Here is a 122,145-nt window from a genome sequence, read left to right on the forward strand (position 1 = left end):
CTAGTGCATAGATTTGAGAAAGAAACCCATGTTTTCAATCATCAGATTACTTGCACCAAGTATACCCTCACCTGAGGAGCTAAGTTTACAATAATTCTACCACATTTTGGTTCTTGCAGAAACCAAGTATGCTGCACAATGATAATGGGGGAGCCAAATATGCCTCCCCTGTTTTTTAGATTAAATCAAAAATGATTTCAAGCAATTTTCATAAGGCCAATAAGTGAATTGATTAATTAACCTCTAAATCAAGTGCCAACTTACATCATTGTTTGAAAACAAAATGAAACACATTCCTTGGCCAATAAAACGCACATAGTACAATAGGCCAAGGCAACTCAATGCAATTTATAAATATGCAAAACATAAATCATTACTTGAAGTCATGTAATTGAACGTTCCTTGTATTTGGTTGGTTGTCAAAATTTCGATGACAGCAGCTTTCTCAGTACAAAATTTAGTTTATGCCCTTGAACTCATTTGCTAAAATCCAGAAAAGAAATGGGTTACAGCCTCCAAATCACAACATAGATGTCTATTAGCTTCTGCTACTGTGTGCCAACTGTCGGATAGAGACACAGCTCCCTCCTTCATGCACCATAGGTAACAATTATTTAGTTGCTAATTCTTTGGGTTTTAGGTACTTGAGAATCCCACTATCAACTAAAGGCTGCAGCTCATTCTTTGCAAGTTTCTGTACCTTCAAGTCTGGTGATTCCAAAAATGCAGAAATAACCTTACCGCTGCAATTACGTCAAAACAAAAGGAAAACGTAAGAAATCAATCCTTTGTAGCCTGACCTGATTGGAATTTGGAGATAATATTAGAAGAGCAAATGAAGCCTACCTGTGACCATGCGCCCACAACTCACTTTTTCCCTTTAAAGCTTTCTCCCATAAGGTGGAAGCAAAGTTGGGGCAATCCAAAATCAGTTTTCTAATAGTCCGACTTGAATGAAAATTTTCAAAGACATGCTCCTCTTGTGAATCTTCTGATTTAGACTCTGCTGCAAGAGATGCTATTGCTTCGTGAAGGGAATTTATCTTATCATCCAAAGTTGGGTGCAGTATGCCACCAGAACCCCCTGTTGCAACCTGCATGCACCATTGAATTTAATAAATAGGGCAATGTTTGGTGTCAAATTTATACAAGCTGTTAAATCATAGTATCAACAACTTATTTACTACCTGATATAGAACCTCTTTGCCAAAATTTGACCGTATCAGCTCTCCCACATTCTCAATAGATATATCAAGAAGATTCTGCATAGCAAGTTACAATCAAACGGCATTTTCAGAAAAACTTCAAAATTCACAGGTGAACTGGTCTCAGGTTTGAATATCATCAATTTTGGTTATCACAAAATAAAATAGGCATGTAAGTAATCATTTCTTTATCGAAACAATTTAATCATGAATAAAGGTTAAGGAGAGGAAAGAGGAAAACATCTATATAAAAGGAAAGTGAATAAGCAACCCACCTCAGCAAGTCCGCTCTTGATCAATAGCTCTTGCCTTCTAACAAATGGGTCTTTCTTCCCACTCTCAGCTAGGTCAAGATCATCCGCAGAAGTCTGATCTTTATTGAGTTCATCCACTGCAACCTCTACGTCATCCTTGGATTCCTTGTCACTAAGTGAAACTTCTGAAGTTACCGTCTGGGAGCTTGCTTCTGACTGATCATGATAACAATCAAAATTGGAAAGGGGTTAATATAGCGGCATTGTAATAAAGAAAACAGAAAAGGCATGTTTTATAGTAACCTTGAGAGAAAAGGATGGTATAGATGAATTCAGAGAAGCGAGATCTTCAGGACTGAAATAGCGTGAACAGTTAGGATGTAGTAATTGGAGAAAGACACGTCTTCCATTCTGTAAAATTCACATGTAAACAACAGAATTTAGAATCATACCACCAGAAAACATATAAACCATATGAAACATTAAGGGATGCCAAGAACACAAGGCTCCTACCTAGTGGGGTTGAATGAGGGTAGATGTATGCAACCTTGCCCTCGCAAGCGAAGTGGCTATTTCCAGGATTTGTACCCATGACCTCTAGGTCATAAGGCAAACAACATTACCGTTGCACAGAGGTGCCCCCTCTATATCATATGAAGCATACAATAAATAATTTTTTATATTATTTGCAGAGGGTTTCAATATTAGAATGAGTTTGGTCATGGATGGGGGGAGGCAACAAAATGCTAACTGGTTAGAAGAATATATATGATTTTAAGAATATCCTTATTAATTAATGAGCTATATAAGCACATCTCTTTTATTATACTTGTTAAGATATTGACAAATAATAGAAGAAACCTTATCAAAGACAAGCTCCTTCAGACTTGGTTGAAGCTCACGAATAATAGCCTGAAACAAAAAGCTTTTCAGCTTAATATGTAAGAAAAATCCTTATACATAAATAGTGAATGTTCGTGAGACTGTTCAAGTGGGGGACTGGGGGATGGCTGTTCAGGAGAAAATCAGAACAAGAATAGGAACCAAACAAACCTTTGTAATCAGTTTTGTGTCATCAACAACTGAAAGGATGCAAACCAGCACCTGAAAGTTCAATTAAACAAAATGAATATGAATATGAATATTAAAATCTAGATGAAAAGAAGCTCAGGAGGAATTAAAAGTTATGGGAAACATGATTCCCGTTCACTAATAAAGGGGATTTATTGTTTCATTTGCAATTTGTTATTCTAAAACTATTAGAAAAGAATAGAGTGGCAACTACGTAGTTGAAGCAAAAACTATTGAGTCGATAGAGTTGACATGGGTGACATAAGGAAACAGTGGAGGCATATAAATATCTTAAGCAACAATACCAAGTCATACAAGCATGTGAGTCTTCCTTAAACCCAGTTTTTTCACGAAAACAAATCCTGTCAAATGACCTATGGCAAATTCCCCTGGGCATTCCATTCATAGTTATTTCCAAATTTATCAATTATTTTAAGTGTCCATTTTGACCTACATCTAGCAGGAGAAATCTATTTTCAATCAGCGCTAGGGTGGGTCAGGAAAACGAAATCAAATTACTTACCAAACATCCATATTGATGATATGCAGTTTTGTCTATATGCCCCTTCAACCCTTTGATGATCTTCTTTCTTTCCTATAATGGAAAGTGAAGTAGAATAAAAATGTCAGATTCAATCACCATGAGTACACAGCACATTTCTATTGATAAGAAAGAGTTTGCTAAAGAAACCTTGGCATTCCCATATTTTACGCATAGAATTCCAATTTTGGCCCCATCCTTCGTGCCAATCATTCTAACAAGGAGAGGACTAGATAACTGTTGGATTATATCTGTGACAGAGGACTTAAAAAACAAAAAGAAACTCAATTTAGATAAAAGATCTATTGTCATGGTTAAATTTGTTGGCTGTAACAAAGAGCATGCAGAACTACTGGGGGAAGGGAAGAGAAGTACCTGATCGGCTATGCTAAAATACTCCAGGAGGACTCTGTGTATGATAGAGTGGTCAACTATCCCTTTCTCTAAAATTGGCTGAATCACTGACGCCATATGTCGCAAAACTGAACCTTTCTGTAGACTCAACTTGGACATTACATCTAATAACCTGATATGCAATAAATAAATAAACTAAGAAAAAATAAAGAAAAACTCCAGCAAGAACCAAAATGTGTAACTCTGCAGAGGTTAGATGTGTCCTTCTGCATTACATATTCCAGCTTCCAATGTTAATTTAAAATTATTTTCAAAATCTGACACTTAGAAGATTCATAACTGCTGAACCTTTACCTGCTCTCCTTCAATGTGACGAGATCCTTAAACAACTTAAATTCAGTGGAGTACAATTCCAACAGCAGCCCTTGTTTTTGTGCAGCACTTGCTAACTCATAAGCATGCTCAACAACTGCATAAGATGTAGGGAAGAGTTGATTTTGGCTAAATGCACATACATTATATGTATTTTTACGGTTTATACAGAGCATGGAAATCAACAAATATGCAGTGAGAAGAAAATTATTTTCGGGTTGTCCCCATGTTTTCCTACTTTTACTGTCTCTGACACCTCAAATAAACCAGTTTCAAATAAACTGAACGCCAGTATACAGCTACAACACGGGGAAAATGTTAAGGTTTTAATCTGTTGAGCCATTAAAAACTCTGAATTCTGAGACATCTAAAGTAAACATAAACAACTGCAAAATATTGACATACCAACTGATCCGACCATGTGGCGAAGAAGAGGAGCAATGTGACCATGAAGAGCAGAGATAAAACCTGCTAATTGTTTCTTGGAGGCTAGAAATAGAGAATGGCCGATTAGAAGAAAGACTTATTAAAAGAAAGAGTGCCATATAACAATACATATATTTCAAGTTGAGCATTACCACTATCCAGCATCTTCTTGACCAAGTGAACAGCGTATGCATTGTATGCTAGAGCTAGAAATTGTGGCCGAAGCTCTTCAAATACTGCATCTCTTTCAGATTGTGAACAATGCTTGACACAAGTCTTTCAATCAAAACAAAGAGAAAGGAAAAGATTAAAGCTGTAAGCTTACTCTAAAAGGATGCCTAATTAATATATAGACAGACAGACACACATGTATATGTATAGATAGATGCAGGACAAAAAATATACCTGAAGAACACGAGAAGAAATGTGAGAGCCTGCTATTTCATGAATCTTCCCCTTCATCTTTTGCAGAGCTTCTGTGACCAGCCTTCAATTATATCAAATTCGAAAGTAAAACATAATGAGAAAGAATGAAACAGGTATAAGGCATGGCATAGCATAGCTTATAGGAAGCACCAGTCATTGATAAGTTTTATAGAGGAACATACTTAGTTCTGTCCTCTTTGGAAATTTCACGACATCTCATCTTTTCCCATAGACGTGCAAGGTCCTGTTCAGAATCAGGAATTCAATTAGCAAAAAATTACCTAAAAGCTAAAACAAGTGGAGTGGGTTCTTAAATGCTCCATAAGAAGCCAGTAATCTTTGACATACATTCAAATCTCATTCTTAAAGGCTCGATTGGCACAACTAACTGAAAACTTATAAGCTAGGAGCTAAAGGCCGAGCAGAACTGTTTAATAAGATTAACTGGCAGTAGTAAAATGATTATGGTCATAAATAAACTTATCAGAATAAGTCCCTTTTACAAACACCAACAAGTAGCTTACTTTTTGTTGAATACGCTTAAATGCCATAATAGTAAACAAAACATCCCAATTTTCCCACTGATATGCAAGCAGTGACTAAAAAATTAACGCTTCTAAACACAAAAGAACAAGTAATAACTGGTAAGATGCATAAATAAGTAGCATATCACATCTTCCATATGAGCATGCATACTCACTTGTTCAAGAGTGAAATGGCGCTTTCTCTTCATTTTTCTAGCATCTGCAAGTTCCTGAAGTGAAACAATAATCTCATCTACTCAAAACAAGTAATCTACAAAAAATTGGTACCAAAACATAGAAAATCAAAACACATCGATAATGAACCTTAGCATGAAGACGACGTTCTCGGCCAGAAGCGGGAGCAATCTTCCTATTGTCTTTGCCAGCAGCGTCTGCTTTATCGGATTTGAATGGTTTTTTATCAGATTTGAATGGTTTCTTATCGGAATTGAATGGTTTCTTAACGGAATCGAATGGTTTCTTAGCGGATTTGAAAGGCTTCTTTGAATGAGATTCATTAGCTGCTGATTCAGTAGTATTAGAGCCTGCAATTCGCTTTCTCTTTTTGGTGTTTTCCACTTCTTGCTTCTTCGCCGCCATTGTTTTCGGTTCGAAGGTGTGTCTCTGTTAACAATTCCACTATCTCCTTGCAAGACCTTGTGAGGTTTACGATTATTAGTATTAGGGTTTATAGCTACAACTACAAATTTTATATTATTGATGCATAAATATTATATGAGAATAATGTATCTCCTCGTATTAGGAGATAACTTATTTCCAATAAAAAATATATGTGTGCTATTTTGTTTATTTTTAAAAATATTTTTATAGAAAATGATGAAACATGACACATATCATAATTTTACTGACAGGAAGAGATAACTTATCTCCTTATGTCACGAGATACCTCATTCCCATATTATATTCATAATATAATCTTTATTCCATCTATATTACATTTTATTTAATATAGAAAAAATATTCTAATATCTATCTATGTAAATATTTGCACAATGAGAAAAAAAGATATATTTAAATAATATATAAGTTTTATACATTGTCATTACATAATTTATTATTTTTATTTAATTATTATCGATTTTTCATAAAAAGTAATGCAAAAGAAGATAATGTACAATATTAGTGTATGACTCATCATTCACATTAGTTTTTGTATTAATTATATTAATTTGCATCAATTGTATTAAATATGAATAATAAAATATATTAGTGTTAAAAATCTTATAATATTGGTGAATACTAATTGTTAAGTGTGATATTTTAACTTCCAATTAAATTTATTTTTTTAATTTTAAATAAGTAATATCTTGTCTTAAAGCAATTTTTATTTCGAAAAATGGTTAGTTTTTTAATGAGAAGATATTATTAGTTTGTACCTAAAAAAATATACCTTGATAACTCTCCACTCCAACATACAACTCATGGAAAATTCATCAAATATATATAAATATAATGGATTTTAGATCATGTGCATCCTTGAAGACAATGGCATCCCTGCCTGGGTTCTGCGACAAAGGTCTCTTCCTGCTGGTTTAGTCAATTCCTTTGTTCCTTGAGTGCCACCTTTGTATATTTTCCTACAATTTTGTGCTAGGTGTCCAATGGATTGGCACCCTTTGCAGAATTCAGGAAGCTTTTCATATTCGATACCTACAAAAAAGGCAAAACCTTCTCTTTCCACCAAGATTTGGTGATGAACTTAAGATCAACATCCACAAACACTCTTGCAAAAATGATCGAATGTCCTGTTTTTGTTGCCTCATCCAATGAAATCGGGGTACCAATCCCACCAGCAATTAAAAAAATGATACGAGGACTCCAATATTCCTGGGGAAGAACCACAATTCTGATCCAACATTGAGAGTGAGTAACCTTTTGAAGACTTGGGTTGAAATCAGGCGTCCAGAGAGAAAGTTGAAGAATACCCGGTTTCAAGCTCCATGAGCCTATTGCACACGCACTTCTCATATCTTCAGAAGAGGAAAAGAGAAATCGAAGAAACCCCTCCCTAAGGAAACCATTGACCAGTTACCAATTTTGTTCTATAAAACTATAAGTTTGGCTTTAAGGCCAAAGAACTTGATTGGAGTGTCCCCCTTACCCAAAATTAACCTATCGTGAAGGTGAGTTTTGTATCTGTTAAGACCCGCCTAGTATTCCTTACACATCAATCATTCAAACATCTTCTCATATATCCTTGCATTCCACATTCTCCTTTTGATAATTAATTCCAAGTGTGTGTATTCACACTATTTAGACTGAATCCACTTCTAGTCTAGCTTCTACTAAGCTTTACAAAAGAAATTACAGGCACCACTCATTTAATTTGTTGCCATACAAATTACTTTTTCCATCTTATAGATTGAATTAGTACTTAATTCTAAATTGTGAACACTAAAATAAAAAAATCTCACATTAGCTAAAAAAAAGAGTATCTACTTTTGCTATGTTGTAATAATTTAATTAAAAAAATGAGAAAATAAAAACAAAGGAGTAGATAACCAAATTTACAAAGAGGGTATCTTATCCCGGTATTAATAAGGAAACACAAAATAGTGGTTGGCAACATTGTTTAACTCGAGGACACATATTATTATAATACAATATTCATAATCTAGATTTATATTATTTATCATTGTGAATATCCAATTTTATCTGGTCCATAAATTTTCGAAACCATTTTTTTCTAGCATCAAAATATTTTCCAAAAATATATATATGCATTTATTTTCGGAATCGGAAATAAAATAAGAAATAAAATGGGAAGTTCTAGAAGCTCACCACTAGTTTTATTTAAGACTTATTTATTTTAGTAATAATGAAATAAAAATAAGTTTCTAGAAGTCCATGTTATTTTCTAAATAAATAAATAAAACTAATAATGGATTAATGTGACATCATTTTTTATTATTATTTTCGAAATTGTGATATAAAATAAATATATGTTGGTCAAAATTTAATTATATTAATATTATATGTTTGATTTTGTTATATATATAAAATAATAAAAATAATAAATAAAAAAGTAAGCAAGGTTCTGGAATCCTACATTTATCCATTATTTTCTTCTAAAATTAAATAACAAAAAAAGTCAGATAAGTAGTTAGGATTATGATCCATAAAAAGTGCAACAAATTTTTTTTAAAGATAAAATTATTTTTGTGAATTTAGGAGAGAGTTATTTGTGAATTTTTGCCACATTGATTCAATATTCATAATTTGGGGCAAATACTCACAAATATAATTTTGTGTTATGAAGAAAACTTCATAGTACAAAGGCAATGCAGAGAGAGTTGATAACTTGATATAATTAGAGTTTCTTTATATTTTTGCTGATATATATACAAGAATAAGAATGACTCTTGTAAAATACTTCCAGGAGGGATCCGGTTACTCCAAACGTAAGTTTTTAAAATTACTCTCAATCCTAACTACAATTTTAGAAAAATCTAATGATTTGAATTAATGACTAGATCTAAACCATTTGATGTTCATAGAATTGATATCTAGGATGAGGAGTAAATTTAAAAAACGTCATTTTGAAGTAAGTGAATCCCTGCTCCTATTTATAATAAAATCACATTTTAATCATTAAAATAAATGAAGAAACAATAAGTCATCTATTTGATAGTGAAGAGAATCCATATTCAATATATTGAATATACATATATGAAATTTAATGTTGAGAATAGTGAAAAGGATAATTCATCAGTGTTTTAACTACCTTTTGATTAATCGGATGAACTGGATTTATTGTTCTCATTTGTGAGAAATAGGAATATTTCACATAAATCATTAAATCTTCTTTGAATGATTAAAATTAAAAAATAAATACATATAATATTTTAAGTAATATTGTTACCATTAATTAATTTTTTCAAAAATTAGAAAAAGGTCATGAATCACGATAACAACTTATATTCAAATGTTGCTTGTAATTTCTTTTGCATTAACTTATTAATTTTGTTGCAATATTAATCTATTCCTTCCCCTTCTTAATCAATTTGTACTATGCCCATGATTTATTTTGACTATCAATACTCATTAACATGCATTGTTACATTGATATGCCTAATAATATTGTTGTTAGATGAGTGACAATAATTTCCTTACCACTCTATTAGTAACTTAATATTATCTTTATCTGTAGTCTAATTTACCAACGAATAAAGTTTAAGGAGTCATTTGAAATAAGAAATAGTTGATATATTTTCTTGCAAAAGATAAGAAGTTTATATAAGTTTTACTACCTTTTCCAGTTTTGTAAAGTACCATTTCTTCCAAGAGATAAAAAATTTATTTGCTAAATTTATTGTAAGAAATTACATGTTTTCTCAAAGATGGAAATTTTACACTATACTTAAATTTAGTTCATGCATTTTATGTATTAATATTTAATTGATTCAATATTCATAATTTGGGGCAAATACTCACAAATATAATATTGCAGTTTGAAGAAAACTACATAGTACAAAGGCAAAGCAGAGAGAGTTTATTTGATTAGAGTTTCTTTAAATTTTCGCTAATATATATGTATGAGAGAATAAGAATTACTTTTATAACACATTTAACAATTCGTTTATAATAAAATCACACTTTTATTAAAAATAAAAAAAATAAAAATGATTTATCTCTCGGATAGTGAAGAAGATATTTGTTCAGTATATACATATATTAAACTTAATGTTTGAGAATAGGGAAAATGATAACTCATAGTGTTATAACTATTTTTGATTAATTGCAAAAACTAGATAACTTATCTCATCTATCTAGTAAAAATGTGACATGTGTACTATTTTGTTTATTTTTAAAAATATTTTTATAGAAAATAACGAAACATGACACATGTCATGATTTCATTGGCAAGAGAAAATAACTTATCTCCTTATATCAGAAGATATTTTATTCTCATAAGTTTTATGTTTCTTTCCAGTTTTGTAAAGTACCATCTCTTAATTTAATATGTAGGTGGATATTGTCCTAATATAAAAGAAATGAAAAAGGAAATGAGCCACCAACCTATGTAGTTAACCTCAATCCATAATGAATGAACAACTCTTATTTTTATTGGTGTCTCAATTTCTATTCTATTTTAGACCAATCAAATTATGTCATTTAATAAATATAAAATATAAAATTATAAAAATATAAATTAATATTTTTATATTGATCGGTGTAATCCTATTGAATAGGAAATAGAAACATGAACTTTTTGGGACAGAAGATCTTTATTCATCCATAATGAGCATATAAGGAGAGAGGATGAGGATCCTCACCACTACCAGATAGGATTGCGACACATGGCAAAAAACACCATTTGATGTTCACATTATTATTAATAAATATAAATAAATAAATTTTAGATAGTTTTCTTTCTCATATTCTAGTACTGGGACAAGGATTTGTAGTCTCAAATTGTGTTCTGGACCAATGATCTTGAAGCACAAATAGAAAAAAATAATGAATATTTAATTTTTTATTTGACGTGACATATTTTCATTGGTCGAGACATAATCTGGGACAGAAGATCTTTGTCACACTAGTGACCTCCGCGAGAGGAGTTGAACTCGAGCATAAATGGATGAGTGTAAATACAAAGCACACAACAACTGTTCAAAAATCTTCTCATATATCCTTGCATCTCACATCCTCATTTTGATAATTAATTCCAAGCATGGGTGTTCACACTATTGAGACTGAATCCGCTTCTAGTGTGCCTCCTGCTAAGCTTTACAAAGCTTTTGTAATAGATTTTGACAACTTCGTCCCAAAGGCTTTTAAAGCCATCCAAAGTGTTGAAGTTATTGAGGGTAATGGTGGCCCTGGAACTATCAAGAAGGTCACTGCAGTTTTCGGTTAGTATATTATTCTATATATGTTATATTTTTTATATGAAAAATAGTAGTACAACAAACAAATATATGTGAAACAATATTTAGGTTATGTTGAAATATATATTTATTATATTAATGAAATCAATAATCCTCCAAACCAATTAAGGTGACGATCTTTATGGATTATGTGACCTTTAATATATTGGGCAGGTGGGGAAACTAAGCACGTGTTGTACAAAGTAGAAGCATTTGATGAGGCAAACTGGGGATATAACTACCAAATTATTGGGGGATTTGAGTTGCCAGAAAATGTGGACAAGGTATCAGTTGAGACCAAATTGGTTGAAGGTCCCGATGGAGGATCAATTGCGAAGTTCACCGCCAAGTTTGAAACCAAAGGAGATGTTCTGCCCAATGTTAAAGAACATGCTAAGGCTGAAAGTAAGACAAGGCGTGATGCTTTTTTCAGGGCTATTGAGACTTACCTTTCTGCCAATCCTGATTACAACTAATCCAAACACAATCCTAAAGAAGAGCTCGCTTGCTTATATTGAGTTTTCTTTCATTTTATCCATCTTGCGCTTAAGTTTACTTTCATTGTAATGAATAATAAGTGCTCTTATTTTTTCTTTCCTTTTTCTACAAAAGTGTGAAATGCCATGTGTTTATATCTCACTTTATTAATAATTAATACAAAAACAATTACAGGGAGCACTCATTATAATTTGTTGCCACACAAGTTACTTTTTCCATCTTGTAGATTGAATTGGTACTTAATTCTAAATTGTGAATACGAAAATAAAAAAATCCCACATTAGCTAAAATAAGAAGAAAAAACAGTATCTACTTTTGGCATGTTGTAATAATTTAATTAAAAATTGATAAAATAAAAACAAAAGAGAAGATAACCAAATTTACAAAGAGGGTATCTTATCCCATTTTCAATAAGGAAACACAAAATAATAGTTGGCAACAATTTTTAAATTGAGGACACATATTATTATAATAGAACATTCATAATCTGGATTTATCTCATTTGTTATTATGCACACCCAATTTTATCTGGCCTATAAATTTTCAAAACCATTTTTTTCTAGCATCAAAATAATTTTCCAAAAAAAATATACATGCATTTATTTTCAGAAATAAAATTAAAATAATAGGGGAGGTTCTAGAAACTCATCCTAGGTTTATTTAAGGTTTAAATTTTTTTAGTAATAATAAAATAATAATAATAAGTTTTTAGAAGCTCATACTATTTTCAATAGTAACATGATGTAATGATAACATTGCGGCCCGATGAGGCTGTGGGTGGCGCATTTAGGGACATCGGTGAAGGTGAAGGTAGAAATTGAGGATGAAATTAGGTGCAATTTCATAAGAAAACTAATATTATAAAGTAAGGAAATCCATTATTTGCAACCATTCAAACTATTCCTATGCACCACTTTAAGTCCCACATGCCCGAATAAAAATAGTGTATAGAATGTGATTGACAATGGGTACTTACATTATCCCGCAATGGATTAGATTTGGTTTGTGTTTTTGGACTCGATTGTATGGGGATTTTACAATATGCTAATGAACCAGTCGAGTCTGGATAATGAGTAACCAAATCTAAAGATACATAGACTCACAATTTATTATATTTAGGGTTAGTTTGAGAGTTGGGTTTTGGAGAGGATGAAATGAAAATGGAAAGTTTGAGAGTCATTTCACAAATGTATTTCATGGCTCATAAGTGTATTTCATGGCTCACAAGCCTTTCCTTTCTTTTACCCCTCCAAAAACCAAATCTCAAACAAACCCTGAGTTGTAGTGATCATAGTTTCATATTTAGTAAACTTAGTCATCTTTCATCATGATCTTCCAAATTAAATGTGAACTTTGATTTTATTGATGATGAACTTAGTAACTTAGATATTGATGATAATGTTAGTAATTTTGTCAATGTTCTTATTTATGAAGTTTGTGATAACATTGATGGTTATATCCTTAAAGTGAATACTTATAGGTTGGAGGAAATAATTGACCCCAAGTGATATTGATGCACTGATCTTGGATGTTTGATGTGTCTTATTGTGTCAAGCTTTCTTTTGAGTTATTGTTTAAAAGGATTTGTGTTTTTTTTTACAATTTAAAGTTTATTATATTGTTTGGTGTAATCCTATTAGATAGAGAATATAAATATGATCATTTGGGACAGAAGATCTTTGTTCATCTATAATGGGCATATAAGGAGAGACGATGAGGATCCTTTCTAGTACCAGATATGATTGTGACACGTGGCAAAAACATCATTTGACGATCATGATTTCATATTAATTTTAATAAAAAATCAGAAAAAATTTATTCTCACATTCTACTAATAAGACAAGGATCTGATGTCCCAAACTGTATCCTGAATCATGTTTCGTGTCAATGATCTTGAAGCAAAAATAAATAAATAAAATTAATAATTAACTTTTTTAATTGAGGTGACATGTTTTCACTATTCGGAATAGAGTTTGGGAAAACACATCCTTGCCTCACTAGTGACCTCCAAGAGAGGAGTTGAACTCAAGTATAGATGGATGAGTATAAATACAAAACACTCATTTGCTCATAAACCACACAACAACCATTCAAACATTTTCTCATATATCCTTACATCTCACATCCTCCTTTTGATAATTAATTCCAAGCATGGATGTTTACACTATTGAGACTGAATCCACTGTAGTTCATGCTAAGCTTTACAAAGCTTTTGTTACTGATTTTGGCATCAGCATCCCAAAGTGTTGAAATTGTTGAGGATAATGGTGGCCTTTGAACCATCAAGAACGTCACTATAGTTGTCGTTTAGTATATTATTCTATATTTGTTATCTATTTTTAACTATAATATTATTGGGGGATTTGAGTTATCAGTTGAGACCAAATTTGTTGAAGACCAATTGGTGGATCAAGTGTGAAGTTCAATGGCAAGTTTGAAACTAAATGAGATGTTCAACCCAATGATGAAGAACATGCTAAGACTAAAGGTAAGGCAAGGCTTGATACTTTTTTCACGGCTATTGAGAATTACCTTTTTGCCAATCCTGATTACAATTAAACAAAACACTACCCTAAAGAAGAACTGCTTGCTTATATTGGGTTTTCATTCATGTTATCCATCTTGTGCTTATGTTTACTTCCATTGTATTGAATAATAAATTGAGGACACATATTACTATAATACAACATTCATAATCTAGATTTATCTTAATATCATTGTGAAAACTCAATTTTGTATGGCCCATATAATTTCAAAACCATATTTTAGCATCAAAATAAATTTCCAAAAAAATATATATACATTTATTTTCGGAAATAAATTAAAAAAATAAAAAATAAAAAATAAAAGGGGAGGTTCTAGAAACTCACTCTTGGTTTTATTTAACATTTGAAAAATTAGTAATAATAAAATAAAAATAAATTTCTAGAAGCTCATGCTATTTTCTAAATAAATAAATAAAACTAATAATGAAGTAATGTGACATCATTTTTTATTAAAAAAATATTTTCAAAATTGTAATTTTTGCATTAATTAATTGATATGAATCTCTAGGGGTGGTTTGCATTTTGGCCGATCATTCTTGCCCGAGAGTTAATTTGACTCACGGAATAATATTTTTTTATGAATGTCCACATTTGTGTATGACTATAGGTGAAATGTGTATGAAATTAATGTTTGAACCAAATTGATGTTTATTTTTATGAATTTTTATGTGCTTGTGTTGGATAATAGAAAGTGGAAAATGATGAAGATGGATGCGCCATAAGCAAAGTAGCTTGATAAGCCTGAGAGGTTCGCCACAAGGAAGAATCCTTTATAAGAACAAGGTTAAGGCGTCACACCTATGATGATAAGCATGTGAACACCATAAGAACTAGTCTTGATAAGTTATAAGTTAGGAGCAAATCTCAACTAAAGAGGAATTAATCCAAACAAATTCACCAACAAGGCGTTAGTCTAGTAGTGTAAGGCCCCACTGGATCCCCAAGGTCGATGGTCCAATTCCTGGGAACAACACTTGTTGGGAGGGACAACCACGAACCCTGAAAGGGATTAGTTCCTTACCCAAAAAGGTGAGGGGATACCATTGGTAGTACCAATAAAAATCCAAACAAATTTCAACTTATTATTTCATGGGAAAAGACTTATTACATATAGTTTTATAGCTACCTACATGGCTCTACGAAAATTGTACAAAATAAACACACTTTAATTACCTAATTAAGACAATAATAACCAACTAATGGCTGATTGTAATCAGCCCCCAACCCCACACGAAATTCCCTTACAAAGTGTTACCGTTTTGAATTCAGAAACTACTTATAGAAGTAAACAAATAAAACATTCTTAACTACAATCATAACTCCCTTGAATTTGAACTTGAATGGTTTGATGATGAGTCACACAGTCAATGATGTCCAAGTTCAATGTATTTCCTCAAAAAGGAAACAATATCACACTCTTAACTCCATGGTAGTCATATAAGGAAATTGTTTAACACAGTCATAACTCTTTTGACATATAAGATAACTTTCCATGCACACCATAATGTTGACTGTGCATGCCATAAGTGTTACAGTTCGAATTCAAATGCTTCCCTCCAATAAGACAACAATTGAACACGCCTATACCAATAAGAAAATTCTCATACGATTTTTAAGTGTTATTTTTGAATGCTATCACGCCTCCTTCCAAGAAAGACAACAAATCATTTCTCATCCTCTTTGATCCACAGGCCTCCTTTCACAAAGGAAGTAAACCCCATTTTTATTCACATGTCGATCATCCAATAAGTGAAATAAATCATTTCCTCTTAACTTACTATGTCAATCCACCAAAAGAGGAAATAAATCAATATACATGCTTAATCCAAGAATGAAATTTTTTCCCCATACACCTACTTTAAAAGAGACAATAGTTCTTTAAGAATTACAATGGTTTATTGTCTAAAACAAAGTAATAAAAAAATACCCTAAATTACTTGTGGGACAAAAGACCGTACTTTATTGAATGTAACTTAAAATTTTATCATATCTACCCAAGAACCATGACCCCCATTTGGCTCACATCATTTATTAACTTTTTTTGCATAAATTTTTAATTTATTAATGAAGTGAGATATAAACTTATTGAGTTTCACAATTCTACATGGAAAGAAAAAGAAGAGCACTTATTGTTCCTTAGACATGAAGCAAACATCAGCAAAAGCTGGATAACATGAAAGAAAACTCAGTATAAGAAAGCAAGATGAATAAATTACTAATAGACCAACAAAGAAATTATTATAATATTTTTTTTATATACCAATATTAATTTATTGGTACCTTATAACTCTTAAATTTACTTATATTCCCCTTAATCAACTTGTACTATGACGATGATTTTCTTTTGACCATCAATGTTGACTAACATGCATTGTTATATTGTTGAGCCTATTACTATTGTTGTAAGATGAATGACAGTAATTTCATTGTTAGTCTATTAGTAATTTAACATTACACTTATATAGAGTCTATTTTCACTAACAAATAAATTTTACGGGGTAATTTGAAATAAGAAATAGTTGATAATATTTTCTTGTAATAGATAAGAAGTTTATATAAGTTCTACCTCCTTTTCCACTTTTGTAAAGTACCATCACTCTTATTTTATTAAGTAGGTAGATATTGTCCTAATATAAAGAAATGAAAAAGGAAAGGATCCCACCAACACGTGGCAAAAAATACTATTTGACCATCATGATTTCCTATTATTTTTAATAATAATAAATTAGAAAATATTCATTATCATATTATAGTACTTGGAGAAGGATATGTTATTTTAAACCGTGTCCCAAATCATGTTCCTGATCAAATGATCTTGAAACAAAAACAACAAAAAATTAATGAATATTTTTAATGGTTCCGACATAGTTTGGGAACAATTTGGAATAACAGATCCTTACCTAACCTCCTTAAGAGGAGTTGAACTCAAGCATAAATGGATGAGTTTAAATACAAAGCACTCATTTGCTCATAAACCACATAACAACCATTCATACATCTTCTCATATATCCTTGCATTCCACATCCTCATTTTCATAATTAATTCAAAGCATGGGCATTCTCACTATTGAGACTGAATCCACTTCTAGTGTGGCTCCTGCTAAGCTTTACAAAGCTTTTATAACAGACTTTGATAACATCATCCCAAAGGCTATTGAAGCCATCCAGAGTGTTGAAATCATTGAGGGTAATGGTGGCCCTGGAACCATTAAGAAGCTCACATCAGTTGTCGGTTAGTATATTATTCTATATATGTTATATTTTTTTTATATGAAAATAGTACAACAAACAACAATTTATCAAACAAGATTTAAGTTATGTTCAACTATATATTTATTATATTAATGAAATCAATAAACCACCAAACCAATTAAGGTGATGATCTTTATGGATGTGACCTTTAACATATTGTACAGGTGGGGAGACTAAGTATATGTTGCATAAAGTAGAAGCAATTGATGAGGCAAATTGGGAATATAACCATAGCATTGTTGAGGGAATTGAGTTGCCAGAGAATGTGGAGAAGATATCAGTTGAGACTAAATTGTTTGCGGGATCTGATGGAGGATCAATTGCGAAGGTCACTGCCAAGTTTCAAACCAAAGGAGATGTTCATCCCAATGTTGAAGAACATGCTAAGGCTGAATGTAAGACAAAGCATGATGCTTTTTTCAAGGCTATTGATACTTACCTTGCTGCCAATAATGACTACAACTAAACAAAACATTATCCCTAAAGAAGAGCTTGCTTGCTTATATTGAGTTTTCTTTCATATTATTCGTCTTATGCTTATGTTTACTTCCATTGTAATAAATAATACGTGCTCTTCTTTTTTCTTCTAATAAATAATAGGAATGAAATTATAGGCACCACTCATTATAATTTGTTGCCACACAAATTATTTTTTCTATCTTTTAGATTGAATTAGTACTTAATGGTAAATTATGAATATTAAAATAAATAAAATCTCACACTAGCAAAAAAAAAATAGTATCTAATCTTGCTATGTTGTAATAATTTAATTAAAAATTGAGAAAATAAAAACAAGGGAGAAGAATATATCTTACCCAATAATTAATAAGAAACACAATATAGTCATTGGCAACATTTTTTAAATTTAGGATACATATTATTAAAATACAACATTCATAATATGGATTTATCTTATTTATCATTATGATTTATGAACACTCAATTTTGTCTGACAAGTAAAATTTCAAAACCATTTTTTCTAGCATCAAAATAATTTTCCAAACAAAATATACATATGCATTTATTTTCGAAAATAAAATAAAAAATAAAAGGGGAGGTTCTAGAAATTTACCCTTGGTTTTATTTAAGATTTAGAAAAATTAGTAATAATAAAGTTAAAATAAGTTTCTAGAAGCACATGCTATTTTCTAAATAAATAAATAAAACTTAATTTTCGAAATAACGTGACATCAATTATTAAAAAAATTATTTTCGAAATTGTAATATAAAATAAATAAATAATGGTCAAAATTTAATTTTATTAGTATTATATGTTTAATTTTATTTTATAAATAAAAGAATAAAAATAATAAATAAATAAAGTAAACAATGTTATAGAAACCTACATTTATCCATTATTTTCTTGTTAAATTAAATATAAAAAAATCAAAAAAGTAGTTGGGATTATTATCACCTAAAAAATGCAACAAATTTTTTTAAAGATAAAATCAGTTTGGGAATTTTTTGGGAGAGTTAATTTTATTTTTTTGCTATAAATAGGGGCTTAAAGTTATTAAGTGAGACACAAAAAAACATACAATTTTCGCTGAGATTATGTTCATTATTGTGTTGGCTCTAATTGTGAGGTGCAGTTAATGTGCCATCAAAATAGTCATTATTGCTTGATTACACTGTAGTTCGTGCATGCACTGCCAAGAGCCATGTGTCACACTATGATCGGCTCTGCCAGTTTGTTGTTCCGCTGCAACACGTAGAAGTAATGATGTAAATATCGTACCATACCATCCTGCTTTTTCAGTCTTACAATTGCTTTTTCAACTTTGTTAACTCTAACGGTGCCATCCTGTAGGGAGCTATAGAGATCGGTCCAGTTCCAGGAACCAGATCGATAACAAACTCTATCTCCCTTACCGAGCGTAAGCCATGAATATCATCTGGAAAAACTTCGGAGAAATCCCTAACCACAGGTAGATTCTGAATCTCTTCTTTTCCAATGATGCCAGCAGTATAAATACTTGAGCTCCATCTTTCAAGAGTTCCTTCATTTGATTGGCATTGGTGCTTTTGGTTTCATAACAATATCAATGAGGTCTTTGGGGTCACTAAAGATTACTGTTTTGCTAAAGCAGTTCAGAAGAACATGGTTGTTAGACAACCAATCCATCCCTAAGATGATATCTAGTTGGGATAAGGGTAGACATATTAGGTCTACTACAAATGTTCTTTCATCTAAAGTTATGGAACATTGAGAACACATAGTTGGCACTATGACAGGTTGATTAGTGGGTGTGGATACAATTAGGTCATAGGGTAAAGACGCAATAGGTAATGTTAATCGGTTGACAACATCATTAGATATGAAAGTATGGGTCGCACACGAATCAAACAACACAGATAAAGAAATCTCATTAATACAACATGTACCTTGCATGAGGTCATCGTTGCCCTCGATCTCAGTTCTGCTCATGGTGAACACCCTTCCTTTGGCCTTAGGTCTTGCCGCTTGAATAATATTCACTTATTCCTTTTTCACCTTAGGGCACATCGGCTTGATGTGTCAGGTTGATTGCAATGATAACACACCGGGCAGTTAACACTAAAGTGCTTCCCCTTGCACTTCGAACACCAAGGTGGTGTGTTGAGGTTAGAGTTCCCAACTGGTGAACTCATTTTGTTGTTGTTGTTGTTTCCTTGTCGGAAACCTCTATTATTGTAAGGCTTGAAACTCATCTGTTGATTCCCCGATGATGAAGCATAGGGTTTCTGGTTGCGGTTGAAAGGTTTTCCCCTTCCAAGTCCTTGCCCAGAATTCCTTTGGGGTCCATAGGAATTTATGGGTGGTACGACACTTTTCAGTATCACATTTCTTGCCTTCACGCTTTCTTCGTAAAGTCAACATCTGTTAACCAGAGTTACAAATCTGGTATCTGCTGATGTATGAACATCACCTTCAGGTCTTGTCTGAGTCCATCCTCAAACTTGGCACATTTGGACCTTTCATTCCCCACTTGATTGTAGTGTGGGGCATATATAGCCAAATATTCAAACTTGACAGCATATTCCCAACTGTCATGCTTCCCTACTGTAGACGTAGGAATTCCATTTCCTTCTTGGTCCTCATATCTGCAGGAAAGTACTTCTGCATAAATCTATCTTTGAAAGTTGTCAAGTTGACAACTTGTTGTTCATGCACCATCTGGTGGCTAGTAAAATCCCACCAGTTTTCAGCCTCCTTAGTAAGCATATAGGTCACATAGGTAACCTTCTGCTCCTCAGTGCACATGAGTGCCCGAAAGATCCTCTCCAACTCCTAGATCTAGTCACTTGCAGCATCAAATGCAAAATCTCCTTCAAACTTTGGGGGTTGACGATGGTAGAATTCGTCTCAGCCCCTATACTGAGCCGATCCTTGAGTTGGTCATTGTTGTTGTTGATTCAGTTGGTGCAAGTTAGCATTCACATTCTGAATCAATGCAGTCATTGCAACCATGAAGTCCAAGTTAGCAGTTCCACGTCCAACCATCTTAAATCTGTGAACATTAGACGTGTATGAGATACTTTTTCTCGAATTGATTCATAGGTTGTATTTCCAATTGAACAATACAAGCAAACACTTAAACACACAAAGTCACACAAGAAAGCATGTGAGGCCATGACCAAGGCCAGATAGAAAAGATATGCTTTGATACCATGTTGTAACGCCCCGAAAATTACTCAAAATGTTTTACCCATTTTTGAGCAAGATTTTTTTTAGAGTAATTTTCTTGGCGTTACAGTATAACCCATGATGAATGTATTAGGAGGTGTCCTGAACAATTGACGAGATTGGTTTTCATCCAGGAGATGAAGATGATTTTTTCCATTGTGTTAGTTTATTAATCAAGGAGGTGCACAAAAATGAATGTGTGAAGACATTTTCGTGCACAAATGAAAAGGTTTATCTTTGATCCTGGAGGTGATAATGACCTGAATTCGAGGTCGAATTCACTCAAAGAAGGAGGATATGATGTGATCCAATTCGGTTTAGGCCCAATTCGGTTTACTTCTTTTATTGTACACATGAGGTCGAATTTACTTCTTTTATTGTAATTTGGCTTTGGGCCCATTGTTTAGGCCTAATTCGGTTTATGTGTGTTGGAGTGGTTAAATTTGGATTCCCACTCCAAACACACACACTTCACTTTTTGCCTCATTTTGAAACACATTTTCCGTTTTCCCTCTTTGTGCTCTGCTAGGGTTTGATTTTCATTTTCTCATTTTCAGTTTGCTCTTCCATTGCCATGGAATGTTAAATTTTTGGACTAAGTTCCTTTGGTAATGTATCACAACTCTTGAGGTTTAGCTATTAATGCATTTTCGGTTTCTTTATTGTTGATTTCTTCTATCTTTTCTGAATCTGGTTTGCTTAATGTCATTGCTTAGAAACTGGTTGATTGAGTTTATCTTTACTTAGTTAATTTACTCTCTCTAGTGCATGAATGTTTAGTTTGTGTGAATTTGTTAATCATTTCATGCTTATACTGATTTCGCCTAGTTTGAGGTTTAGGTTCTGGAACTTTGAATTGATTATCACTTAGTTAATTGATTCTCAACAAATTCGAAAGCTAATGGTTGGAATCTGAAAATAATCTTTTGAAACCGATGATTGAGTTGTGAACAAACGAACCAAAGAGATTTAACCGTTTTATTACATTGTTTAACTACTATTTCTGAATTTGATTTATGTTCATACTATCCAACAACAAAAAACCTCTTGTATGTGTGAGTATAAGGTGTTTGAAACTTTGCTTGAAAGATAATCTTTGGGAAACGACCTGTGAGTCACTTCCTAGTACTGCAGTTTTAATTGTTATATTATTTGTATCGGGTACGGCCTCGATCAGTAAGGCTTCTTGCTTAGCCAACCCTAACTTTTGGTCGATATATTTTTGACTCTACACCCGACTTTAAATATTGATTGATTCTAATCTTTGAACCCAAAGATAGACCCGACCCTATTCAGAGTCAATCATAATTGTGTCAAACCAAACAAATAGATAACATCACATCCTACTCATCCTAGATCGCAACCATAAATGACTCCGAAGACTCATTTGCTAACAAAAATAAGGCAGGTATTTAACCCATAAAGAGACTAGAGTGAAGTATTGACTCGAGGAAAGTGAAAAGACAATTATGGTAAGTAAAAAAAGGGTCTTTAGAAAGCCTTATAAGGAGGTAAAAGATAGGGCATGGAAGGAAAACAAAAATCAACTCATTGTAAAATACATGAGAGTTTATTTAAGGTTGTCATGTCAATAAGGAACTATTCCTTTCTGGGTTCATGAGTATTCCCCTCAACAAGTGTCGCTCTAGCAATTATTTTTCACAAATTTAGTATTAAAGTTAATGATAACTAAGAATCAATAATAAATAATATAATAATAGTTATATATATTTCTTAATTAAACAAAATAGACTCAATGACAATAACCAAGAAAGTCTAAATAATTGACAGAACTCAAGTGATTTGTTTAAAAAATGAAATTGAAAGGAAAAATCAACAAATGAAAGTTAATGCACATCTTGAAGGGAAAAAAATAACGTGTATCCCGTAATTGATTGGACGCTAAAATAAACTAACTAAACTCATTCACTCATTTAACGCTCACACTCTTCCACTTCCACTTTTTGACCTAACCCAACGTCGTCGTTTCACTCTCCTAATTATCAACGTCTCTCTCATCAATGTCGGCCACCGGTGGCGCTTCTATCTCCGGCGAAAACCGCAGCCGGAATCGGCATATCGGAGAAAACCGCTTCTACAGTCCTCCACCGTTGCGGAAACACAAGGAAAAACAAGAACAGCAACAACAACAACAACAACAAAGGTCTTCGCTATCGAGAACCTCTTCAGAGAATAGACCTTGTTCCTCTTCCGATTGCTCGATCTCTTCACGCGCTACATCTGATGTATCCAATTTGGATCGATTCTTAGAATGCATCACTCCCCTTGTTCGCGCGCAATATCTACCCAAGGTACAAAATATTCAATCTACTTCTTCAATTATATTCTCTTGTCTTAGAATTATTATGTTATGCTTTCTAATATTGATTTTGATTTTCTTGCTTTTGAGGATGTGAATTGTGAAGTTTCTTGATTTTCAGTGAAGTTGCAAGGATAAACCTAGCTATTGATAAAAATAGGATATTTAGTCAATCCGTATTTGATTTATAGATGAGTGGTTTCATAATTTATGACATGTTTTAAGAAAAACCCTAAAGATTGAGCTATTGCAAATAACAGACATATTTAGCATTTCGTAGACATGTCATAAGGCAACACAAGTTATGAATTATGTCCTGTTTTGCTGTTTCTGTAAACCAACCATAACATGACAAAAGACTGAAAAGTAGAACATTGAGTTTCACTCTATCATTGGCTTGTGCCGAATATAACAGTATTTATTGCTGTATTCTGCAACCAATTTCATTAAAAGGAGTGGAGCCAAATTACCAAAGAGAACAGTAGAGAATGTTCTGTCCTGTTCCATCCTAATATATTTGTTTACCATATGCTACTATTTTATAATGTGCATGCTATTGTTTAATGTAGCGAGTCAGTTTTTTGGTTTATTTCAAGGACATTTAGCTTATTTGGATGAACATTGTTTGTGAATGAACAGAGAAATTCAAAGAGATGGAAAACAAGGGAGGCAGAGTTACATCCATATTTTGAACTTGGGGACTTGTGGGAATCTTTTAAGGAATGGAGTGCATATGGGGCAGGTGTTCCTCTGGTGTATGGGAATGAATCCGTCACACAGTATTACAATGTCTCATTATCTGCCATTCAGTTGTATATCGATCCGTCAAAACCTTTGGCACGATTAAGGTGAGTATGCCACCATGGACCATGTTATTTCTAAATGGATTTTCAAATGATGATCAATTCCTTTCATTTTAACATTATAATGCACTTTCAAATTTTCTATTCTCTTTTGAATTTTGATTGCTTATTTTACTTGGTCAATTGGTGGCCGTGTAGTTTACCTTTACTTATGGTGCTAATTCTTCATGCTGTGTAAGTGTGGTTCTATTTACCAGCTGAGAACGGGAGGGTTTTATTTGTAGTTCTCTGATGTTAGGGAAACCATTGAAAGAAGAATCACATATGGTATTGATACTCACTTCTACATTATCTTTAGTGTCTTGGAATAGAGCCTCAACTGATTTGAACTTACTAGAATTGAATGTGAAAAGGTCATAGCACTCTAAAGTCGTGTTGATTAACGGATGAATGTTGCTTCCGATGCTGTCAGTCTCTAACCTTTCTAAACACTACACATACTAATAAATTTCATCCTTAACCTGCAAAAAAGAATGGGCCTTAAACAAGCTTCCCTTTTCCCTCTTCAAATATGAGTTTAATGACCGTTCTCCCGTAACAGCACTACCTGGTTAATCTTATTTTAATTTTAATATTTTCTGACTACCTGGCCTGCTGATAATGGCATGTATCGGGTTGGTTATACTAAATATAGAAACTGATAACAGCAATTTTATTGGGCTTGCCATTATTGTGCCATGGAGGTGCCTTATGGCATGCTCTAGAGAAGATTAACTTACTAACTATAATTGCATGTTGAATGATAGCACACTAGTGTGAATATGAGGAAAAGCTTAAGAACTCCAGTGCCTTAGTGTCCTGTATTGGCTACCTAGTATGGTTTGTTACTTCAGCCGATTTGTACATGGATATCAACTCGTCTACAAATTGGAGATGGTTGATTAAGTTAGTAAAATATTTTCATGGCAGGAATGTGATATTAGAAACCTGAGATGAGCAAAATAACAAAGTACCACTGAAACTTGTCTTTTAAGTTGTGTTATAAATTAGTCCATTCTATTTTCTTATGACTACAGGCTACAGCTAAAAGTGAGTATACTTATCTCTCTGCTCTTAGTTTATAAACATCCGTAGCTGTTTTTTGAGTTGGGTTTAACACATTTTCTCCACTGTTCACAATCCGCAGCTCTAAGAAATACTACGGTAATAGTATGTTCAGCTTTTGCCAATCTGGAACTATTGTCTTGTTAGTCATTTTTCCTTAATGGATTTGTTTGTCTCATTTCGAAATGAAGGGAACCTATTGACTACTCCTCTTCAGGGATCAGTTACTATTGTAGTTTAATTTAAATACTTAGCCAACCACTTGTTTAATGCATCTATAACATTGGATCATTCTCATTTCCATCTTATTACAGGAAACCTAGTCAAGAAAGTGACTCTGAATCAGCTTTTGAGACAAGCAGTGACAGCAGCAATGGCTATTGTCATGAAAGAGGAGCAAAGAGCGTTCATGGCAGTAGAAATCATCTCAACATTGTAGATGCATGCAATCATGATTTGGAAAGACTCTCACTAAGTAAACCACCAATTGGTTTATCAAGTGACCTGACTGAGAGCTGCAACCCACCTGGTCAACTTATATTTCAGTACTTTGAGCACGAATCACCTTACAACCGTCCACCATTAGCAGATAAGGCAAGATGTTATCCTTTGGTTCACTAGCACATTTATATCACCTTGCTTTTTAATCCTAACAAATACTCATTGGTTGACTCAGATTTCTGATCTTGCACGTCAATTTCCAGAGTTGAATACATACTGGAGCTGTGATCTTTCACCTGCAAGTTGGGTTTCATTGGCTTGGTATGTTTTTCTCATCCTACTGGTGAGCACATATCATGTTTGAATGATGCACATGATAATTCCTAATTTAAAACAACTGTTCATGTTTACATTACGAAGGTATCCGATATATAGAATACCTACTGGTCCAACACTGCAGAGCTTGAGTGCCTGCTTCCTAACCTACCATTCTCTGTCAACAGCTCTGCAGAGTATGTCTTGATGTCTTTGTTTAGTTTTTATTTGCAAAATGTTAAAGGGGCGTCGACATTAACAGATCGATCTTTGATTCAGGTCCCAATACTGATGCTCTTCATATTCATTATGCAAGAGGCAGGGACATATCATCGAAGCTATCATTACCAATCTTCGGGCTCGCCTTTCACAAGTTCAAAGTTTCCGTCTGGGATCCAGATGGTGTTTCTGAATGTCAGAAAGCCAATTCTCTGTTGCAAGCTGCCGGAAATTGGCTTAGGCTATTGGGAGTTGATCACCATGATTACAATTACTTCATTTCCCATTCTCCACATTTGAGATGAGAAAAGCTTCTCTAAACTGAAGCAGCCTAACTCCAAAATACCAGCTTGATAATGTAGTCCCTCCCTGCCTAGTGCCTAGTATAATTGTGTCTTCCATTAAATGAATATTCATTTTTCCATGTAATTCATACATAACACTTGTGTTTGGGTTTGCTGCTTCAGTTGTGTTTTGTTACTTGATGATGGCAAAAATTGTAAAATACGTTTTCCTCGGTTACTTCTTGTCTTGAAAATTATTCCACAGGATTTACTACAACTTAATGATTATCATTGTCATTTAAAACTACACACAATATAGAATCATGATTTTGTGACATGCAATTAATTAATACTATTTGTTTCATTCTAGTCATCACTCTAATAAAAAGTACCAAAGTAAATTGATCTTTAGATAATAATCATTGAGCATTGTGCAATCATACACTCAATTATCTTGTGTTATTTGCTTTGTTTATCTTGTTGGAACGGTAAAATCAAATAAATACATAATATATGATTGTGTCAAGTATTATTCAAGTGGTTTAATCTAAAAGTTAAAATACCATATCGTTGCTAATATAATTAAGGGAAAATTTTAAGGATGGAATATTTGAATTCATGCTTCAAAGCTAATGACCATCTAGGACGTTCAGCTTTAAAAAACTGCTCAAGAAACTTACAATATTGGCAGAGGAATATATTATAGATAATTGCAGTGTTTACTTAGATTTATAAAAGTCGAAGTCATTAATAAAATAAGCAGCTCTCGTAGCTCAGTTGGTTAGAGCACCCGTTTAGTAAGCGGGAGGTCTTGAGTTCAACTCTCAACGAGAGCATTTTTCTTTATTTTAAAACCATTTTCTCACAAACAGGTAAATATTTATGTATTGTTGGTATAAATGATTATAACTTAATATATCATTTATTTTTATTAAAAAAAATTAAGAGTCAACAATAATTAATCATATATGGTGAGTGATGTATGGTAACTTATGTAGTGACATATATAAATTTTATACCTTATGTATACATTTTTTTCTGTTTAATTAATAAGCCAACCATTATTTCAGTGTATCGTTCTTATCAGTATGATCTGAACTGTGGTAGAATTATTTGTGAAAGCAAAACGTTAATGAGCATATTCCAGTTAAAGAAAATAATGAAAATATCCATGGCAGACAAAAAAGGAAAGATGGAAAGTTAGATGGCAATTAATTCATATTCCTAATTTCTTCGCAATTTTTAATAATTAAGCACTTTAGTAAATCATATAAAATCCAAATGAATCTCTTTAATTGGTTGGGAATTTAAACAATTTTAATATTTGGAAACCAAAATTGGAAAGATATCCAAGATTTGAAAAACAAGCCATGTTACAGCTATGTGACACCTAGTTAGCAGAATTAAGCTCAATAAACATCAAGTGCCCAGGTCCAAAGCATACGCCAGTAACTTATGGTTATAAACATTTCCTTTAGTAGGATGAAAAATAATTCGGATTCGGAGGTAAAATCCGTACGGGTATGAATACGAGTGACAAAGTAGAGTAGAGGAGTGGTTCAAATTACCCATAATATATACAATTTGAAAATGTGATTTGTTGATGTTTGCTAAGAGATTAAATTAAATATTCAGTTTTTATATCCTTAAGCATCCCAATGTATACAACTTGCTAAAACATAAGGAACTGATTACATTCCTAAGGAACTGATTACATTCCTTCCATCTTTCATTCTTCTCCTTTCCTATCCTAACCATTTGATCTCTCTCATTCCATTTCCCTCTTAACTCACAAACATAATTCTAAAACCTCTCTTTAACAGATAGTCATTTCCTTAATTAAAGGCTCCTTCCCAGGTCATTCCTTCTACACCTCCTCTCAATGAGAATATTGTTACAATCTAAAGCTCACAAGAAAAAGATATATAAAAAAACTAGCCCATTTTAAGAGTGAACATGACTTAGTACAAGATGAAAGTTCAATGTTTAGTCAATCTAAGACAGACATTCTGTTGAACTGTGATTTTACTTATTGTAAAAGAATTCTAAACTTGAGTCATAAAAAATTATCATACAAATATGTATTCAAAAAGTCCCTCAAAATTATTCCCTTACTTTTGGATTAAATAGCCTAGTGTAGCCAAGGAACACAGATCATATAAATCTAAACCAAACATATAAAGCAATTCCTCAACTTCTCCTAGATATAGATTAGTAATTGGAATCTCCACACACACAAAAAAAAGCGAACTCATATTAGAAATACTCATCCATGTCATCTATACTTCATCCTCATTGAGAAATAAGAAATGTGGATAGAGAGAATGAAAAATAGTAAACTTCTAAGTTTTAAAAGCAGAATAAATATATTTCTATCATCTAACACAATTGTACAATCTTCTGTACTATAAAATGCTGGAAAGAATCATATCAATTGAACAAGAATCACCACAGCATCCAAAATCATACAGATAGCATGAACTTAAAATACCACTGACGTTTCTCATCTTCTGTGAATATGTCAATATGTAAACCAAATTTGGTCACAGGACAACAGCAGGCCAGAGCCAAAATTGAACATCACCGCTATTGCTGCTTCAAGATGATCAGCACCAGCGTCAGGAGCATCAAAGTAGCCCATGAAAAAACCTTCCTGGAACCACTGCTTGGAATCACTGAAGGGAGAGAGCATTCCTCTCCATTGAAGAAGACTTTCGTAGGGAACCCATCTCCATGAGCAACATTGATTCCAGGAGTCGGTTTCTTTGTGAATGAGATCACTGACTGTTGTTTACCAGGCACCCTGGGATCTTTCAGAGGGTTAGCTCCATCTACCTCTGCTACAAGGTAGTTCAATCCCGGCAAACCTTGCATGAATATTGTATTATTTACACCTTTTAGGGAGCTTCCATTGAATGAATACATTTTCTCAAAACCCTGAGCTGCTTTGTCCATTTGAACTGCAGCAAACCAGTCTGCAAAATTAGTATCACCCCAATTAAAAAGTGTGATCCTTGCACTCCATCCTTTAGCATAGTCTGTATTTAAATGCCAATTGATGCTCACGCCACAGTTGTCACCGCAGGGCATCGGGTTCGGCACTCGTAGATGTTTCAAATCAGCCCAAGCTGTAGCCTTGGTACTTCGGTTCGCAAAAGGAACAAGAAGTGCATCTGGTGGAAGCCACATAGCTGGTGCAGTGGCACTACAAGTTTTTCCTCTATTGCTGGGGCATCCACATGCACAAGTTTTGCATGGAATAGCTGATTCATTGTAAAACGCTGAAAATGAGACACAGCATTTACTTGCTGTCCCTATGGCCTTAGTTATGTTGCACACAACCTGCCAACTGGCCATTACAGTTTTGTATGATGGTATACCCGACAGATCTGGATTAGCAGTAGGACTTACACGAACTGGAGGGCCACATTTGTAAGTAGGGTTGAGTGTTCCATTTATCTGCCAGTTCTGTGGTGGTGAAAGCTCGGAGCGATTTAGGTTGGGGGGCATTTTATAGACCTGCATTTGGAATCTAGAAACAGACTTACTAATGTCCATTGATGGTGGCAATATAGTACCATTCCGGCAGCAAAACGGAATTTTCCCAAGGTCTGTATCATTGTACTTTGTGGCAGGCAGATCAATGATAGTTGGCCTTTTTTGACAATTCAACACATTGGAAAAATCAAGATCCTTATATTGCATACCCTTCTTACCAAACACACAATCTGAAACATCGATAACAGATGGATAAGCCCCCCTCATTGCATTTATAAACTCGTCATTCATCCAATCCCAGCTCAACTTCCAGTTGTCAAGACGGCCAAGGCGGTTATGGTTTGCAATCGTAACCTCTGCCCAGTAATTCGACTCATAAGTTCTAATCACATCATACATAATGGTAAGATCACCATTTTGACGCTGCATGAACTTATCATTTGTGGTGACATTAGTTTTAAACTTGGGATCTTTCGTACAACACACATTAATCCCACTATCTCCTGAAAATTGAAACATAACCATCAAATCATTTCAGTCAACAATCAGTCCAAACCCTAAACCACCCTCATTTCATGAATTTTGGTATATCTCACTAATTCACTCAACCCAATCAACCTATTCATCGATCAAATAACTCAATCCTATTCATTTTATATATATTGTTTTAATAATTCAGCAAAATGTAAATTTGGTCCTGACCTGAGATTGACACTATGATCCATAGTCTTGGACTAAATTGACATTTTTTATAATTTTAGGGCCAAATTGACCAATGATCTCAATCTCAAATATTAAATTGATTCTTTACTCTATACTAATTCATAGGTCAAATAAATTAATTCATACACTAAAACAAAATTAATATTAAAATTTTAAACAAATCCAAATCTCAATCTCTAGTCAATAACAAAAAAAAGTAGAAGATACCTTGACCATCGGTTTTGTCACATTTGAATCCATCATTAGCGAGTTTGAGTGAAGCTGGCAGCGGAGTATCCGGTGGCGCCACCCCGAACACGGTGCCGACGAGGTCAATCTGAACCTGCATCTGAGTCAAATCACCGGCAGTCTCCACCGCCGTCTTGAGATCAGTCTTAGGATAACCGGCAAAAACGGTGCCGTTACCGACGGCAGCGGGGAGAGTGGTTCCGTCGGCGAGAACCACACCAGTAGCAGAGACCAGAAACTCGTTATGCTGAAACTCTACAAAGACCTTCCATGACTTAAGCTCGTCGAGTCCGTTGTTGAGAAGTGTTACCGTTGATTCGAACCGGTACGGTTGCTTCGCCGCGTCGGAAACTTTTGGTGGTAACCGTTCTCCGGTGGTGTATACGTATGATAAGAGTACACCATTGCATTCTTGTGCATATGAAAACGACGTCGTTGCAATAAGGATTGTTATAACGGTGAAGATGAAATAATAGTGCCAAGCCATGGCTTTAGTTTTCACTCGTTTCGGAATTCGAATTTTGAATTAGAGAGAGAAACAGATTATATAAGTTGATTTTGTTTTGTAATAAAAAAAGGGAGAAATTCAACAGTGAAAGAAACACGTAGGAGAAATACAAAGCTGTATTCTTTGCTTTAGATTGATACTTTTTGGGTACATGTTTATTATGTTGATATTATAAAATGGTATGAATCAAGAACATGGTATGAAATTATTCTAATTAATGTCTTTTCCTTTACATGTTATGGTTGATTTCATTAATGTGGTTTGAATACATGACTCATTGTGTAAAAAAGTTACAAATTTAATGAGAATATTTTTTTTGGTTTGAATACTGGAGGTAATCATGTTCGAGCAGGGAACATCCACAAGTACGTAGGATTAACTTTCCTAGCAGATATTTTTGTCATACACAATACATTTATATTACATTATTTTAATATATGCAATATTATAACTTATGAAGCTTTAAATAAACAAATGCATATATAAATATAGTTTAAAATTTAGGGTGGAATATGACAATTTAAAAACTGGTGTAGTAACCTATTTAAATAAAATATGTTAGTGTATTTAAAAAAATTATATCATAGTATGTATTTAAATAAGTTAAATTATTTTCATCCAATTAAATGTCATTTACCTTTAAAAGTAGATCTTGAAAAGTACACTAGAAGAAGACACTAGTCTAGCTTGCTTAATGAACAAATATTTTGTGAATTTTGACATTTGTCAATAAGGTCATTATCAACATTGATTTAGTGTAGACTAAAATTATATCATTGAAGCTAATGGTAGTCGTCCTCTTGGGCTCGAGTCTTTGAGCCCAAATTTAGGTCTAGATGTTATGCCCATGATGAAATCCATGTGTTTTCTACTCTTAGCTCTATATGTGCCTTGCCCCACAAATAAAAGATCTACATTTCTGATTTCGACAACCTCCTATATGAAGCGGGAAAGGTAATCTTCAAGGGTGGACATCTATTATCCTATAATAAATGTCACACTATGATTTTGTGATTGGTTGAAAAATATATATTTAAATTAAAATTTAATTTTTAAATATTTTTCTAACCAATCACAAAGTCGTGATACTCATTATTTGACAGCAAATATGTTCTCCATCCTTGAGGGGTTCCCAGGAGCATTGTTGATTGAAAATTGTAGCAAGAAACAGCAGGCAAGGTTTCTATCCTGTAATTTATGTCACTTCATGTGACATAAATTATAATTGGTTAAAAGAATACTTTATAATTAAATTTTAACTTAAATATATTTTGTTAACTAATCACCACATCATACCATATAAAGTAATACTTTTTATAATACAAGATATGTGCACCCCTCCCTACGAGGGAGAATCAACAAATTATACCCTATATTGTTCACAAAATTGTTATTGCCTTTCTTATTCGGATGACTAGATAATTTCCACAAGCACAAATCTCACTTTTTATATATTAAGTTTGTTCTTAAGATGGGAAAGAGCCTCATGGCCCGATTATGTGTCTATACAAGACAAGAGGAAAGTAAATGCATTATAATGTTACTGCAACATAAAAAAAACTTATAAGCATAGAATCTACTTAATCGTACTATTATAGATCATAAAATAAACTTATAATAATCTTCCTATAATATAGTATAATAAGACAAGGATCCTCTCTCTCACTAAAACCATGTCCCATAACCAATCATATTTCCTAAAATAATATAAAATATTAATTTATATTTTTTATAAAAACAAATTCCAATAAAATAACTTATTTTAATTTGTTTGGTACACTATTAGGGACACCAATCAAAATGGTATCACTTAATTGAGATTTTTTTATATAAAAAATAGAAATTAACATTTTATATTATTTTGAGAAGATACTTCTCCAAGTTAACTATGAGTATAAATGAAGATTAAAAATGAAGAACAATTTTAAATATTATAATAAAGAGAGTATGAAGAATAGTAAATGTTAACAGTATAGTTTTGAAAAAGTCTGGTGTCACTATACACAAGTGTAGGAAACGTAGAAGTTTTGAAATCAAACGTGGCTGCTTTTAGGGTATCATCTTTTCCCATATAAATTCCCACGTCACTTCTCTCGTCTCTATTTACTGAAGTAGAAAAAGATAGAAGAAAAGATGCATTAATAAAAAGGTAATAGTGTAGCTTCTAAGATAAGGGAAAGTGCTCCAAACACCACTACTTCACTACTCATCATCATACTCATCCATAATTGTTTAGTTTTCTTTTCTCTTATTTCACTATTCTCATCTTATATTTCACATTTCTTGTTCTAAGGATCCAACGTGTTATTTTGTGCAGATGAAAATAATTGAGACAGTGATGTTGTTGTGTTTCACGGCAATGTTCCTTGTTCTCACAACTACTCATGCAGATCAGAAACTGAAAGCCATGTCTCACGACCAGATCCAATGTACAATGTGTTCCTCATGTGATAACCCATGCAACCCAGTTTCCTCGCCGCCACCTCCCTCACCGCCACCGCCTGCTGCCACCACTAACTGTCCTCCCCCTCCATCTCCACCTTCCTCAGGCGGAGGTGGTACATATTATTATTACTCTCCTCCTCCGCCATCCCAATATGTTTACTCATCGCCACCTCCTCCCGCATCCAGCGGAGGTGGTGGAGGTGGAGGTGGAAGCTACTACTATCCTCCGCCGGATAATATTAACTACCCAACGCCGCCGCCACCTAACCCAATTGTACCATATTTTCCTTTCTACTACTACGGCCCTCCGCCACTATCCACGGCGGCTACTTCTCTATCGACGGCCTCCTCGATGTTCTATGCAAGTGCTTTCTCTTCCCTTTTGTTGTTGTTGTTGATATGAGTGGAAAATGGAAATGCAAAAGGAAATATATAAAAAGTGAAGAATAAGTGCAGAGATTTGAAGATCCAGAAATTCTAAGTGAAATTGAAACATTCCTCAATTTCCAAATTTGATCTTCTCTCTAACTCAGCCTCTGCAAACAGAAGCTAAGTGAAGTAGTACAATATCCAAATATCCTTCTTCTACGTTACTATATTTATTGTTTCTTTCTGAATTTCTCATGCCAATATACATTAATCTGCAATTTGTAGACTCAATTTTTATGTAGCCTTATGTATGATTTCGTTAATTAGTATTACAATCATAAATGAAATATAAAAGAAGCAACTCTTTACTCATCATATTTGATTTAGTTTTATTGCTTAGTAATTTGTTGCTATGAATAGTGAATAGTGAGGGTAGTAAAAAAGGAATCGGGAATTGAAGTATTTTTATTTGCATGTGGTTGATGTCATGAACTAGCAATAATTTAACAGTTTTTTTACTATCTTGTCATCATCCACGTTTATAAGTTTACTATATTTAATTTTGGTGAATTCCAAGAGTAAGAATTTATTATAGCTTTGAACACTTGGGTTATATAATCATGTAATAAAGCCCCAATATATGAAATTATTTGTTTCTTACTTTCTCTTGGCTTTTATAGTGTACCTTTTCCTTATTAAGCACCGTGTCAGAAAAAAATTATAGTATAAATAATCTATTTATGTAAAAAAAAAAGTAACTCTATGTAAAAATATATACGTGGAGTGACATCTTTGTGTTTATTTTGAATGTTGAAACACCTGAAATAAAGTTGGAAAGAAAATGGATTTGATTCCAATTTCTGTTAATGGAAGGAAAACCCGTTTTGTAGTGCATGATCTGAAGCACTGTGGGAGTGTAATGTTACTTCTACTCTAAGCTATTCATTCATTTTTTAATTATGAATTATCATTTGAATTTTTTAGAAGATCCCATTTTCTGACGCCAACGATTCTGAGTATGCTCATGGGCCAATGAAGTTTTAATTTAGGATTAATTCATCATAGCTTAAAGTCTAAGGTCTAAAATTCAAATGGGATCAGTTGTCCCATTTTCTGTCCCAGTCCAATGAAAATTTGACACATACTAAAAAAGAAAATTAAAAAAATATAACATAACATTTTTATGTGATTTAATGAAATAGGATTGGTTTGGAACATAAGAACGGAAAGATTTCGGGTAAGAAGATTCTAGTTCCTAAAATTCACCAAGGTTGGCACTTCACATGACCACGTGTGCCGCAAATATTTTTCTTAGGGCTAACGCAAGCTTAGGTGGCTATTACTGCGTGAACATTATTTGCAGTGTGGCAGCATGCCATGGAAATTTGCTTTATTTATTTATATTATATTTGGTTTTGCTGGGCACTATAAAAGTTTTTGGCTTTGAATTGAAGAAATAAAGGGTATTTGATGCATCAATGCTTAGGAACAATGATCATATGCATTAGTGGTTTAAGCGTTTTTTTATCATCCAAACTTCTATTGTTTTAATGGTAAATAATAACGTTTATAGTATCATGACTATAATGTTCACAAAAGTTCACATTCTTTATTAAAAATATTAGGGACAAAAAGGCTTTTTGGTTGTAATTAGCTGGAAGGCACCTCTCTCTTTCGATGGTCCATATCTCTCATTTAAAAGAGACAATCATTGAAAAGTTGTAAACACTCTCAGTGTAAGAGTTTTTTACATTCCTATTGAATTATTCGTGCGAAAAGTTTAGATATTGATGCAACAAAAACATAGGTAACCCATTAGACTCTTGGTTATCCAAACAAATTGAATGGGTAATTGTTTGTACACTTGTGATGATAAAGACATAGCAATAATCAAAAGATACAAATTGAATGGTGGAAGTTGCATGGTTGCTAATAGTGCTGGTGTCCATATATTATCACCTAAGAGAATGAGTGGAGCGCGAAAAATAGTAGAATTGTAATAACAAAATAAAATTTTGAACTATTATACATTCGGAAATGAAATTTAAGCGTCAAAACAATGTAATTTTATTTTTCTATCAATATTTCAAGATTTATACTAACACGAAGTGAGCTAAAGTACAAAAAAGAATCTTTAAGTTTGTTAACTCAACCTCCTTTAATTATTTGCACAACTTTGTTGCATCTTGCAATTTAAATATTGTCCATTAATTAGAGTTAATAATAAATCATGGATATTTTTGCAATATTTATACACAATGTAAATATTCAATTTATAAAAAAAGTGAGATGAGTGAGAAATTAGGAAATAGAAACTTGGATACTAAATGAACAAATAGGTGAATGGCCCACTTTGCAAACAAACAAAACAAGTATTTGGATCAATTTTTGGAACAAAACAAGTATTTGGATCAAAACAAGAGCATCTCCAATCTCCTCCATTAAATAAAAATTTCATTCTTATTTACATCACACATTACTTTATAATTTATTATAGCTCCCAGTAAAATAAGAACAACATATGTTTTTTTCTTATAATAATAAACGTCATTCTTATTTTTATTTGGATCTTACAACATTCATATATCTCCTCACTTTCCATTAGCTAAGAACAATCAATAATTGCTCTTATTTAAGAATAAAAAACAGAAAATAAGAATGACACAATTGAGAACATAATAAAAATATTTTTATTCTGTTAAGAACAACCAATGTGGTTGCTCTAATATCTATACACTAAGTCAATAAATTAGGTGAATGATGAATGTTGCAATAATAGTATATAAAATTCATACATTATCAATTAGAGTTACTCTTTTCTTATTGAAAAAATGAGTATAAAATATGATATTCAATACTTAGATACAAATAACAAGACCCTTAATTGATTTTCAAATACTTATGTCAATTCCTAAAAGTTAAATAAGAAATCTAGTAAGTAGTGTTTATTACTCTGCAATATTTATTGATAAATCTGGTTTTATAAACAGTCCAAATTTGGGTGCTGTTTTTAGGTCCTTCCTGTGATTATTTGCAGGGTTGTAAAGTCATAAGTTACTTCAAAATTGTTAAATTTCGTATCTATTAATATGTGGTTTTAACTATAAATTTTCAACTTGTTCATTTTATTAGTTTCTTTATTTGGCTATACCAAACAACCACTTGATAAAAGATATAACAACCTATGCCTGATAAAAGGGTGTGTATTTATTGACAGTGAGAAAACGAGTGATTTTATGATTCCCAATAATTGGAGGGTACATTTATACTAACATGCCCGTGTTTTAAATTGCGGTTGTGGTCGTGATAGCAGTTGCGGTTATTGTGTTTGTGGTCATTGCGACTATTGTGATGCGGATTGCGGCCATTGCGGTGTGAATTATTTTGTGAGAAAAACGTATTTTTGACATCGATGCGGTCTGATGTGGTTCCGTTGCGGCCCAATGTGGTCCAAATACAGTCTAATGCGGTTGCATCGCGGCCTGTTACGGTCGCATCTCTATGAATCGGGATCACACCGCAATTGCAATGTGATGCGGTTGCGACAGTCACTGCAACCACAATATTGCAGCCGCATCGCGTGATGCGGTCCGCAATTTGATACACTGCTAACATGATATTTTGTCACTTGAGCTGTAAAAGGAATTTACTTTTTTTCAATTCATTGTCACTTGATTTCTTTTTTAAAATTGTAGGAGCAGTTATGAAGTTGAACTTCAACACAATAATAATGTTCGTTGTCTTTTGATAAGAAGATCACAATTTTAAATCCGGGAAATTATTGTTTTGCATCAGTTTGTGAGTTGAGTTTTCAATAAGAATAAAGAGAACATGAAATTCTGGGAGTTGAGCCATGAAATACATCTGAAATATTAGTTTGAAATCTTCTTTTATAATTTTTTATCTTTCAAAACTCAACTCGCAAATAAACTTTTGGAGTCGTAACCTTTTCGAGTGCATACTCTCCTGTCAAATAAGGGGAGGAGGAATGATGTAAACACACCAGCAATGACTATTTTTGAGATCATGTCCTATCAATTATCAATAGCCGAAGGACTCTAACATCATATCCTTTGCTTTTCTAAACACTATTTCTCCATTAAATGCTAATGTTGATGTATGTATGATTGAGAAGGTGGCATAATTACAGTAATCATAATTTTACTTCATAACATTTCATTTGTTTCTTTACTAGCTTATTATTCAACAGACAATAAGACATTTGAAGTCGATATATAGAAAATTGTGGACAACCCTCTAAACTTTAATGTCGAAAAATGGATGTAAAAGTTTACTAGTGAGAAAAGTTAATGGAATCATTGCTTTAAAGTTTTTGGTTTGTGATGTTTCACTCATACTTATGATTCTTCACTCTTATCAGCCCCATAACAACGGATTTCACTAATGGTAGGAGGCTCTCTGGTTACGGTCAAATTCAACACTGACACCTTCAAATCCTTGCAGATTATCATGTTACTGAACACCCTCTTAGGAGAATACTCTCAATGAACTTTTTCACTATAGTTTCACTACAATAAAGACTTGGATCTACCAAAAAAGGAAGGTACAAAATAAACAATAATGGGTGGCTGTACCCTTTATTTCCAATCTTTTGAAAATTCCTGTTAATTGTACAGAATCAGTAATGGTAACAATTCTTGTATGCTTCACTTGCACCTTTTCAGAATAAGGAATATAGATCAATTAAGTTGTTATAAAAGTATATTTACAATTAATTCTGTTTCTTACTATTCAATTTTATCTAATAAATATCACAATTTTAGTAGATGTAATAAGGCTTGGGATACATATACTTTTGGCATACCAATGTAAGTTTTCAGTTACTATTAGTATTAAGCATTATATATGCATAATATAGTTCTTGCTCCTCAATAAATTTATGTGTTGATCCCAAATCAGTATTTGCTGATTACGTTACTAAATCTCACTTATTACTATTAGCCTTTACTCTTTTGAGCATTTTCATAATATTCCTCAACAATGATTCGCACTTATGGTTACTGTCTTTCTCAGTTTACACATGATGTTGAAATCATTGTGCTAGTGTTTTTATTTACCCATTGAAAAAGTAGGGGCAAAGATAGGAAATGAAATGGCACTGATTGAATAGCAAAAATGAGTCAAAGGAACTACTACCAAATCAGGATTCATTTCATTCATTAATAAATTCAACAAGTGCAGTATGTAGTATGTACTACTATAAGACCTTATTCGATTTTTAAGACAAAAATATTAAATATTCGATTTATGTGAGTGATAATTATTAAAAGTAATCATACACATCGAAAAAAATTAATTCGTTATATTATTTCTAAAATTCTATACTATATTAAAGTTTGATTTTTTTAAAGACATAATTTCTCTTTCATATTTTCTTTCTTTTTTCTAAAAACAAAGGTATGTTGGTGTGTAAAATTATTGTAAGAAAATATTTTGAACGACAGTTGTTTCATATCTTTACTTATTTTGTCTTCTAAATTCTAGGTACGTTGAATATATTGAAAATGACGTATTAGTAGTTATGTTAAGATTTATACATATGAGGAGAGCTCAACCCGAAAGACTAATCTATTAAGTAGGATAGTCTTATGACTAAAGTATCACATTAAGTTTGTTATTCTACTTAATGTGAGACTCCTAACAAGTACATCACTAAGAGTCTAAGACAAAAAAAATCATGCAAATAAATACTTCTCGAGTCTTGAAGTAGGATTAGACTAGATTATGCATATTTAATTTTGCTTCAAAATTAGCAATTTATGTTTATTGAATACTATATGCTATAGTTGTTAGGGTTTAAACTCGTATGTTCATCCTTTATATCGTGTAACTCTATCAAATTAGTCGTCACCAAGGAGCAAAATATTAATATTAAACAATCAAATGACTACTTGATATTGCATAAATAAATAACCTCATAATGTTTTATAACTACTTAGATGTATTAACAAACTTCCAATTTCTAAATCTTTCTTACCAACTTCCTATAGTTTTTTCTTCCATCTACATAAAAAGAATTATAGAGTTACTCTTCCAAAATGTGTCATCATGAATAATCATGTTTATTAATGATCATTAATGTTTTATTTTTTTCGTCAATACTTTTTCTTGCTTTTTCCTTATGTCTATAATAATTGGATTACCCTTTGACTCATCTAATCTTTTTTATTAGGGCTTTTAAAATTCTTCATGCACAAATCATTTAATACTAGATTTATCATCTATAAGAAACATATTTAAAAAGGGGGAAATTAATAATAAATTATGGCGACATATATTATTTTTTGTGTTCACCATGCTTCCCTAAACTAACCTTTAAGCCATATTGGTGATTAGAAAACGTGATGACATGTTTTAAAAGTAGGAATGATATTTGTAAACTTTTTTTGGCACAATGGAAGGATAAACAAAAACTAAAAAAGAGAAGAGAGATCGATGTCCATATAAGGTAGATGGACTTGCGGAGCTGACGACAAGCTCTTCATAGTAGTAGGCGAGTGCGACCCAAGCTTAGCCATGAAATCTGCTACTATGTTAGTCTTTCTGGCAACAAATTTCACTTCAACCGTCCAATTACAAGTTAATCGAGCAATAACATTTTAAACATGAAGCAAAATATTGTCCAAACAAATACGGACACCATCAAGGATAATTTGCGCCACTTCAAGATAGTCACTCTCAAGAATAATCTCTTTGAAGCCCAAGTTCCAAGCTAGATTCAAACCATGCTCCATAGCCAAAAGCTCAGCAAGGATAGGAGAACCTACTCCAGAGTTGGCGGAAAAACCAACTAACCAACAACCCTCATGATCACAAATAGCACCACCCCACCCATAATATTAGTTCATTTTATACAACTACTATCAACATTGAGTTTCACTTGGCCAGGGACAGGGCGCCACATAGGGAAGCGTTATCCTCTAAAAGGACATTTTGCCCTAAATTGTGCCACTCACAAAAATCATGATAAATATTTCAAGCGACGAAGTTAATATTCCATGAGTTATTACTAAAAATAGAGTTATTTTTCCACCTCCAAGTCCACCAAATACCTCTCATGAAGAGAATATCATTGCTGACGCTTGTAATTATCCATCACCCATAAGTGAAAGAAGCAGTCAACCCAAAAAGAAGGCTCGTTTGAAACCTCTTCCAAATAAAACATTGAGGGTATTCTCTTCAAATAAAACAATATATATATATATATATATGAATTAACAGTGTATGAGTTTATACATTGTCATTATATTATTGACCATTTATATTTAATCATTAACTCTTTAGAAAAAATAATTCAAATGAATAATACATAATCATTGTGTATTTGTGAAGCACGGATTCGTCAAACACCCTCACGTGTCGCTGTCCGACACGTATCTGACATGGATACACTCGGATTCGCGAAAGATACGTATCCACAAAGTATCCAAAAATTAAAAAAATAAAATTAAAAAAATAAATATTAAGACATGTATCCGATTCGTTTTCAATAAAATATAGGATATATGGATTCGTTTTCAGTAAAGTATAGGATATATAGATTCGTTTTCATAAAACATGATAAAATAGATTCGTTTCCAATAAAACAGGATAAGATAGATTCGTTTCCAATAAAACATGATAACATAGATTTGTTTTCATTAAAATATGATAAAATATATTTGTTATGAAGAGCAATGATTTTAGGATAAATTTGTTTTCATTAAATAGAATAAGATAGATTTGTTATAGAGGTTAGTGATTCTAAATTTCCATTATATTTTTTACTTTAGATATTTTGATTTATACTTATAATTTTATCATATTTTATTATTTTATACACGTATCCCTGAACGTATCGTATCTTGTAGTTTGGAAAAAAAATATGTGTCGACGTATCGAATACGTATTGTATCCAACACACGTATCAGTATCCATACTTCATGTATATATCATTACACTAACAATTTATAGATATTACACTCTTCAAATAATATATTTTTTAGACTTTGGGATTATAGTATGACCAAACAGGACACAAGTATGAATCATAGTCCCGATTCCTTTGGATGTGTACATGTTCTTTTTCCATAGTCAAACTAGCGGGAACTATGAATTTCATGTTCCCTCCTCTTTTAAATTTGTTTCTTTCATCACTAAATCTTAAACCAATCCTTATTCTACTTTAAAATAAATAAAAGATTTCCTCTACTTTAATTAACACTTCACAACTCTGTAGAGAAATCCATTCAATTTTCACATTAAAAATCTATACTCCTAGATCACATATCAACCGCATAAATAACCCATGATCCATAATGTTCCGCGTTGCATCTTATTCACAAAATTCAATGATAACAAAAAATAAGATAATGAAAAATGTAGAAAAAGAGAAGAATAAGAGACTTAAATAACCAAAAATTTGAATTCCAATAATTTCTTACAATTCTTCATAACACTGATCTGATACACTCATAATAGATAAGTAGTAGAAACTAAACCTATACACTTAGAACAGTTAGGAACACTGAGTGGTCGATGATTGATCCTAAATAATCTTAATTATTCTAATTCATGAAAATAAAAAAACCAAAAATTTGGATAATTTATTTAAGCATAAACAGATCCATAAGAAAGTGACATTAAAACTACAGCAGCTTGTTCTTCTTCACCCAATTTCTTCCTCATTGTAGATCTCTGCATCATTACTTCTTTTCCCAAAGCCCATAACCTTTGTTTCAAACTTTCCCCAATCTTATTGTTACTGTTACTTCTTTTCCCTTTTCTTATTTCATCATTGTTGTTTCCTTTGTTTACTCCCAATATCGCTCTTTTCTTCTTCCTACTTCTGATCCCACAAGCATTGCACAGTGACTGCATAACAATCAAAACAATAATTAATGGATCTGATCTAACGGTTACGAATCATTGATTTGAAATAAAATCGATAAAATTTGATCTTAAACCATGTAATAATTAATTTCTCGTACCTTAGGACCTGCAGGACCACCTCGCCAGAGAGGGGTCTTAGAGGTGCCACAATCAGCGCATGTTTTCTTGTGTTCACTACCAGAGTTAGGGTTTGTGTCTTCAGCTTCTGATCCCTGCAATAACATTACATAATTATAAGCTTTGTGCTTTGTGAATCAATCAAATCATTAAATGTTGTGAAATGAAAAAAGATACTTACTTTTTCACTGTGATCAAACTCCATTTGATATCAAAGATGAGAGAGAGAGGGAGAGAGAGAGAGAGGGAGAGAGAGAGAGGGAGAGAGAGAGACACGCGCAGAAGCCGCAGCTGATCTAATCTTAAAAACACGAGTCCTTTATAAATGCGATCACTGCGAAACCCTAACTCCGCGATATTGAAATTACTATAGTGCCCCTGTTGTATTTCTACATCTTTGATAATTCTTGACACCCGCCAAAACATCCTCCAAAATTAATAAAGGCGCCATTCACAATTCCTAAATATTTTTCCTTTTTAACTTTTTAGATTGTGCCCATTCTTATTCATATTCAATCAAAAATAAAAATGTATATACTAACAATGCATAATTTATATATGTTGTTATTATATTATCTACTATTCATGTTTAATTATCGTTGATTTTTCAAAAAAATTCAAATAAATGATAGATAATATACTGATTGTAGATAAATATTTTTTGCATAAATAATAAATAGATATTACACTCATTTATTTATCATACATTTCAGCTGTAGTTGGTACATAACTGATTTTTCTTTGGGTTTGATTTAGCTTATGTGTAACCAACACAATTCACTAGAGTTGGGTAATAAAATGAGTTTGTAGCCCTATTTCTTTAAATGTTTTCATTTTCTAAGTCTCTTGCTCATAATTTATAATCACTAAACTTATAAATTATTTAATAATTATCAACAATTGAATAGCTTATTATCACTACTAGTACGAGATCTCACTGCATCTTTATGTATCATATATACTAGCTAGGATAAATATCAAATGTTTGATTTTTGATAACAACATTTGTTTAGAAGGAATAGATGAATTTCCAAAATGAATTAGTCTATTTCATACAAGAGGAGATATAATTGGTTATTAAAAAAATCACTTGTCTCGTTTGATAAAACACTTTAGTTTATTCAGTTTATTAATAGGGCTAGATATAGATTCGGTTAAGTAAGAATTCTTTCATAAATAAAAACAAACTAAATAAGTTTTATTGGATTGATTCAAGTAAATATTATTTTTATCTTCATCGTACTTGAACTGAACCTACTTGTTGATTAATGTTGGCTTGGCTTAGTCTATTGGATCTAATGTGTAAAAATACAAAAAAACAAAATTATAAAAGCATAGACAATGAGGAATCATTGATATTGTTTTAATATGGTGAACTCAAATCAATGTTGGTATTTTGAAATAAAAAAATAAGTTGCTATCATTCTAACATTATTAAAATGAATACCTCACTATTTTGATATGATTAAAAACTCAATAACATGATTAAAAAGACAAAGCAGCTTTGTCAACTATTAGTAAAATGATGTTTCCTTCTTAATGTGGTTGGTTCTAAGGGTTACTTTGGTTCCAACTAAGCCAACATAATTGATTCGAAAAATAACACCTAAACCAACCAAATGAATGGAACTAACAAAAAATGATTTGAGTTAGTTATTTGTCTCTACTTATTAGTCTTCAGCTTCCGGTTTCTAACTATTTTCCATGACTGAATAAAGAAGTGATTGATTTTGCATTTAGTTTCAATGAGAAAAATATTATATTATTATATTATAAGAGATAAAAATGTCGAATCATATTGTTTATTTCCTCTACTTTTAAGGTATTTCCCTCATCTCACTTCCTATTATATAATTCCAACAAAATCCAAAATAGAACTAAGAGCCAAAGTTAGAAGTTCTCAATGTGGCTAACTTTAATTGAACCAATCAATATAACAGTGCATCATTTAATCCAATCACTTTCCAATATTAATTAATCTTATATCAATGCTAAAATATTAACACCATGGACATGAAGCTTCTTTACTAGATTTTCGAAACTTAGGTGGTTACTACTTACTATCTCCACACTATTAATTACTTAGTAATAAAATTTTCAAGGATATATAGAGAGGAATAATATCCTGGCCTCTTATAAAAAAGGAATAAAATCAACATTTTCAATATCAATAAATTTAGGTGTACAACTATCTAAATCGACAAACAATAAGAATTTTCTATTAAAAGGGACTGAGACTCTTCATCTATAAATAAAGAAAAATACAGTGTACTATGAATAATGTACATGTCATGTCTAACCTGAACATTATTAGAATATCATGGCAGCACCCATAGCAAGAGTGTGTCAAAGTGTACCACAAATCACTTGTACAAAAATTCATCTTTTGTATTCCAATGCACGACACATAATTATAATCTTTCATTTCATGTACTTTGTTATGGTTGGGATTGTATTGGGATACATATTACTTAATATTGTATGTTGTTTCTTTGGGTAATAATAAGGCGTTGTCTCGAATGGGTAGGAGGGAGGATGATAGGTGGATTTGAGATTCGATATTCGAGATAAGAAAGATAGTTTGGAAGTAAGTATCACATTGCATCTCATATTTTTTGGTATGGTTTAAATATTTGTTGAATTATTATTTTCATTGTTAATTGATTTTAAGATGAAACATTAGTATAAAATTAGAATGAGAAACCAACGTCTCTCTCGTTATCATGTGTCAAAAGGGGTTCTTTAATCATGAGTCAAAGATAATTCTTCGTCTGGTACGGTAGACATATGTGGAGGGAGAATGTTGGAAACTGTTCTACCCTGGATAAATCTGGATGTTCTTTAACCCCCGAGTACGGGCATGTATTTAGCTCACTAATACTCACCCGCCTGTGGCGGACGAGACCCGCCAAAAATGCCATAAATGTTTCTGACATGTCTTTAATGCCTCTAGCATCTCATTAATGACTTTGACTCCATTATCAATGTGTCACACGCTTTAAATGTTGGTTGACATTCTACCTGCTACGCCGCTTGCACACTCAACATGTCACCGACAATTCGACAAACGTTGACCTGCAAACAGAATGGAGACAACCCAACATATCTCATTGTACTCGCTAGGCTCTGGCCAATAAACGGGTGTCATATCAACAATCTCAGGGTCTATAAATAAGGAGTCCAGAGAGTATAATTAATTATCATTCCTTCGTTTATTGCTACAATTATTACTACATGTTTTAACTTCTCTCTTGTTTACTCTCTTCATCTCTCTAAAACATATTATTAACTTGGTCGTCGGAGATCATTTTCAGGTACCTCCCCCGTCGGGTCCAGACGATACTCCGACCAAGATCTCCAACCTTCTGCATTCTACTGGGCATGCATCAACGACCCTTCTTCATCCGTCATCAACCATTCTCTCTTAATACAAAAGAACAAAGAGTATAATTAATTATCATTCCTTCGTTTATTGCTACAATTATTACTACATGTTTTAACTTCTCTCTTGTTTACTCTCTTCATCTCTCTAAAACATATTATTGACTTGGTCGTCGGAGATCCTTTTCAAGTACCTTCCCCGTCGGGTCCAGACGATACTCCGACCAAGATCTCCAACCTTCTGCATTCTGCCGGGCATGCATCAACGACCCTTCTTCATCCGTCATCAACCATTCTCTCTTAACACAAAAGAACAGAAAAGCAAGTTCCCTATCGTTTACCTCATTCTTAGGCATGATTTAAATAAATTTTGGACTAATCCTATAATTATTAATTGATTTTGAGATAAAAAATTTTAACATATAATAGAATCATCATTGGCATGGGAGCAGAATCTATTGCCTTTGTTACATAAATACCTGTTACCCGTTGTGATTGTTGATGGAGAAGAAGATTATTGGATGTGGACTGATTATGCTATTTGTGGTTATACTTCTAAATCAATTTAGAAATGGTTAGGTTGGAAATTCTACAACGTTTGCAAAGCACTGAACTCCTGATACCCAATAAGGTGGTTTTTTTCTTGGAAGCTTCTTCAAAATAGATAGCCACCAAAAAATCAATCTAGTTAGATAGTTTATAATCACTTTTTTGTGTGACGTTGTTAACTTGTTGTTAAAATTACATTTTTAACCTTAAAACTTTATAGAAAAAATCACTTATCTCTTTATTATTGGAGTGGAGTTTCACTCGGTTGGGGAAAAGGTTATCCCTTGGTTGGATTTGATGTGCACAAGTCACTGAGTCCATATTGATTTTTATACATTATATTTGCAATGCATTATATGGAGAAAAAACCTAACAAATAAAATTGGCTTAGCACGTGATGGTGTTGTCTATTTTACTAGAGAGAAGTGGATTTTTCTTAAAAAACGAGAACCTTGAATCACCGGGTTTTTTTAATTTAACTGTGGTGAGGCGAATTTTCAAGCATATGATATATAGCTTTACCAATTACCAATTACCAATTACCAATTACCTATATACATTTATCAAACATCATTGTCGCTTAATAAGAAAACAAATTTAATGTACCCAAAAAACATCATTGTCGCCCTAAGGATTTAGTTTATCTTACTTATGCACGTGAAATACCGACCAAAATAGACAATAATTAAATATATTGAGTTTTTTTTATATAGTATCCCCACCTTATAATTAAGGAACTAATCATTTTCGAGATGTGTGATTGACTCTCTCAATAAGTGTCATTCCTAAAAAATAAATTTGACATTTCGATGTTTATGGAGATTTATTAGACCTTACATTATTAGATCTATGTCTTATTGATATATTGATATATGGAGTTTAATATTGCAAATTATTAAATGGAAAAAATATATTTTGTAAAAGTATTACAAACAAGAAAATCCCATATGCATCATCGCCAAACTTTGGTGGGTGCTACTTGCATCTCATTTAACGGCACAAACCGTATAAAGAAAACAATATTACAAAATGACATGGGAAAAAGGACCCTGTAAAAAATTACAACCAAAATCGTCTACATGGTGAGCATTAGTTGGAACATTAGCATATCCATTAGCCAAACTTTGAATGAAAAACATTACTCCCTTTATGCATATTAACTTCATATTTGAATGAATTTCCATCATAAATAAGGGACATTTCACATCTCTACTTGATTTTAAATAATTTTAAAAAATTAAAAAAACAATTGATAGTTTATGACAAATAACTTAATGGCAAAAAAATTGGATTTTTGTAGTAGATATGTTGAAATAGCTTAATATAGCTTTCAGATGTATGCTTTCCTACTTTCATTTAAAAATAATTTATGTAGGTATGCTTCCATAATCATTTCAAAATATTTTGTTTATGTATATTTTCAGAATTCATTGACAATAGATTATACATCATAGCAAAAAAACATAACTCGTGAGTATCTACGGAAATATTCGCAATGGGTACCCACAATAATAGCTTCTAAGTGAGAACAAGTTTTATGATGTTCGCCTGGAGGTACCTACAAATTTATAAAATTAGATTTTAATTAAATTTTTATATATATTATAGCCTTTTCATTATTATTTTAAGATTATATATCATATATTTTATTATTAGTTCATAATAAATCACATATATTTGACTATAATCATAAATTTATCATATAAATATCATATTATTCATATAATATTTATTTTTATATATTAATTATTACAAAATATATAAATATATAATTAAAATTTCAAATATGTTGGATACCTCAAAAACTGCTACCTGCACCGGTATCCACAAATATTACAGATTTGGAAATAAGAAAACACTACATGCAACTATTCGGCCAATTGCCATCCCAGATTAGAGTAGCATAGTTCCCTTTATGCATGTTTCACATTCATGCTAGCTTTCCTTATATGGTTAATATAAAAAACCAGAAGAATACCGTTGATGTACCAAAAATATGATAAGTGAAAATCAAAAGGATAAAAAGAGAAGAGCGTGAAAGTTACTTCATATTAGATTAATCATTCTTATATAAAATTTTGACAATCCAATATTCTCATCTCATTCATAATTAAGTTTTTTTTTAGAATTTTATGTTCCTGGCTATTTTTCTTCTTCCAAATCTCCTATCAGTCATGAGGATTAATATCACATTTTTAAGTGTCATTTTCGAGAAAGTTTACACATACCTTCTACCAAACATAAACTTGGTACTAGCATAAAGTCTTGTGCATATTAATAATATTATATAAGTATTAAGTATATATTAACGTTTGATTTAGTTTAATATTTAAAAGCCGAGTTAGTGTGATGTATGTCAATGCCCTTTAAAAGTCTAATTCATATCACATAATGACATTATTTTTAAAAATATTGTATCTACAAGATCACTCTTTATCCTTTTTTCACTCTAGGTTTCATAATCGAATTTTAATATTAACATATATTCTTTCATACGATCAATTTCTAGTGGCGAAGCATTAATAAAGGTGCATGCAAATATTGTTTTTTAGTAAATGTAATGTGAATAATGTGCTCTTATACACACTTTGTTACTCATTCATTTTGCCTAAAAATGTAAACTAAATCTAGCTACACCGAATATTCAAGTTATGACTGGAGTCACTTTCTTAAAAGCTAATTACTGTACACACAAGTATTCTTGAGAGATGAGAATTTTCCAAATATTTTCAAATTAATCACATATATTTCTATAAAAAATATAAGAAAAGGATGATGTAGAGATAAGGGCGTGTGTGGTTCACATAACACAGCAAGATAGAGACATTAGTAGAGACATAGCAAATAAACAAATCTTTGACAGACAAAATGGGGAATGAAAGCGAAATACCTTTCTGGTTCTGGAGTATGTCCTTTACCCTCTACCCTCTTTTGGAAATGGAACCATCTCAGTAGGATCTATTGATTCGAGTAATCTTTATTTGCAACACACCATTTAAAGTGACCTAGCAAAGATTCAGTGAAGTAGAAAATAAATGATTTTGGTATTATTCATAAATCTAGTTTTAATACTGATTTGTTGTGAACGGAATCTAAATCAACATTCTTTATCCAAGAGCTTACCTTTACTTATCCAGCTCACTAAAATCAACATTCTGAAGATAACCCAATCCATCCTATGAAATATGAATGATACCCTAGCAAGGAAACTAGGAAAGTAGAAAACCTAGCAAAAAACTCTCCTACGGCTTCTTGATCATCATCATTAAAATCAACGTGTAAGTTTTACATTGCACTTTAAAAGTATATAAAACAATCAAAATACACAGCCTACTAAATTAAAAAACAATTTCTGTAGATGAGAGCTTATTATGGATCGAGTGGTATCTGTTATCAATCAATCTCGTCAACCCCAAAGATCAGGTTTATCAAAATAAGCATTTCCACAACAGATAGGTTATGGTGAGGGAAATAAATGAGTACAAATACTTAAAATTGAAGCACAAAAATAACACCAATTCCTTCCATAGATGCATCATAAAATTGGTTTCTAAACAATATATTCACCCACATTGACTGAGAAAAGATTAGTAAGACTAGAACTAAAGTACCAGACTCAGCCGCATTAAAGAAACCCCCCCACCATATTACCCCGCATCCCTGCTACTGCAACATATAACCTACTGGATACTTCTCCCCAGCATATTAATCTTCAATAACAGCAAAACGCTATTGACAAGGTTATTATAATGCTGCAGAACCCATCAGACTATTCATTTGGACACAGAAGCGTAAACTAACCCACCCCAGCACCTCCTTAACCACGAAGGACACTAGTAGACCAGACTGTGACCAGACTCTAGGTGCAATCACTGACCCTCCAAAACTTGACCCCACAACAGCCACCCAGCATTGACCCCTACTTCATCAAACCAAGTCCCTGCAATTATTATTGAAGCCATATGGTTTAGAAAGAAACAATGCTGACAGTTATACGAAATGAGTTCAAAAAACAATGATAACAAATGAGTAAAAAATATGATTTATGACCCTAAAGAAAGAGCCATATAACAATTACCTCTCAAGGACTTCAACGAAAGTTGAATCCACCAGATGGCACTGGGAGCTCATTGCTTCCAAAATTGAAACCAGGCTGAGCACCATCACCGGGAGGTAGTGTCTCATCATCTTCATCTTCCAACCAGTATGTTTCAAGCATTTTAACAGCCTTCTCATATATTTCATTGTTGTCGTGACTTTGCAGATTTTCAATCTTCTCCAATCCCTCAGCATCATCTATCATTTGAGCATACAAGTTAACATTTCCAGTGTTACCTAGGTACTTCTCTGCTTCTCCCACCTTCAGAATATTCTCCAAGCCTTCCAAACAGACTGTGATTATTCTTGGGTCGGGGCAAATAAGTAGCTCACAAAGAGGCTTTATGCAACCCTGACTCACCAAGTACCTTATAACCGCATAGAATAAATGAGAACCAACAATAAACAAGCATTAATCTCATTCAGTAGGGTCGGCTGAAAAAACTTAAGTGAGAACCACTAACTCAAAAAGTTAGCAATATAAATAACAAATTAGAAAAACACATACTTGATCTGCTCATTGCTTCCACCAGATGTGGCATTTGAGATTGCCCATGCAGCTTCTTTTTTGATGTCAAACTCAGCATTTTGAAGAAGAACGACAAGGGGACCAATAAGGCCAGCTTCAATAACAGCCTAGATCACATTTAGAAAATTGAAAACAATCAAGAGAGCATTTTCAACAAAATAAACCAACTGAAAATTCTTCACAATAAAAAAGCTAAAGCCCGCTTGAGATTCCAAATAGAAAATATAAGTTTATAAATATGTATCGCCAATGGCAAAAGTAGGATGCCACTGTTATCTTTAATAGACCCGTCTTTTTTTGTGAAGACAAGCTTAAGCACATGACTTTTGTATAAGTTGAAGTAAGATGGAGTATATGAAGTGTAAGTTTAACAATAGACAAGCAAACTCTACCATGGAGGTAAAGATTGGGGATCATATCATACCAGAAGTCACTAGACTTAGGTACTTTTAGTCAATCATACAAGACGATGGGAAAATTGACGGATATGTAAGCCATAGGATTCAAGTGGGTTGGATGAAAAGACGGAGTGCTTCAGGTGTCATGTGATAAAAAAGTATCACTCAAACTTAAAAAGAGAAGTTTTATCACACGATTATAAGATCTGCAATGTTATGAGACTGAAAGTTGGGTGGTAAAATGTAATCAAGAGAATACACCCCATGTACCATATATGAGAATGTTGTGTTAGATGAGTTGACACACTAGACAGGATAAGATCATAAATGAATGCATTAAGGAGAAAGTTGGAGTGCTCCTATTATAGGAAAGATTGTAAAATTATGTGGGGATAAGACTGGTAGAAGCCCCCATAAGAAGAGTAGATGAAATGATGATTAGCCTAATTCCAAGAAGAAGAGAGAGGCCAAGAAAAATCATAGGCAAAACAATTAAGAAAGACTTAGATATTAATGTTTTGTCAATGAACATGATTTATGATAGAGCATTATGGCTTGTTTGATCCATATAACCGACCCCACCTAATGGGATTGAGGCTTGGTTGTTGTTGTTGTTATAGACTCGTCATTTTTATAATTAGATCAAAAATTGAATTCTCTAGGTGGACAAGACCATACCACCTATCACTCTCTTCTTCGATTAGAGTATTCAGGGACAAATTAACTAAACCCGAATTAGCTATAATTGCATCATATCTCCATATTAACTACTTATTGATCCCCCTTATTGCAAGACCAAAGCAATATTAATGCAAGCCTCAATCAATTGTTCAAGAAACATGGGGCACTGCATAATAACTTTAAAGGGTCAATTTCTCAATTAAAAAATCAATTTAACATTTCTTAAGATGTTTAGACAAATTTACAGGAAATAGAACCTGAACAATATGGACAATGACAATTACAAGATTTAACACATTATTTAAAATAAACTGAACAGCAAATAATAGAAAATTCACTGACTTGCCTGTATTTGTTCCTTGATTCCAGCTGTGATATTTGATATAGCCCAGCAAGCTTCCTTCTTGATGCTTTTTTTATGATTATGAGTCAACAGGCTCAAAAGGCTTGGGAGTGCTCCATGATTGATAATACACTAATGAAGAAAATTCCATCAGAATTAGGACACACTTAAAATAGTTATACATTTGTGTAATAAAACAAATGGGGAAAAGGTAGAATGCAATAAAATAGATAAATTGAATTCCGCCAGAAGTAATTTTTCAAAGAACAAGAGCTGAAGAAAATGTTTGGAACAATTTGGATCAATGTTCCATTTAATAGTATCATGTGATCATTACAACAGTTCACAAATCATTACCTGAGTCTGCACATCATCTCCAGTCACAATATTTCCCACTGTGCGAAGAGCAGGAATCAGCACTGAGGGAGAAGGGTGCCTGAAAAGCCATGCATGCAAATTTAGGGAAATCTATATATGAGACAACAGAACTTTCGTAATTAGATAGACTATAAATAATACTCACAGAAGGAGCTGCACCAATCGGGTACATACGCCCGCCTCAATAACTGCTTGGATTTTATCATTTGTGCCATCAGAAAGATATGATAGAGCCCAGCAAGCATCTGTCAGAACTTCATCATCATTGGAAAAAATCAAACGTTCAAGGGCTGGAAGTGCTGACCTCACCTGGCCATTTAATATGAGCAATAAGAATACAACAAAAGAGGTTGTCTCTGACATTCAAGTTATTGTTATATTAACAAATAAAGACAAGAAAAGGAAAATTACTTGCTCAAACGGAGGTTGTGGCTTGCCCCTGCAAAAGTTTGATAGTGTCCATGTGGCATTTCGCAGCATTGAAAGTTTTGTATGCTCATTCAACTGGGCCAATAGTGGGATCAGAGCACCCTGGCTGAGAACTAGATCCCGACAATGAGAGGAGTCACCAGCAACATTTCCCAGTGCCCACACTGCCTATAATTTCAGGAATAAATAGTCAGTAGAATTAGAGCGGAAAAGGAAGAAATGCATGTATATCACATTCGAGAGTAAAACATGCCTGCTCCCGAACATCCTCACTAGGTGAACTGAGTAGCTTCACAAATGTAGGAATTGCCCCATGATCAATCACCACCTTAGTATTCTCAGAAGTTCCAGATGCAATGTTTGTGAGAGCCCATGCAGCCTCAAACTAAATAAAAAGACAGCAAGTTTCAATCGCACTACACTATCACAAAGAATCCAAAAAGGAAAAGGCACACAATATGCAAGGCGACAACTTCCGAACCTGAACTTGAGGGAAATCCTCCCTACTGAGAAACTGAACAAAACGTGGCACAACACCCGATTGAATAACTTCCTCAATTGGAGGACTCCGCTCTATAGAATCAATAACATAATCAAACACATAGAAACAAAACAGCACAGTAATTGAGCGAATAAACATTAGAATCAATTATTAGGTTCACCAATTGAAAGCAGTTTCCGAAATTGTGTTGTGGCTTCCAATTGCGTAGAATTATCATCTGACCAAAGACCAGCAACCAGTGCCGGAAGAGTCTCTAACTGCACCAAGACAAACATAACCGTCAAAACCAATTCTAAACGAAACTAACTACCACATTCCCTAACATCAAAGAACCCTAGTATATGATCCAAGTGCATGATCAAGCAAGAAAATCACAGAAACTTGAAACACATAGAACACGATCAATCGAACCCTAACCTTTTTATCGAAGTTGTTAATAGGAGTAGTGAACTGTTGTTGAGCTGCGAAGCCTTCGCGACGCTTCTTCTGAAGGCTCTCTTCGCGCTTGTTCTTGCGGATCTCAACCATGTTATCCTCTCTTCTACGGCGGCCTTCTTCGGCGTCGACGGCGACCTTGTAGCGGTTGCGTCGCCCTTCGGTTCTCTCATTTGGTCTAAGCGACATCGTTTCGTTGGTGAAAGGAAAAGAAGAATAATTGGAAGATCGAAATATTTAACCGCGAAGAATACAAAAACCCTAGTGCTACTACAATTATTATTATTATGATGGCTAATCTCGTTTTATTTGCGGCCTTTTGATATTGGATCTAACGGTCGAGATAGGTTCGGATTATTCTATGGTTACTCACTCATAATATTTTTTAATATAGTAGTAATAAAATGGAGACATTACTCCAATAACTAATTTTTTGGTTGAATTTGTGAAGAAAAAGTTATACTTTGATTCATATTTTCTTTTTTTACCACATGATCAACTTAGAACAATATATTTGTTGTAGACTTTGATTCATGGGACAAACATTAAACCTAACTAAAAAAGGCAAATGATAAGTACCAAACAACAAAAATGCTAATGTAAAGTATGGTTGCAATGAAGGGGGGTGAAAAATAAAGAGATGGGAATATTTGGAAACATTATATAGTAAAAATACAAGTTTTTACTATTTCGATTTTCTTCTATAGCTAGAATTAGTTATAGTTAGTTGAAGTTTGTTAAAGTTAGAATTATAAATTGTGTGATTAACTTAACAATGATTAGATAGGTTACTTTAGCCTAGTCTATGTATTTGATGTGTATAGATAGGTCTAATTATGTATTCGTTGATCAAATAATAAAAAATGGTTATTTCGGTAGCACATAACAAATCCGTTGTAGTCTAGTTGGTCAGGATATTCGGCTCTCACCCGAAAGACCCGGGTTCAAATCCCGGCAACGGAAATTTAGTTTTCTATTAACCCACTGTTTTGTATATACACTCAGAGCATTATCCATTATTTATTTAGATTACTTTTTTCTAAAAAGTTAAATATGATTGAAAATGAATAATAGATTATGCATTGACAATGTAAAAAATTCTTACCCTAATAGGGTATACATTTTTTCTCTTTCTTCTTTGCAGCTACACAACAAAGTTAAACGGTGGATACTATTTCAAAAGATTTAAATATAAATATGACAAGTTCTCAGTATTAGAAATCAAATTTGATAAGTGTAATCAAATAATAAATTGTTTATTATATTCACCTTCACCACATACCTACAAATCCAATGCCATCATCTCACCTCTCACCATCACCACCACAACAAAAAGAGATAAGCTTTATCATTTTGACAAAAAATAAAATTAAGAAACAACCCTTTTCAAGAATGATTCATGAGGTTGTCCATAATTAAAATACCATTTGACTAGTTAACTACCAACAAAAAACAACGTCTAAATATTATTTTGTCGTACCACATTGTGCTTTTATTATCAACAATTTGTTGTTTTAGTAATATAAAACTCCACTAGATTTCCAAGATGACCAATAAGTTAAAGGTTGAAAGTAATACTTATTGAAAAAAACAGTAAGATTAATTTATTACGTAAAGATGAAGGGATACATTAATAGTACCAAAAAAAAATATTTTGATTTTATTACAATAATACGAGCATGAAGATGTTTCACGTCAAAAAGTTTAATGTCCTATATATCATGTTGTCTGATTCAACCATTGAAGCTGTCATTGTTGACCAATATGTATTTAGTGTGAGACACCGTACCTTAATTTTGGAGCTCGAATTAGTCGTTATCTTATGGTAATGCTTGTCATGGAAAATTTGCAATCAATGTACTATTTGAAGGGAGTGAGTGGTATAGAGTATTTTTGTTTCATGATTTTATAGCTTCATTTTTTTATCAGTTTTTTTTGGAATACCTTAGGATAATATTTAACGTGTATGAAGAAATGTGAAGATACATACTGAAATGTACAAATATATGAGTAGGTACAAGAAATGTACAAAAACTAGAGTATAGCAGCACTAGTCTTTTATTGGCAAACATAAAAGCATAGCAGTGATCATACAATAACATCTAGCAGCATTTTTCCTTATTGTAAATCTGATCTGATGTGATTACAACTTGCTTATCTTAACAGGCCCCATCTCTTTTGTTCTTGCTCTCAACAAATTTTTCTGAATCTTCCCAGTAGCTGTTTTTGGTAAGGGTCCAAAGATTACTGATTTTGGGACCCAATAAGCAGGCATTTTGGCCCTACAGAACTTGATTATATCCTTTATTAGAAGCTGCTCATTACTTGTATCCACTCCTTGCTTTAATGTCACAAAAGCACAAGGAGACTCACCCCATTTCTCATCTGGTCTTGCTACCACTGATGCTTCAAGTATTGCTGGGTGAGAGTAAAGGGTATTCTCTATCTCCACACTGCTTATATTTTCAGCACCAGAGATGATTATGTCCTTTGATCTGTCCTTAATTTCCATATATCCATCTGAATGTTTTACAGCAAGATCCCCAGTATGAAACCATCCATTTGCAAAGGATTCTTCATTGGCTTTGGGGTTCTTTAAGTATCCTTTCATCACAACGTTACCCCGCATCACAATCTCACCAACGGTTTTACCATCAGCTGGGACAGGTTGCAGAGTTTTAGTGTTCAGAACTTCTAGGCCTTCCAAACCAATGTACCGAACCCCTTGCCTTGCATGGAGCTGGGCTTGGGTTTTGAGGGGAAGTGATTCCCACTCTGGTTTCCAGGCACAAACTGTGGAGGGGCCAAAGGTTTCAGAGAGACCGTAAGTGTGTGTGACACGAAATCCTCGTTGAGACATGGAAGAAAGAACAGAAGGAGGAGGAGCAGCACCAGCTGTAGTTACATTTACAACATGGGGCAGAGGAAGGATGACTTCATTAGCTGGGGCATTACATATTGTGTTAAGCACCACTGGTGCTGCAGAAAAGTGAGTCACTTTGTATTTGGCAATGGCTTCATATACTGCCCTAGCTGTTACCTGGTGAACACAGAAAAATTATAGTGGGTGAATATCTATAACAATCAGCTTGTAAAGGATTATCATATTGAAACACAAATTTCAAATCCTAGTAAAAGCATGATTCATTTAATGTTTGCATCATGCCAGTACTATTTAAATGCTCAACAGTCTTGTTCTCAGCCAAACATTACGGATTGCATCAAACTTGAAGCTAGAATTACGAGATATTAACAAGGCATGCATGAAATAAATGCATAGCATAAACCAAACTAATTAGGCATTAGTTTTACCTGACGAAGGCATATATTTGTGCCACAGAGAGCTGCAAGTGTCCAAGTGTAGCACCAACCATTGCAATGAAACATGGGAAGCGTCCAAAGGTATACAGCTCCTTCATTCATTCCCCAAATAAGAGCTCCACTTAGAGACATTAGATACGCTCCTCGGTGGTGCAACACCACACCCTTAGGACTAGCAGTGGTACCGGATGTATAACCCAAAGCAATGCTCTGCCACTCGTCCTCTGGGGGTTTCCATGCATATTCCGGGTCACCACTTTGAAGAAATTCTTCGTATTCAATGGCTCCTTTGCCCAAAGCATATTGAAGTGTCTTAGGATCACAGTTTTCATCACCAATAACAATTAAAATTGGAGCCTTGAAGCTTTTGGTTTTTTCAGACCAGATTTTCAAAGCTTCTTCAGCCAAGGAAAAGAAGTCCTGATCCACAATTACCATTGCCGCTGAGGAATGACCGAGAAGGAAAGCTACTGTGGATGCATTTAACCTTGTATTAACAGTGTTCACTACAGCTCCGGCCATGGGAATTCCAAAATGAGCTTCATACAGAGCTGGAATGTTGGGTGCAATAACAGCTACCTGTTAGCCATAGTATAAGAAAATTACATTGCATTAGTTCTAAAGAAAACTAAATTGGGATATAACGTAAATATACTCCACATAACATAAAACAGCATCAAGGGTATATCAGAATTTGTTTTTCAGAAGATATGTCACAAGCAAGACAGTGAGATCAACCATGTCTTTCGCTTCAAAAAGTTAGTTTAAAGTAATCTTTGAGTGTCAATGAAAGACATCAAAGTGATCCTTCAATCCCAAAAATGCCTATTACTCAAGCAAAATCCTATCAGTAATTTTAGTTCTCTTTGGGTATCTACTTCTGATCTTAATTTTTATATCATATTTTACTTTCTTGTCAACAGTGGTATGCTTTTGCTGAAAGATCTTCATGTATCATAATCTATAAATGAATATGTTCATGAAATATTGGTATTAATTAAGTTTTTAGATCAAAGCAGATTCACCAGACCTGGGAGTCTACATCAACATTATATCATCCTTTTACTTTTAAGACTCACTTGCAATTAAATGATATTACTTATCTATGATTTCATTAGCTTTTATTTTTATTCATTGAATGGGCCAAAAGACAAAAAAAATGCCATTTTTTTAATTCAATGAATTAATTACTATATATTAATATCAAGTTAAGGAAAAGTTATATGAATATGAACAAAAATTTTAAAAATATAATATATAAAATTTATTACTAGCAATGATAATAATATATTTAATATTCAAGATGTAGTAAAAACATAAATATTTAATAAGATTAAAATAGAGCAAAACAAAAAATAAAAGAATTTTTAATATCTATGTATTGTAACATTAAGTATAAATATAAATAGATATTTTATATATCATTAAAAAATATTTAAATAATAATCAATACAAAATTCACAAAATGAATACTACGTCGTTTCTGTAAGTAAAGATAAGCATGCTACAAACCATAGTTATCCATAATTTAAACCCATAAATCGGTTCAGATACAATACAACAATTATAATAAACATGTAATTTAAATCGATCCAAAAAAAATGTCATTCAGAACTAGTCAATCAATCCAATTGTGCCGAGCAAAGTCATTTTTTTATATTTTTCAAAACAACACCGTATATTCCAATCTTGAACATTCTAGTTTTTTGGTACATAGTTGAGTTATAGTTGGACAAAAAATATTTATGTTTATAAATTTATGAGTTTAAAATTTACATATCGTGTAAAGTTTTTTACATTGTCGGCCTATCATCGACCAAACCTTATATATGATGGATGATTCTGCTATAGACTCTTGAAGGACACTCTAAAATCCTAAGTCGAAATGAGAAAGTTGTAAATAAAAAGGAATAGAGAAGTATTTACAGTGCTTCCGAGACCGATGGAACGAATAGAAAGTGCAGAGGCCAATCGACGGCAACGGTGATAGGTCTGGCGCCACGTGTAGTGACGGGATCCATGGATGATTGATTTTCTAGTCGGGTGCACCTGAGCTGCTCTTTCTACAAACCACAACGGTGTTAAGGCTGTGTAGTTCGCCGCGTTCTTTGGCAAATCGTCTATGTCACGCGCCACCGTCATCGCCTCTCTCTCTCTCTCTTCTTCGGGAGCACTTGAAATGAATGAAGAAAAAATGCCACCTACCTGGTTATTGTTATAATCCTTGGGGGCTTGAACCTAAATATATAGACCCTTCTCATATATCATATATGATATTGTGTGATTAACTTGAGATAGTGAATTAGACATCATTTAGAATATAAGATTTTTGTTTCGACAACCACGTATTCCCAGATATTAGTTAATTAGGCAAAGTGTAAAGATATATTATTAGTTATACAAAAAGTATTTTAATTACATCGTTCATTATATATATTTTATCTTCATTGACTTTTATAACTAATACAAATAAATAATATATAATATATTTTTTGTGTATTAATATTTGAGAATGAATTAGTAATTTAAAAAAAAACATTTTTCACATTTATACTTTGTTTGGTTTAGAGAAGAAAAGTTGAGGAAAGAAAAGTTGAGAGAAGAAAATGGGTAGAATATATGATGATTTTTTAGTTATTTGGTATGATAGAAAGTGGATAGAAAATAATATAATTATTATTAATAATGATATTTTCTTTATACTATCAAGAGTATCTTATTATCATCTGAGTAAGGAACTGATCTATTTCGTGATGTGTGACTCTCTCCTAATAAGTGTATAACTCAAGAATCAAATCTTTGACATTTTTGTTTTTTATTATAGATCTAGCATGACTTTACATCACTCAAAGCATGTCCCAAATCATGTTCTATGTTAGGTATCAGTGGCCTAAACACACCTAGAAAGGGTTGAATAGGTGTAACGGTTATTACTTACCGTTTCTCGCACCAAAACCCAGTTCTGGAAAATAGCTCAGTTAAACGATTAACCAATGTGCTTAATCGATTGACACACAACAGAAACAGAATGATCAGAGCAGCTAATTCCATAGTTATTTATCAACAGATAAGCAGAGATACAACATATATCTTTATGCAGTATTAACAAGGATATAGCAAGGTATAAACATGCAACATATCAGCTTCAAACTCGAATTAAAATAGTAACAAGTATAAAGGAGATTAAGAGAGAACAACTTGCACAATGTATTTTTATCCTGGTTCGTTTATGGTGCAGTGCAAACTACATCCAGGTCTCCCTTCTGATCTTAGGAGATTTTCTTCTTCACTATATTGAACAATTAGTATAATCACATACACCAATTCAATTTACAAGACTCAAGACGCTTCTTTCTTGAATTCCTAGAACATCTAATCCTTGGATTGACTATCCCTATCGCCTGAGAAAATATTTCTCGCGATCCAACCGCAGCCAAGATCCTCGTTCTCAATTCAAGACTTCATAGTCTTGGTGAATAATCACTCAATCTCAATGGTGGTAAGACTCCAAGAGACTAACCCAAAGTACAAAACAAATTACAAAAAAACAGAGTGCACAAAAATGCTCAAATTATAACTATGACAAAACTCTAAGATTAACCCACTCTTAAGTCACCCAAGCCATCATGCATATGTGAGTTAATACAAAATAGTAAACACAAAATATTTTTCATAAAATCTCTAGCAAGAATGCATGAACATGCAAGAAAGAAGTGATGAGATTAAGCATATGAAAACAACATGCAATACAGCATGAACAACTTCAACAAAGCATGTTAATCTCTCTTCCTCACACATGCATTTCTCTCTGCCAATTACAAAGTAAATCACGAAAATATGCTCTCTAATCAAATCTAAACAATAGTATGCAATACTATGTGTTTCTGCAATTTGCCTAAACTTATACAAAACAGATTTGACTATTCAAACGCTGCATTCAGTTAAGCAGTTAAAACAGAAAACAATTATAACATAAAACGGACATGTTAATCGATTAAGTTCGCGATCCTACTCGTGAGATCGCACAATTTTACGATCCTCAACCCCCAACCCATGCTCTATCTCAGTCTTGGGTGCGCCTCCATGGGATCGGGTGAGCTCATCGTGTAGGTGCATAAAACCGTGGAATCGACGAGCCTACTGATCCCTAAATCTTTGTCACACATTCCTCTCTCTTACACTCTATGTTTCGCGTCATCTCTCTCTCAACCCTGCATTTCCAACAGTCACACAATAAAATTTGCAACTAGAAACTCTAGCAGCCACGCGACCATCGTCTCCAACTTTAGCTTCAATTTCAACATCATCATAATTAGAGAAGAGGGTTAGAGAATCTGATGGGCTTTTAACTCAGTCTCTTAAGCCCAATTTCTTTTTTAACCCCCACAAACTTATTAAAATGTGAGCAATAGCTATAAAACACTAAAACCCAATTTTGTAGTGATATTATTTTGCATGACCTATAAAATATTATATGTATGACTATATAACTTAAATATATATTACTTTATGATTTATATAATATTATTTCATATTTATGTAATATTACCTCATAATTTATATATAATATTAGCTCATAATTTATATGATTTTTTATTTTATTTTTAATATTATGACCTATGAAATATCAGCATATTTATGAATATCTATATTATATGCATGAATTTTTATAAATATATATTTGTGAATTGCTATGCATATATATATATATATATGCTAATAAGTAAGATCTTACAAGTCGTGTTACGATCTTATGTTTATAATATTTGACTCTCCTCCCGATCATAATTAGAATCTCATTTTTAACTATCATCTACCTAACCATCGCAGAGTTTAAAAAGTAAGTTCATAGATATAAGAAATAGGATAAATCACTTATCATTCACCTAATCATCCTATAATGTTATTTAATCAAATTCCATTTTTTATAACTTTTCAACATACCTATATAAATATATAAAGAGTTTAAAATTTACGCACTATCGGTATCGGACTCACGCCCCAGGTTTTACAGCGACCGCCGCACCCTCCTACTCATCGGGGCCTGACCCTTGCCCCGACGGCCGGGTATAGGTCGCGCACTTTAGCGCCATCCATTTTCGGGGCTAGTTGATTCAACATATTATTGACTATTGATTTGTATTACTTTTATTTGAGATACAATAATGGTATGGTTAAGATATAAATGATAGATGATTTGTCGACAATGTAAAAAACTTACACTGTCAATATATATATTAAATCCATATATAAATTAGACACGTATAGCATAATTATGAGGTTGTTTTAGTGATAATGTGAAGAAAGATGAAGATTGGAGGATGATGGTAGGAACATTGCAAAGATGAGTGACAATAGCTGAAGATGACTATAATGAAGTTGATGGTTAGTGAAAATGCATTTACAATAAAAGAAAATGTCGATCACATAATGTTTTTTTATTTTTCTTTGGGAACAAAAAACCACAAGGAAGGATTATAACGATAAAAAAACAACTTTGGAGCAAACAATTATGCTAATTTAATCTATTTGCGACTTGATTTTTGGAAAGAAAAAAGAAAAAAGAAAAGATTTTAAAATTATCTTACAAAAATATTTCATAATTTAAATCATTTGATTTTCATTTTTTCACTCCATAATTCAACTCTATAAAATAATGAAAGAAAACAAAAAGATTAGAACAAAACAGAGTGTGATTTAGTTCGTACAAGTCAATCATATTTCTCTTTCTTCCACTCAGGACAAACCCTTCTCTGCAATCAGGTAAATTAAAAAAAGTGATTTTGTAGCTACCCTCTTATTCCTTTTTACTGTTTCTTTACAATTTTTGATCAATTATTATTTTTTATTGTTCTCTTTCATTGAATCATGCCCTTTGTTGATTCTTTTGGTTTTGTTATAAGGTTGTAAGTTATGTAATCACTTATTATGTGCTGAGAAAACGTGTTTGGAATTTTGAAAGAGGTTTATATTGTGATGGATATGATGATGGCAAATAAAATAGAGGGACAGTTGATGGGTTCAGAGATACATGGATTCTACACATTGAAAGGTACATGCTTGATTCAATCTTTGTTTTTCAATTATGCCAACTTTTTTAAGCTCAATCATCTTTTTCAGGTATTATTTTTGAAAATTTCATTCTTCTTCTATACTTCTATTTTTGTCTCTTTTTATGTTATCCTTAAATTTTTGACTTGTAAAATTTTCTGTTGCTTGTCTGTTGTTTGGTACCATGTAGTGCTAGTTTTATTTTTGAGTAAATCCTAGCTTTTAGTCCTTGAAATTGTAAGCATTGATCATATTAGTCATCGACTATAAGAAATTATCATATTGGTTCCGGAAATTGTAAACATCAGTCATTTTAGTCCCTCATGTTGGCCGTTGTTCATTTACTTTGATCCTCCGATAAGGACAAACCTTGATTAATATATCATAGTTTCGAGGACTAACATGTTAGTTTCTTAAAGTCGATGACTAATGTGACTGGTACTTACGATTCCATGAACTAAATTAATTGCTGGTTAATGATGAATGCTTATCGGTTCTTCTCTGTTTATTTGTTGTTCTGAAATAATTTCTTATATATTCTCCAGAGCTAGATGTGGGGAGCATTATGGTTGAAGCAAGAACGAGATGGCTTCGTCCCAATGAGATTCATGCCATTCTTTGTAATTACAAGTATTTTACCATCTATGTCAAGCCAGTGAATTTGCCGAACAGTAATTATCTATTTCAATTAGCAGTAATTGGGTGTTTCTTAAGTGGACATGCATCATTTTCACTATGCTCTACTGTTCTCTTTCTAATGGACTGCTCATCATTTTGATTCTTGTTAATCTCTATTTCTGAATTTCTATAAATTATTTTACCCGATGATAGAAAGCTTTCCATGACAATCTTACTCCCGACTTTCCATGATAAATCCTTTAATTATTGTTGAAGCGTGACTTAGTAAATAATGTTGAGATTTATTCATCGTTCAATGTTCAATCATTATGTTGCGAATAAAGTAGTACATAGCCTCACCGTGAATGATTTTTTCATTCATGCATCTAATGGAATTTTGATTAGTTTTCTGCATCTAAGTAATAATTTTTCACTATATTTTGATTGTATGATGTCAAATCTCTATTGATAATGTTATTCTATTATTATTATTTTGTGTGTAAACAGGTGGTACGGTTGTATTATTTGACCGCAAGAAGCTTAGGAACTTTCGAAAAGATGGACATAACTGGAAAAAGAAAAAAGATGGGAAAACTATTAAAGAAGCTCATGAACACTTAAAGGTGAGGAATTTTGTTTTCTTGGGTGGATATGTTTATGTTAAATTACATTTATTAGTGATCTTTAACAGACTGTACATGGGATAATAGGTTCGTGCTTGAATTTTATCATGCATTATCTTTGCTTTGTATATCTTATAAATTGTGTACAATGATTCAATCATTTTATCATTCTCTCTGGGTAAATTGGGGGATAGGTTATGTTCTGCTCTTGATTTTATCAGCAGATTACAGTGTTTATCATGTGTAATCATATTTACTTACTTCAATTTTCTGGTTATTGATTAAGTTAGATTGATTAATTGATGTTCTATCTGATTTCTGACACCATTTCTGGTCATCTTGTACCCTTTCCCATAAATCAGGTTGGTAATGAAGAAAGGATCCACGTATATTATGCACATGGCCAAGATAACACAGACTTTGTTCGTAGATGTTATTGGCTGCTTGATAAGTATGCATATCAATAGTTAACTCTTAAGGCTCCAATTCCAACATGTTATTGAACTCCATACTTCTGAACTATGTCGTAGTTATGGTGATATTGTAGTTCGTGTATATATTAGTTAAAACGGAATTATAAAACAAGTGTGCAAATAGTAATCATGGCTTAGTAACTTGACTTATAATTTTTCTCATTATTTTATTTTCAGGAGTGTGGAACACATAGTGCTTGTTCATTACCGTGAAACACAGGAGGTTGACTTCATTGTTTTTTCCATTCAAAACTTTATTTTCGCCTAACAAGTCATGATTTATGTGTATGTTGTTGTCTTAAAGAAATACCATATGCATAACACTGCCATTAGCCGATAGCCAGTTTGCGATCCTTAGGTGAGTAATGTAGTTTGAGGCATTTGAATTTGTCTGGATGACGGAAAGATAATGATTATGCCATTAAGAAATACTCCTTATTATAAGACACAATCAAAAAGATTTTGGTGGTCATTTTTAGTTTTTATAAGCCACTTTTACATTTTGTATGCACTATTTATTACTTTTTATTGCATTTGCCCTTTGTTCATTAATGAGAAATAATAAACATGTGAACTTTCCAATTCCAGTGAGACTTAAGAGGGTAAAGTTTAATGGTATAGTATCTTTAAAAAATCAAGAAAATTGACTACTCTTATTGTTATGTATAATCCGGTTAAAAGTGCCTTATAATAAGTGTCAGAGGTAGTATTTCTTACAGCAACAATGTTTTTCAATTGGTCTGGTTGGAAATTTCACTAGTTCCCTGTGTAGAGTGCATACTCTTTTAGTTGAAGCACCTTGTATAATGTTGTTTACAGATATGCATTTGAAGGAATATCCAAGTCCAGCAATGGCTTGTATTAGTTTTGATGATGGTATATAAGCTCCAAAAGTTGATTAGTGATAAAGTGAGATAATCATTAATTTTAGGTCATTTGTTGTCCTATTTTATATGTTGTGGACCTGTTGGGTTGGGGCATGAGAAACTATTGATGCAGCAGCCTTCATGACTCATGAGTAAGAGCATGATAGTTTAAGTGATTTCTCTAAGACTAATTCCATGTATACTTTAAGCATGCTATTATAAACACGACTTTTTTGAGCTGGTAATCTGAGTTAGCTTTTTAATAGTTGACTGTTTAGTATGGTGATGCTTTACTTATTCTATTATCCCCCATATAATTTGTTATTTTACTTGTTTTATATTAATTTAATTACCTAGGGTCGGGGTCTAATTTTCTTTGCGCTATTGTTTTCAACTAAAGGGGCTACCCTGTGGCTTTTTGTGGAAGAGGTGATCCATATTATATCTCGCGAAACTTTAATGTTATTTATGAAATAGCACACCCGTTCCAACAAATAAAGATTGTTTTCCCGCTCAGTGTTTTATTGTGTTGGAACCTGCACTCCTTTCTCCTTCCATTCTACTTTTACTATTTCAGAATAAATTTGTTTTGTTTTCTCTTTGAACATTAAAAAAAGTACCTTTTCGAGGACGCAAAACATATCATGCTTGGATTTTCATTATTCAGTTCTTCTTTGTGGAAGATAATTAATAGCTATAACTTCTTTTTAATTAGACATAAACTCATGCTGAAGGTGTGATTCATGCTTTACCGTTTGATCGCGATATTGGATGTAACTTGGCTTTGTAACGCACGCCGGGTCATGGTTTATGGAACAGGTGCAAGCTTCTCCTGTCTCTCATGTGAATTCAAACTCTAGTTCTTCTGATCCAGCCGCACTATTAATTACATCAGAAGAAATAGATTCGAGGACCAACATTGCATATGCTGGTGGTGAGAAATAACTGTTAGATGATTGTTGTCTATCTTTTTACAAGATATACTGTTCAGTAGGAAAGGCTTATAGCATTTATTTGAAACACTTGTATTTTATTAATCTTGAAAATGTTCCAAGAGTTTGTTTGGAAACAATGAGAGGCATGATCATCAGTTGAGAGATAAGAATCTGTAGAATTTGCAAGACTTTATTTATTTATTGCACATAAATTCCACCCACCACATTTTTCTTCAGGTTAAATTTCCAAGGAAGCAGAAGACATTAGTTCCTTTTTTTTGGAATCATGACTGGGGTATATGATAATAAACAAGGAAAACGCCGTGTATCTATGATAATTAAAAAATGTCGGATAAAGTAGTTGTCTTTACTCGACAAGGTATATATTCTCATCCATTCCGTTTTGGAGATGAACAGAGATTAATCACAATTCAGCAGTCAAAAGTCATGAACTGAGGCTTCTCGAGATAAATACACTGGAATGGGATGACCTAGTTCTTGCAAATGATCTTAATTCCTCTACTGTGCCTAATGAAGGTATTGATTGTGCTTCAGCATAACCTGTCTCTTGTCTCCAAAGCATCTTACCATTTTATAACTTCATTTTTTTTGCAGGCACAGTTCAAGATTTTGATCAACAAAATCAAGTTTTGTTGAATAACAGTTTCAACAATGTAAGATGATATTAGATTTTTCTTTCATGTGTAAATTAATTTAGCAATGTAACATATAGTGTAAGTCTAGCAATAGGCGGACAAATCCTCCTATAGAGGTAAAAATTGGAGATCATACCATACCACAAGTTACTAGATTTAGGTATCTTGTGTCAATCATACAAGATGATGGAAAAATTGATGGAGATGTAAACTGTAGGATTCAAGTGGGTTGGATGAGATTTTGGAGTATTTCAAGTATCATGTGATAGAAAGACGCCACTTAAGCTTAAGGAAAAAATTTACAACACAAATATAAGAGAGATAGTTTTATATGAGACTGAATGTTGGGCAGTAAAATGCCAACAAGAGAATAAACTCTATGTAACAAAGATGAGAATGTTGTGTTGGATGAGTGGACACACTAAACATGATATGATTAGAAATGAATGCATTAATGAGAAAGTTAGAGTAGCTTCAATTATAGAAAAGATGGTAGAATCCCCAATAAGAAGAGTATATCAAGTGGAGGTTAGTGCAATTCCTAGAGGAAGAGGGAGGCCAATAAAAACTATAGGCGAAACCATTAGGAAAGATTTAAAAATCATTGTTTTGTCAATGGACATGTATTGTGATAGCATTATAGCGTCGTTCGATCCATGCAGCCGATCCCAACTAGTAGGATTAAGGCTTGATTGTTGTTGTGTAAATTAATATTTGCTATATTGAAATTTCCCATTTATGTTTTGTTCATGGGAAATATAGACCTTTGTTTTCTATTTTTTTAAATGGAAAGAGTATTTTTATTATAGAGAAAATAAGTGAAGCATAACTTGGAGGAGCATAAGATATCCTCCTATAACAAAAATGGAAAGAACTAGAAAAACAAAAGATCCAAATATGCAGCAAGGCTGCCGAACCTTTGTGGATATTAGTGAACACCCATGTTTGCCCCCTTTGATCGGTCTTAACACTGTCAAACTGATGTTTCATTGTTGACGATAAGGAGTTACAAGGCTATTTTTTTCGATTACCAATAACTTAATTAAAAAGCTACAGCCATTTTGAAAGAGGACTTGGGATCATGTGAATCCAAGGCTGTGTATCTCTCTATGGCTCAGATTTACATCCTTGCTGTGAGTATCTGTGCCTGGGCTGTGCAGAATCGAGATATTTTACAAGAACGGAGAGTAGGCCATAGTTAGTTTTGATGATCTGGCAGAGAGAGTGTAAGAAAGGAATGAGGGTAGAGAATGTTTATCTAATTCAGTTATTAGTAAGCTCGAGGGGAGTGAGGAGAAGTATCTTTTGGGAAATCATTTGTTAGTTTTGGGCAGAGAGCATTAGCTCTTTGTAGGATCCTAGTTCTGTGGGTAATAAAACATTGTTCTACTGCATTTTCTCAGTTCTTTCCACATGAATATAATTTTGTTTTCCAGTTCATAATTTTGTTCTTACATTTCTGTGATTGTTGATACTGGTTCGTATCACTTGCTTTGCTTCTTCCTTCTCCCTATTTTTTTTTCTGTTGACACTTTGTAATAGCTTCTGCAATAACTTCTGAGGGTTTTTGTCAGCCAGTAGCCAGCAATCGATCTGCTGAGATTCCTTCTTTTGATTATTTAACTCAGCCAATTGCTGTGAGCGATAGTGTTCCGTACAATTTTTCAGAAAGTGTTAATCTTCAGACAGTGCACAATCAAGTAAATCCAATTGAGCACAGGAACCATCCCGTCTCTGCAAGTAACAATTTAGTCAATGACAAATTGCAAAGTCAGAACAGCACTGGAATGTGGGTGAACATCATTTCTGATTCACCATGTTCAGTAGATGAATCAGCTCTTGAATCCTCAGTTTCATCTGTTCACGAATCTTATTCATCTCCGGTAGTCGATAATCAGCAATCTTCTCTGCCTGAACAAGTATTTAATCTCACTGATTTGTCCCCTACTTGGGTGTCTTCAACTGAGAAATCAAAGGTTTCCTTTCCCCTTCACATAGATCTACTTACTAGCTATTATCTTAGGTTATAATTGTGTCTTTCTTTAACACTGACATATTATTTGGTTACTTAGTTGGTTCCTCTGCCTTTTCTTCCAATCTTGAATGCCTGTGGAATTCCAAAGCTTTAAACTACGTAACATGAACTCTGAGGAATATAAATTATCTTTTCTTTCTCAATGAACTAAAATTCATTTTCTGTTAGTGTCATGAGTCGCATGACTACAAGCATGTAAATCTTAATGTGTATATTATATCGAAGTATAACACATTAAACTCTTTCCGTATGATCAATTCATATGTTTTCTACCCGTTAGCCAGACTTTCTTATCCCTTTACTTCTTGCAGGTCCTGGTGACTGGATTCTTTCATAAGGACTATCAACACCTTTCCAAGTCCAATCTATTGTGTGTTTGCGGTGATGTAAGTGTGGCTGTAGAAACTGTTCAGGTTGGGGTCTATAGATGCTGGCTATCACCACATTCTCCTGGATTTGTGAATCTCTATTTGAGCTTTGATGGCCATAAGCCCATTAGCCAAGTTGTTAATTTTGAGTATCGTACTACTGTTTTGCATGATCCTGCAGTTTCTATGGAACAGAATGACAACTGGGATGAATTTCTACTTCAAACGAGGCTTGCTCATTTGCTCTTTGCTAAACAAAAGAGCCTTGATGTTTTCTCTAGTAGTGTATCACCTAATGCACTAAAGGAGGCTAGACAATTCGCCTTGAAAGCGTCATACATTTCAAATAATTGGCAATACTTGATCAAGTCAACTGAAGACAAGAAAATTCCATTTTTGCAAGCAAAAGAAGCCCTACTTGGGACTGCATTGAAAAACAGACTAAAGGACTGGCTTTTGGAAAGAATTGTTTTAGGTTGTAGGACTACTGAGTTCGATGCACAAGGCCAAAGTGTAATCCATTTGTGTGCAATTTTGGAATATACTTGGGCTGTTTCCTTATTTTTGTGGTCAGGATTATCGCTAGATTTCCGGGATAAATTTGGATGGACAGCTCTTCATTGGGCGGCTTATTATGGAAGGTATATACACAAGTACCCCACTTGTTTTAAAAACTAGGATTTAGGACCTTTAAATATATACTACATGGGTTCACTGAAAACAATAATTTATTAAGATGGAAAAGTAATTCTTCATGATCGGAAAAGGAAATGTTAAAATCAGAAAGGAATAAAGCTCAATATTTTTTTTAAAAACAGTGCAAATATTGTCCATTGCACTGTTCACTTATCACTTACAATTTTATGATGCTGTTAATTAGCCTTGCTGCTTGCACATTGTAATAAAATCCTTGTTGCAGTACAATTTTTTTTCTTTTTCCATGCCTATAACCAGGCATATTATATGACCTGTATGAGTATAACTAAAATAGGAATGAACTTATGATGGAAGTTTTGTTGATTATTTTATTTTAAATTTGTCTATAGGGAGAAAATGGTTGCAACTCTGTTGTCTGCTGGGGCAAAGCCAAATTTGGTCACGGATCCAACTCCCCAAAATCCTGGTGGGTGCACTGCTGCTGATATTGCTTATATGAAGGGTTATGATGGCTTAGCAGGTTATCTTTCAGAAAAGTCTCTGGTTGAGCAGTTCAATGACATGAGCTTAGCTGGGAATATTAGAGGCTCACTGAAAAGTAGCACGACTGAACCAGTAGGATCTGACAACCTTACCGAGGAGCAGTTGTACCTGAACGATACGTTGGCAGCGTACCGAACAGCTGCCGAGGCAGCAGCACGCATACAAGCTGCATTTAGGGAGCACTCCCTAAAATTGCAAATGGAGGCAGTTGAATTTTGCAGTCCAGAGGCTGAAGCGCGTGTAATAGTTGCCGCAATGAAGATTCAGCATGCCTATCGTAACTATGAGACAAGGAAAATGATGGCAGCTGCTGTTCGCATTCAGCATACATACCGTACATGGAAGACTCGTAAGGAATTTCTCAAAATGCGTCGTCAGGCTATCAAAATCCAAGTAAGAGCTACTCTTCTTGTCTCTCTATTGCTTATTGTCGTGAGCAAACGTATGGTAGATTGTATATCCATGTTATTTTTTTGGTCATATTTTTAACTGATTAGTTGACTACAGATTGGTGTCAGTTAGTACAAATGTTAACATGACCTTTTCCAGAAATGACAAGATGAAATAAAAGCTTATACGTTGGAGAAATTGTTAGATGTAAAATGGAAGGAATAATGGATCTAGGAATGGTATTCTAACCATACTTTCTTTCCCATCTAGTCATATCATAGCTAATGCTAAGTACCTTAACATGTAGTGGGACCATTGAAGAAACATTGTAGAGAGCAATAGACACTTGAAAATTCATTGATCGCAAGGGAAGTTAAAATATTTCTAACTATCATATATATATATATATATATATATGTGTATGTGTGTGTGTGCATGTGAAATTGTTTCGCGTATCCTTTTCCTTGTTTTTGGCTCGTAGGATGCCCATTGAATATACAATATACATGACTGGATATTAGCCCTCTGCATACTTGATATTTTAAAGCATGGCAAGCAACAAAGTCATTCAATCCCAGATTTTCAGAGATTGGAATCAGGCCTGCAGATTTTGTTGCCGAAACTGGCTAGTGTCTGCTTGGCTTGTTTTTTAGTTTTATAATTTACATCCAAGAAGACTGATTACATATGTTACAACACAGGCTGCTTTTCGGCAATTTCAAGCGCGGAAGAATTATCGCCAAATTCTTTGGTCTGTTGGTGTGGTTGAGAAAGCAGTACTTCGCTGGCGTTTAAAGAGAAGAGGCTTACGTGGGCTCCAGGTTAATCCTGTGGAAGCAACCGGAGATCAGAAGCCAGAAAGTGATGTTGAGGAGGACTTCTTTCGGATTGGTAGAAAACAAGCTTCAGAGCGTGTTGAGAGATCTGTAGTGCGTGTGCAAGCCATGTTCCGTTCTAAAAAAGCACAAGAAGAGTATAGGAGGATGAAGCTGACACTTACACAAGCAAAGGTGACTAATTTTTAAGTAATATGTCCGTGATTTGAATTTGCATCCATATTTACTATACAATGCTGTTATGCAACTGGAATAGGAATATGAAGAACTCCTCAATAGTGAAGTTGAGATGGAATGCAAGTAGCAAAATAGGCTCCTAATTTAGGCAAAGTTCCAAGAATAACATGTATTCTTCTGATGCTTGTGACAAAATAGCCATATGTTGGGGGAGGTTGGAGTTATTTTTGTATATCCCATGGTTTTAGTAAATTCCCTGTCAAATTGTGCTCTATAAACCTTTAATGTGTAATTGGTAATACTTTCTGATCCAAGATCTAGTTACTACTGAAATAACATGCTTTACAGAGTCGAATACTATCTTAATTATCATGGTCACAGACTCACAATTGTCCTTAGATTACTGCCACAAAAATCTTGGCTTTTTCCACTGTAACACTTTATTAGTTCAAGTCACACTTTATTACTTCTGCAATTTGAGTGTGATGTCTATGTATTGTATGTGTAAAATTAGTTAATCACTCACTGACGAATCACAACTGTAAAACTTTCATTCAAGTAACCAATTTATAAGAGCATGAACATCTAAAAACTACAGTGCCAATATAGAGATTGCATCAGCATGTTGATAATCAACAACTAGGATCACACTTGTGTGATTGATTTCCTATTTAATATACTGAGATGAATTAAACTTTTCTTATTGTTTCTCTGGATACATTCCATTTGTTTTCATATTCCATATTTGTAGAAGGTAATGGGATCACAAGAATTAAACAACATAAAACTGATGATATTTTTACGAGTTAAGTTTTGGATTGAAGAGAAGGGAAAGAAAATACTTGAAAACCATGAAATATACTTATGAGATAACTCTGAAGCCTTCTATTTTCATTTTCATCCAAAATCTAACTCACTAACGAATCAACCAGGAAAATGTGGAATAAAACTTCTCCAAAATTATTTTACTTTGTGTTTCTCCCAAATCATACCACCCTACAATAGAATCCAGTTTTTCAACATAGAATATCCACCACCCCACAAAAAAGAATCTCTAAAACATACAAATTGTACAGACATGATGAGACATTACAGCACTTGTATCAAATAATCCAATAAGAAACAAAGATAAAACCAGTTTTGATGTAGCTTAAGACAACTGTGGTTGACAAGGGAAAGGGGAACAAAAAATTGATGCCAGATCTCTACTTGATATATTGAGAAACCCACTTGAAGCCATCGCCATATCCCATCTTGCGGACAATGCTACACATGAACACTTCGAGAGGCCGAAGGTTGGACTCGGTAAGAATAACCTTTCCCTTCCCGGTGGTGAAATTAGTCAGGCCTAAATGATAACGTAGCTCTTCTTCAGAAGCGGCATATGGGATGTCAATCTTGTTGCCTAGCACAAGAAATGGAACAGTTGCCAACGATTCATCTGAAAGCAAGGCATCAAGCTCCTTCTTTGATTCTGCAAACCTCTCTTTGTCATAGGCATCAACCAGGTAAACCACTGCATCCACCTAGAAAGCCGATATACATGTGAATTCTAAAGCAATATCCAGCATAGGTGTCATTGCAGATTAGGCATCCAGGGAATAAATGACAGAGAAAAATTATTGTTATTGAAACCACCAAACTCAAGGTCACGCTAACGACACAATGCCAAAAATCTATACTTGAATTTAGAGTGTTGACAGGTGATGCATCTAAACACTAAGTAATAACCATCAAGTTAACTTCAAGCTGGTCTTAATAAAAGTTCTCCTCACTCAAGGTGTGAGAATATATCGAAGTAGAACTTCGGCTGCTTCTGATACTTCAATAGAGTGTATCAGTTTATTAGAAATCTATTAACTAGCACTTTTCAGAAATCTACACATCTCTTACTCTTATTTGTTCCTCCCACTTGCTATGTGCTTTTATTTTATAATTCATTAGGAAAAATCGGAAATGTAACGAAAACCACTAGCAGAAAAAGCCTACAAGGCTAGCAGGAGTGCTACCAATGAAACCTCCACTGTTAACATTTGCCTCCCATGAATGAAAGGCGTTAACTGTGATTATGAAGGCATGACTTTCTGAGGTAGTAGGCACAAGTGAAAATCATGCGAGATGTAATTTCGGTGTTACAGTATATCAAACAAATGCATTAGACAAAGTTATACAGACCTATAATCTATGACAATATGCTAGTAATTTTCAAAGGGTTCCAGAACATCAACGAAATATAACACACAATTGAAAGGAAGAGAACTAAAAACTCATGAGAAGCTAGCACTCCAAAATGGAAGTGAACAATAATGAATATACTAACTAGAGTTCAGAGAAGGGTCACAAAAACCATATCAAAGCAATTGGGATCTTAATGAAAGATCACTTTCTCTCAAAGACCTTGTATTCAAAAACATATTTCAAAGAACAATGAATCTCACAAAAACAATATTCCAACACATGATCTACCTGAAAGTAAATCTGCACTAAAGCACTAACCAAAAACATTTGAAAGCTTTACACTATCTACATAATTTAGAAGAGGTAGTAAATGGTAACAACAACAACCAAGTGGGCCAACTATAAAGCAGTAGCCCCCAGACACACACTGCATAACAGAAATCTCCATTTTCAGAAAGTAAATGAAGATCACATTAACCTTAATGTTATCATTGATTAGAACAAAATCACAAATTCATAACATCCAAATAAAAGAAAACCTGCACCAAGCCACAAACAAAAATACATGAGAAGTATGTACAATCTATACAATCGCCTGAGTGAAACTTGGGGCGCGACATAGAGTTTCCTATGTTCTAACCGCAAAAAACGTAGTGGCGACTCTAATAAGTCGCGTAACCGAAAATCAAGTGGCAACATATAATATATTACAAAGTAAACATTAACTAAGTACTCCATCTTAGAAACTAAAAATCATACTAAAGTCATATGATTGAAATTTATCATAAAAAATTAATAACCCAAATAGAATGGACCTTAGCATAATAGTCCTTCCAGACTCTGCGTGCAACTTGATGACCACCCAAATCAAAAGCTTTAAACTTGATCTTCCCAATGCTCAATTCCTCTGAGGTGGGGTGTTGGGTTGGTTGGTGTTGAACTAATCTCTGCAATACCCAATTGAAAAAATCACATTTTTTCAGCTATTCAAAACTAAATATATAGATTTGTAAAGAAAATGAACCTCATCTTTGAGCATGTGAAGAAGGGTGGTTTTTCCGGCATTATCGAGGCCAAGGAAAAGGATCTTAGCTTCTTTTTGCCAAAGACCTAGTGAAGCAAGAATGCCATAAAACCAATCGAATAGGAACATGTTTTGGTTTCAGATCCAAATCAAAAAGGGAAGGGACTTGAATCTGGGAGGGAAGAATCCAATACAGCAGCTGAGATCCCACCAAAGTATAACTACATAGATTGTAATGTTCCAAGCGCATGTGGTTGGAAAAACACCTCTTTCTTTTCTTCAATTATGTATTTTACTCCGATATTGAAACAACACTACCCGAAAATGATTAGTTTAGTCACAAATCTTAAAAGAATTAATTCATTATAAAAAAAGTAAGAAATATTTTAGTAGTTCCAAAAAAATAAAAATTTATAAATAATCATTACATTATATTACTGGATTATGGATTATTGAGTCAACTATGATTATGAATAGATGTTAAATGTAAATGGAATAATAACTTACATTTTAACCTACACAGATTAAATAAATAAAAAATCAAAACATGCAAATTAAAATCTAGTAGCTCTCTTATTTTGCCAATTTGAATCACATTGCTAATATATATTGAAATACTTTTAATGTTCTTATAAGTTTCTTATTTCTCTTGATAGGCTAATTCTATCTACACATAAAATGTGTACCCATACAAATGTTTTAATTTTTCCAATACATTTTTTTTTATTTTTGGTACATTATAATTGCTAAAAACAATTTTTTTTACCTTCATACAACCAAACCAACTACAACAACATAAATATTCTATTGGTAAAATGATTATCATGATATCATATTCTTAAGTTTAAAAAATCCAATTAGTTGATTAACATTATCATAATCTATCTAGTACAACATATTAGTATAATCCACATAATTTAAATATCTCATACTTTACACTTATTAATAACTTATTCATAGTTTACATCCAACCATCTATATTTTATAAATTTTAGCATATAAAATATTACTCAATAACATTAACTTTATAAAATTAAAAAATTACAAATTTCTCCCAATAACCACTTTTGGGCCTCATCATAAGGCCCAATAAGGGCATTATCGTCATAAAGGGTTGAAATGTGTTAGGGTTTCGCTCCAATGATATAAAAACTCCTGCATCGTTCCTCAGAAACCCTAATCTAAGGTTCGTATTCTTCAATTTGAACTCACATTATCACCAATTTTATTTTCTCCTTTGATTCTCTAACGTTCTCTACTTTATATTAATTTCAGAGATGGCAAAGTCAAAGAATCACACAGCACATAACCAATCCTACAAGGCTCACAAAAATGGCATCAAAAAACCAAAGAGGCATCGCCACACTTCTACCAAAGGGGTATTTAATTTTTAACTCATTATTTAATTTTACATTTTTTATGAAATTTTTGTTTACAATATTTAATCTTTTGTAATTGGTGTAGATGGATCCAAAGTTCTTGAGGAATCAGAGGTATGCAAGGAAGCATAACAACAAGAATGGTGAATCCGCCACTGAAGAAGAATGAAGTGATTATCAAATGGAGCTCATGTATTAGAATATTCAGCTATGTTTTAGTGGTAACTTTTTCTTTAATCTTTCTTTAATATTGCACCAGACTTATAATAGCTTTGTTGTTGGTTTATGTTGAAAAACCTTGAAATTGTATCAATGTATTATTTAGGACTAAATTGGTTGCAACTATTTTGAAAAGGCAGATTCACATTTTACTCTCGGTTATCTTTTACCACATGTGATTACTGAAACTAGGGATGACAATCAAAACCCGACCCACCGGAATTTAATGGGGAAAACCTGATATGACTAGGAAAGGGTGGATCTGGTTTGTGGTTGGGATTTCGGGGTTGGGTAAGCACGGTCAATAAATGGGACTTCGGGGTTGGTTAAGCACAATAAATGGGATTTCGGGGTTGGGTAAGCACGGTCAATAAATGGGATCGGATCGGGTTCGAAGTTAACCCTATGGTTATGTGGATGTTAATTGCATCACCTTTGAATAAAAACTGTTAAAGAGAAGTATAGGTACATGTATTGGGTGCAAAAGTAAAGCACTTTCAAAATAGTTAACTGTAACGATAATCAACAACTTCTGTATACACTAACAATAGCAACTACAAAAAATAGCAATTCCTAACATTCAGCTTCCATCATTCTACTTTTTTACATGATTCTCAATATGCTGATGCCCTCTAACCTGAAGTTATAATATCTTGGGAACTCAGTAGTAAAAGCAAATATCTTCCACAAGTTTATACTTGAGGAAGATTAAGCAGAATCTACGGAATTTAATGGGGAAAACCTGATATGACTAGGAAAGGGTGGATCTGGTTTGTGGTTGGGATTTCGGGGTTGGGTAAGCACGGTCAATAAATGGGATCGGATCGGGTTCGAAGTTAACCCTATGGTTATGTGGATGTTAATTGCATCACCTTTGAATAAAAACTGTTAAAGAGAAGTATAGGTACATGTATTGGGTGCAAAAGTAAAGCACTTTCAAAATAGTTAACTGTAACGATAATCAACAACTTCTGTATACACTAACAATAGCAACTACAAAAAATAGCAATTCCTAACATTCAGCTTCCATCATTCTACTTTTTTACATGATTCTCAATATGCTGATGCCCTCTAACCTGAAGTTATAATATCTTGGGAACTCAGTAGTAAAAGCAAATATCTTCCACAAGTTTATACTTGAGGAAGATTAAGCAGAATCTAGTTCCACTTACTTGGCTATAAGCTTGTTCCACTTACTTGGCTATAAGCTTGTTCTTTAACTTGCTCAGTAATTGAACAAAGCGTATATTAATGCACTGGCTATGGCAAACAAGCTGAGCATGTGTATGTTGTTTCAACTGTTTTACAAGTTAAAATCAAATGAAAATTTGAAGCCACGAATAAGCAAAATTTACCTGAATGTGTGTCCCTAATGCTATTGCATTGTTAACATTATAATAAGCTTTTGTACAGAAAATAACATTAAAGGAAAAGAAACTGAAATATAACCTTGTCAATTCCCTCCCCATCATTTTCTGCTAGGGCCTTTGTGGTAGCTTTAAAACTTGTTTTGGCAACACTTACTTCAAAGTCTTCCTTTTCACCTTTCTCCCTTGCTTTAGGCATCAAAATTTATGTTTGGCCATAACACATAAGAACTTCTAACTGAAGGACAATGAGCCATATCTATTGTATAAATTAGAGTAAATTATGCTTGAATTTTAATGAAATTACATAAATTATGCCTACAAAAAACCATAGTTTTTATACATATCTTACACTGACAACCCATCTATGAGAAATAAGTGTGATTTTATATGATTTTAAGAACAAAAAGGGGGATAAATGTAATTAAGTTAAACAAAATATAGTATATTGTGGAAACAAAATTAATTAATATTCGAGTCAATATGTTGTTAGTATAAGAGTGATTGAAATATGTCGTTAATATTATTTATGCATCTTATATTGAACCAAAAATAACGAAAATATATTGACTTGTATACTATTTGGGTATGTCTCCACAATATATATGTTTTGTTTAACTTAAATATATTTATCATATTTTTTGTTTAAAATATCATACTTATTTCTCTATAATGCAGGAGTCACAGTGTAATGTATGTATAAAATTCAGGGGTTTTTTGTAGGCGCAAAAAATGGAAAGAAAGTCCGCTTAATTTCAGTGTTAGTATAATTTAATCTACAAGTAATATAGGCTAAAAGGAGGAATCGAGTTTTAAAATTACATTTGTTGTGGCTTACCCGATATTCCTTGTGCACAGGCAGCATGAGCAAGCATCATCTTGCCCTTAGCATCACCAATACAATATAAATTGGGTGCCGCATCCAAGCGAAGTCACCATTTTTGTCTAGAAGTCATGATAACACAATAAAAATTATGTTTAGTTTAGAAGTCGTGATAGCAGAATATGACTTCTGTTTAGTTTAAAAGTCGTTATAGGTCATTACAACTTCTACACTGAAGTCGTTATCTGCCATCACGACTTCTACATTGAAGTCGTATTCACTTAACCGAAATAACCTTCATCAGAAGTTGTATTACACAATCATGACTTCTACAATAAAATCATATAATGTCACCACGACTTCTGAAAAGTACACAAATGATAACCAGTAACCAAAAAATTTCATTCGCCTACTATAAAGTAGTTTGCTCTAAACAAACTAATACGTGGTTCACATATTAGCTTTGGCCATATAAACTAGATACCTGTCATTGTTAGTAACAAATAAGTCATAAAAAGATAAACCAGCCTGAGAAAGAATCGGAATTGAGACATACCACCTTGCCATTTGCATCAATTACTTGCATGAGCTCATTCACAGGGACAAAAACACCTTGTGCTAGAACATCAATATGCAGAAATAGAAACATAGAATCATTTTCTTTCTGGAAAGAATAACCACTGGGAAATCTCTTGTAAATGTTCCCAACTCGGATAAGATTGACTATAGTGTGAGGATACTATAGGAAACAAAAAAAACTCCGGTGTGAGAGAACATGATTCTATGCTTTAGACTGTATGAATCATTATATAATGAATTGGCATTCAGACTGTAAATTAGAAGATACTAAACAATGATCCTATCCCTTATGCACATTCCAATGGAGGCCAATATCTCACTGCAAGCTTACAACTCTTGTAACTGATAATACTCTACTTTTTTATACTTAGTTTCAGTCCTAAGAGACAAAAATGGTCGGTCATGTCAACAATATCCTTCAGAGTCACGTCATTCATCTCAGCCATTGGAAATAGGAGCATTCCCAATATGAAGTATCACTTAGAACTCATTAATTATCATTATTATTCTCTACTCACTTCCTATATGTCATTTATTGCTCTTGGGCTTTACTCTTCAGTCTTACCTCCCCTTGTGGATCCAACTCTACCTTCATCCAGATTCTGGAAGAACTCTAGCCCGGATATTCAAGAAGTCTTATTTGGATATCCTGTTCCAAACTTGTTCATCCACAAAAGAATAGAGATGAATGATAACATTGGTAATACCAAACAATGTAAAACTTTCTTATAAGTAATAATTTTACACTGCCTTTACATGAAATTAGAGAAATTGTAGTGTTGGATAAGAAAATTAAGGGTCTGTAGTAGGTACATTGTAGGTACATTTGAAGCATATAAGTGTTGAATCATTTAGATCATATATGTGTGATAATTGTTTCTTCCTTAATTAATATAACTCTTTGGTATAATTAGTGGATAAGTAAAGAAAATAATAATAAGCTAAGGATTAAAAGTTGACACCATTAGTTATTTGAATCAAAATCATTTCAATAAAATAACAAGTAAATTATATTGAAATTCCATATACATATATTATACTCATTATCTATGTAGGAGAGATAAATGTAATTTTTTAAACAAAAAATCATGACAATTATAATTATGTCAAATAATATATGATATATTATGAAGACAAATTCAAATAGTATGAAAATCAATAGTTATTTATTATTTTTGACTGGTTATACATTATTTCAATAATTCTAAAGAATTGTTTAAATTACTCTTATACTGTAGTATAATTAACCAAAATAAGAATAGACATTGAATTTTATATTATTTTAATTTATTTTCACAATATACCATATTTTGTTAAATTTAGTAACATTCGTCACCATTTTTATTTAAGAAATTACATTTATTTGTCCTACAGTGGTAGTCAATGTAATGTATGTATATAATTAATGGTGGTTTATATAGGCTTAAAAATGTGAGAAATAATTTATATAATTTTACTAAAACTCAGAATGTGTCAATATAATTTACTATTAATCTCTAATATATATATATATATATATATATATAGGCAATTCAAGATATAACTATTTGTGATAATGAAACAACTCGTGTAAGAATAATTATTATTACGAGACATAAGAATATCATGGACTATTGTACTTTATTTTAATTATCATATTAAAAATGTGTTCATATGAGTAATAACCAACTTATAATTCTACTAATTAAGTAATGTTGCATGACCTTGATTTATTGTTTTGACTGCTATCATGTGGGAACTATTCTCACTTGAATTATTCCATTGTGAGAATATTTATAATTTTCAATAAATGTTTATATAATTTTATAAATAAGACAATTATCAAATATATAGTTAAATTGATATCTATAAAAAATATAACATTTTTTTACAAATGAAAACAATGTTGGAAAGATATAATATTTGACAATGATACTTAAATGTCAATAAGATTTAATCAAAAGGAATACTTATAATTAACTATTAGGTTATTCCTTGGTTCATTTTGGCCTAATGGAGTAAAAAATATAATTCAAATGTGTTAAATAAATCAAATCAATTTGATTATGGTAATTGAATTAGGTCGAGTCAAATTTGACTATACACATGAGAGAGGTTGGTTCATGCTTCATATCATATATTGAATCAGATAAGTATAACAAGACATGTAATACCTATACGGTGCGTTTCACTTTATGTTCGATACTTATTCATTGACATATTTAAAGGCCCAAGCCCTACATAAAATTGAAACACATTTGCTTTGTGTCTTGTTGTGCCGCCGCCGCTTTTCTATGATTAGGAGTTAAAGGCGACTTACAACTACAACTCTCACTTGTGAATGAAAATGCGAATACGACATCAACAACATCGATCGACTCTGAATTGGAAGGAGATCCAATATAAAATGAGTGTACGTGATTCCCCTATCTTCTATACGAGTTCGATTATCCTAAAATCTCATTTTTAATTGTGTTGTCAAATAAGTTATGATCTATTTGTGATTTTAATTTATGTCAATTTTCTTCTTCCATTTATTGTTTTGATTTTGTTTTCAATATCATGTACGAGGGAAATCTCTAATATATTTTATGCGATTTAAGTCATAAAACACATATTCCTTTTCAGATCGGAGGACGTATGTCCAAACCAAATTAAGTCATTATTGTTGAACCAATTTGATTTTAGATAACTATTTTAATAGATAATCAAATCATTTAGATTTAACAATCTCAATTTTTAACTAAAAACAATCTAACCCATAAATATTTTGAAAACCACTTCAATTAAATAACAATTTTTTTTATATTTTCTTTTGAAATCTTTCAAAATAGGAAAAAAATATAAGATATATAATTAATTGGAAATAGAACAAAAACATAATATATAAATTAAAAATAGTAAAAATTAAAGGAAAAATATTTTCTCAAACAATGTGATCTTTGATTTTTCTACTATTATTGAAAACCAAACTTTTCAAATTTTGGATAGATAAATTATATTACTATATGAATAAAAATATACATAAATTTAATAATTTCTCAATTTTAATATTTAATAAATAGGTAGGGTCCATCATTGAATATTTAGAATTTTAGACAATGTGGACAAGAATTTGAGTTAAGATTCAAGATGGATGAACTCATGACCCATTGAAGAGTGATAAAAAATGAGCTATTTGTATCTAGGTTGGTGGGAGTGAAAGTAGGTCGGTTAGGATAGGGATGAGTGTATAAACAAAGTTTTTTCATAATTTAATGTTTTTTGTATTTCATATAAAGATTTATATAAAATTAATATATTATTCAATATTTATTTGTATTACACATATTTAAACTTTAAATCATTCAACGACAATATAAAAAACTTTTTTATTATCATTATATACATATTTTATTTATACTTATTAAAAGATATAAACATAGGGAATATAATATATTCACATTAATTGTATAAAAATTTATATACTGTTAGTGCATTATCCACAATTCTTATATTTTTGAAGTGTCAAAATAACTAATTATGAATGATATATAATACAATAACATTAAATAAAACTCATAGACTATCTGTGTATATATATTTTTGTAGTGTATGTGGATGTATTCCACCATCAATTGCCACCCATATGTTACCTCACAAATTTTGTTGTTGTGAATGTTTCCTATTGGGCATGATCATAGTGTAAAAAGCACTACAAAACAACAACAAACTAAAAAAGTACTCACTTTTTTTTTCAATTTCCAATGTCATTATACAAAGTTACTTTATAATTGTAAACATTTCTCTAAAGTTTACTGTCATAATAATATCTATGCCTTAAGAATATAAAAATTTATAGACAATTAATATATCATATTGTTTGTTTATATTATTTTTATTTAATAAGAGTCAATAATAATTGAATATAAATAATAAATGATATAATAATAGTGTAAAACTAGTAAATATATCCTTATCTTAACTATAAGATATTATTTTATCAACAAAGAGTCATGTTCAAATATAAGTCATTACAAATAATTACTTTTGAATTTTAAACTTAGAACAAGCCTACATAAAGACATAATTAGTCATAAATTTATTTGTATTTTTTTAAAGAATGAATAATAATAAAAAATAAATGATAATTGATAGATTAATAATAATAATAACAAATATATACATTTTTTTGTCTGAATTAATTGTTAATTGCAAAATAAACATCATAATGTTGCATGTGATGTCCTTTGTGATTAAGAAAGAAGCGCGCAGAGGCATTATCAAACGCGGGCAGGGGCAGTGATAGGAATGGTGTATTCGTAATTTCAGCAGAATCCAAGGGGCATTAGCGCGATTTCGTGCTATTAATAGCAGTTAATAGTTTTCTATTTCTTTTTTCCTTAATCGAAGGTTTGGGAACACAGAACACTGTTCCACAGAGAGAATATTGAAGGAGAGAGAAGAGAGAAGCGTGAAGAGAGAGAAAGTTAACGCTACTGTGTCAATGGTAGTTAGGGTTTTCTGTTGATCCCGCGAAACTCAATTTCTCTACTGTAATTGTTTTCTCTTTCATTCTTTCTTCTCCTCAAAACCCTAATTTCAATTCCCCCTCGAGATTGACCATGCTCCTATCTTGCTCTGAATTTTGAGGAGTTGTCATGGGTGCGCCAGAGAAATCACAGGCTAACACTAATTCGATGCAGGTAAGTAATTCAAAACGTTAGCTTTGACCTAGAATCTAGTCAATGCAGAATTTTGCTATTTGACGTTGTTTGAACTTCGAGCTTTGATTAGCAATACCTTTGTAAATTTATCTTAACTGGTCTTAATAGTATTGGTAGTAGTTTTTTACTGAAAATTGAAGTCAGGTAGAAGTGTGAGTTATTTGGACCATAGCTTTTCTTTGCAGACTTATTAAATGTTGTATTCGTTTTATTCATTGATCTTGAAGCAGCCCACTGCTTACTCTGGTGGCAATAGTGATAATTGACGTGATTGAATAACTGAACTTCTAAGTTTTTAATTGAAAAATGTAGTTATGATACATTTTTGACATGCAAACTGTTAAGTCATTACATGGAATGGAATACATGTTCATGATTGCATCAATAGTTGAGAGGCTAATGTGACTTATTACTCAAGTCTCTGTCCTCCTTATTGGATTTCAGCGTGTCAAAGTTTACCGTCTGAATGATGATGGGAAATGGGACGACCAGGGTACTGGACATGCTGCTGTTGATTATTTGGAGGTTTGTACATATTTTGGATTTGGATGAAGCATTCATTTGTGACTGACATGCCTATTAAATTTTCTGGACTTCCCCTCAGTGAGATTGTTTATGTGGGCCCTGAGGCTTTTATCCTTGCATTTCTTGTTACAAGATCAGCTATCTTTAATACACATTGTCCTTAATGATTGGTGAATCCATTAATATTATTGATGCCCGACTAGTACTGCTTTATTATGATATGTGATAATCGTCATGTTTTCCCCTTCCTTCCCCACAATAAAATTATGATTTTAGTGTTAATGTGTTTTAGTAGCCAAGAGAATAGGCGGTCAGTGAATATATTACTGTATTTAAGTGCATATGTATATATAGGTGGTTTTTCATTTCTAATAGATTAAAATTCAAGTTCCCTTGCATTTTCAATTAATAAAAAATTATAATGCAGCACCCAGAAGAGTTGGGTTTATTTGTTTATGACGAAGAAGAGAACGAGACCATACTTTTGCATCGCATCAGTTCTGATGATATTTATAGGAAGCAAGAAGGTAATTTGTAGCTTTTTATAATCTTTCTCTCTCTCAGTAATGGGTAATGGTCATTTCCTATTTTGTTTATGCTGAAAATATACGAGGGTTCATTGCGTTTGTAAGTTTGATGGATATTTGTATTCCTCAGATACAATTATCTCATGGAGAGATCCGGAATATGCTACAGAACTGGCACTTAGCTTTCAAGAGACTACTGGCTGCTCTTACATATGGTAACAGTCTAACAGATAACTAGTGATATTTAGTGAATTTACATTTTTCTCGATTTTGTTCCTTCTGCTGTGGAATTAAACGTAATTACTATGCTTGTTTGATTCAGGGACCACATTTGCAATGTGCAGAGGAACATGCATTTTAATACACTAAACAGTGAGTAATGCAGAATTATAATCTCATTATTATCTCTGTCTGTAGGAAGTGCTTGTGTGTTTTCTGCAATATAGGGAGCATCCTTTTGTTTTGTTTACCATTTTATGGTATAAAGATAATGTTTTCACTGTATATTTCAGGTGAGCCATTTCACAGTGTTAACAGCGTGTTGAGGGAGTTGCCTGCTGTTGAGTTATCAACACTTCCTTTGATTCATAAGGTTTGGGCATATGCACATATCTTGTTTAGTTTTGTTGAGATTTATTTATTTTTTGAGTATTTTGAAAACTCACCTATTCTCTTCTCCACATGTTCTCCCTTAGTCAGACTGGCTTCCGTTGTTTATAACCTAGCATTCATAAATTTTGAATTAAGTTTGGGAATACTTGTTTCAACTGATTAGCTTCTTCCACGGTCCCAAGAGAAATTTTATTTGTTAACCAATGGTTTTTTTGTACACTAGACAAGATAAGATTAGAAACAAATGCATTAGGGAGAAAGTTGGAGTAGCTCCAAGTGTAGAAAAGATGGTAGAATCGCACCTTAGGTGGTTTAGACATGTGTGGAGGAGACCGGTAGAAGCTCCCATAAGGATAGTAGATCAAATAGAAGCTAGTCCAATTCCTAGAGGAAGAAAAAAACCATAGGGAAAATGATAAAGAAATACTTAGAGATCAATGCTTTGTCAATGAATGTGATTTATGATAAAACATTGTGGCGTTGTTCGATCCATTAGCCGATCCCACCTAGTGAGATAAAGTCTTGATTGTTGTTATTACGGTAATGCTTGTTGAATCTCTTTTCATTTTTTGAATTGCAATCCATCAAGTTAGTTTTTAATTTACTTTTTTCAAAAAGTAAAATTGGCAATGATGTTACCACTTATCAGTAGGGTAGTGCATCAATATCAGTTGCTAAATTTCAAGAACCATATCTAAGATTGGATCTGCTTCAAACTTAATTGTTTATACTTTTAGAGTATAGTGACGTCATAAATTTCTAGGAATTTTTGGGAGAACTATTTTCTTTAGAATTGTTTTTAAAAGAAGTTTCCACTTCCCAACATTTAACCATTATCAGTGATTATTTATAAAAAAACAGCTGACCAATAACCAATTTCATATCAGGCTTACATATCATGGCTTAATAATTATTTTAGCTTCAATCTTAAGTTATAATCTGACATTTCTTTGCGTGTAAACTCTAAATGTTTATGTAAACCAATAAAAAAACTATAATATAAAGGTTTAGCACTTCAATTTCAATCTCTTGACAGATTGGCCTGCTTATTATGTGTCAGTTTTGGTTGATTAATCCGGGGGAATTAACATGTTCTGCACTGGACCCTGTGTTCAAAATTCACCTAGAGTTAGATAGGGCAGGCCGTAGAAGCAATCTGGTCATTACTAAGTGGTACTAGCATGAGTTGAGAAATGAGAAGTAGGCCCAGGTTTGCACTTTGTGAAGCGATAAGGAAATTATAGAGGTGAAGTAATATTATGGGTGATATTTAGTGGGTTTTAGTGGTCTTTTCTCTCTCTGGCTGATCTGAATTCAGGACTGTATCTTCTGTATTCTGTTTCTGTTACACTTTGTTGCTCATACAGAGTATGGGGAGATGAGAAGTAGACACAGAGTTCTATATGGTTCAACCTACAGTGAACAATAGGCTACACTTACAGGCAAAACAGAAAGTTGGCTATGATCACTGAAGATTTCAAGGAGCTTCAAAACTCTATTCCCGAAGTACCCAAACACAATCATGATTCTGATTCTCAAAACTCCTACATAACTAATAATTTTAGTTTTACCATAGATATACGTTTCTGCTTCCCTCACATAAACTCGTTGGGTTGCATTTTTATCTTCAGTTTGGTTAAATGTAGGGTCACACAATAAATTAAATGCAAGCAACTTCATAAACGTAGCAGAAGAGGTATAAATGTCAAATATTTTCTTCGATGTTTTACGTCAGTTTATCATAGGTTTTTGTTAGTTGTCCTAGATTAGGAATGTTGTTAAGTTATACGGGATTATAATTCTGCTGTTCTGCATAAATCTTTAAAATCTGTGTATTTTGTTGTGTTGTTTTTGTGACATTGGTTTTATCTTCATTTTTCCTGATAAAAAGCAATTGCATAAATTCTAGGTAATTTGGGTTTCATAATACTTCCATGAATGAGTTGAATTTGAGAACTATGCCCTCTAGTTAAGAGTTTTTCTTTGGTTAAAAAAATCACATTTACCAATAAAACTAAGATATATTTAATCAAATTGTTTTTTTGTTTGCAGACTCTGGTTGACAGTGGCATTGCAGATCAGTTGCGGCTTACAGACCTAATTTTAAATGATGTAAGCTGACATAAATCTTGTGTTATTGTGCATGTTTTTTCACAGGGTAGGCCGGTGGCCTCCATTCTGCATAATTTTATGATCTCTCACTTTTGCTATAGATCTTGTTCATTTGAGTTTTATCTTTTGGTCTGATAGTTATTTGTTTAAATGTATTTCCTCATTTCCTAAAACTAGAGGTTTTAATTATATTATGTATGTAAAATTCATCTGCTGAGGATCTTAGATCCACCAAGCAATTCAGAGATCTATATATTATGCTTACTTTCAAGTATTTTGAACTTCATTTCCAGCAAAGAGTATGTTATGATGCATTTGATATACCCATGACATTGTTATGATATATATATACATATATAAAAGCTCATACTATGATCTTGCCAATTAGGTCAATTGATTTAATGAAGTTTTCATTTCACTTTCTGTGGTGGTATGTAAGTCAGGAATTGGAGACCAAATGAATAAGTAGGAGTAGATGGTTATATTAAGCCACCCAAGACGTTCCATTTGTGCAATGTATCTAAATTTTATTTGCATAAGCTATTGATTTTGTCTCGTATGCAAACCTTATCCGGAAATAAATTTGGATAAGTTATTAAGGTTTGTCATGTAAAATTTGAGATATGTTTAATGATTTATTATTATTATAAGAAAATCATATTGCCTGATGATATTGTGTCTGTCATGTTCTGAATGTGTGTATAGTATAGAAGTTGGGGCACATGTCATATTGTTGATGAAAATGTTGTTAATTTATACTTCTGACATTATATTATAGCCTAATGCTAATTACTAATATCTATCTTGTTTGCATCATAAGTCTATCTACCTTATGCTTTCTGTGTTTTTCCTTCCCCACTTGAAGCCTCATTCCGACATATTACATCATCCATCTGTCTGGCAGAATGCCTAAAACAGTATATGTAAAGTCAGCCCTTTTCTCCTTGTATATTTTACATGCCGGTTTTCATCTGTGTTTATAATGCAGCAAGAATTCTTTCGGAAGTTGGTGGAAGTATTCAGAGTTTGTGAAGACTTGGAAAATATGGATGGCCTTCACATGATTTTCAGAATAGTCAAAGGGATCAGTCAGTATTCATTTTTATGTTATTTTGATTTGGTCATTTGGATCCTTATGTTGTCATTTGTGTCTTCATTCATTCTTGTTTTATGTTTATTCTCTTGCAGTTTTGCTTAATAGTACACCAATTTTTGAGAGAATTTTCAGTGATGAATTTATTGTGGACATTATTGGCGCCCTTGAGTGTAAGTTCATTTCTTTAGAGCTTTCCTTCCCAATCAAGTGTGAACGTGAGATGACCTTTTCATATTTAGCCATTATATAATGTACAAATGTTTTTTCTTTCTCCTTTTCCTTTTCAAATAATTTTTCTGTTCAACGAACCCTCCAAAACTAAAAATGGTTTGTGATATCTTGGTTGTATTTGAGTATTACTTACCTGGTGATAGAGGTTTAAAAATTAGGAGATATAATTGATGTTGTTCATTTTAGTTTCTTCATTCTTTAATAAGGACTTCTGAACCACTTTTATGCAGATGATCCAGAGGCTCCTTGTGTTCAAAATCATCGAAAGTTTTTAAAGGAGCATGTTGTCTTTAAGGAGGTATATTTAGTTATATATTTTATTTTGGGAGAGAAGCAGTGTGCTAGACTGCTAGATAGGTCTGTAAATGTGCTTGTGCTAGGAAATCTTACCTCAGTACTTTATCTATTTTCTCTTGTAGGCCATACCTATAAGAGATCCCCTTGTGTTGTCGAAGATACATCAGACATATAGAATTGGCCTTTTGAAGGTTTGGACTTATTTAAGGTTTTTTGTTTCTGATTTTTTCTTTAATTTGTTATTTACCTCATCTTTCCATTTTCAGGATGTTGTTTTGGCTAGAATCTTGGATGAGGCTATTGGTGCTAATCTTAACATTATGATACATGCAAACAATGCCCTTGTAAGATTTGATTAATATAAAAAGAAGATTTTTCATTTTATATAATGATTGTTACCTTTTTGTTGACTGTTCTGTTATTTTTTAGGTAGTTTCTTTACTGAAGGATGACAGTACATTCATCCAAGAGTTGTTTGCTAGGTTAAGATCGGCCACCACCTCAGTAGAATCAAAGACAAACTTGGTAAGTCTCGATGAAGATATTGTTTCATTTCCTTCTCTTGAGATTTACTTGGAAGTTTTAGAGATATTGAGATGGAATGGAAAATCACTCTATTCCCTTTATTTAGATTGGTCATTAGGGAAGAACATGGGAAGTTAAAGGTTGCAGGTCAAATATCTATATGTGAAACCATTAAGGACTTAGATTTATGAAGAAATGGTTAATGATAGAACACAATGACATTATTTGTTGTGGGGAACGTTGCAGGTTTCAGTTTTCAACATAGCCCTGATAAATTTTGAGTTAAAAAAATATTTGTGAAAAGTCAAAACAAGTTTGTGAAATTTATGAATTCACCTAATTCATAACTATGCTCTCTATTAAAGTTAATTCATAACTTGAATTTTCCCTTGCCTGAAGATATAGCTTTTATATTTAGATTTTATTTAGCATAGGCTTTTTTAACCTGTATTTATGTAGTGTTTAAATGTTAATGCTGTTTTGTTTAATGCCCATGATTTTATTACCTCTGGTTATTAATTTAAACTCAATTTTCCTCTTCTATGTGATGGACAGGTCTATTTCTTGCATGAGTTTTGTAGTTTAAGCAAGAGCTTGCAGATGGTCCAGCAGCTTCGTCTTTTTAGGTGTGTTACATTTAGGCTGGTAGATCATGATACATCCTGTTCTACTGCTTGTTTTCCTTTATAAGTTACACTTGTGCATGCTATTCTTCAAATACTGTACATTAGCATGTCCTTACTCTAGAATTAAACAGCTTATAAAGGCAACTTTTGATATAGTTATGAAAAGTCATGCCTATAGGAGCTTCTGGATGGCAACTATTATAAGTAACCTTTTACAACACTCTTTTGGCTTGTAGCACTGATACTTAACCCGTCCTTCATATTTTGCATTTTGTTGTTTATTCTAGCTTTGGAAGGTAATTTAATTCTACTCGTTTTGAGTTTTAAGTTATTTTTTTTGCAGGGATCTAATGAATGAAGGCATCTTTGACGTTATAAGCTATGTCTTGCAATGTCAAGAAAAGAAGCTTGTGCTAACTGGGTACTGGTTCCCCCTTTGTCACTTTGACTGTTCTATTTCCACATTTCTCATGGTTAATTTCTAATAGGAAATCATTGTGATGTTTGCAGAGCAGATATTCTCATGCTCTTCTCGAATCAAGATCCTAATCTTTTACGATCCTATGTTGTCCGGCAGGAAGGAGTTGCACTTCTAGGACTTTTGGTATGTTTTGTATGCAAAATTGCAAATGAAACCACAATTGCTTTCTAGATGACATGTTTATATAAAGAACTACTAGAACTGAAAAGCTGGTGAACCTATATTCAACGTCCTTCCTCTCTATCCTGTCATTCTTAAACCTGAAGTCAACGAGGAACTTATTAAAATCCAATTAGTGGAGGTTGAACTATGTGACCTATGGATGCTTTCTAAGTGCTAACATCAGTTGATTTATGTATCTACTTTAGTTCAACAGTTATTTACTAATTGTGATATTATGTACAGGTTAAAGGAATGATAACAGATTTTGAAGAGAACATGCACTGCCAGTTTCTTGAGATTCTTCGAAGTTTATTGGACTCATGTACTTTGTCTGGACCACAGGTTACTGTTCCTGCCACTTTCTCGGACCTCTCAAATACTCAAATTTTATAACCTTTTTTGTTAATGATTTTCAATTAGTCATAAATTTTCTTGACTAAAATATGTTTTGAAATTCTTGTACTTATCATTTGGCTACAACCAAGGGAACCCCCTCGGTGGATTTGACAGGTTTGTTAGTCATGATGCCATGGGAGTTCCTACTCCCATATTCAGTTATTATGGGAGAAACCTTATCTTCAATTAATAATTTGTTGAGTTAACCTCAATATTCTGATATAAGTTTTTTCGAGTTTACTTGCATTTTTTTATTATGACTATATATTTAGTTCTATTTGGTAATTCTCTTTGCTTATTATCATTTATGTTTAGCATTTTCTATTAGTGATATTGTTTATTTTTATTTAATTTTTTGTTTTGGTGGGAGGAGGGAGTTGTTTCCCCCAGTCTGTGGTAGCTTTGCATCTTGCAATGCATTTCGGTTTGCTTTTGCTGGTTTATATTTTGAATGTTGAGTTCTGTTTTATAGTATATCTACTAATTGTTAGAAAAGTTTGGTAGTTTATATTAAATGCAGGATCAAGGTATTTTTCTTAACTTTAATTTGAAGCCAACATGTATAAGCTTGTTTGTGCAGGTGTAAATTTTGAATATTAAGTTGGGTTTTATAATATATCTGCTGAATTGTTGGAAATACTTGTCAGTTATTTTTTTCACGTAAGCTGGAAGTCTTTTCTTTGTTTATGTGATAGTTATTCCCGGACTTGTTTTATTTGTTGTTTTAGTTTTATCTGACAGAAGTACACTATTATTAACATATTCTTTGATCAGAGGGACACTATTGTTGACCTGTTCCTTGAGAAGCATTTGGGTCAACTGATCGAGGTTATAATAGCTTCATGTCCTTCAGAAAATATTGCTGATGCAAATGGCGAACCAATAGGTGTTGGACGAAGTGTTCAGCATCCAAGTGGGACAAAGCCCGAGATACTGTCAAACATTTGTGAATTACTATGCTTTTGCGTCCTACATCACCCATACAGGATAAAGTATTTCCTTGTTGCTCTGCAACAATCAAATTGACTTTTGCTATTTATCGTGAAATTTGATTTTTATAAAAAATGAAAGAAAAAAAATGTGGTCATGGATCTCTCTTTGCTGTTAACAGGTGCAACTTTCTTCTTAATAATGTGATTGAAAAAGTTCTGCTACTGACACACAGAAGAGAGCGATACTTAGTTGTTGGTGCAGTCCGGTTTGTTCGTACTATTCTCGCCCGCCATGTAAGTTTTAAATCATGCAGATACTGTAGTTTTTAATGAATTCTGGAGAAGGTTTAATTTTGGTTGAAGAAGTCAAGGACGATACTAGTTTTTAGGACAAGGCTCCTCTTAAGTAAGCTTGTCTCTGAAGCAAGCTTGTCTCTGAAGCAAGCATGGGTGTATACCTAAATCAATTAGTGGGTTAAGTTCATGATGCACTTTAGATTAAATTAAAAAGATGGATGCCCCATTATGAGCTTACACCTGAACCTCTTATTATTTTACTGAAGTAATAGTAATCCTTATAGGAGGCATTGTTCATTTGCCCGTTTTCCATGCAATTTACTTGAACTTAATTACATGCAAGTAACCATAGTAATTGTAGCCTCAAGGATTTTCACTTTTCTGTTATGTTTTTATTTTTTCGTATTTATTGTTTCAATATAATTACAATGTTGTTTCCGGCAAAATTGGACAGTTTGCTCCTTTCATGCAGTACATCTAACAGTTTGGAGTGTTTGTTAACTTGCAGGATGAGCATCTGATAAATTATTTTGTTCGGAACAATGTTCTCAAACCAATTCTAGTTGTTTTCGTTGCTAATGGCAACCGCTACAATCTACTCAACTCTGCTGTTCTAGAGCTTTTAGAGTTTATTCGGAAGGTGCCAATCTTTAATATGTATTCACTGTAGATTTGAAAGGCTTCAAGCAATTTGTGCTGATAATGTTGTATTATATAGGAGAGTCTGAAACCAATGATAAAATATATAGTTGATTCTTTCTGGGACCAGCTGGTGAAATTTGAGTGTTTGGTTTCTATTCAGTCACTGAAAGTAAAATATGAGCAGGTAATTTTCTTGTGTTTTTATCCTCTTGACTTATGTGCCGTGCACATTAGGTTTGAGCTTACAAGCTTGCTTGCAGTGTTTGGATAATGGTGGGACCAGAGATGCTGCTAATGTAGTGGACCCTCGAAGACGAACTGATGAGCGGGCTCTGGAGAAAGAAGAGGAACACTATTTTAATGAGGACAGGTAAATATCTTCATAATAGTTGTAGTTTATTTAATACATCCTGGATGGAGTCTCTTGATTTTTTGCAATTTGATTAGCGACGAAGAAGATATAGCCTCTGCTTCTGCTCCGCCGAATGAGAAGAGACAGCAACAACCTATATCCAATGGAGTTGCTGCAAGCTATTCGCAGTCAAGGTAGTATATACTTATATTTCATTGTATTTCGTTAGTTCAATTTTTTTAAGTCCATAATGTGTTCACCTTGTTTGATTTTCAATCCTAGGTCTCATGGACTGGTCGACTATGATGATGATGAAGATGATGAAGATTACAGGCCACCACCAAAGAAGCTGCCTGAATCTTCTGAGGAAGGGACGATGGAGTTTCTCAGGAAGAAAAGGATATTGCCTTCAAAGGATAAGGAGCCTGAACTTGTGAAGAAGCAGAAGTTATCCAAGAATTCAACATCTAAAGATAGTGTTTTTTCTGCCTTGTATTCAACATTGAGCCAAGGTGTGCCACCTGGTAAGAAAACTGCTATAAACATTCATACAGGCATTCAAACAATTGAAGGGAGGATGAGCTCAAGTGTAGACACTCAAGAAGGGCCGGATGTTTCTAAAAGCAACTCTGGTAACAATAGCAAAAAAACAGCTGAAGATAATGATGTAGAGAAAGAAACTGCAGCCTCTAGAAGCTGTTCTGATTGCCTGCGTGGCACGTCAGATAACATACAGTTGGGTGCAGAAGAACGTGCATCAGTTCCTCCAAATTCCTCGCCAGAGATGGCCGTAAATGGATCATAAGCTTTTAGAATCGTTTGCTTGAAGTCTGGTTGTTTGTTGATACTGTACAGTGCCATTAAGTGGCTGGGAAGATAATTAATACAGCAACGTGGGTGGATCTGCTCCTATCCTACAGGATGCTGCTATTTCGGGCATTTAGCTTAGTAATTATTGCTTTTGTATAACATTCGTGAGCAATGATTCTGAGACTTCTCTCTTAACTCAAAATTTACATCATCCAGCTCATTTACTTTTATAGCTTTTGTTAGAGGAACCAGGATGCGGGTTTGTGGTGATCATGTATTGTTATCATCACATTCACACCCCTTTTCAGTTATTTGAACTTCCTGATGGAGGGCACCAATCTTTGCCCTCCCTACACAGGTTTTCCTTCTGGGTTTCTTTTCTTTTTTTTTGGGCGGTGGATGTGCTAGTAGGGATATATATTTATATATATGTGCAGTAGTTTTTAAGGCCTATTTTTCAACCATGTGTTGGGGAATCTTCATCCATTGAAATCTGTATTGAACTGCATGCAATGGACTTTTCATGCAGCTCTTTCACATCGTAACTGGATTTACATTAGTTTTCCGCACACCTTGCATCATTGTGTATTTTGATTCGGAGCTGAAATTGAAGTTTTAAATTGCCTGACCTTCAAGCAACATCCTTATTTTTTTTCCATCATTGTGTATTTACTTAAACGTTCGGTTTGGGACGATTGTTACAAATTCATTTGGGAGTCTGATGGATATGGAAGGTGTGGGATGAAATCTATTAAGCAATTAATTATTTTATTTAACTTTCAATGTCAAACTTTTATTAAACTTAAATAGCGTTTCTTTCTGAGTAACTTGTAGTAATAGTTTTGAGGCATCATTTGAATCATAAATTACGATTGAATATTGTTTTTTTTATAAACCTATATTGGTAATGTGAAGATTGTAATTCTTACAATGTACAAATATTAGCTTTCTTCCATTGTAAGCATTTGTAATTTGCAATATGCTTTTCACAGTTGGCCATAAGGCATTCATTTGAAAGTGTAGGTTTTGAACATTATTACACTTGGCTTCATTTGAAGATTTGTGAGTGGAAGAAAGAGATAATGGGATTTTGAGACACGTGTTGATTCTGTTGCAAACGTGTGAGTGATTGAAAGACGTGTTATCCAAGGCACTATTCCTCCACATGGCATGTTATTATTATGTTACGCAGCTTGGGATGATTTTGTTAGTAAATGCTGTTAGTTTTATAATGCATCATATTTGCCATGTGCTTTCTCATGACTGGGTAATCTTTCAACTTTTAAGCCATCAAAATCATCTTACATTACATGATCATGTAATCTATTTGATGCAGAAAAACAGTGCAGTTGCTGGAGCACTTACATCAGATGACTCATCTCATCAACAGATTGTGCAATGTGCTATAACTGGAGCACCAATCTCCACTGCTGCAAATCTTCTCACTGGGATATTCTAAACCCTGTTATGTTAACATTTGCTTTTCAGGTTCATAATTTTTGTCATATCAATACTGCTACATGTTCAACTTGAACTTTCCAGGATTTCAATTTCATGTTTTTTTTAGCATTTACCAATATGTGGTGCTTTCATATATCTCCAACTCCAACTTGTTTATCTCTGCTAGTTCTGCACTGTGAAATTTGCACTAAATATTCAATTTTAATTGTCTATGTTGTGATAAATATTTGGGAACCGTGAAACTTTGCACCTTTGATTATTTTCTGTGCTTCTTACACAGTTTATAATTTTTTTATAAACCAATCAAAAGAAGTAAAAAACATGTTTATATTTTCGGTTTATAATATCACATTTATATATATACCAAAAATATGCTTTAAGGGCGGCTACGACATATATTAGAAAGTAACAACACCATTCATTACCTAGTAATAGTACAAATAGAGGATTTAAGGCAAACCACAAAAACCCCTTTTTGTTTGAGAGAAAATGTATGCAATTGGGTGGATAAGTGATGAGAACAAAGTATATCCTGATATAAAAAAGATAAATTATCTCTTATGGTTAATAAAATTATGACATGTGTTCTATTTAATTATTTTTTACAAAAATATTTTTAAAACTAAGCAAAATAGTATATATGTTATGTTTTTAATGACCGGAGGGATAATTATTTCCTTATTATGAGGAGATAGTCATAAGTTATATATACTTTTAGTGTATTATATGTTATGCTCTTTTTTATTTCCTTTTGATGAAATATGAAGTTCATACTCAAACATCAAACTAAATAATGGAAACAGAGAAGTCTATCTTTTGAAATCAGAGAAAGCAGTAGAAAATTTGGGCGGTGGATGTGCTAGTAGGGATATATATTTATATATATGTGCAGTAGTTTTTAAGGCCTATTTTTCAACCATGTGTTGGGGAATCTTCATCCATTGAAATCTGTATTGAACTGCATGCAATGGACTTTTCATGCAGCTCTTTCACATCGTAACTGGATTTACATTAGTTTTCCGCACACCTTGCATCATTGTGTATTTTGATTCGGAGCTGAAATTGAAGTTTTAAATTGCCTGACCTTCAAGCAACATCCTTATTTTTTTTCCATCATTGTGTATTTACTTAAACGTTCGGTTTGGGACGATTGTTACAAATTCATTTGGGAGTCTGATGGATATGGAAGGTGTGGGATGAAATCTATTAAGCAATTAATTATTTTATTTAACTTTCAATGTCAAACTTTTATTAAACTTAAATAGCGTTTCTTTCTGAGTAACTTGTAGTAATAGTTTTGAGGCATCATTTGAATCATAAATTACGATTGAATATTGTTTTTTTTATAAACCTATATTGGTAATGTGAAGATTGTAATTCTTACAATGTACAAATATTAGCTTTCTTCCATTGTAAGCATTTGTAATTTGCAATATGCTTTTCACAGTTGGCCATAAGGCATTCATTTGAAAGTGTAGGTTTTGAACATTATTACACTTGGCTTCATTTGAAGATTTGTGAGTGGAAGAAAGAGATAATGGGATTTTGAGACACGTGTTGATTCTGTTGCAAACGTGTGAGTGATTGAAAGACGTGTTATCCAAGGCACTATTCCTCCACATGGCATGTTATTATTATGTTACGCAGCTTGGGATGATTTTGTTAGTAAATGCTGTTAGTTTTATAATGCATCATATTTGCCATGTGCTTTCTCATGACTGGGTAATCTTTCAACTTTTAAGCCATCAAAATCATCTTACATTACATGATCATGTAATCTATTTGATGCAGAAAAACAGTGCAGTTGCTGGAGCACTTACATCAGATGACTCATCTCATCAACAGATTGTGCAATGTGCTATAACTGGAGCACCAATCTCCACTGCTGCAAATCTTCTCACTGGGATATTCTAAACCCTGTTATGTTAACATTTGCTTTTCAGGTTCATAATTTTTGTCATATCAATACTGCTACATGTTCAACTTGAACTTTCCAGGATTTCAATTTCATGTTTTTTTTAGCATTTACCAATATGTGGTGCTTTCATATATCTCCAACTCCAACTTGTTTATCTCTGCTAGTTCTGCACTGTGAAATTTGCACTAAATATTCAATTTTAATTGTCTATGTTGTGATAAATATTTGGGAACCGTGAAACTTTGCACCTTTGATTATTTTCTGTGCTTCTTACACAGTTTATAATTTTTTTATAAACCAATCAAAAGAAGTAAAAAACATGTTTATATTTTCGGTTTATAATATCACATTTATATATATACCAAAAATATGCTTTAAGGGCGGCTACGACATATATTAGAAAGTAACAACACCATTCATTACCTAGTAATAGTACAAATAGAGGATTTAAGGCAAACCACAAAAACCCCTTTTTGTTTGAGAGAAAATGTATGCAATTGGGTGGATAAGTGATGAGAACAAAGTATATCCTGATATAAAAAAGATAAATTATCTCTTATGGTTAATAAAATTATGACATGTGTTCTATTTAATTATTTTTTACAAAAATATTTTTAAAACTAAGCAAAATAGTATATATGTTATGTTTTTAATGACCGGAGGGATAATTATTTCCTTATTATGAGGAGATAGTCATAAGTTATATATACTTTTAGTGTATTATATGTTATGCTCTTTTTTATTTCCTTTTGATGAAATATGAAGTTCATACTCAAACATCAAACTAAATAATGGAAACAGAGAAGTCTATCTTTTGAAATCAGAGAAAGCAGTAGAAAAGGAAGAATGATGCAGAAAGTCTATCATTAAAATTTTTTTTTTTTTTTTTTTTAAGTATGTGTCAATTTTTTAATGGCTTGGGACATAATGACATATAAAAAATGGTACAGATGATCTGCGTCCGAATGATGCAAAGAGAATCATTTATCACTAAAAACTTTGTTATCATATACCAAATCAATCAAATTTCACCATATAATATAAAAAAGTTACTTTATATTCTTGTGATTTTTTTTAACTTTCAATTGAGTTGAGATAGAATAGTACATGAAAAAAAGTGGAAAAAGTAATCTCCATTCACCCTTCAGTTAAATTTTGTACAAAGATTATCCTCCGTCTAATACAACAATTAATTTGTTCAAAGGGAGAGAATATGCATAAATGATGTAGTGAAGGAAATTTAAAGTAAACTAAGCGAGCAAGGCTCGCTTAAATATCAAAAAGACAAAAAAATACTTCCTTATTAAATCTTAAAAAGAGTTCGATTCCAAGGAAGAATAAATCATAGTACATTTTGAAAGACATGAGTTTCTTATTAAAAAATAGATATAGTCTTTGTAGTACAAAAAAAACTTATTTATGTAAAAGTATATTTAAATGAGTTAAAAATCAATGGCTGAATTTTATTGAATTAAATTACAAGCTACTTCATTTTTTTTCTTCAATTTTAGTGTGTATAAAAAATATATGGTATTTTTAAAAGGGATGAGATCCACTATTGTAGTAGCAACTTAAAAACCATCTTATAAGTTAATAATTAGATCCCATAATTATAAAAAGAGTGTAAAATATATACTGACGATGTAAAAATTTATACACATGCACTTCATCATCCACCATTAAAAATTAATAGTAAATGATATAATACAGTGTATAAAACTCATACTCTGTCACTGTATACATTTTTTTTCTCTTATAAAAATAATAATATATAAAGTGAAAACAGATAATAAAAGAATGAGTAATTAAATAGGAACCCTAATTGCGAATCGGCCTCACCTCCCACTCAGGTATCTATGATTTCGCTATTTCACGTTTGTTATTGATCATGTCAAAATTCGTTATGCGTTTTTAGGTTTTCTATTGTATCATCGATCGTAGTAATTTTCCTTGCGCTGAACTTTCGTAACTCTATTTTTTCTGCAATTGTAATGTTACTCTTACATATGCATATTAAAATGCTTCGCCCTGTTGGATCATGTGGTTTTATGTTTTTGTTGATTCTTCCTTTGTACTTGTTTTCTATTTATTTGTAGAATTTTAATACTATAGATGAAATTATCACAATGATTAGATAAAAATTAGAATGAATGAATTTGGTAATGCTTAATATCAGGTTTCGGATTTCTATTGAATGCAATTAGTTGTCTGGGAACTTTGATGCAATAGAGGTTGTATTTTATAAAAGCTATATTTTGTCAGGATATAGAACATGTCGAGTAAGAAGGAAGAGAAATCTCAAGCTGCAGCTGAAAGAATCAAGGCTGCAGCTTTGACTGCTGCTAAAGGTCTTAGTCGTGCCCAGGCCGAAAGGGCAGCGACCGCGGCTGCCCGAAATGTCAATGCTTATGGTCAGAAGGAAGAAGGGCCTAGCAGATGGCAGGAGAAGAGGGAAGCTAAGAGGCAGATGTATTTGATGAGTACTGAGAAGGCTGTCAAATTGGGTGAAAGAAAAGACCTGAAGCCTACAATGTCAGCTACGGGTAGCACGGCTCAGTGCCAAAAGTGTTTCCAAAGTGGCCACTGGACATATGAGTGCAAGAACGAACGGGTTTACATTTCAAGACCATCCAGGACCCAACAACTTAAAAATCCTAAATTGAGGGCGAATGTGTCTGTGACTTATGATTTGGATGATACTATTAATCCTGATGCTAAGGAGGAAAAGGCTAAAGTGCGTTCTAAAAAAACCAAAAGGAAACATCGGTCTGACTCTGATTCTGGTAGTGACAGTGAGGATTCAGTTTTTGAGACTGATAGTGGCAGTGGTTCATCATCAGTTACGGGATCAGATTCTTCTTCAGAAAGTAGTTCAGGTTACAGTTCATCATCTGATTCAGAGGAAGAAAGAAGGCGGAGGAGGAAGAAGAAGCAGAAGAGAGGAAGACGTAGTAAGAGGTACAGTTCTTCTTCAGAGTCATCTGATTCAGACTCTGATTCAGCTGATAGAAGCAGCCGGAGAAAGAAAAGGCATAGCCGAAGACGCTGAATGAGACTGGAGAGCTTGTCGATCCCGTCAAGAGCTGCCAGCTCCAAGATGCAATCATTAAGTTTAAGATATGGTGCTTATCATGACATGGTACTGTAGAATAAGGTTTGCTATATTTGTTTGGCATTTATCTCTGTTCTTTAGCTACTTTATCATCCAGAAAATACTTGGTAGTTAGATTTGATCTTTCTCGATAAACTTTATGGATGTTTTCCCAACCTATTGTGAGATGTTTAAGCAGTTGAATGGTTTTTTGCACTTGATACAAGCTCATAATGCTCTGCCATACTCAGATGCTCTTATTTACATCTTAATTCCTTAATCCTTTATTGTTCTAGTCTTTCACAACCTGTCGATTCTTAAATATGAATTTCCTGCATTTATGTGACATCAAACCAGTTGAGCTTGAGAAAATTAAATAAGGGTTTCAATGTGCATGTTAGTCATGGATCCTAAAGCAGCTTTTAGAGAGCTTGAAGTTAGGTGTGCCTTGAGAGGAACATGGCTTTTTTTTATAGATACAATGCAGGGAAAGAAGAAATATTGAGTGGGTGTAAATGCAAAGATAGTGAAGGGAATAATTTTAAGTTAGACAGCCTATTCTAGATAGGAAAGTTGAACGAATATAAAAAGGAAGATTGTAATTCACACATCTAAAGTTGTGTAACTTGGTGTTGATCAGGAGGAATCAATGCAAAGGTGATAATATGTAGGTTTCACTGATATTCCTTTCATCCTTTGGATGATGTTATAATAAGATCTTCTCTGATAAACCAGGCTGGTTCAACTTCTTGGAATGTGTTTGGTTTCCCATTTTACCAACTTAACCTTTGCTTTTCCATGTTTGGTTATTTGTTTAAAATCAGAACTGATGACCTCTGTTTGAAAAGAATTAATTTGAAGTTGCTTTAGCAATAGAGTAAGAATAGATGAGTAACAACTCACCAAAGTTATTACACTCAAATTATGATTTTGTATTATCACAATGTTATATCATTTGGATTTAATATATACATATAAAGGTGTAAGTGTTTTTTACACTGTCATCACATCATCTATGTTTTATTATTTTAACGAACTTCTCAAGCTACCCACATTTTTATCTCTAACTGGTTTTTTCTATTATATGAACATTGGACACAGCCTTTTCCACTTTGAGGGAAATGAATTCACTGACTTTGAAACCGGAAAAGTTACCATAACACTGGTTATTATGTATAATACTTTAAAATTTGATCTCAACAAATCATAATCAAAACACAACGGATTTAAATAATCCAATTTTCATCAACAGTGCATATCACTGAAAGTAGGGATGACCTTCCCACCTCAGTCACAAAATCCACTTCCATTTATGAGTTGCTACCTGCAGCTACAGCAGTAGCAACCGTGCTTTTTTACAAGCACACATGATTATGATTTGTTGAGTGTATATTTGTGATTAAGCAATTTGGTGTTGGAAATGCTCTTTTCCCTTTTTATGCTATGCAATTTTGGATGGTGAACTATAATTAGATAAAACTTTGATCTTGGTGGTGCTAGATTACCAGAGATAATTGATTATAGATTGTTTAGATGGTTAGTTAGTTGATTCTAGTTTGAGTCATATCTTATTCTCATTTTAACCAGTTCTTCACTTTAATCAATTGCATAATACTCAATTCTTCTATCTGCCATATTTTCCAACAGTGAACATGCTAATCAATGAAGTAAAGAAGAAATCATATATGATAATAAGGCTGAAGACATTCGAGCCATGCAAAAGTTCTTATTCTTCTAGTATTATTATGTCACATACCACACTGCACAATATACATAGATTATTGATGCATTTCAAGAACTCCTAGCACCTTCATACATGGCCTTACTCCTTATGTGTGTCTTATACATTTAAGTTACCAAAGTTGATGGCTCCATTAGCATTGCCATCAGTGTAGCCTGTTTGATTACTCAGACCTTTTATCCTTTGACTTCCAGTGTTGTTATATTTTCCGGACACGCGATTCCTTCGGGACGTAGGAGTAGGAAAGGATTTCGGCGGCAGCGCTGGAGGAGCATGTTCAGTCTGATCATCTTCAATGTTATTTAGCACATCAACAAGACCCATGAGAGCATCCAGTTTCTGATGAAGGTCTGCCATGGCCTATGCTATTTTATGTATACTATCTGATTGTAGAGATTGGTTTATGTTTGAACTAAGCAAAGTCTCCTTTTATTGATGAAGATGAGGAATAATAAAAATCTAGTACATGATATGCAAAACTTAACATTGAAGCATGGACCATCTTTGACAAGAATAATCTCTCAAATAAAGTTATTCTTGGAGGAGTATCAAATTCCGTATGCAAATTGTAACTAAAGCATCTTCATCTTGACCCATTGAATATTGATTATAACTATATTGCTTGTCTTTTTCAACTACATTATTATTCGCCATTTCATAATCTCCTGCTAACTTTGAAAAGGGCAATTATTGAGACAAATTTTTAGTTGAGTGTACCCTATGACAAACGTGCAAGAATAAGCAAACAAATAGATATGCGACTAGTCTAGTGAGGTAAGACTCTATTAAATCTTCAAGTATTATGCTAAGTCTAAGGTTAAAAGTTCAATTCTTGAAGACGATACTTGTGAGAATAAATAACCACACAATCAGAACAAAAGGGATTAGATGCTTAGCCGTGGGATGAGAGATACATTTCGTTATACTAAAAAATATATGCATAGATATAAAAGTTAAGTTTTTTATAGCAACCATTAATATAGGAATCAAACAAGTTGAATTGTTTAATTCTAAATTAACAATCATGTACAATTTTTTAAGAGTCAGACTTCTCTCTGGTAATGGAAAGAAAAGTGTTGTACAAAATAAAAAGACAATTATATTGTTTTGTTTATACTTGTAATGACACTTTTATCCTAAAACTAGGTATTAAAAGATCACTTCTCTGTCCAAAATGGAGAAGATTCCTACTCAATTTTTAACTACAAAATTGATATAAGTGTGTTAAATCAATTGTTTTCACGGAACCTTATTGACAAACATCTTCTGAGATATAGCATGTCTAATACCAAAACTACCTTGGGTATAAAATTCATAGAAACGTCTCCTAATATGAAATGAAAGAATGTGATGAAACAACTTAATAATTTCCTTCTCCATTGGCTTATTTGTTTCAGAATTCAGAAATATGAATGGAGCATATAACCTGAAAATATGAAATCTACATGCTTGAGATTTTGCTGAAAAGTGACATTCCTATAACTTTTCATTATTTTCTCCAGTTCTAGTTTACTCTATTTTTCTAGCACATATGAAACATCCCATACAGTATTTTACCCAGCCCTGCTCATATTCCAAAACTCAACTTCATGCTCAAGAACACTAAGGAACATAACTTCAGCTTTTTTGAGCTCATCTTCAGAAGCCTTTTGTAAGCTCCGATCGGCAATCCTTTGCAGAGATTGGCAATACAGACCAAACCCCTCATTTCCCCATCTTGCACAAGTCTCCTTCAGTTCTGGTGGGGTTTTTGAGCCTTCTCCAAGACAGTGGGCAAAGCTCTCTTGATACACTGCTTCAGTGGCCCAAAATGCTGTAATAGCCACAGTATATTCCACTTCTGGACTCATTAAACTCTCCAGAAACCTGTCACACCAAGCACAATTCACAGCTTTAAACTGTTATAATATAGATACCTATCCTTACATTACATACTTATCAGAAAACTTTGTCATGACAGTATAACTGCTCTATGGTTCAATTAACTTTTTAGTCCCTAAAGTTTCACTTGATCTTTTTAATAGTTCCCTGTATTTATTAGAAAAATTAAGCACCTTTGTTTATATAAGCTTTTTGATTAAATCCCTACTATGTTTAAGGAATATTAGTACTTGGCCTTTCTTTCTCCCTTAACAGTAAAGAGAGAGTATAAGTGATCTAGTAAAGGATGGAAACATCATCATCTCATTATCACATCCAGTGTTAGAGACTGAGGCCACTATGCTCTTTCTAATATATATGTTGCTGCAAGTAGAATCAATATTATCAAGCACATTGTGATTCCACAAGTTATGCATGTTAAGTCTCTAGTCCCAAATTGAACCAATCTCCCATTAATCATCGAAACGAAATCGAAAAGTACAACGACAGAAACAGATATCATAACACATGAATTGAGTATGATGGAGATGATTATTAAACGTACCGGCAATAGTTAATGTTTGCCTGGTGAGGAACAACCTCAGAAAGTGAAATACCCAAGTTTGTGGCTTCTCTCTTAAACCAGTTTATCTCATCCTCCAAAGCAGCCATGCCCCCCAATATGATTTCCAAATCACCATCATCATCTGATTCCTTCCAAGCCTTAATCAGTATACTTGCCACAAAGGGTACAAAGGCTCTAACAAACAAGTAATCTTGTGCCTGTAACAAAACAATCATGCTAACACTTAATTCAAGGCTTTTTTGCTAAAATTTTTAGCTTTTTTGCTAAAAATAATCATTCTAAATTTTTTAGCTTTTTTGCTAAATCTTCTTCAAAAGATTTTCCTCTATAGTTACTCGATATACAGTCACAGTTCGTCACTTTTTATATTAATTTTATGAAACCGAATTCGATACGTGATATGTACAGTGAAAGTTGTATGATATAATAATAAAATAATATGTGATTGAAAAGGGAGAAAATATACAAGCCATGTTTTGAAGGAATGAATGTTGATGGTGGCATCACGAATACTAAGAATAAAGGGACTTCTGGTGGCTCCGGTGTAGAGAAGACGGTGGTTCTTCAACCAAGCCTCCGTCATACTCATCATATTCTCTTCATCCATTCCTTTTTCTCACTTCAAAATTTCACTTTAAGATTGTTTTCATGTTTTGGTTTAAATTCGGAAATAAATTGATTATTGCCCTATATTGGATAATCTCAGTGTCCAAAATTTCACTTTTAAGATTGTGTTTGGTTTAATTTAGGAAATTAATTGATTATTGGATTATCTATTGTTTTTCCCATAAAAACCAATTCTGACAACTTTCATTGTTTTTTATATGTAATAAATGTTATAATATTTTAGTATTGTGAGTGAGATTTAAACCTTCCATCTTTTCTTATCGGCCAACTTCTTAGGCTCTCTATTCTAACGACTTAGTATAGACACACATTTATAATAGAGAATAAAACACTATTTGAAACGTATTATAATTATCCAACTTCTTAATCACCTTATAGCTTACATTGTTTTTGAAACCATGGTACCTCTATGTATTTTAGTTTGGAGTATTAAACAACTATTTATTCGTATCAATAATGGGAAACAAATACTTCTTCAAATTTTAACATTTTTCACCCAAAAATAATGGTAGAAAAAGTTGTCTTGTTAGTTTATGACTTTGGAGAAAACAATTATATTTTTGAAAAGTAATTATGGAACAATACAGGATGGTGAATGGGGTCATTTTATTGCTATGTTGTGTTTGTGTTTATTTGTTCCTAGTAGGAGATTTGTGCGTTCGTATGGGTAATAATATGTATTGCATGAATTTAACTAAATAATAATTACATAACTTCTTAAATGAAATGTTATTGGGAAATACTTGTGATGGAAAATAATATGATATTTTTTAATAGGAGAATGGACTAAAGATTAACTCATAAACCTTGTTTTGTATATATTTGATTGTCGATGTAAAACTGTTGTAAATTGATATGATATTGAATTTGCTATTTTTAAAAAATGTAATAGTTAGAAAAAATATTTCAAACATAATGTAAAATAAGTTTTAGAATACATGTTAAAAAATTTAGAAAACTTCTTTATAAACAATATTAGTCGTTGTCTTTAATGATTTACTATCTTTGTCATGTATCAATATCTTCAAATTTTTTTTGTTCTGTACTCATGAAACAACTACATATAACTAACTATGACTGAATATTGGTCTATTTAAATACAACCTCACACTCTTTAGTGATTGACCTTGCAATTTGTTGATTGTCATAGTGTATGAAACAATTATAGGGAACTGTCTTCTGATAAGCATGAAAGGCCATGAAGATTGAGATGGTGACATTAATAACCTAGGAATGTAAGTGATATTTTCAATGTTTTTTTTCAGACATATCTTTACCTCAAGTACATGATTAGTCATCTTCGTAACCACCAACCTTGTACCGTTACATAACCATTCAGACTGATCTAAATTCCTTAACAACATAATTGGGGTGCCTACTTTCAACTTGATCTTATGATTTGGAAGGCCTGGGGTTGAAAGTGAATTTAGAAATTCAGGAGTTTATATGTTGAATGCTTCATTGTTATTAGCATGAGACATATCAACTTCATCTGAACTCAAGTATTCTTTTTCATCGCCTGTAAGTATACATTAGAATAATTATTAACATATATATTATAAATTTAATACATTTAACATAATGTGTATGTTAAATAAAATTTAATACTTTACCTGAAATTTTCATCAGAACATATTCATTGATTTGATCAACAATCTCAATTGTTGATGCAAGTATTGCTCTACATTGAAGAAATTGTTCATCCTTGTAATGTTCTTTTAAGTTTGGGTAGGTGCCATAGATTATCGCATCAATTGAGTTATCATAATTTACAATCAGAAGTTCCTCTAGGATATCAATTTCAACACAACCATCATTACGTTCAAATAATTTCTCATTTCTCATTTCCTATCTTTAGTATCCACTCAGAGAATTGCTTGATATCTGATTCATTGTCATGATTTTGTAAATGCATGTTCTTTGTAAGGGTAAACTATACATTGATGCCAAAGATAAGATGCATTAATTGTTGCATGCACAATATCTGAACGACAACCTCTAGAAACCACTGGTAATATTTGTCTAAAATAACCTCCAAATACTACAATCTTACCTCCAAACAAAATTGAGCCATTTGGTGTTCCCATGATGTCGCAAAGACTATTATCAAGTGCTTCGAAGCAAAACTTATGTGTCATTGGAGCTCATTCCATATAATTAACTTTGTTTGTTTTAATAATTCTGCAAGTTAAGTCCCTTGATGAATGTTGCAAACAGAGTTGTCAAAAGTTGGTACTGGAACTTAGAATTTAGAATGTGTTGTCCTACCCCCAGGTAATAGTAAAGAAGCTATACCACTTGAAGCCATAGTCAATACAATATGTTTTTGAGATCTCAATAGCTTGCATTATAGTCTTGAATATTTTATATTGTTCTTCTGCATAATATAAAATGAAACTATGTGTTATCATCTTATTATTAGAAATAGATTTATTAGGACTAACATTAAATAAATAATTTCGTAAGAAATTGGAAGTACATGTTAAAGATTTGAAAAGAGTATGGAAGTTTCACTTTAATTAATTTGTACCATAATTAAACTTTTGATATATTACTCTATTGTCTAATTGACTTGTTATGTACTCATTTGTGTATGACATTGAAAGATAGTATTTCAATCTCCTTCGATTTCCTTCAAGTAGTTTTTCAATCTCCAATAAAGTTAGATTTTGTAGTTGTTCATTCGTAAGCACCAACCCTATAAGTTAGTAATTGAATGTTGTTTGGATCATGATCAGCAATAATAGATATTGATTTACCATGCAAGTCGAAAAACATGTCAATAAATCACATTTATAAAAGGAATTACTTTTGCATCTTAAACATTGTATTTGATTATGGATGCCACTACAAATTCATATTGAGACATGTCATTGAGATGACATTTTTCATTAAGTTTTTCAGAGGTCGAACCCTTGTTAAAAGTAGGTAAAAATTAACTTTGATTGTATTAGAAATATATAAAAATTAAAACTCGGTAAAACAGAAATATCATTAACTCACAATATGTATATCCAATGTTCCAAACTAATCAGCAATGAACTTGATCAACACTAGACTTTCAGATAGCCTTATCTTTATTTTCAACCTTGTTGAGTTTGAATTCGGGTTTTGAATTTCTAGTTTGGATATATGTAAATCCGGCCCCAACCTGCCCTGTTGTCATTCCTAGTTATGGAGATTGGGAAATTATGAGGAGAAAAGAGTGAAAAATATGTTAGGATTTTTAAAGAAACGTATGAGTTTATTTGTTTATGTTAGATTATTTTGGTTATTTTACACTATTTTTTAAAAATATTTACCATTATATATATTTACTATAATTTTTAATATTGCATAACGTAACAAAGGTTAAAAAATATATTAAAATAAAAAGAAGGAGAAAGATAAAATTATGATGAAGTAAAATGAGAAATGAAAAAATTGAAAAAAAATAAGTCAACCCATGATTTTTGGAGCTTCTACTTTTAACTTATTTTAAAAAAAATTGAGTTTATAATCTCATTTATTCTGAAATGTAAATAATTTACATTTTAAGTACTAAAACTCAAAATTTTAATTCCTATAAAACATATGTACTAAGGGATTGCTGCTATGGAGTGTGGGAGATTATGAAGAGAACATAGAAAAGGTAAAAAATATTTTAGGATTTTTTTAACTTTTTGGATTCAAATTTATAAAAATGAGACTTAGAGATTACATCTAGTTTAATTAGCCATAGATTCAGAGTGTAATATCAATATACAAATAGTATAAAAATTTATACATATTTATTGTATTATTTATCATTTTATTTGTGTTAATTTTTTGAAGAATAAATAATAATTAAATATAAATGATAAATAATATACTGATAATATATAAAACTTATTCATGAAACCATAAATGTAACAAAAAATAAAGTAAATAAATGTAACAAAAAAGAAACTAAAAATTGGGTACGAAGGAGCAAAAGGACAAAACTAACCTCCTCTTCGATAACTCATACGCAATCCAAACACCATATAGGACAAATACACACTGTCCCACGTTGTTTTGCAAGTTGCAGTTATCTTTCTCTCTCTCTCTCTCTTTTCTCACCGGAAACACGACATTGATCTTAATCTCCGGCGATTCTCCTCCAATACCAAAGCTATGAGTTCCGGCGAGCTCCTCCACATTCACTCTCAGGAGCTGCAGTTTCCTTGTAATCCCTCTTCGATTATAAAAAGTTTACTTTTCAATGCAAAATTCGAATTTTCTCTTTATTCTCTTGTGTTCGATTTTTGCATCTTATTGTTTTGATTTCTTAATTTTTTTGTGTTTGTGGAAATAGTTGAGTTGAGAAAGCAGATCTCGTGCTCTTTGCAGTTGTCTAACCAGACAGATAATTATGTGGCTTTCAAGGTTCCAATTTTATTCTTCATGTTTCTCTCCTTAATTTTCATTTTTATTTTGTTAGTGAGTTTAATTATTATGTTATGGAGACTTATAATAATGACAAAAAATGTATAACAGTTTTTTTGCTTATTAATCATCATCGACTTTTAAATATATAACTAATATAAGTGTTACACTCACAGTGCATGTATGTTATGATAATTTTGATTAGTTGTGAAATTCATGGTGTTGTAGGTGAAGACAACAAATCCCAAGAAGTATTGTGTTAGACCTAACACAGGAGTTGTGTTGCCAAGGTCTACATGTGATGTCATAGGTTTCTCTCTCTCTCTCTATGTTCCATGCTTTCCTCAGTCTTCATCTTGCATACAAAAACACATAAAGGCATTAAAGTGCTACTTGGTTATATATGGTGAAATATTTCTAATCAGTAGTTTATTTTTGGGAGGTGGATTACACCTACCTCCCTCGTGGTTTGATTTAAGAGTTTAAATGATTGTGTTCTAACTGTTATTAGATCATCCACTATTGATAAGTGTCGGTGCTTAACCCATTTATTCTTGAAATAAACACCCTCTTAGAGGACTCGCAGGTAATTTCAAATGTCACTCCTTCAAGGGAGGTTTCTGTAATTGTTTGTGTGCAAATTTTTTAACTACCGTCCTTTTACTTATTGAGCAGTGCAGTAAGAATCTTACGATCCGTAGATCAAACAATGCATATCGTTACGAGAATTGTTTCCAGTCCAGAATCACAGCGTGCAATCGCCTCCGGAATTGTGCAATTCTTGCCGTCACGGGTTGAGAAGAAGCCCAACTGGGTCATGCGTCCAGTTTGTTGAAAACCCTAGAAATCCTTTCTTATAACCTCATAAACTTAATTAAACCATGAGCAGTAGTTGGAAATCCGATTTTTTTTACTTGTATCAGTGGCTGTGTGAAAAGAACATAATGCGGTTTTACACTAAAAAATGGGCGAACAGTGGGGGTTTGGGGGAAAACTTCTTTGCCTTTCCCATTACTGCTTCTCTTCTCCGAAATGGTCAACAAAAAAGAGAGAGCATTTGATATAACATGGTCTCACTGTGAGAGTGTCCCACCAAAATAGACTTCTTGTGAAATTTAAACATTGTTCACATACTTGTTGGGGTGGGGTTGGAAGGATGAAATATCACCTTGCTGCGACAAATCAAAATGTAAGTCCTTGTCCGAGTGTGAGTGTGAGTGTGGGACAGATGAGGTTAAAGCATTGATTGTGAAACTGCTTGAAGAGAAGTTGAAGATATTGATGGAGATGGGGAGGAAGAAGAGCTTTTGATAATCAACAAGGAGGGTCAACTCAATGATGCTGATCTTGGAATTTAGGATGTTGTTTTTCTATAATTTGGTATTATTTTGCTATTTTGATTGGAGTATTATGACTTGGAAGTTGGAACTTGTGTAGTTGTGTTATTTTTCTATTGTAACTTATGGAACTTGAACTTATGTTATTTCGTATGGTATTTTTGTTATAAGTGTAATGGCTAATATTATAAATTATTTTAGTATGTTTTATTATTGATCGTGAATCTCATGATTGACGATATGATACAATTCATGTATGATTCACAATACTAACTACCTTGGTATTGACTATCGTGTGTTATTTATATTTTCAGTAACAATGCAAGCCCAAAAGGAGGCACCTCCTGACATGCAATGCAAGGATAAGTTTCTCCTTCAAAGTGTAGTCGCAAGCCCTGGAGTTACCACGAAAGACGTCACTCCGGAAATGGTAAACATATAACAAACAACAAACTGTTTCTTGATAGAATAGCTATATGTGTCATGTCACATATCTGCTATAACACCATATCGGTCTATTTTTACTCACCTTTCATAACTGAATGGTTTCCTGTGCTCGTTGCTTATAGTTCAATAAAGAATCTGGTCATGAAGTGCACGAGTGCAAATTGAGCGTTGTTTATGTTGCTCCTCCACGACCACCGTCTCCAGTTCAAGAAGGATCCGAAGAAGATTCTTCACCTCGTGCATCTGTATCAGAAAATGGGCATTCAATTGCCACTGAATTTACAGCTGTGAGAAACTAATCAGTTGGTTTGCTTATATATCCATAGAAAAATCTTTATGTTCATCGTAATTAATAGCTGTAATAAACATGAACTGCAGGCTTCAAAAGCTTTTAGTGAGCAGGTTGAATATCAGGATACTTCTTTTGAGGTGACATCTATATCCTATGTTGTTCCTCTTTGACATTTAGAAGGATATCTTGTTCACTCCCTAGTTGTAGTACTTTCGCGCTTTTTCTCTAATACGGCTATTTTTCAATTGATGGGGAAAAACTAGCAGTTTACACTAGAGTTCATATGCATGACAGAATACATTTTCAATTAGGGAAAATTAATCAACCGAAAAATCATGCAATCATAACTCCATTAGTTGAAAAGAAGTTTGTATATCCATGGAGTGATAATCTAAAGACCATGCTGATTCATGTTTACTTTAATGAGACTGGAATCACTTTTCAACTGTTTTTGAAATGCGCAAGTTTGTAATTTTCCATGGTTGGTGTACTGACTTATACTGAACTGTTTCAAGGTTATTGATTCATGAAACTTATTTACGACGAAAGTGTATAATTAGATGTAGTTTTCTGGTAGACCTTATTGCTTGTAGTGGTAATCCATACTACTACCAATGAGAAAAGCTTAGGATTGCTTAGATGTGGTTTTAGAATAATTGGGTCTCATTTTGATTTTCGTATTATTTCAGGCAAGGTCTCTTATTTCAAAGGTGACTGAAGAGCGGAATTCTGCGATTGAGCAAAATAAAAGGCTTCGGCAAGAACTGGTATGGAATTTACTCCGAAAAAGTCTTTTAAGTATGCTTTGATGCTTGTAATCTTGGATGTTTAGGTAAGTAATCTTGATGATTATCATATCGAATCAACCTAAGATGACCAACCCACAAAATTATTATACTATTATGGTATTTCTACTAAATTGTTTTCACAAAGTGCACTCATAGTGAAAGTAACATTGATATTCCACTACGTGACTGTAGTGTGAAGCTGTTAGGATGAACTGAATTTACTTTCAATCTCTTTATGTCTGTATTTAGAGTTAGGGAAAAACTGATGCCATGTTAGTCATGTTTTCACGAATCAAGTGTATCTGAATATCTTAAATGCATTTTTTGATTCCTAATCATAAAATGTTCACGAAAGTGAAGCCAGAGGAAAACGGGACATGCTATTAGCTTTCTAGTTTCTGAAGTAGTAGCTTTTAGGATCACAAGAAATAGTAAACTGTGACGCTATGAGCTCCCCAAAGCTTTTCGTCCAGTTCATGTTATTTGTAGGTTTAGTTCAATATTCATTTTCCTAAGCTGAGAACATTAGTTTGGTTGGTGTGTAGTTCGAAATCAACGGAAGCAATCCGAAGTTTAACTACCTTTTTTACCTATGAAATTATATTTTCCCTTTTGTTACATATTCTTTCCAGTTCCTTAAAGTGTGCCTGCTTGTTAGAAGATATAGAAAGAAGATATGTTTTGATGCCTTGTTGTATTGTCCTTAGAGTTATCAATTTCTCATTCTTTAATTGAGTATGACTAGTATAATTGTAACACCCTAATTTTCGGGACAAAATATATACATTCCATACTCATAAAAAAGTACATAATCAATAAAAGTCTCTTAAAATAAAGTTAATTATATCTCTTGAAAATACACTAATTTTTATAATGACACTGGGAAAACAGTGCACAAGTCCCATTCAACTTAATACAAAGTCTCAAAAATAATTTATTAACTAAATAGTAATTTATAAACATGTCAAGTGTGACCCCATGAGAACGAGTCTTTAACTCGATTCAAAGTCATACTCTTTAGACACCTAATCTATAATTGTCAAAAAACTAGCATAGTGAGATAAAAATCCCAAACACTTTTGAAAACTTTCAAATTATGACTTTTCTGGCCATCATAAGTAGAGAAAGTCTCTATAAATAACAATAATAATAGTAATATGGACTAATAATCATATTACATCATCTCTTACTATAATGAATAACTAATGAAATATATTTTAAATAGATCAATTTGAATATAAGTCAGACACATAATAATAGCTCAGCCAATTTGCATATGACCTTAATTGCCTCCAACCCACAGGTCATGATTAAAAGTTTGCACATAACACACTTGTCGGAGGTACTTGCCCTCGACAGTCAATAAAATCGGATCATAAATCCCCTTAACAATTATCACGATAATTGGGTTGCAGGAAAACATGTATAACCCAACAAATCATTATAGTCATATTGTGATTAGAACAACATTTAAACTCAGTTTGATTTCTATTTCTAGGCCAACTGATTAGAACAAAACACATAATAGATGTAAAGAGGAACAAAATATCATTAAGGATTGAATCATATTGTGATTATTTGGAATTTATGATTTTGATGGAAACATTTATGAATTTGCTTGGAATCTTCTATGCATAGGAGGTTTTGAGGCGTGAAGCCGACAGAAGCGGTCGTGGTATACCATTTATGTATGTAGTTCTTGTTGGCTTGATTGGCATCATTTTGGGTTTCCTATTGAAGAGGACCTTGACATGGTGACCTATGTAATGACCAGCTCCGAAATATGATCAATTGTAGAAAATAAGGAAGAAGAAAAACATGTAATGTTAAGAAACCAGTTGTGGCAGTATGTGGTATGTTAAATATGAAAATATGGATATCTCTATCAAATCTTATGTTGTAGATTTGTTGATAAAGTTTGTAGCATAATGGAAACTGTGTTGTTATATGGTACAGGTGATTAATATTTTAGCAGCTACTATTAGCATCTTTTGGTAGGTCTCAATTGCCTGCTCCTGTCATGTTTTTTTGTATAACCAAATGTATCTTTTTACCCTATCAGTAAAAAACTAATCATCATTTTAGGATGTGTGATTGTCTCTCCCGACAAGTGTTGCTCTCAGGAATCGAACATTTTACCTTTTGGTCTATCTACACTCCAGTGTGACCTTATATCATTAGACTAACGTCTTTGGTCTATCCTTTCATGTTGATTCATGAGATTAGGGTGTGTATTGGTTGTTTCTAGGAACAACTTAGTCATGTTTTATGTGGGCAAATCAATGATATGAAAACTAGACTGGAAAATCTGATTGGTCATACTGCTGACAGACCTTGCAAGTGGCCTTTTTTGCACTATTAACCAATGCTTATTTGGGTCGTTTTGAACCGGTGAAAATCTGGTTCGACCAGGTTAGATTTAACAAATTCATGTCCGCCATGAACATTCAATTGACAATGTACAAGGGAGAATCACCGGGGTTGCATTCCATGTTTGATGTGTTCCATTATTCTCATTTTCATAAACTTGTATCTTTCAGCTTCCCTTAACATTCTCACGCTATTTCTCATTCAATGACTAAATCACAGAGCTCTTGCTCTTCCATACAAGATGTTGGAAATAACAGTAATGCAATGATAGAAAATTTAAAAGTGGAAATGTTTTTTTAGAAATGAAAATAGGACATGTTTTGGTAGACCAACAAAACATTGGTTTAGTGGTGTAAGGTGCTACTGGGTGGGGAAATACTTTTGGTTATATAAAAAAACTAAAAACTCTTATTTTTGTTGTATTTTCAAATTTTTATTTTGAAATTGGCAATTTCATATTGTTGTAAAAGTAAGTTAAGGATATGTTGGCCTAACAATGACAATTGAAAGCATTGTGTGAGGTAAAACCAACAGATATACAACAATTGAATTGGAGAAAGTTGCGGGGACTATATATCTCTGTCGATTAATACAGTCATATATTATGTTATGGATTTGATAACTCTGATAGAGGTATTGCAATTGCAAACATTAATAAAGCCACTAATGTATAATCTCTGACAAAAAAGTTATATTTGAAACTAAGATTCTATGGTTTGAGGATATAAGGATTCTAATTTGCAACAAGTCAACACTTTCAATGAAGTATTCAATAATTTACACAAACTTGATGTGAAGGTGGGTAAGGAAGACAAGGGAACAATCTTATTATATGTTTTGCCCATTTCTTATTGTATGTGTTGCGTAACATAGTTAAAGAAATAGGGTGAAGTATGTGGGAAGAAAAAATGTATAGAGAGGACAATGATTCCTTTTGAGAGAAATAACGTAGATCAACCATAAAATAACAGGGATTATTTTGAGAATTTCTCACTTCCACAGCGAGTAAGAAATTTCTTATAGTAGCACTCTTAACTATATATAGATTATTTGTAACAAAAATATGTTATCTCAAACTATATACTATACCAATAACAATAAGACAAAAACATAAAAAATAATAAATATTTAAATTTTTCAATTGATATAAAATATTTTTAATAGTGTGAATGTGTATTCGGGTTAGGTGACACGTTTAAGTATCTATTTTGGATGTCATGTTTAGACCAAAATGCTATTCAGACACAATTATCAACGTTTATTCCTAATTGTAGTTAATTACAATGACAGATTAACTATCATATGTTGACCTTATGACACTTAGGTGTAATCGACAACTAAAATATATAGACTCGTGGTATAAGGAAATAACTCCTCCTGCCCCAGTGAAATTATGACATGTGTCATGTTTCATCGTTTTCTATAAAAATATTTTTAAAAATAAACAAAATAATACACATGTCACATTTTTACTGGCTAGGAGAAATAAGTTATCTCCTGATATAAGGAGATACATTATTCTCAAATATATATGCCTAATATGCTTTCATAATTGTCTATCATTCATTCCCATTAACTCTATTTTTGTGTATGGAAATTGAAGTCCACAAGCAAAGTTTGAAAGGGTAATCAAAGTGGAGCAAATAATTTAATAAGACATTCTATTGAATAACGTTATTAAAGGCATTTTTAAAGCTCATTATCAAATTAAAAGAAAAAGTATAGTATTTCTCCTTTCTTTATATAAGCAAAATCAATTAATAATAAACACTAGTCAATTGGTTTTTGAATGACAATAAAAAGATTTTAAAATTATAAAGTATATTTATGAAATGACTCACAAATCTTCACTTTCTCTTAGTTCCTCGTTAAAAACTTATTTAGAGATTAACTCTAAGATTGCCCAACTAAGTTATAAAGATAATAACACATTTTAACAAAGAAATACCTAAAGATTTCGTGCATCAGTATGAGAAAATTAAAGCCCCTGATTTAATTATACAAAATTTGTATGACAAATTTTGAATAAAATTGAGTGGTTAAAAGAAATTATGTTGTCCAAATAAAAATGAGTACTTATTCTATCTCAAAAGAATTTAATTAAGTAATGTTTTTACAATAAATTTTGAATAACATAAGTCTTATACGAATTATGAAAATGTAAGATATATTTTCCTATGGAAAAAAAAATCCTTAAAGAATTTATCAAAATAGAAGTTGTCCTTAATCTACATTTCACCATATGTTACCTTATTAGTAACATGTTTTGCAAGGAACCCACTATCCATGCCTCTCATAAAAATCTATCAAAAGTTACCTTCATTTACCAATAAAATGGTGGAATTTATATATTCAATAATTTTAGGTTGATGTCATTTTTTTAATAATATAAAATATTTATATGTAACAATTTAATAGTTTTTTTATATTGTCATTGCATCATCTACATTTAAATAAAATTATCGTTGACTCTTAAATAAAAGTAATACAAATAAATGATAGATGATATATTGATTGTGTATAAAACTTTATACTGACAATACATAAATAATATATATTTTAATAAATGTTACAGTCATTTTTAAAGTGTATAATCTACTCAATTTTGTTTTTGGTTTTCACCTAACCATTAAATAACAATTATTTTTAATATAATAATTATAGATATATATTATTTTATTTTTGGGTGAAAAACTAGGTAACAAAAATATCAACAAATTATGAGTTTTCACAACAACAAAAAAGGCAAAGCCTTGTATGATCATTATATTGTGAAAGACGACTTCTAGATAATTACTTAAGACGACTTCTAAATATAAAAAGAATGTAAATTAGAAACTAGGCTAGAATACAATAACCTACACAAAAAAGTAAAGTTTTCAAAATTTTGTTTGAACAAATAAAAACTCTAAAATAATTCCTGAAGATCTTAAATGTTAATTTACTTTTTGTATTTTTTATGACTAATTTTTTGATACTTTAGTCCCCACCAACAAATTCACGATATTTAATAATTTTTTATTTTTATTATCAATTATTACATACATTTTTTTAAGAATCCAATTAACTTTTCATTCTATTTACTAACACCAATGAAGCAATAAGATTACCTTGGTAGGTATACTCTGCATTAATGTATGAAGGCTTAACATATTTCACATTCATGTACCACATTTAATTATCTACCAAATTTTCTTTTACTGAAAACAGAGAAGAAGCAATGATCAAGAAACCCACCTGTGTTCCTTCTTTTTTAGATATTAAATATTAAATGCTTATAACTTACCCTAAGTTGTAGGGTGGTCCTCCCCATTTTCTATTCTCCTTGTGGGCCAGTGTCACCTTCTAGGACCACTCCCATTATTTGCAATCAATATCATTATCTCTATTCTATTTGTTACCCTTAATTTAATTATTTGAAACACGCTTTCTAAAGCAAATAATACAACAAATCAAATACCATCTTGCGTTAGATCATGTATTAAAGATGTGATGATATTAATAAAAATATATTTACTAAGAATACATTGGTATATTGATGTAAAGTCTTACTAGATCTTAAAAATGACTACAAAATATTATCATAGTTCAATTTCTGTTAACGACACTAGTTGGAAGGGACAACCACAAAACAACCTGAAAAGATTAATACCTTACCCGAAAAAGATTAATATCATTGACGTAGAGTACTCTATTGTCCAATGTAGTGACGTATTTTGCATTCTTTCTTTCTTTATTTTAAATAAAATTAGGAAAAATAATTATTATAATTACAAATGAAAGCAAAACATCTCTCTCATGTAACATGGCCTTAAACATTAAATATTATTTAGTGTTTTATGAAAGCTCAGTACATTGAAAAGCTTCCAAGGCCACAGAAAGAGGAGATATTAAACTAGTTTCAAGTGGGACCCATTCACACTAGACCCATGTGATTAGGGTATAGATGGTGCATTAAATATGATTTTCCCAAATAACTTCAAGTTCAATGTATTACTATAATATAAGAGTTGGAGATAGGTTAAAATACTCAACTATATATAAATATATAATACATAAGTAGATAGATAATGATATAAGGGTAGGAAATGACTAAAAAATACTAATATATTTAGTAGCCTACTTAAAGCATGATGATTGAGCTTAGTCCAATTTTAAATATTGGAGATAGGTTAAAATCTATGAATCCAAAGAGGATTATCAATACCTAGAAAATCTCACAAATTATATCCCCTGGAATAGGAATCCAAAATGAAAAATAAATATCCTTGGCAATGCATAATAGTCCGTCACACTTGTTTACAAGATTTGAATTCATAACTTCTTTACACTAAAGCCTAAGTCATGATACAGGATGCAAGACATCGAACTCCCTCTTTATATGATATATCCTCCCGTTAATCCTCCTATTAATCCTTATGCTCACAATAAAGTGATATGTCAAAAGATGATACATTATTTGTAGATGATTGATTTCCAAGTAACATGTGTATTACATTTTCGTAGGTAGAAAGATTAGTAGGAGAATTTAGTAGAAAGATATGTTACTCTAAAAAAAAATAGATTTGCTTTTCATTATTGGAGCAATGGATAGCAACCAAGGCCTATGTTTCCAAAATAAGAAAATGCACTAGAAAGCAAAATTGACGCAGGATTGTTTGTTTAGCACTTGGTGCTTATTTCTTTCCACATCGTTGGTCAAGCAATGCAGGATCCTATTGGTTCCCCGTGTATTATACTAGGTCTAATGTTCGATTACTAGGATAGACACTTGTTGGAGGGATAGTTATGTACCCAAA

General features: G+C 32.6%; 16 protein-coding genes, 1 long non-coding RNA gene, 2 other non-coding genes and 1 pseudogene across 31 annotated transcripts; 10 read left to right on the forward strand and 10 right to left on the reverse strand.

Moving 5' to 3' along the window:
- LOC109362984 (pumilio homolog 24-like) lies at nucleotides 231–5,880 on the reverse strand. Its single transcript, XM_019609116.1, has 17 exons — nucleotides 5,498–5,880; nucleotides 5,350–5,403; nucleotides 4,832–4,893; nucleotides 4,629–4,710; nucleotides 4,376–4,499; nucleotides 4,203–4,286; nucleotides 3,780–3,894; nucleotides 3,447–3,597; nucleotides 3,222–3,335; nucleotides 3,054–3,125; nucleotides 2,513–2,563; nucleotides 2,321–2,371; nucleotides 1,763–1,870; nucleotides 1,481–1,681; nucleotides 1,188–1,262; nucleotides 847–1,094; nucleotides 231–743 (listed from the first exon to the last, which is right to left on the reverse strand). The coding sequence occupies exons 1-17, from the start codon at nucleotides 5,771–5,773 to the stop codon at nucleotides 611–613; spliced, it is 2,001 nt and encodes a 666-aa protein (XP_019464661.1). The 5' UTR covers nucleotides 5,774–5,880; the 3' UTR covers nucleotides 231–610.
- LOC109362989 (class-10 pathogenesis-related protein 1-like) lies at nucleotides 10,813–11,666 on the forward strand. Its single transcript, XM_019609129.1, has 2 exons — nucleotides 10,813–11,049; nucleotides 11,239–11,666. The coding sequence occupies exons 1-2, from the start codon at nucleotides 10,869–10,871 to the stop codon at nucleotides 11,538–11,540; spliced, it is 483 nt and encodes a 160-aa protein (XP_019464674.1). The 5' UTR covers nucleotides 10,813–10,868; the 3' UTR covers nucleotides 11,541–11,666.
- Nucleotides 13,822–21,906, reverse strand: LOC109363002. The gene is made up of 3 exons (XR_002109467.1): nucleotides 21,895–21,906; nucleotides 17,247–17,324; nucleotides 13,822–13,834 (listed from the first exon to the last, which is right to left on the reverse strand). It is a non-coding gene; the product is annotated as an uncharacterized LOC109363002 (long non-coding RNA).
- On the forward strand, nucleotides 17,094–17,974 carry LOC109362998 (class-10 pathogenesis-related protein 1-like). The gene is made up of 2 exons (XM_019609141.1): nucleotides 17,094–17,340; nucleotides 17,525–17,974. Exons 1-2 carry the CDS (start codon nucleotides 17,160–17,162, stop codon nucleotides 17,824–17,826), a joined length of 483 nt encoding a protein of 160 aa, XP_019464686.1. The 5' UTR covers nucleotides 17,094–17,159; the 3' UTR covers nucleotides 17,827–17,974.
- Nucleotides 22,922–26,747, forward strand: LOC109363007. Of its 2 annotated transcripts, none has more exons than XM_019609161.1 (6): nucleotides 22,922–23,339; nucleotides 23,972–24,195; nucleotides 25,569–25,848; nucleotides 25,931–26,016; nucleotides 26,116–26,207; nucleotides 26,290–26,747. In XM_019609161.1, exons 1-6 carry the CDS (start codon nucleotides 23,049–23,051, stop codon nucleotides 26,532–26,534), a joined length of 1,218 nt encoding a protein of 405 aa, XP_019464706.1. In that variant the 5' UTR covers nucleotides 22,922–23,048; the 3' UTR covers nucleotides 26,535–26,747. The 2 variants fall into 2 exon arrangements, with proteins under 2 accessions (XP_019464706.1, XP_019464715.1); XM_019609170.1 differs by having other exon boundaries at nucleotides 22,923–23,339; nucleotides 23,987–24,195.
- TRNAT-AGU lies at nucleotides 27,276–27,349 on the forward strand. The gene has a single exon. It is a non-coding gene; the product is annotated as a tRNA-Thr (tRNA).
- On the reverse strand, nucleotides 28,844–31,508 carry LOC109363021 (COBRA-like protein 7). 2 transcript variants are annotated; one of them, XM_019609190.1, is made up of 2 exons: nucleotides 30,942–31,508; nucleotides 28,844–30,511 (listed from the first exon to the last, which is right to left on the reverse strand). In XM_019609190.1, the coding sequence occupies exons 1-2, from the start codon at nucleotides 31,447–31,449 to the stop codon at nucleotides 29,100–29,102; spliced, it is 1,920 nt and encodes a 639-aa protein (XP_019464735.1). In that variant the 5' UTR covers nucleotides 31,450–31,508; the 3' UTR covers nucleotides 28,844–29,099. The 2 variants fall into 2 exon arrangements, with proteins under 2 accessions (XP_019464735.1, XP_019464727.1); XM_019609182.1 differs by having other exon boundaries at nucleotides 28,844–30,514.
- LOC109363036 (leucine-rich repeat extensin-like protein 6) lies at nucleotides 33,549–34,656 on the forward strand. Of its 2 annotated transcripts, none has more exons than XM_019609203.1 (2): nucleotides 33,549–33,619; nucleotides 33,788–34,656. In XM_019609203.1, the coding sequence occupies exon 2, from the start codon at nucleotides 33,788–33,790 to the stop codon at nucleotides 34,316–34,318; it is 531 nt and encodes a 176-aa protein (XP_019464748.1). In that variant the 5' UTR covers nucleotides 33,549–33,619; the 3' UTR covers nucleotides 34,319–34,656. The 2 variants fall into 2 exon arrangements, with proteins under 2 accessions (XP_019464748.1, XP_019464756.1); XM_019609211.1 differs by lacking the exon at nucleotides 33,549–33,619 and adding an exon at nucleotides 33,633–33,700.
- On the reverse strand, nucleotides 42,693–43,588 carry LOC109363049 (GATA transcription factor 15-like). The gene is made up of 3 exons (XM_019609223.1): nucleotides 43,475–43,588; nucleotides 43,275–43,388; nucleotides 42,693–43,158 (listed from the first exon to the last, which is right to left on the reverse strand). The coding sequence occupies exons 1-3, from the start codon at nucleotides 43,496–43,498 to the stop codon at nucleotides 42,895–42,897; spliced, it is 402 nt and encodes a 133-aa protein (XP_019464768.1). The 5' UTR covers nucleotides 43,499–43,588; the 3' UTR covers nucleotides 42,693–42,894.
- LOC109363059 (importin subunit alpha-2-like) lies at nucleotides 50,558–55,271 on the reverse strand. The gene is made up of 11 exons (XM_019609234.1): nucleotides 54,999–55,271; nucleotides 54,742–54,838; nucleotides 54,561–54,652; nucleotides 54,333–54,464; nucleotides 54,062–54,247; nucleotides 53,796–53,959; nucleotides 53,630–53,708; nucleotides 53,276–53,404; nucleotides 51,830–51,957; nucleotides 51,302–51,689; nucleotides 50,558–51,163 (listed from the first exon to the last, which is right to left on the reverse strand). Exons 1-10 carry the CDS (start codon nucleotides 55,203–55,205, stop codon nucleotides 51,314–51,316), a joined length of 1,590 nt encoding a protein of 529 aa, XP_019464779.1. The 5' UTR covers nucleotides 55,206–55,271; the 3' UTR covers nucleotides 50,558–51,163; nucleotides 51,302–51,313.
- TRNAE-CUC lies at nucleotides 55,907–55,979 on the forward strand. Its single transcript has one exon. It is a non-coding gene; the product is annotated as a tRNA-Glu (tRNA).
- LOC109363067 (acetate/butyrate--CoA ligase AAE7, peroxisomal-like) lies at nucleotides 57,055–60,582 on the reverse strand. The gene is made up of 3 exons (XM_019609244.1): nucleotides 60,264–60,582; nucleotides 58,329–58,916; nucleotides 57,055–58,056 (listed from the first exon to the last, which is right to left on the reverse strand). Exons 1-3 carry the CDS (start codon nucleotides 60,477–60,479, stop codon nucleotides 57,160–57,162), a joined length of 1,701 nt encoding a protein of 566 aa, XP_019464789.1. The 5' UTR covers nucleotides 60,480–60,582; the 3' UTR covers nucleotides 57,055–57,159.
- On the forward strand, nucleotides 63,997–73,947 carry LOC109363077 (calmodulin-binding transcription activator 5-like). Of its 6 annotated transcripts, none has more exons than XR_002109472.1 (14): nucleotides 63,997–64,100; nucleotides 64,300–64,389; nucleotides 64,934–65,059; nucleotides 65,514–65,629; nucleotides 65,992–66,080; nucleotides 66,280–66,325; nucleotides 67,788–67,902; nucleotides 68,321–68,440; nucleotides 68,519–68,577; nucleotides 70,122–70,535; nucleotides 70,906–71,603; nucleotides 72,009–72,555; nucleotides 72,670–72,791; nucleotides 73,254–73,340. XR_002109472.1 is itself a non-coding variant. In XM_019609271.1 (14 exons), the coding sequence occupies exons 2-14, from the start codon at nucleotides 64,314–64,316 to the stop codon at nucleotides 73,690–73,692; spliced, it is 2,751 nt and encodes a 916-aa protein (XP_019464816.1). In that variant the 5' UTR covers nucleotides 63,997–64,100; nucleotides 64,300–64,313; the 3' UTR covers nucleotides 73,693–73,947. The 6 variants fall into 6 exon arrangements, 5 of the variants coding, with proteins under 5 accessions (XP_019464816.1, XP_019464824.1, XP_019464808.1 ...); XM_019609271.1 differs by lacking the exon at nucleotides 72,670–72,791 and adding an exon at nucleotides 73,645–73,947 and having other exon boundaries at nucleotides 70,134–70,535; nucleotides 73,254–73,562; XM_019609279.1 differs by lacking the exon at nucleotides 72,670–72,791 and adding an exon at nucleotides 73,645–73,947 and having other exon boundaries at nucleotides 70,245–70,535; nucleotides 73,254–73,562.
- On the reverse strand, nucleotides 74,503–77,041 carry LOC109363131 (GTP-binding protein SAR1A-like). Of its 2 annotated transcripts, XM_019609293.1 has the most exons (4): nucleotides 76,768–77,041; nucleotides 76,559–76,690; nucleotides 74,766–75,091; nucleotides 74,503–74,733 (listed from the first exon to the last, which is right to left on the reverse strand). In XM_019609293.1, the coding sequence occupies exons 1-3, from the start codon at nucleotides 76,894–76,896 to the stop codon at nucleotides 74,771–74,773; spliced, it is 582 nt and encodes a 193-aa protein (XP_019464838.1). In that variant the 5' UTR covers nucleotides 76,897–77,041; the 3' UTR covers nucleotides 74,503–74,733; nucleotides 74,766–74,770. The 2 variants fall into 2 exon arrangements, with proteins under 2 accessions (XP_019464838.1, XP_019464837.1); XM_019609292.1 differs by having other exon boundaries at nucleotides 74,503–75,091.
- LOC109340121 lies at nucleotides 78,039–79,931 on the reverse strand (annotated as a pseudogene).
- Nucleotides 85,485–97,062, forward strand: LOC109363115 (serine/threonine-protein phosphatase 4 regulatory subunit 3-like). Its single transcript, XM_019609291.1, has 24 exons — nucleotides 85,485–85,798; nucleotides 86,264–86,344; nucleotides 86,772–86,871; nucleotides 87,002–87,086; nucleotides 87,194–87,243; nucleotides 87,384–87,463; nucleotides 89,536–89,595; nucleotides 90,584–90,683; nucleotides 90,784–90,861; nucleotides 91,153–91,220; nucleotides 91,342–91,410; nucleotides 91,486–91,563; nucleotides 91,649–91,744; nucleotides 92,300–92,370; nucleotides 92,714–92,791; nucleotides 92,881–92,974; nucleotides 93,257–93,355; nucleotides 94,184–94,401; nucleotides 94,521–94,635; nucleotides 95,147–95,278; nucleotides 95,357–95,464; nucleotides 95,541–95,650; nucleotides 95,728–95,826; nucleotides 95,915–97,062. Exons 1-24 carry the CDS (start codon nucleotides 85,754–85,756, stop codon nucleotides 96,435–96,437), a joined length of 2,637 nt encoding a protein of 878 aa, XP_019464836.1. The 5' UTR covers nucleotides 85,485–85,753; the 3' UTR covers nucleotides 96,438–97,062.
- On the forward strand, nucleotides 101,625–103,158 carry LOC109363156 (zinc finger CCHC domain-containing protein 10-like). 3 transcript variants are annotated; one of them, XM_019609308.1, is made up of 2 exons: nucleotides 101,625–101,671; nucleotides 102,084–103,158. In XM_019609308.1, exon 2 carries the CDS (start codon nucleotides 102,094–102,096, stop codon nucleotides 102,868–102,870), a length of 777 nt encoding a protein of 258 aa, XP_019464853.1. In that variant the 5' UTR covers nucleotides 101,625–101,671; nucleotides 102,084–102,093; the 3' UTR covers nucleotides 102,871–103,158. The 3 variants fall into 3 exon arrangements, with proteins under 3 accessions (XP_019464853.1, XP_019464844.1, XP_019464863.1); XM_019609299.1 differs by having other exon boundaries at nucleotides 101,655–101,671; nucleotides 101,998–103,158; XM_019609318.1 differs by lacking the exon at nucleotides 101,625–101,671 and adding an exon at nucleotides 101,967–101,980.
- LOC109363169 lies at nucleotides 104,591–105,069 on the reverse strand. The gene has a single exon (XM_019609331.1). It carries the CDS (start codon nucleotides 105,008–105,010, stop codon nucleotides 104,753–104,755), a length of 258 nt encoding a protein of 85 aa, XP_019464876.1. The 5' UTR covers nucleotides 105,011–105,069; the 3' UTR covers nucleotides 104,591–104,752.
- Nucleotides 105,989–107,741, reverse strand: LOC109363178 (probable bifunctional TENA-E protein). The gene is made up of 3 exons (XM_019609342.1): nucleotides 107,566–107,741; nucleotides 107,079–107,296; nucleotides 105,989–106,519 (listed from the first exon to the last, which is right to left on the reverse strand). Exons 1-3 carry the CDS (start codon nucleotides 107,704–107,706, stop codon nucleotides 106,207–106,209), a joined length of 672 nt encoding a protein of 223 aa, XP_019464887.1. The 5' UTR covers nucleotides 107,707–107,741; the 3' UTR covers nucleotides 105,989–106,206.
- On the forward strand, nucleotides 111,743–116,972 carry LOC109363185 (vesicle-associated protein 1-2-like). 2 transcript variants are annotated; one of them, XM_019609354.1, is made up of 8 exons: nucleotides 111,743–111,912; nucleotides 112,042–112,112; nucleotides 112,341–112,422; nucleotides 113,764–113,879; nucleotides 114,019–114,183; nucleotides 114,272–114,325; nucleotides 114,878–114,955; nucleotides 116,615–116,972. In XM_019609354.1, exons 1-8 carry the CDS (start codon nucleotides 111,861–111,863, stop codon nucleotides 116,732–116,734), a joined length of 738 nt encoding a protein of 245 aa, XP_019464899.1. In that variant the 5' UTR covers nucleotides 111,743–111,860; the 3' UTR covers nucleotides 116,735–116,972. The 2 variants fall into 2 exon arrangements, with proteins under 2 accessions (XP_019464899.1, XP_019464908.1); XM_019609363.1 differs by having other exon boundaries at nucleotides 114,275–114,325.

The sequence above is a fragment of the Lupinus angustifolius genome, chromosome LG01, assembly GCF_001865875.1.
Source record: "Lupinus angustifolius cultivar Tanjil chromosome LG01, LupAngTanjil_v1.0, whole genome shotgun sequence".
Classification (NCBI taxonomy): domain Eukaryota; kingdom Viridiplantae; phylum Streptophyta; class Magnoliopsida; order Fabales; family Fabaceae; genus Lupinus; species Lupinus angustifolius.

Bases quoted from the DNA above. Each gene is read 5' to 3' on its own strand.
- LOC109362984 (XM_019609116.1), bottom strand. From the start codon at position 5,773: ATGGCGGCGAAGAAGCAAGAAGTGGAAAACACCAAAAAGAGAAAGCGA. The intron at 5,404-5,497 runs GTTCATTATCGA...GTTTCACTTCAG, and splicing joins AACGTCGTCTTCATGCTAAG to GAACTTGCAGATGCTAGAAA. The intron at 4,711-4,831 runs GTATGTTCCTCT...ATATAATTGAAG, and splicing joins TCCAAAGAGGACAGAACTAA to GCTGGTCACAGAAGCTCTGC.
- LOC109363131 (XM_019609293.1), bottom strand. From the start codon at position 76,896: ATGTTCCTATTCGATTGGTTTTATGGCATTCTTGCTTCACTAGGTCTT. The intron at 76,691-76,767 runs GTTCATTTTCTT...TGGGTATTGCAG, and splicing joins TTCACATGCTCAAAGATGAG to AGATTAGTTCAACACCAACC. The intron at 75,092-76,558 runs GTCCATTCTATT...TCGGCTTTCTAG, and splicing joins GGAAGGACTATTATGCTAAG to GTGGATGCAGTGGTTTACCT.
- LOC109363178 (XM_019609342.1), bottom strand. From the start codon at position 107,706: ATGGATGAAGAGAATATGATGAGTATGACGGAGGCTTGGTTGAAGAAC. The intron at 107,297-107,565 runs GTATATTTTCTC...GTTTTGTTACAG, and splicing joins ATTCCTTCAAAACATGGCTT to GCACAAGATTACTTGTTTGT. The intron at 106,520-107,078 runs GTACGTTTAATA...TTGGTGTGACAG, and splicing joins GCAAACATTAACTATTGCCG to GTTTCTGGAGAGTTTAATGA.
- LOC109363067 (XM_019609244.1), bottom strand. From the start codon at position 60,479: ATGACGGTGGCGCGTGACATAGACGATTTGCCAAAGAACGCGGCGAAC. The intron at 58,917-60,263 runs GTAAATACTTCT...TATGGCTAACAG, and splicing joins CCATCGGTCTCGGAAGCACT to GTAGCTGTTATTGCACCCAA. The intron at 58,057-58,328 runs GTAAAACTAATG...TGTGTTCACCAG, and splicing joins CAAATATATGCCTTCGTCAG to GTAACAGCTAGGGCAGTATA.
- LOC109363049 (XM_019609223.1), bottom strand. From the start codon at position 43,498: ATGGAGTTTGATCACAGTGAAAAA. The intron at 43,389-43,474 runs GTAAGTATCTTT...ATGTTATTGCAG, and splicing joins AGTTTGATCACAGTGAAAAA to GGATCAGAAGCTGAAGACAC. The intron at 43,159-43,274 runs GTACGAGAAATT...ATTGTTATGCAG, and splicing joins GTGGTCCTGCAGGTCCTAAG to TCACTGTGCAATGCTTGTGG.
- LOC109363021 (XM_019609182.1), bottom strand. From the start codon at position 31,449: ATGGCTTGGCACTATTATTTCATCTTCACCGTTATAACAATCCTTATT. The intron at 30,515-30,941 runs GTATCTTCTACT...TTCAATTTTCAG, and splicing joins TGACAAAACCGATGGTCAAG to GAGATAGTGGGATTAATGTG.
- LOC109363156 (XM_019609308.1), top strand. From the start codon at position 102,094: ATGTCGAGTAAGAAGGAAGAGAAATCTCAAGCTGCAGCTGAAAGAATC.
- LOC109362989 (XM_019609129.1), top strand. From the start codon at position 10,869: ATGGGTGTTCACACTATTGAGACTGAATCCGCTTCTAGTGTGCCTCCT. The intron at 11,050-11,238 runs GTTAGTATATTA...TATATTGGGCAG, and splicing joins GAAGGTCACTGCAGTTTTCG to GTGGGGAAACTAAGCACGTG.
- LOC109362998 (XM_019609141.1), top strand. From the start codon at position 17,160: ATGGGCATTCTCACTATTGAGACTGAATCCACTTCTAGTGTGGCTCCT. The intron at 17,341-17,524 runs GTTAGTATATTA...CATATTGTACAG, and splicing joins GAAGCTCACATCAGTTGTCG to GTGGGGAGACTAAGTATATG.
- LOC109363036 (XM_019609203.1), top strand. From the start codon at position 33,788: ATGAAAATAATTGAGACAGTGATGTTGTTGTGTTTCACGGCAATGTTC.
- LOC109363077 (XM_019609263.1), top strand. From the start codon at position 64,314: ATGGATATGATGATGGCAAATAAAATAGAGGGACAGTTGATGGGTTCA. The intron at 65,630-65,991 runs GTGAGGAATTTT...CCCATAAATCAG, and splicing joins AAGCTCATGAACACTTAAAG to GTTGGTAATGAAGAAAGGAT. The intron at 68,441-68,518 runs GTATTGATTGTG...TTTTTTTTGCAG, and splicing joins CTCTACTGTGCCTAATGAAG to GCACAGTTCAAGATTTTGAT.
- LOC109363007 (XM_019609161.1), top strand. From the start codon at position 23,049: ATGTCGGCCACCGGTGGCGCTTCTATCTCCGGCGAAAACCGCAGCCGG. The intron at 26,017-26,115 runs GTATGTTTTTCT...TACATTACGAAG, and splicing joins AGTTGGGTTTCATTGGCTTG to GTATCCGATATATAGAATAC. The intron at 26,208-26,289 runs GTATGTCTTGAT...TCTTTGATTCAG, and splicing joins TCTGTCAACAGCTCTGCAGA to GTCCCAATACTGATGCTCTT.
- LOC109363115 (XM_019609291.1), top strand. From the start codon at position 85,754: ATGGGTGCGCCAGAGAAATCACAGGCTAACACTAATTCGATGCAG. The intron at 89,596-90,583 runs GTAAGCTGACAT...TTTATAATGCAG, and splicing joins CAGACCTAATTTTAAATGAT to CAAGAATTCTTTCGGAAGTT. The intron at 91,745-92,299 runs GTAAGTCTCGAT...TGTGATGGACAG, and splicing joins TAGAATCAAAGACAAACTTG to GTCTATTTCTTGCATGAGTT.
- LOC109363169 (XM_019609331.1), bottom strand. From the start codon at position 105,010: ATGGCAGACCTTCATCAGAAACTGGATGCTCTCATGGGTCTTGTTGAT.
- LOC109363059 (XM_019609234.1), bottom strand. From the start codon at position 55,205: ATGTCGCTTAGACCAAATGAGAGAACCGAAGGGCGACGCAACCGCTAC. The intron at 54,839-54,998 runs GTTAGGGTTCGA...GTCTTGGTGCAG, and splicing joins TTAACAACTTCGATAAAAAG to TTAGAGACTCTTCCGGCACT. The intron at 53,709-53,795 runs GTGAGTATTATT...ATGGCTTTTCAG, and splicing joins CGATTGGTGCAGCTCCTTCT to GCACCCTTCTCCCTCAGTGC.
- LOC109363185 (XM_019609354.1), top strand. From the start codon at position 111,861: ATGAGTTCCGGCGAGCTCCTCCACATTCACTCTCAGGAGCTGCAGTTT. The intron at 113,880-114,018 runs GTAAACATATAA...CGTTGCTTATAG, and splicing joins AAGACGTCACTCCGGAAATG to TTCAATAAAGAATCTGGTCA. The intron at 114,184-114,271 runs GTGAGAAACTAA...AAACATGAACTG, and splicing joins TTGCCACTGAATTTACAGCT to CAGGCTTCAAAAGCTTTTAG.